Raw genomic sequence first — 123,652 nt, forward strand, 5'->3', positions numbered from 1 at the left:
TGTCCTGGGATCACCACCCATTTAATCACCTCCCACAGCCCGTGTACACACTACACTGTCCTGGGATTACCACCCATTTAATCACCTCCCACAGCCCCTGTACACACTACACTGTCCTGGGATTACCACCCATTTAATCACCTCCCACAGCCCGTGTACACACTACACTGTCCTGGGATTACCACCCATTTAATCACCTCCCACAGCCCCTGTACACAGTACCCTACCCTGGGATTACCACCCATTTAATCACCTCCCACAGCCCCTGTACACACTACACTGTCCTGGGATTACCACCCATTTAATCACCTCCCACAGCCCCTGTACACAGTACCCTACCCTGGGATTACCACCCATTTAATCACCTCCCACAGCCCCTGTACACACTGCACTGTCCTGGGATTACCACCCATTTAATCACCTCCCACAGCCCCTGTACACACTACACTGTCCTGGGATCACCACCCATTTAATCACCTCCCACAGCCCCTGTACACACTACACTGTCCTGGGATCACCACCCATTTAATCACCTCCCACAGCCCGTGTACACAGTACACTGTCCTGGGATTACCATGCATTTAATCACCTCCCACAGCCCCTGTACACACTACACTGTCTTGGGATCACCACCCATTTAATCACCTCCCACAGCCCGTGTACACACTACACTGTCCTGGGATTACCACCCATTTAATCACCTCCCACAGCCCCTGTACACAGTACACTACCCTGGGATTACCACCCATTTAATCACCTCCCACAGCCCGTGTACACACTACACTGTCCTGGGATTACCACCCATTTAATCACCTCCCACAGCCCGGTACACAGTACACTGTCCTGGGATTACCACCCATTTAATCACCTCCCGCAGCCCCTGTACACAGTACACTGTGCTGGGATTACCACCCATTTAATCACCTCCCACAGCCCCTGTACACACTGCACTGTCCTGGGATTACCACCCATTTAATCACCTCCCACAGCCCCTGTACACACTACACTGTCCTGGGATTACCACCCATTTAATCACCTCCCGCAGCCCCTGTACACAGTCCACTGTGCTGGGATTACCACCCATTTAATCATCTCCCACAGCCCCTGTACACACTACACTGTCCTGGGATTACCACCCATTTAATCACCTCCCGCAGCCCCTGTACACAGTACACTGTCCTGGGATTACCACCCATTTAATCACCTCCCACAGCCCGTGTACACACTACACTGTCCTGGGATTACCACCCATTTAATCACCTCCCACAGCCCCTGTACACACTACACTGTCCTGGGATTACCACCCATTTAATCACCTCCCACAGCCCGTGTACACACTACACTGTCCTGGGATTACCACCCATTTAATCACCTCCCACAGCCCGGTACACACTGCACTGTCCTGGGATTACCACCCATTTAATCACCTCACACAGCCCGTGTACACACTACACTGTCCTGGGATTACCACCCATTTAATCACCTCCCACAGCCCCTGTACACACTACACTGTCCTGGGATTACCACCCATTTAATCACCTCCCACAGCCCCTGTACACACTACACTGTCCTGGGATTACCACCCATTTAATCACCTCCCACAGCTCCTGTACACACTACACTGTCCTGGGATTACCACGCATTTAATCACCTCCCACAGCCCCTGTACACAGTATACTGTCCTGGGATTACCACCCATTTAATCAGCTCCCACAGCCCGTGTACACAGTACACTGTCCTGGGATTACCACCCATTTAATCACCTCCCACAGCCCGTGTACACACTACACTGTCCTGGGATTACCACCCATTTAATCACCTCTCACAGCCCCTGTACACACTACACTGTCCTGGGATTACCACCCATTTAATCACCTCCCACAGCCCCTGTACACACTACACTGTCCTGGGATTACCACGCATTTAATCACCTCCCACAGCCCGTGTACACACTGCACTGTCCTGGGATCACCACCCATTTAATCACCTCCCACAGCCCGTGTACACACTACACTGTCCTGGTATTACCACCCATTTAATCACCTCCCACAGCCCCTGTACACACTACACTCTCCTGGGTTTACCAGCCATTTAATCACCTCCAACAGCCCGTGTACACACTACACTGTCCTGGGATTACCACCCATTTAATCACCTCCCACAGCCCCTGTACACACTGCACTGTCCTGGGATTACCACCCATTTAATCACCTCCCACAGCCCCTGTACACAGTACCCTACCCTGGGATCACCACCCATTTAATCACCTCCCACAGCCCGTGTACACACTGCACTGTCCTGGGATTACCACCCATTTAATCACCTCCCACAGCCCCTGTACACACTACACTGTCCTGGGATCACCACCCATTTAATCACCTCCCACAGCCCCTGTACACACTACACTGTCCTGGGATCACCACCCATTTAATCACCTCCCACAGCCCGTGTACACAGTACACTGTCCTGGGATTACCATGCATTTAATCACCTCCCACAGCCCCTGTACACACTACACTGTCCTGGGATCACCACCCATTTAATCACCTCCCACAGCCCGTGTACACACTACACTGTCCTGGGATTACCACCCATTTAATCACCTCCCACAGCCCCTGTACACAGTACACTACCCTGGGATTACCACCCATTTAATCACCTCCCACAGCCCGTGTACACACTACACTGTCCTGGGATTACCACCCATTTAATCACCTCCCAGAGCCCGGTACACAGTACACTGTCCTGGGATTACCACCCATTTAATCACCTCCCGCAGCCCCTGTACACAGTACACTGTGCTGGGATTACCACCCATTTAATCACCTCCCACAGCCCCTGTACACACTGCACTGTCCTGGGATTACCACCCATTTAATCACCTCCCACAGCCCCTGTACACACTACACTGTCCTGGGATTACCACCCATTTAATCACCTCCCGCAGCCCCTGTACACAGTCCACTGTGCTGGGATTACCACCCATTTAATCATCTCCCACAGCCCCTGTACACACTACACTGTCCTGGGATTACCACCCATTTAATCACCTCCCGCAGCCCCTGTACACAGTACACTGTCCTGGGATTACCACCCATTTAATCACCTCCCACAGCCCGTGTACACACTACACTGTCCTGGGATTACCACCCATTTAATCACCTCCCACAGCCCCTGTACACACTACACTGTCCTGGGATTACCACCCATTTAATCACCTCCCACAGCCCGTGTACACACTACACTGTCCTGGGATTACCACCCATTTAATCACCTCCCACAGCCCGGTACACACTGCACTGTCCTGGGATTACCACCCATTTAATCACCTCACACAGCCCGTGTACACACTACACTGTCCTGGGATTACCACCCATTTAATCACCTCCCACAGCCCCTGTACACACTACACTGTCCTGGGATTACCACCCATTTAATCACCTCCCACAGCCCCTGTACACACTACACTGTCCTGGGATTACCACCCATTTAATCACCTCCCACAGCTCCTGTACACACTACACTGTCCTGGGATTACCACGCATTTAATCACCTCCCACAGCCCCTGTACACAGTATACTGTCCTGGGATTACCACGCATTTAATCACCTCCCACAGCCCGTGTACACACTACACTGTCCTGGGATCACCACCCATTTAATCACCTCCCACAGCCCGTGTACACACTACACTGTCCTGGTATTACCACCCATTTAATCACCTCCCACAGCCCCTGTACACACTACACTCTCCTGGGTTTACCAGCCATTTAATCACCTCACACAGCCCGTGTACACACTACACTGTCCTGGGATTACCACCCATTTAATCACCTCCCACAGCCCCTGTACACACTGCACTGTCCTGGGATTACCACGCATTTAATCACCTCCCACAGCCCGTGTACACACTACACTGTCCTGGGATCACCACCCATTTAATCACCTCCCACAGCCCCTGTACACACTACACTGTCCTGGGATTACCACCCATTTAATCACCTCCCACAGCCCCTGTACACACTACACTGTCCTGGGATTACCACCCATTTAATCACCTCCCACAGCCCCTGTACACACTACACTGTCCTGGGATTACCACCCATTTAATCACCTCCCACAGCCCCTGTACACACTACACTGTCCTGGGATTACCACCCATTTAATCACCTCCCACAGCCCCTGTACACACTACACTGTCCTGGGATTACCACCCATTTAATCACCTCCCACAGCCCCTGTACACAGTACACTCTCCTGGGATTACCACCCATTTAATCACCTCCCACAGCCCCTGTACACAGTACACTGTCCTGGGATTACCACCCATTTAATCACCTCCCACAGCCCCTGTACACACTACACTGTCCTGGGATTACCACCCATTTAATCACCTCCCACAGATTGTGTACACTGTCAGGGGTGGTTTTCAGGCGGTCAGCTTTCCCTTCTGACCTTATATGAGTGGTTCCGAATCGCTCCCACACCCTTGTTTCCCGACACTGGAATTATGAAGGGACTGTGACAGACTTGGACAGACAATTGGTTTCAAGGTAGGAAGCAGGTATGGCTTTATTGTGTTTAAAAAGAAGTAAAAGGCACACCTTTAATAACACACACAGACCAATACACACTGAGGGGTACAACACATTAAATAAAATGTCAAATTACAGTTGTGGGGAATTGAATACAGCTTAAACTGTAAATGGGATAAAGAGGAGAATGCAGATACATTTACACAAGTTATCCCAGCCTCCCCCCTCCCAATTCCCCTAACTAACTAAGTTATAGCTCTGAGGGTTCAGGGGCTATGCTCACCAATCCCTTTAGACAGTTGCTGGTGAATTGCGGTTTCGGTGTTCGCTGCACTTGACCTTCGAGGTGAGCTGTACCCCGGTCGGAGGAGAGGACTTCGGACTGCGTAGTCTTCGGTTGGGGTGCATCCGTTGATGCGGTAAGTTGCGTTTTGGATGTAGGGGGTAAGTACCCACTTTCTTTGGTTAGGAATAGTTTTAGTTAGTCCCTTTTGGTAATTTCTGCCCCGTTGGCCGTTCAGAAGTAGATTGTAGAGTGGTTGTCAATTTGGTTGCTGACAGCCTTCCATTTCGTGGGCCTCGTGCTTGGTCAGTTCTTGATGAGTTCTGGTAGTTTCCTTCACTATTCCATTTCTTCACTGTAGAGGAAGCAGGCTGCTTGTGTCTGTGTCTGTGTTCCAGTCTGTGTTCTGTTCGAGTCTGTGTCTGTGTTCCAGTCTGTGTTCTGTTCGAGTCTGTGTGAGTTCCTGTCTGTGTTCTGTTAGTTTTTCCTTGTAAAACTGGGGATAGATATATCCCCAAAAAAAGGCTTCGTTATCTCCCATCAAATCTCTTGGGCTCTGTTTAAACTGTTCTATCCATTAATTTTCAAATGTCTCCTTTGTCAGCAGTAACTCGATTAGGATGTGAGAATGTGCTATCACTGGGTTTGCATTGTTTTAGGATTGTCCAGTTTCCTGACCATGATTTCCATTGTGTTTGATTGGGTAATTCGATTATCTCTTAGGGGGTGAATAGTTCCCCCAGACAGTCTGGGATCCTTAATACACGAAGTTGCTTCAGAGATTAGCCCCACCTCCTGTATTCGGTAACTCTTTTTCGCAGCCAAAATGTTGTGGAATCTTAAAATTGATCTGCTCCTTCCCAGAGATGTTATGGGGATCTCAAGCTTCTGTAATTTAGGTCCATTTTGAATTCCCTTTCCCATGAGTCCAAACACTGGGGGGGGGGGGGGTCTCCATGAATGCGTCCCCTTTTATCCCCCGCAGGCTTCGTCTGCCCCTTTAAACTCATTTGAAAAGCCCAGAAAGGGATTCTTCTCCTCTGTAGGGGAAAGGTACCAGGAATCTTTGTGAGATATTGGTACATTCTGCAACACTCTGTCATTATATGGACCCTATCCATTTCTGTGATCTCCCACTACATAATATGCACTGTCAGCTATTGTGGGCACCACCCACCCTGGTTAGTCACATCACCTGTTTATAACTGGATGATGGATGGCTGTCGATGTTCTAAAGCTGTCGATCAGTTGTAAGCAAGTTGCTTTCCACAAATCCCATCATTTAGAACCCACCTCCCAAACTCACCCTCGCCCAATTTTTAAGGTTGTCTCTATTTGCAACACCAAATTTCTGATTGGTTCCCTGGAAAGAAAGACTTGAATTTATATAGCACCTTCCACAACCACCGGACGTCCCAAAGTGCTTTACAGCCAATGAAGTATTTTTGGCATGTAGTCACTGTTGTATTGTGGGAAAGGCAGCAGCCAATTTGAGCACAGCAAGCTCCCACAAACAGCAATATGATAATGATCAGATAAACTGTTTTTCTTATGTTGATTGAGGGTTAAATATTGGCCAGGACACCGGGGATAACTCCCCTGCTCTTCTTCAAAGTAGTGCCATGGGATCTTTTACGTCCACTTGGGAGAGCAGACGAGGCCTTGAGTTAACGTCTCATCCGAAAGACGGTACCTCCGAAAGTGCACGGCTCCCTCAGCACTGCACTGGAATGTCAGCCTAGATTTATGTGCTTAAGTGTCTAGGGTGGGATTTGAACCCACAACCTTCTGACTCAAGATGAGTGTGCTACCCACTGAGTCACAGTGAAATAGTGGAGAAGAACAGATTTCTGATTGTTCCCTTTAGAGGACAACGTTTGTCTGGAATGTGTAATTTGATCCATTGTTTGTGAGAGCCAGGCTCCTATCAAAGCTCACAGTGTTAAATCGACAGCTTTCAGAGAACAAACAGGGCTCAGACTCTCGGGTTAGGAGTTCACCCAGCGCTCACACTGTCAGGGTCAGATAGGAAGGGGTGAGGCCACAGGATGTAACATGGGGATGGGAATTTTAATATCGGGCTGTGCGGCCCATTCAAAACTTTACAGGTGCACAATATCTCCCATTGAAAAGCCGGTAAGCTCCCGGCTCGGGACTCTCAGACAGTTGCCCAGCTTAGGAGGAATGTTGATGGTGGATCGGGAGACAGTCTAGGTCCAGGAGCACAAAGGCAATGGGGGAAGGACCAGGGGCAATGGGGGAAGGTCCAGGGGCAATGGGGGAATAGAAACATAGAAACATAGAAAATAGGTGCAGGAGTAGGCCATTCAGCCCTTCTAGCCTGCACCGCCATTCAATGAGTTCATGGCTGAACATGCAACTTCATTACCCCATTCCTGTTTTCTCGCCATACCCCTTGATCCCCCGAGTAGTAAAGACTTCATCTAACTCCTTTTTGAATATATTTAGTGAATTGGCCTCAACAACTTTCTGTGGTAGAGAATTCCACAGGTTCACCACTCTCTGGGTGAAGAAGTTTCTCCTCATCTCGGTCCTAAATGGCTTACCCCTTATCCTTAGACTGTGACCCCTGATTCTGGACTTCCCCAACATTGGGAACATTCTTCCTCCATCTAACCCGTCTAAACCCGTCAGAATTTTAAACGTTTCTATGAGGTCCCCTCTCATTCTTCTGAACTCCAGTGAATACAAGCCCAGTTGATCCAATCTTTCTTGATATGTCAGTACCGCCATCCCAGGAATCAGTCTGGTGAACCTTCGCTGCACTCCCTCAATAGCAAGAATGCCCTTCCTCAAGTTAGGAGACCAAAACTGTACACAATACTCCAGGTGTGGCCTCACCAAGGCCCTGTACAACCGTAGTAACACCTCCCTGCTCCTATACTCAAATCCTCTCGCTATGAAGGCCAACATGCCATTTGCTTTCTTAACCACCTGCTGTACCTGCATGCCAACCTTCAATGACTGATGTACCATGACACCCAGGTCTCATTGCACCTCCCCTTTTCCTAATCTGTCACCATTGAAATAATAGTCTGTCTCTCTGTTTTTACCACCAAAGTGGATAACTTCACATTTATCTACATTATACTTCATCTGCCATGCATTTGCCCACTCACCTAACCTATCCAAGTCACTCTGCAGCCTCATAGCATCCTCCTCGCAGCTCACACTGCCACACAACTTAGTGTCATCCGCAAATTTGGAGATACTACATTTAATCCCCTCTTCTAAATCATTAATGTACAATGTAAACAGCTGGGGCCCCAGCACAGAACCTTGCTGTACCCCACTAGTCATTGCCTGCCATTCTGAAAAGTACCCATTTACTCCAACTCTTTGCTTCCTGTCTGACAATCAGTTCTCAATCCACGTCAGCACACTACCCCCAATCCCATGTGCTTTAACTTTGCACATTAATCTCTTGTGTGGGACCTTATCGAAAGCCTTCTGAAAGTCCAAATACACCACATCAACTGGTTCTCCCTTGTCCACTCTACTGGAAACATCCTCAAAAAATTCCAGAAGATTTGTCAAGCATGATTTCCCTTTCACAAATCCATGCTGACTTGGACCTATCATGTCACCTCTTTCCAAATGCGCTGTTATGACATCCTTAATAATTGATTCCATCATTTTACCCACTACCGATGTCAGGCTGACCGGTCTATAATTCCCTGTTTTCTCTCTCCCTCCATTTTTAAAAAGTGGGATTACATTGGCTACCCTCCACTCCATAGGAACTCATCCAGAGTCTATGGAATGTTAGAAAATGACTGTCAATGCAGCCACTATTTCAAAGGCCATCTTCTTAAGTACTCTGGGATGCAGTCCATCAGGCCCTGGGAATTTTTCAGCCTTCAATCCCATCAATTTTCCCAACACAATTTCCCGACTAATAAGGATTTCCCTCAGTTCCTCCTTCTTACTAGACCCTCTAACCCCTTTTATATCCGGAAGGTTGTTTGTGTCCTCCTTAGTGAATACCGAACCAAAGTACTTGTTCAATTGGTCCGCCATTTCTCTGTTCCCCGTTATGACTTCCCCTGATTCTGACTGCAGGGGAACTACCACAGAAAGTAGTTGAGGCCAATTCACTAAATATATTCAAAAGGGAGTTAGATGAAGTCCTTACTACTCGGAGGATCAAGGGGTATGGTGAGAAAGCAGGAAGGGGGTACTGAAGTTTCATGTTCAGCCATGAACTCATTGAATGGCGGTGCAGGCTAGAAGGGCCGAATGGCCTGCTCCTGCACCTATTTTCTATGTTTCTATGTTTCTACGTTTGTCTTTACTAACCTTTTTCTCTTTACATATCTATAGAAGCTTTTGCAGTCCGTCTTAATGTTCCCTGCAAGCGTCCTCTCGTACTCTATTTTCCCTGCCCTAATCAATCCCTTTATCCTCCTCTGCTGAGTTCTAAATTTCTCCCAGTCCCCAGGTTCGCTGCTATTTCTGGCCAATTTGTATGCCACTTCCTTGGCTTTAATACTATCCCTGATTTCCCTTGATAGCCACGGTTGAGCCACCTTCCTTTTTTTATTTTTACGCCAGACAGGAATGTACAATTGTTGTAGTTCATCCATGCGGTCTCTAAATGTCTGCCATTGCCCATCCACTGTCAACCCCTTAAGTATCATTTACTAATCTATCCTAGTCAATTCATGCCTCATACCTTCAAAGTTACCCTTCTTTAAGTTCTGGACCATGGTCTCTGAATTAACTGTTTCATTCTCCATCCTAATGTAGAATTCCACCATATTATGGTCACTCTTCCCCAAGGGGCCTCGCACAACGAGATTGTTAATTAATCTTCTCTCATTACACAACACCCAGTCTAAGATGGCCACCCCCCTACTTGGTTCCTCGACATATTGGTCTAGAAAACCATCCCTTATGCACTCCAGGAAATCCTTCTCCACCGTATTGCTTCCAGTTTGGTTAGCCCAATCTATATGCATATTAAAGTCACTCATGATAACTGCTGCACCTTTATTGCATGCATCCCTAATTTCCTGTTTGATGCTGTCCCCAACATCACTACTACTGTTTGGAGGTCTGTACACAACTCCCACTAATGTTTTTTGCCCTTTGGTGTTCTGCAGCTCTACCCATATAGATTCCACATCATCCAAGCTAATGTCCTTCCGAACTATTGCATTAATCTCCTCTTTAACCAGCAATGCTACCCCATCTCCTTTTCTTTTTATTCTATCCTTCCTGAATGTTGAATACCCCTGGATGTTGAGTTCCCAGCCCTGATCATCCTGGAGCCACGTCTCTGTAATCCCAATCACATCATATCTGTTAACATCTATTTGCACAGTTAATTCATCCACCTTATTACGGATACTCCTTGCATTAAGACACAAAGCCTTCAGGCTTGTTTTTTTAACACCCTTTGTCCTTTTAGAATTATAATGTAGTGTGGCCCTTTTTGTTTCTTGCCTTTGTTTACTCGGCCTTCCAATATTGCTTTTTACCTTTCTACCATCTGTTTCTGACTCCATATTACTTCGCCCTGTCTCGCTGCATAGGTTCCCATCCCCCTGCCATATTAGTTTAAACACTCCCGAACTGCATTAGCAAATGTTACCCCGAGGACATCAGTTCCAGTCCTGCCCAAGTACAGACCATCCCTTTTGTACAGGTCCCACTTCCCAAGAACTGGTTCCAATGTCCCAGGAATTTGAATCCCTCCCTCTTGCACCACTGCTCAAGCCACGTATTTATTCTAACTATCCTGCTCCCTCTACTCTGATTAGCACGTGGGACTGGTAGCAATCCAGAGATTACTACCTTTGAGGTCCTTTTTAATTTAACTCCTAGCTCCCTAAATTCAGCTTGTAGGACCTCTTCCCGCTTCTTACCAATATCATTGGTACCTACGTGTACCACGACAACTGGCTGTTCACCCTCCCTCTCCAGAATGCTCTGCAGCCGCTCCGAGACATCCTTGACCCTTGCACCAGGGAGGCAACATACCATCCTGGAGTCTCGGCTGTGGCCGCAGAAACTCCTATCTATTCCCCTTACAATAGAGTCCCCTATCACTATCGCTCTCCCACTCTTTTTCCTGCCCTTCTGTGCAGCAGAGCCACCCACGGTGCCATGAACCTGGCTGCTGGTGCCTTCCCCGGTAATTCATCTCCCCCAACAGTATCCAAAACGGTATATCTGTTTTGGAGGAAGATGACCGCAGGGGACACCTGCACTACCTTCCTGCTCTTGCCTTGTCTCTTGGTCACCCATTCACTATCTGTCCTAACCCTTACCTGCGGTGTGACCAACTCACTAAATGTGCTATCCACAACATTCTCAGCATCGCGCATGCTCCAGAGTGAGTCCATCCGCAGCTCCAGTGCCGTCATGCTGTCTGTCAGGAGCTGCAGCTGGACACACTTCCCACACACATAGTAGTCAGGGACAGTCCCTGATATCCCATATAGCACAGGAGGAGCATGACATGGGTCCGAGCTCTCCTGCCATGACTTAACCCTTAAATTAATTTACTTACTAAAATTTACTTAAATACCAAACGTCTACTTAGTAGTTCGCTGCCAATTAAACCAATCTAAATGTCAGTCTAAAAGAGAGTTATACTTACCAGTCGAACAGCCAACCACTTACCAGCTTGGCTGTGACGTCACCTCTTGATTTCTCACCCCTCTATCTTTGTCTGCAGTTGGTTGGGTTGGTCTCTGGGCCTCCGTCTCCTACTCTCGCACTCTTTATCAGCTGCTCTAGTGTCAGCACTGGTAGGAAAAATAAGACAAAACAGCACCTGCCACCCCCACTTTCTCTTAAAACTCACCCACTTACCAAACTCACGAATGCCACTCTATGCTGCTGCACTCCGTGCTCTGCATGAACTGCCTCTTTTTAAACTGTATCTAGGTCAGATGACTCACTACTGGTCAGTCGTTTACAGAACTGGTTTTAACTAGCTGCTAATTGCCTCCTACTGGAGAGTTACCTTGTTTTTCTCTGCCTAACCCTGAAAGATCCCCAACTATTTAACTTTTCCCTTTTAAATTAAACTGCTACTTACTTAGAAGCTGCTGGCAATTGGCACTAACAATTTACTCCAGCCTCCAAATGGTTTAAAGAGAATAACCCTTAAAACTCACCCACTTACCAAACTCACGAATGCCATTCTATGCTGCTGCACTCCAGGGGCAATGGAGGAAGGTCCAGGGGCAATGGGAAAAGGTCCAGGGGTAATGGGGGAAGGTCCAGGGGCAAAGGGGGAAGGTCCAGGGGCAATGGGGCAGGTCCAGGGGCAATGGGAGAAGGTCCAGGGGTAATGGGAGAAGTTCCAGGGGCAATGGGGGAAGGTCCAGGGGCAAAGGGGGAAGGTCCAGGGGCAATGGGGCAGGTCCAGGGGCAATGGCGGGAGGTCAAAGGGCAATGGGGAAGGTCCAGGGGCAATGGGGGAAGGTCCAGGGGCAAAGGGGGAAGGTCCAGGGGCAATGGGGCAGGTCCAGGGGCAATGGGAGAAGGTCCAGGGGTAATGGGAGAAGTTCCAGGGGCAATGGGGGAAGGTCCAGGGGCAAAGGGGGAAGGTCCAGGGGCAATGGGGCAGGTCCAGGGGCAATGGCGGGAGGTCAAAGGGCAATGGGGAAGGTCCAGGGGCAATGGGGAAAGGTCCAGGGGCAATGGAGGAAGGTCCAAGGGCAATGGGGGAAGGTCCAGGGGCAATGGGAGAAGATCCAGGGGCAATGGGGGAAGGTCCAGTGGCAATGGGAGAAGATCCAGGGGCAATGGGGGAAGGTCCAGGGGCAATGGCGGGAGGTCCAAGGGCAATGGGGGAAGGTCCAGGGGCAATGGGGGAAGATCAAGGGGCAATGGGGGAAGGTCCAGGGGCAATGGCGGGAGGTCCAAGGGCAATGGGGGAAGATCCAGGGGCAATGGGAGAATGTCCAGGGGCAATGGGGGAAGATCCAGGGGCAATGGGGGAAGGTCCAGGGGCAATGGGAGAAAATCCAGGGGCAATGGGGGAAGGTCAAGGGGCAATGGGGGAAGGTCCAGGGGCAATGGCGGGAGGTCCAAGGGCAATGGGGGAAGATCCAGGGGCAATGGGAGAATGTCCAGGGGCAATGGGGGAAGGTCCAGGGGCAATGGGATAAGACCTGCAGCAGAGTTTTGGATGAGCTCACGTTGATTGAGGCTGGAAGATGGGAGGCTGGCCATGAGAACTTTGGACGAGTCGATTACCTTAATATAATGTTATCATGTTGTGGGACCAACACACAATCCATATTCTCTCTAGTCTCGTTTGGCTCTGCCCGGCCCCTTTAAGGGGCAGCGTGGGCCATTCAACACACCCCAGACCGGGCACTTTCTGTATCGAGAATCCGGCAAGCTGGCTGTGTGGGTTCCCCGAGTTCCTGACCTGGCCCCCCACCCCCTGAGTTCCTGACCTTACCCCCCGACCCCGAGTTCCTGAGCTTACCCCCCGACCCCGAGTTCCTGACCTTACCCCCCGACCCCGAGTTCCTGACCTTACCCCCCGACCCCGAGTTCCTGACCTTACCCCCCGCCCCCTGAGTTCCTGACCTTACCCCCCGACCCCGAGTTTCTGACCTTACCCCCCGACCCCGAGTTCCTGACCTTACCCCCCGACCCCGAGTTCCTGACCTTACCCCCGACCCCGAGTTCCTGACCTTAAACCCCTGACCCCGAGTTCCTGACCTTACCCCCCCGACCCCGAGTTCCTGACCTTCTCCCCCGACCCCGAGTTCCTGACCTTACCCTCCCGACCCTGAGTTCCTGACCTTACCCCCCGACCCCGAGTTCCTGACCTTCTCCCCCGACCCCGAGTTCCTGACCTTACCCCCCGACCCCGAGTTCCTGACCTTGCCCCCCCGACCCCGAGTTCCTGACCCTCTCCCCACTCTCCGAGCTTCTCCACTCCCCCACCTCCCCCGCCATTGATCCCCTCTCCTCTCTCTCCCTTCTCCCCTCTCCATCAATCCCCTCCCCCTGCCCCCATCAATCCCCTCTCCTCTCCCTCCCTCCCCTCCCCCCACATCAATCCCCCCCCCAGCCCCTCCCCCACAACACGGCCGTGCAGAGGGAGTGGAAAACACGGAGCCAATAATGGCTGCGATTGTTGAACACTCCGTTCTCGGGATGTGGCCATCGCTGGCCAAGCCGCCATTTTGTGCCCATGCCCTAGTAGCCAATGAGAAGGGAGTGATGGTGTTTGGCCTTCTCCCTGACCCTGGGTTTGGGACAACCCAGTGTCTGGCCCGGCCCACCTCACAGGGCAGTGAGGAGTTGGTGTGTGTCTGGAGTCACATATAGGCCGGGCCGGGTAAGGGCGACAGGTTTCCTTCCCTGAACAACAGTCGGGACTCTCACCGCTACCTGCTCCACTTTAAAAGCTCCAGATTTGTAAACTGATTTGAGATTGTTAAACTGGTGGGATTGATGAGTGCACTGGACCGGCCCAGGCCTCGGGATTCCTGGTCCAGTAACACAACCTCCACACCACTGTCAGGGACACTGTCCAACATATCAACCCTTGTGACCATGGAACCGGCCCATCCACACTCCTTCAATCACAGCACTCACCCGTGGGCCGGGCTCGGGGGGCCTCCGTATGTTCTGGGCCACACTTCTATTGGCCGAGGCACAGGATACAAGAGCAGGGGGGTTAGGCTTGAACTGTACACAACATTGTTAGGCCACAGCTGGAGTACTGCGTGCAGTTCTGGTCACCACATTACAGGAAAGATGTGATTGCACTGGAGAGGGTACAGAGGAGGTTTACGAGGATGTTGCCAGGACTGGAGAATGTTGGCCATGAGGAAAGATTGGATAGGCCGGGGGTGTTTTATTTGGAATAGTGGAGGCTGAGGGGAGAGTTAATTGAGGTGTATAAAACTATGAGGGGCCTGGATGGAGTGGATTGGAAGGAGCTGTCGAGCCTGCACCACCATTCAATAAGATCATGGCTGATCATTCCCTCAGTACCCCTTTCCTGCTTTCTCTCCATACCCCTCGATCCCTTTAGCCGTAAGGGCCATATCTAACTCCCTCTTGAATATATCCAACGAACTGGCATCAACAACTCTCTACGGTAGAGAATTCCACAGGTTAACAACTCTCTGAGTGAAGAAGTTTCTCCTCATCTCAGTCCGAAATGGCCTACCCCTTATCCTTAGACTGTGTCCCCTGGTTCTGGACTTCCCCAACATCGGGAACATTCTTCCCGCATCTAACCTGTCCAGTCTCTTCAGAATTTTATATGTTTCTATGAGATCCCCTCTCATTCTTCTAAATTCCAGTGAATACAGGCCCAGTCGATCCAGTCTCTCCTTATATGTCAGTCCTTCCATCCCGGGAATCAGTCTGGTGAACCTTCGCTGCACTCCCTCAATATCAAGAACGTCCTTCCTCAGATTAGGAGACCAAAACTGATGTACCATGACACCCAGGTCTCGTTGCACATCCCCTTTTCCTAATCTGCCGCCATTCAGATAATATTCTGCCTTCGTGTTTTTGCCCCCAAAATGGATAACCTCACATTTATCCACATTATACTGCATCTGCCATGTATTTGCCCACTCACCTAACCTGTCCAAGTCACTCTGCAGCCTCATAGCATCGTCCTCACAGCTCACATCACCACCCAGCTTAGTGTCATCTGCAAACTTGGAGATATTACACTCAATTCCTTCATCCAAATCGTTAATGTATATTGTAAAGAGCTGGGGTCCCAGCACTGAGCCCTGCGGCACCCCACTAGTCACTGCCTGCCATTCTGAAAAGGACCCGTTTATCCCGACTCTCTACTTCCTGTCTCTGTTTAACATTCAAATAAATAAACTAAAGTTAAGTGTCCCTGGACCTTGAATGCGGAACTGATACTTGCTGGGGACCTGCTGTATAAATAAATCAGGGAATTGAAATGTGTGCTGGGGGCGGTGAGAGGAAGCTGAGCCTGTGGTTTGAGTGGGTGTGCCTCTGTTGGAACCTCACTCACTCACTCACTCAGCCCAGTTCCCTATTTAAACAGCACTGACTGGGTCCCCACACCAAGGCGCCCTGAAGCTGCCGATTTGTGGCGTGTATCTGTCTGTCTGCACACACAGGGGCTATGGCGAGTGCTGCTTGTCTCGGTGTCCTTCTGGCCTGTGTGATGGGTGAGTTATTGTGCACCCAGTGCTGCCTGGCTTGTCCGGGAGGCTGTGTGAGCCCGTGTTGTTCCCTGTATTAAAGTGCACCCTTCTCACTCTCTCTTCTGTTCACAGGCGTGCGGTCCGCTATCGAGCTGAGACAGTCTGCTGCTGCCGTGAAACGGCCCGGGGAGTCTCACAAACTGTCCTGTACAGTCAGTGGCTTCAGCCTCGACAGCTACTGGCTGAACTGGGTTAGACAGGCCCCCGGGCAAGGGCTGGAGTGGTTACTGGATTACAAGCATGGCGAAAATAGTGATTATGCGCCTGGAATTCGAGGACGATTTGTTCCTTCAAGAGGTTCGACCACGATCGCCTACCTGGAAATCAGCAAACTGACAGCCAGCGACACCGCCATCTATTACTGTGCGAGACACAGTGAGAGGAAGCAGGGCTGGGCTGGTACAAAAACTCAGCCGCACTACAGTCAGGGGAATCAGTGAAAGGGGAAGCACCATGGCTCACCCCCAGCCTCGCCGTGTTGGGTTCTGTCCCCCCTGGGAATGGGAGAGGGCATTAGAAACATAGAAACATACAAAATAGGTGCAGGAGTAGGCCATTCGGCCCTTCGAGCCTGCATCACCATTCAATAAGATCATGGCTGATCAATCCCTCAGTACCCCTTTCCTGCTTTCTCTCCATACCCCTTGATTCCTTTGGCCATAAGGGCCACATCTAACCGTCTTGACTATATTTAGTGAATTGGCCTCAACAACTCTCTGTGGTAGGGAATTCCACAGGTTCACCACTCTCTGAATGAAGAAGTTTCTCCTCATCTCGGTCCTAAATGACTTACCCCTTATCCTTAGACTGTGTCCCCTGGTTCTGGACTTCCTCAACATCGGGAACATTCTTCTCGCATCTAACCTGTCCAGTCCCGTCAGAATTTTATATGTTTCTATGAGATCCCCTCTCATTCTTCTAAACTCCAGTGTATAAAGGCTCAGTTGATCCAATCACTCCTCATATATCAGTCCTGCCATCCCAGGAATCAATCTGGTGAACCTTCGCTGCACTCCCTCAATAGCAAGAATGTCCTTCCTCAGATTAGGGAATCAAAACTGAACACAATATTCCAGGTGAGGCCTCACTAAGTCCCTGTACAACTACAGTAAGACCTCCCTGCTCCTATACTCAAATCCCCTAGCTATGAAGGCCAACGTGCCATTTGCCTTCTTCACCGCCTGCTGTACCTGCATGCCAACTTTCAATGACTGATGAACCATGACACCCAGGTCTCGTTGCACCTCCCCTTTTCCTAATCTGTCATCATTCAGATAATATTCTGCCTTCGTGTTTTTGCCCCCAAAGTGGATAACGTCACATTTATCCACATTATACTGCATCTGCCATGTATTTGCCCACTCACCTAACCTGTCCAAGTCACCCTGCAGCCTCTTGGGGTCCCAGCACTGAACCCTGCAGCATTCTGAAAAGGACCCGTTTATCCCGACTCTCTGCTTCCTGTCTGCCAACCAGTTTTCTATCCACGTCAGTACATTATCCCCAATACCATGTGCTTTGATTTTGCACACTAATCTCTTGTGTGGGACCTTGTCAAAAGCCTTTTGAAAGTCCAAATACACCACATCCACTGGGTTCTCCCTTGTCCACTCTACTAGTTACATCCTCAAAAAATTCTAGAAGATTTGTCAAGCAGGATTTCCCTTTCATAAATCCATGTTGACTTGGACCGATCCTGTCACTGCTTTCCAAATGCGCTGCTATTTCATCTTTAATAATTGATTCCAACATTTTCCCCACTACTGATGTCAGGCTAACCAGTCTATAATTACCCGTTTTCTCTCTCCCTCCTTTTTCAAAAAGTGGTGTTACATTAGCTACCCTCCAGTCCATAGGAACTGATCCAGAGTCGATAGACTGTTGGAAAATGATCACCAATGCATCCACTATTTCTAGGGCCACTTCCTTAAGTACTCTGGGTTGCAGCCTATCAGGCTCTGGGGATTTATCGGCCTTCAATCCCATCAATTTCCCCAACACAATTTCCTGACTAATAAGGATTTCCTTCTTTTCGCTAGACCCTCGAACCCCGAGTATTTCCGGAAGGTTATTTGTGTCTTCCTTAGTGAAGACAGAACCGAAGTATTTGTTCAATTGGTCTGCCATTTCTTTGTTCCTCATTATAAATTCACCTGATTCTGTCTGCAAAGGACCTACGTTGGTCTTCACTAATCTTTTTCTCTTCACATATCTATAGAAGCTTTTGCAGTCAGTTTTTATGTTCCCTACAAGCTTCCTCTCATATTCTATTTTCCCCCTCCTAATTAGACCCGTTGTCCTCCTCTGCTGTATTATAAAATTCTCCCAGTCCTCAGGTTTTCTGCTTTTTCTAGCCAATTTATATGCCTCTTCCTTGGATTTAACACTATCCCTAATTTCCCTTGTTAGCCACGGTTCAGCCACCTTCCCTGTTTTATTTTTACTCCAGACAGGGATGTGCAATTGTTGAAGTTCATCCATGTGATCTTTAAATGTTTGCCATTGCCTATCCACTGTCAACCCTTTAAGTATCATTTGCCAGTCTATTCTAGCCAATTCACATCTCATACCATCGAAGTTACCTTTCCTTAAGTTCAGGACCCTAGTCTCTGAATTAACTGTGTCACTCTCCATCTTAATAAATAATTCTACCATATTATGGTCACTCTTCCCCAGGGGGCCTTGCACAACAAGATTGCTAATTAGTTCTTTCTCATTTCACATCACCCAGTCTTGGATGGCCAGCTCTATAGTTGGTCCCTCGACATATTGGTCTAGAAAGCCATCCCTAATACACTCCAGGAAATCCTCCTCCACCGCATTGCTACCAACTTGGTTAACCCAATCAATATGTAGATTAAAGTCGCCCATGATAACTGCTGTACCTTTATTGCACGCATCCCTAATTTCCTGTTTGATGCCATCCCCAACCTCACTACTACTGTTTGGTGGTCTGTACACAACTCCCACTAGCGTTTTCTACCCTTTGGTATTCCGCAGCTCCACCCATACCGATTCCACATCATCCAGGCTAATGTCCTTCCTTACTATTGCGTTAATTTCCTCTTTAACCAGCAATGCCACCCCACCTCCTTTTCCTTTCTGTCTATCCTTCCTGAATGTTGAATACCCCTGGATGTTGAGTTCCCAGCCTTGATCACCCTGGAGCCATGACTCCGTAATCCCAATTATATCATAATCGTTAATAGCTGCCTGCGCAGTTAATTCATCCACCTTATAACGAATACTCCTCGCATTGAGGCACAAAGCCTTCAGGCTTGTCTTTTTAACACTCTTTGTCCCTTTAGAATTTTGCTGTAACGTGGCCCTTTTTGATTTTTGCCTTGGGTTTCTCTACCCTCCACTTTTACTATTCTCCTTTCTGTCTTTTGCTTCTGCCTCCATTTTATTTCCTTCTGTCTCCCTGCATAGGTTCCCATCCACCTGCCATATTAGTTTAACCCCTCCCCAATAGCACTAGCAAACACTCCCCCTAGGACATTGGTTCCGGTCCTGCCTAGGTGCAGACTGTCTGGTTTGTACAGGTCCCACCTCCCCCAGAACCGGTTCCAATATCCCAGGAATTTGAATCCCTCCCTGCTGCACCACTCCTCAAGCCACATATTCATCTGAGCTATCCTGCCATTCCTACTCTGACTAGTACGTGGCACTGGTAGCAATCCTGAGAGTACTCCCTTTGAGGTCCTGCTTTTTAATTTAACTCCTAGCTCCCTAAGTTCAGCTTGTAGGACCTCATCCCACTTTTTATTGATATCATTGGTACCTATGTGCACCACGACAACTGGCTTTTCACCCTCCCCCTTCAGAATGCTCTGCAGCTACTCCGATACATACTTGACCCCTGGGAAGCCCAGGGGCAGGATCGCACGAGCCAGGTTCCCCCCCCCCACCCCCCACCCACCCACCACCTGCCCACTACCTGCCCCCCCGCCGGGAACGGGAGAGGTTACTAGCTGGGAATCCCAGCGGCAGGATCACACGACCCAGGCCCCACCCACCCACTGTCTGCCCCCCCCCCGGGAACGGGAGAGGTTACTAGCTGGGAATCCCAGCAGCAGGATCACACGACCCAGGCCCCACCCACCCACTGTTTGCCCCCCCCCCCGGGAATGGGAGAGGTTACTAGCTGGGAAGCCCAGCGGCAGGATCACACGACCCAGGCCCCACCCACCCACTGTTTGCCCCCCCCCCCGGGAACGGGAGAGGTTACTAGCTGGGAATCCCAGCGGCAGGATCACATGACCCAGGCCCCACCCACCCACTGTCTGCCCCCCCCCCGGGAACGGGAGAGGTTACTAGCTGGGAATCCCAGCGGCAGGATCACACGACCCAGGCCCCACCCACCCACTGTCTGCCCCCCCCCCGGGAATGGGAGAGGTTACTAGCTGGGAATCCCAGCGGCAGGATCACATGACCCAGGCCCCACCCACCCACTGTCTGCCCCCCCCCGGGAATGGGAGAGGTTACTAGCTGGGAATCCCAGCGGCAGGATCACATGACCCAGGCCCCACCCACCCACTGTTTGCCCCCCCCCCCGGGAATGGGAGAGGTTACTAGCTGGGAATCCCAGCGGCAGGATCACATGACCCAGGCCCCACCCACCCACTGTCTGCCCCCCCCCCGGGAATGGGAGAGGTTACTAGCTGGGAATCCCAGCGGCAGGATCACACGACCCAGGCCCCACCCACCCACTGTCTGCCCCCCCCCGGGAATGGGAGAGGTTACTAGCTGGGAATCCCAGCGGCAGGATCACATGACCCAGGCCCCACCCACCCACTGTTTGCCCCCCCCCCCCGGGAATGGGAGAGGTTACTAGCTGGGAATCCCAGCGGCAGGATCACATGACCCAGGCCCCACCCACCCACTGTTTGCCCCCCCCCCCCGGGAATGGGAGAGGTTACTAGCTGGGAAGCCCAGCGGCAGGATCACACGACCCAGGCCCCACCCACCCACTGTCTGCCCCCCCCCGGGAATGGGAGAGGTTACTAGCTGGGAATCCCAGCGGCAGGATCACACGACCCAGGCCCCACCCACCCACTGTCTGCCCCCCCTCCCCCGGGAACGGGAGAGGTTACTAGCTGGGAATCCCAGCGGCAGGATCACACGACCCAGGCCCCACCCACCCACTGTCTGCCCCCCCTCCCCCGGGAACGGGAGAGGTTACTAGCTGGGAATCCCAGCGGCAGGATCACATGACCCAGGCCCCACCCACCCACTGTTTGCCCCCCCCCCGGGAATGGGAGAGGTTACTAGCTGGGAATCCCAGCGGCAGGATCACACGACCCAGGCCCCACCCACCCACTGTCTGCCCCCCCCCCCCCCCGGGAACGGGAGAGGTTACTAGCTGGGAATCCCAGCGGCAGGATCACATGACCCAGGCCCCACCCACCCACTGTCTGCCTTCCCTGTGACAGACACTGTCGGTCCTGCATTGGCTCTTCAGTCACCTGAAAACTCATTAGTGATCCGTAAGACAAAGGTCCTCCACCAGCCTGTCCCCCCAGTCATCAAGATCCACGGTGCGGCCCTCGACGATGTGAACCATTTCCCATATCTCGGGAGCCTCTTATCAACAAAAACAGACATTGATGCGGAGATTCAACATCGCCTCCAGTGCGCCAGTGCAGCCTTCAGCCGTCTGAGGACCAGGCTCTCAAAACTACCACCAAACTCATGGTCTACAGGGCTGTAGTAATACCCACCCTCCTGTATGACCCAGAGACATGGACCATGTACAGTAGGTACCTCACCCCCAGCTCATGGTCTACAGGGCTGTAGTAATACCCACCCTCCTGTATGACCCAGAGACATGGACCATGTACAGTAGGTACCTCACCCCCAGCTCATGGTCTACAGGGCTGTAGTAATACCCACCCTCCTGTATGGCTCAGAGACATGGACCATGTACAGTAGGTACCTCACCCCCAGCTCATGGTCTACAGGGCTGTAGTAATACCCACCCTCCTGTATGGCTCAGAGACATGGACCATGTACAGTAGACACCTCAAGTCGCTGGAGAAATACCACCAACGCTGTCTTCGCAAGATCCTGCAAATGCCCTGGGAGGACAGACGCACCAACATCAGTGTCCTCGACCAGGCCAACATCCCCAGTATTGAAGCACTGACCACACTCGACCAACTCCGCTGGGCAGGCCACACTGTCCGCATGCCAGACACGAGAATCCCAAAGCAAGTTCTCTATGCAGAGCTCCTTCACGGCAAACGAGCCAAAGGACACCCTCAAAGCCCCCCTGATAAAGTGCGACATCACCACTGTCACCTGGGAGTCCCTGGCCAAAGAACGCCCTAAGTGGAGAAAGTGCATCCAGGAGGGCGCTGCGCAACTTGAGTCTCAATGCCGAGAGCGTGCAGAAACCACGCGCAGGCAGTGGAAGGAGCGTGCGGCAAACCAGTCCCACTCACCCCTTCCCTCAACCACTGTCTGTCCCACCTGTGACAGGGACTGTGGCTCCCGTATTGGACTGTTCAGCCACCAAACAACTCACTTCAGGAGTGGAAGCAAGTCTTCCTCGATTCCGAGCGACTGCCTATGATGAAGATTAGCGGGGAAATCCTGGCTCCGGGTGAATGCCTATGATGAAGATTAACGGGGGATTCCTGGCTCCGGGGGGGACTGCCTGTGATGAAGATTAGCGGGGGATTCCTGGCTCCGGGGGGGACGGCCTATGATGAAGATTAGCGGGGGATTCCTGTCTCCGGGGGGGACGGCCTATGATGAAGATTAGCGGGGGATTCCTGTCTCCGGGGGCTGCCTATGATGAAGATTAGCGGGGGATTCCTGGCTCCGGGGACTGCCTATGATGAAGATTAGCGGGGGATTCCTGGCTCCGGGGACTGCCTATGATGAAGATTAGCGGGGGATTCCTGGCTCCGGGGGGACTGCCTATGATGAAGATTAGCGGGGGATTCCTGGCTCGCAGGGGACTGTCTATGATGAAGATGAGCGGGGAATTCCTGGCTCCGGGTGACTGCCTATGATGAAGATTAGCGGGGGATTCCTGGCTCCGGGGGGACTGCCTATGATGAAGATTAGCGGGGGATTCCTGGCTCCGGGTGAGTGCCTATGATGAAGATTAGCGGGGAATTCCTGGCTCCGTGGGGACTGCCTATGATGAAGATTAGCGGGGGATTCCTGGCTCCGTGGGGACTGCCTATGATGAAGATTAGCGGGGGAGTCCTGGCTCCGGGGAGATGGCCTATGATGAGGATTAGCGGGGGATTCCTGGCTCCGGGGGGACTGCCTATGATGAAGATTAGCGGGGGATTCCTGGCCCCGGGGACTGCTTATGATTAAGATTAGCGGGGTATTCCTGGCTCCGAGGGACAGCCTATGATGAAGATTAGCGGGGGATTCCTGGCTTCGCGGGCTGCCTATGATGAAGATTAGCGCGGGAATCCTGGCACCGGGGGGACTGCTTATGAAGAAGATTAGCGGGGGATTCCTGGCTCGTGGGGATTGCCTATGATGAAGATTAGCGGGGGATTCCTGGCTCCGGGGTGACTGCCTACGATGAAGATTAGCGGGGGATTCCTGGCTCCGGGGGGACTGCCTACGATGAAGATTAGCGGGGGATTCCTGGCTCCAGGGACGGCCTATGATGAAGATTAGCGGTGTATTTCTGGCTCCGGGGCGACTGCCTATGATGAAGATTAGCGGGGGATTCCTGGCTCCGGGGGGAATGTCTATGATGACGATTAGCGGGGGATTCCTGGCTCCGGGGGGAATGTCTATGATGAAGATTAGCGGGGGATTCCTGGCTCCAGGGACGGCCTATGATGAAGATTAGCGGTGTATTTCTGGCTCCGGGGGACTGCCTATGATGAAGATTAGTGGGGGATTCCTGGCTCTGGCGGACTGCCCTTGATGAAGATTAGCGGGGGATTCCTGGCTCCGGGGGACTGCCTATGATGAAGATTAGCGGGTGATTCCTAGCTCCGGGGGATGGCCTATGATGAAGATTAGCGGGTGATTCCTGGCTCTGGGGGAACTGCCTATGATGAGGATTAGCGGGGGATTCCTGGCTCCGGGGGGATGGCCTATGATGAGGATTAGCGGGGGATTCCTGGCTCCGGGCGGACTGCCTATGATGAAGATTAGCGGGGGATTCCTTGCTCCGGGGTGACTGTCTATAATGAAGATTAGCGCGGGAATCCTGGCACCGGGGGGACTGCCTATGAAGAAGATTAGCGGGGGATTCCTGGCTCCGGGGGGATGGCCTATGATGAAGATTAGCGGGGGATTCCTGGCTCCGGGGGGATGGCCTATGATGAAGATTAGCGGGGGATTCCTGGCTCGGGGGAATTGCCTATGATGAAGATTAGCGGGGGATTCCTGGCTCCGGGACGACTTCCTATGATGAAGATTAGCGGGGGATTCCTGGCTCCGGGGGGACTGCCTATGATGAAGATTAGCGGGGGATTCCTGGCTCCCGGGGGGACTGCTTATGATGAAGATTAGCGGGGGATTCCTGGCTCCGTGTGAACTGCCTATGATGAAGATTAGCGGGTGATTCCTGGCTCCGGGAGGATGACCTATGATGAAGATTAGCGGGGGATTCCTGTCTCCGGGGGACTGCCTATGATGAAGATTAGCGGGGGATTCCTGGCTCCGGGGGATGGCCTATGATGAAGATTAGCGGGGGATTCCTGTCTCCGGGGGACTGCCTATGATGAAGATTAGCGGGGGATTCCTGGCTCCGGGGGATGGCCTATGATGAAGATTAGCGGGGGATTCCTGGCTCCGGGGGACTACCTATGATGAAGATTAGCGGGGGATTCCCGGCTCTGGGGGACTGCCTTTGATGAAGATTAGCGGGAGATTCCTGGCTCCTGGGTTTGGCCTGTGATGAAAATTAGCAGGGGATTCCTGGCTCTGGGGGGATGGCCTATGATGAAGATTAGCGGGGGATTCCTGTCTCCGGGGGACTGCCTATGATGAAGATTAGCGGGGGATTCCTGGCTCCGGGGGGATGACCTATGATGAAGATTAGCGGGGGATTCCTGTCTCCGGGGGACTGCCTATGATGAAGATTAGCGGGGGATTCCTGTCTCCGGGGGACTGCCTATGATGAAGATTAGCGGGGGATTCCTGGCTCCGGGGGATGGGCTATGATGAAGATTAGCGGGGGATTCCTGGCTCCGGGGAGACTGCCTATGATGAAGATTAGCGGGGGATTCCTGGCTCCGGGGGGACTGCCTATGATGAAGATTAGCGGGGGATTCCTGGCTCCCGGGGGGACTGCTTATGATGAAGATTAGCGGTGGATTCCTGGCTCCGGGGGGAATGTCTATGATGACGATTCGCGGGGGATTCCTGGCTCCGTGTGAACTGCCTATGATGAAGATTAGCGGGGGATTCCTGGGTCCGGGGGGACTGCCTATGATGAAGATTAGCGGGGGATTCCTGGCTCCGGGGCGACTGCCTATGAAGAAGATTAGCGGGGGATTCCTGGCTCCGGGGGGACTGCCTATGAAGAAGATTAGCGGGGGATTCCTGGCTCCGGGGGGACTGCCTATGATGAAGATTAGCGGGGGATTCCTGGCTCCGGGGTGATGGCCTATGATGAAGATTAGCGGGGGATGCCTGGCTCCGGGGGGACTGTCTATGATGAAGATTAGCGGGGGATTCTTGGCTCCAGGGGGACTGCCTATGCTGAAGATTAGCGGGGGATTCTTGGCTCCAGGGGGACAGCCTATGATGAAGATTAGCGGGGAATCCTGGCTCCGGTGGGACTGCCTATGAAGAAGATTAGCGGGGGATTCTTGGCTCCAGGGGGACGGCTTATGATGAAGATTAGCGGGGGATTCCTCGCTCCGGGGTGATGGCTTATGATGAAGATTAGCGGGGAATTACTGGCTCCGGGGGTACGGCCTATGATGAAGATTAGCGGGGGATTCCTGGCTCCGGGGACAGCCTATGATGAAGATTAGCGCGGGATTCCTGGCTAGGGTGGACTGCCTAAAATGAAGATTAGCGGGGGTTTCCTGGCTCCCAGGGATGGACTATGATGAAGATTACGGGGAATTCCTGGCTCCGGGGAATGGCCGATGATGAGGATTAGCGGGGGATTCCTGGCTCCAGGGGGACTGCTTACGATGAAGATTAGCGGGGAATCCTGGCTCCGGGAACGGCCTATGATGAAGATTAGCGGGGGATTCCTGGACCCGGGTGGACTGCCTGTGATGAAGATTAGCGGGGGATTCCTGGCTCCGGGGGGACTGTCTATGATGAAGATTAGCGGGAGATTCCTGGCTCCGGGGTGACTGTCTATGATGAAGATTAGCGGGGGATTCCTGGCTCCGGGGGGACTGCCTATGATGAAGATTAGCGGGGGAATCCTGGCTCCGGGGAAGGACTATGATGAAGATTAGCGGGGGATTCCTGGCTCCGGGGGGACTGCCTATGATGAAGATTAGCGGAAGATTCCTGGCTCCGTGGGGACTGTCTATGATGAAGATTAGCGGGAGATTCCTGGCTCCGTGGGGACTGTCTATGATGAAGATTACTGGGGGATTCCTGGCTCCGGGGACGGCCTATGATGAAGATTAGCGGGGGATTCCTGGACCCGGGTGGACTGCCTATGATGAAGATTAGCGGGGGATTCCTGGCTCCGGGGCGACTTCCTATGATGAAGATTAGCGGGGGATTCCTGGCTCCGGGGGACTGCCTATGATGAAGATTAGCGGGAGATTCCTGGCTCCGTGGGGACTGTCTATGATGAAGATTAGCGGTGGATTCCTGGCTCTGGGGTGATGGCCTATGATGAAGATTAGCGGGGGATTCCTGGCTCTGGGTGGACTGCCTATGATGAAGATTAGCGGGGGATTCCTGGCTCTGGGGTGATGGCCTATGATGAAGATTAGCGGGGGATTCCTGGCTCCGGGGGGATGACCTATGATGAAGATTAGCGGGGGATTCCTGGCTCCAGGTGACTGCCTATGATGAAGATTAGCGGGGAATTCCTGGCTCCGGGGGTACGGCCTATGCGGAAGGTTAGCGGGGGATTCCTGGCTCTGGGGGGACTGCCTATGATGAAGGTTAGCGGGGGATTCCTGGCTCCATGGACGGCCTATGATGAAGATTAGCGGGGGATTCCTGGCTCCGGGGAGACTGCCTATGATGAAGATTAGCGGGGGATTCCTGGCTCCGGGGTGATGGCCTATGATGAAGATTAGCGGGGGATTCCTGGCTCCGGGGTGATGGCCTATGATGAAGATTAGCGGGGGATTCCTGGCTCTGAGGGGACTGCCTATGATGAAGATTAGCGGGGGATTCCTGGCTCCGGGGTGATGGCCTATGATGAAGATTAGCGGGGGATTCCTGGCTCCGGGGGGACTGCCTATGATGAAGATTAGCGGGGGATTCCTGGCTCCCGGGGGGACTGCTTATGATGAAGATTAGCGGTGGATTCCTGGCTCCGGGGGGAATGTCTATGATGACGATTCGCGGGGGATTCCTGGCTCCGTGTGAACTGCCTATGATGAAGATTAGCGGGGGATTCCTGGGTCCGGGGGGACTGCCTATGATGAAGATTAGCGGGGGATTCCTGGCTCCGGGGCGACTGCCTATGAAGAAGATTAGCGGGGGATTCCTGGCTCCGGGGGGACTGCCTATGAAGAAGATTAGCGGGGGATTCCTGGCTCCGGGGGGACTGCCTATGATGAAGATTAGCGGGGGATTCCTGGCTCCGGGGTGATGGCCTATGATGAAGATTAGCGGGGGATGCCTGGCTCCGGGGGGACTGTCTATGATGAAGATTAGCGGGGGATTCTTGGCTCCAGGGGGACTGCCTATGCTGAAGATTAGCGGGGGATTCTTGGCTCCAGGGGGACAGCCTATGATGAAGATTAGCGGGGAATCCTGGCTCCGGTGGGACTGCCTATGAAGAAGATTAGCGGGGGATTCTTGGCTCCAGGGGGACGGCTTATGATGAAGATTAGCGGGGGATTCCTCGCTCCGGGGTGATGGCTTATGATGAAGATTAGCGGGGAATTACTGGCTCCGGGGGTACGGCCTATGATGAAGATTAGCGGGGGATTCCTGGCTCCGGGGACAGCCTATGATGAAGATTAGCGCGGGATTCCTGGCTAGGGTGGACTGCCTAAAATGAAGATTAGCGGGGGTTTCCTGGCTCCCAGGGATGGACTATGATGAAGATTACGGGGAATTCCTGGCTCCGGGGAATGGCCGATGATGAGGATTAGCGGGGGATTCCTGGCTCCAGGGGGACTGCTTACGATGAAGATTAGCGGGGAATCCTGGCTCCGGGAACGGCCTATGATGAAGATTAGCGGGGGATTCCTGGACCCGGGTGGACTGCCTGTGATGAAGATTAGCGGGGGATTCCTGGCTCCGGGGGGACTGTCTATGATGAAGATTAGCGGGAGATTCCTGGCTCCGGGGTGACTGTCTATGATGAAGATTAGCGGGGGATTCCTGGCTCCGGGGGGACTGCCTATGATGAAGATTAGCGGGGGAATCCTGGCTCCGGGGAAGGACTATGATGAAGATTAGCGGGGGATTCCTGGCTCCGGGGGGACTGCCTATGATGAAGATTAGCGGAAGATTCCTGGCTCCGTGGGGACTGTCTATGATGAAGATTAGCGGGAGATTCCTGGCTCCGTGGGGACTGTCTATGATGAAGATTACTGGGGGATTCCTGGCTCCGGGGACGGCCTATGATGAAGATTAGCGGGGGATTCCTGGACCCGGGTGGACTGCCTATGATGAAGATTAGCGGGGGATTCCTGGCTCCGGGGCGACTTCCTATGATGAAGATTAGCGGGGGATTCCTGGCTCCGGGGGACTGCCTATGATGAAGATTAGCGGGAGATTCCTGGCTCCGTGGGGACTGTCTATGATGAAGATTAGCGGTGGATTCCTGGCTCTGGGGTGATGGCCTATGATGAAGATTAGCGGGGGATTCCTGGCTCCGGGTGGACTGCCTATGATGAAGATTAGCGGGGGATTCCTGGCTCTGGGGTGATGGCCTATGATGAAGATTAGCGGGGGATTCCTGGCTCCGGGGGGATGACCTATGATGAAGATTAGCGGGGGATTCCTGGCTCCAGGTGACTGCCTATGATGAAGATTAGCGGGGAATTCCTGGCTCCGGCGGTACGGCCTATGCGGAAGGTTAGCGGGGGATTCCTGGCTCTGGGGGGACTGCCTATGATGAAGGTTAGCGGGGGATTCCTGGCTCCATGGACGGCCTATGATGAAGATTAGCGGGGGATTCCTGGCTCCGGGGAGACTGCCTATGATGAAGATTAGCGGGGGATTCCTGGCTCCGGGGTGATGGCCTATGATGAAGATTAGCGGGGGATTCCTGGCTCTGGGGTGATGGCCTATGATGAAGATTAGCGGGGGATTCCTGGCTCTGAGGGGACTGCCTATGATGAAGATTAGCGGGGGATTCCTGGCTCCGGGGTGATGGCCTATGATGAAGATTAGCGGGGGATTCCTGGCTCCGGGGGACTGCCTATGATGAAGATTAGCGGGGGATTCCTGGCTCCGGGGTGATGGCCTATGATGAAGATTACTGGGGGATTCCTGGCTCCATGGATGGCCTATGATGAAGATTAGCCGGGGATTCCTGGCTCTGGGGGACTGCCTATGATGAAGATTAGCGGGGGATTCCTGGCTCCATGGACGGCCTATGATGAAGATTAGCAGGGGATTCCTGGCTCTGGGGGGATGGCCTATGATGAAGATTAGCGGGGGATTCCTGGCTCCGGGGGGACTGCCTATGATGAAGATTAGCGGGGGATTCCTGGCTCCGGGGGACTGCCTATGATGAAGATTAGCGGGGGATTCCTGGCTCCATGGACGGCCTATGATGAAGATTAGCAGGGGATTCCTGGCTCCATGGACGGCCTATGATGAAGATTAGCGGGGGATTCCTGGCTCCGGGGGCACTGCCTAAGATGAAGATTAGCGGGGGATTCCTGGCTCCGTGGACGGCCTATGATGAAGATTAGCGGGGGATTCCTGGCTCTGGGGGGACTGCCTATGATGAAGATTAGCGGGGGATTCCTGGCTCCGTGGACGGCCTATGATGAAGATTAGCGGGGGATTCCTGGCTCTGGGGGACTGCCTATGATGAAGATTAGCGGGGGATTCCTGGCTCCGTGGGGACTGTCTATGATGAAGATTAGCGGGGGATTCCTGGCTCTGGGGGGACTGCTTATGATGAAGAGTAGCCGGGGATTACTGGCTCCGGGGACGGCCTATGATGAAGATTAGCGGGGGATTCCTGGCTCTGGGGGGACTGTTAACAAATATGATGTGATTGGGATTACGGAGACGTGGCTCCAGGATGATCAGGGCTGGGAACTCAACATCCAGGGGTATTCAACATTCAGGAAAGATAGAATAAAAGGAAAAGGAGGTGGGGTAGCATTGCTGGTTAAGGAGGAGATTAAGGCAATAGTTAGGAAGGACATTAGCTTGGATGATGTGGAATCTATATGGGTAGAGCTGCAGAACACCAAAGGGCAAAAAACGTTAGTGGGAGTTGTGTACAGACCTCCAAACAGTAGTAGTGATGTTGGGGAGGGCATCAAACAGGAAATTAGGGGTGCATGCAATAAAGGTGCAGCAGGTATAATGGGTGACTTTAATATGCACATAAATTGGGTTAACCAAACTGGAAGCAATACGGTGGAGGCGGAATTCCTGGAGTGCATAAGGGATGGTTTTTTAGACCAATATGTCGAGGAACCAACTAGGGGGGTGGCCATCTTAGACTGGGTGTTGTGTAATGAGAGAGGATTAATTAGCAATCTCGTTGTGCGAGGCCCCTTGGGGAAGAGTGACCATAATATGGTGGAATTCTGCATTAGGATGGAGAATGAAACAGTTAATTCAGAGACCATGGTCCAGAACTTAAAGAAGGGTAACTTTGTAGGTATGAGGCGTGAATTGGCTAGGATAGATTGGCGAATGATACTTAAGGGGTTGACCGTGGATGGGCAATGGCAGACATTTAGAGACCGCATGGATGAACTACAACAATTGTACATTCCTGTCTGTCGTAAAAATAAAAAAGGGAAGGTGGCTCAACCGTGGCTATCAAGGGAAATCAGGGATAGTATTAAAGCCAAGGAAGTGGCATACAAATTGGCCAGAAATAGCAGCGAACCCGGGGACTGGGAGAAATTTAGAACTCAGCAGAGGAGGACAAAGGGTTTGAATAGGGCAGGGAAAATGGAGTACGAGAAGAAGCTTGCAGGGAACATTAAGACGGATTGCAAAAGTTTCTATAGATATGTAAAGGGAAAAAGGTTAGTAAAGACAAACGTAGGTCCCCTGCAGTCAGAATCAGGGGAAGTCATAACGGGGAACAAAGAAATGGCGGACCAATTGAACAAGTACTTTGGTTCGGTATTCACTGAGGAGGATACAAACAACCTTCCGGATATAAAAGGGGTCGGGGGGTCTAGTAAGGAGGAGGAACTGAGGGAAATCCTTATTAGTCGGGAAATTGTGTTGGGGAAATTGATGGAATTGAAGGCCGATAAGTCCCCAGGGCCTGATGGACTGCATCCCAGAATACTTAAGGAGGTGGCCTTGGAAATAGTGGATGCATTGACAGTCATTTTCCAACATTCCATTGACTCTGGATCAGTTCCTATGGAGTGGAGGGTAGCCAATGTAACCCCACTTTTTAAAAAAGGAGGGAGAGAGAAAACAGGGAATTATAGACCGGTCAGCCTGACATCGGTAGTGGGTAAAATGATGGAATCAATCATTAAGGATGTCATAGCAGTGCATTTGGAAAGAGGTGACATGATAGGTCCAAGTCAGCATGGATTTATGAAAGGGAAATCATGCTTGACAAATCTTTTGGAATTTTTTGAGGATGTTTCCAGTAGAGTGGACAAGGGAGAACCAGTTGATGTGGTATATTTGGACTTTCAGAAGGCTTTCGACAAGGTCCCACACAAGAGATTGATGTGCAAAGTTAAAGCACATGGGATTGGGGGTAGTGTGCTGACATGGATTGAGAACTGGTTGTCAGACAGGAAACAAAGAGCAGGAGTAAATGGGTACTTTTCAGAATGGCAGGCAGTGGCTAGTAGGGTACCGCAAGGTTCTGTGCTGGGGCCCCAGCTGTTGACACTGTACATTAATGATTTAGACGAGGGGATTAAATGTAGTATCTCCAAATTTGCGGATGACACTAAGTTGGGTGGCAGTGTGAGCTGTGAGGAGGATGCTATGAGGCTGCAGAACGACTTGGATAGGTTAGGTGAGTGGGCAAAGGCATGGCAGATGAAGTATAATGTGGATAAATGTGAGGTTATCCACTTTGGTGGTAAAAACAGAGAGACAGACTATTATCTGAATGGTGACAGATTAGGAAAAGGGGAGGTGCAAAGAGACCTGGGTGTCATGGTACATCAGTCATTGAAGGTTGACATGCAGGTACAGCAGGCGGTTAAGAAAGCAAATGGCATGTTGGCCTTCATAGCGAGGGGATTTGAGTACAGGGGCAGGGACGTGTTGCTACAGTTGTGCAGGGCCTTGGTGAGGCCACACCTGGAGTATTGTGTACAGTTTTGGTCTCCTAACCTGAGGAAGGACATTCTTGCTATTGAGGGAGTGCAGCGTAGGTTCACCAGACTGATTCCCGGGATGGCGGGACTGACCTATCAAGAAAGACTGGATCAACTGGGCTTGTATTCACTGGAGTTCAGAAGAATGAGAGGGGACCTCATAGAAACGTTTAAGATTCTGAAGGGGTTAGACAGGTTGGATGCAGGAAGAATGTTCCCAATGTTGGGGAAGTCCAGAACCAGGGGACACAGTCTAAGGATAAGGGGTAAGCCATTTAGGACCGAGATGAGGAGGAACTTCTTCACCCAGAGAGTGGTGAACCTGTGGAATTCTCTGCCACAGAAAGTTGTTGAGGACAATTCACTAAATATGTTCAAAAAGGAGTTAGATGTAGTCCTTACTACTCGGGGGATCAAGGGGTATGGCGAGAAAGCAGGAATGTGGTACTGAAGTTGCATGTTGAGCCATGAACTCATTGAATGGCGGTGCAGGCTAGAAGGGCCGAATGGCCTACTCCTGCACCTATTTTCTATGTTTCTAAGATTAGCGGGGGATTCCTGGCTCCGGGGGGACTGCCTGTGATGAAGATTAGCGGGGGATTCAGGGCTCCGGGGGATGACCTATGATGAAGATTAGCGGGGGATTCAGGGCTCCGGGGGATGACCTATGATGAAGATTAGCGGGGGATTCAGGGCTCCGGGGGATGACCTATGATGAAGATTAGCGGGGGATTCAGGACTCCGGGGGACTGCCTATGATGAAGATTAGCCGGGGATTCCTGGCTCCGGGGGGACTGCCTATGATGAAGATTAGCGGGGGATTCCTGGCTCTGGGGGACTGCCCATGATGAAGATTAGCGGGGGATTCCTGGCTCCGGGGGACTGCCTGTGATGAAGATTAGCGGGTGATTCAGGGCTCCGGGGGACTGCCTGTGATGAAGATTAGCGGGTGATTCAGGGCTCCGGGGGACTGCCTATGATGAAGATTAGCGGGGGATTCCTGGCTCCGGGGGGACTGCCTGTGATGAAGATTAGCGGGTGATTCAGGGCTCCGGGGGACTGCCTGTGATGAAGATTAGCGGGTGATTCAGGGCTCCGGGGGACTGCCTATGATGAAGATTAGCGGGGGATTCCTGGCTCCGGGGGGACGGCCTATGATGAAGATTAGCGGTGGATTCCTGGCTCTGGGGGGACTGCCTGTGATGAAGATTAGCGAGGAATTCCTGGCTCCTTAGGACTGCCTATGATGAAGATTAGCGAGGAATTCCTGGCTCCGGGGTTACGGCCTATGATGAAGATTAGCACGGAATTCCGGGCTCCGGGGGTACGGCCTATGATGAATATTAGCAGGGGATGCCTGGCTCCGGGGTGATGGCCTATGATGAAGATTAGCGGGGGATTCGTGGCTCCGGGGGGACTGCCTGTGATGAAGATTAGCGGGGGATTCCTGGCTCCATGGACGGCCTATGATGAAGATTAGCGGGAGATTCTTGGCTCCAGGGGGACTGCCTATGATGAAGATTAGCGGGGGATTCGTGGCTCCGGGGTGATGGCCTATGATGAAGATTAGCGGGGGATTCCTGGCTCTCGGGGGACTACTTATGATGAAGATTAACGGGGGATTCCTGGCTCCGGGGGTACGGCCTATGCGGAAGGTTAGCGGGGGATTCCTGGCTCTGGGGGGATGGCCTATGATGAAGATTAGCGGGAGATTCCTGGCTCCGGGGTGATGGCCTATGATGAAGATTAGCGGGGGATTCCTGGCTCTGGGGGGATGGCCTATGATGAAGATTAGCGGGAGATTCCTGGCTCCGGGGTGATGGCCTATGATGAAGATTAGCGGGAGATTCCTGGCTCCGGGGTGATGGCCTATGATGAAGATTAGCGGGGGATTCCTGGCTCCGGGGGGACTGCCTATGATGAAGATTAGCGGGGGATTCCTGGCTCTGGGGGGGTGGCCTATGATGAAGATTAGCGGGAGATTCCTGGCTCCGGGGTGATGGCCTTTGATGAAGATTAGCGGGTAATTCCTGGCTCCGGGTGTACGGCATATGCGGAAGGTTAGCGGGGGATTCCTGGCTCTGAGGGGACTGCCTATGAAGAAGATTAGCGGGGGATTCCTGGCTCCGGGGTGATGGCCTATGATGAAGATTAGCGCGGAATTCCGGGCTCCGGGGGTACAGCCTATGATGAAGATTAGCGGGGGATTCCTGGCTCCATGGACGGCCTTTGATGAAGATTAGCGGGGGATTGCTGGACCCGGGTGGACTGCCTATGATAGAAACATAGAAACATAGAAACATAGAAAATAGGTGCAGGAGTAGGCCATTCGGCCCTTCTAGCCTGCACCGCCATTCAATGAGTTCATGGCTGAACATTCAACTTCAGTACCCCATTCCTGCTTTCTCGCCATACCCCTTGATCCCCCTAGCAGTAAGGACCTCATCTAACTCCTTTTTGAATATATTTAGTGAATTGACCTCAACAACTTTCTGTGGTAGAGAATTCCACAGGTTCACCACTCTCTGGGTGAAGAAGTTCCTCCGCATCTCGGTCCTAAATGGCTTACCCCTTATCCTTAGACTGTGACACCTGGTTCTGGACTCCCCCAACATTGGGAACATTCTTCCTGCATCTAACCTGTCTAACCCCGTCAGAATTTTATATGTTTCTATGAGGTCCCCTCTCATTCTTCTGAACTCCAGTGAATACAAGCCCAGTTGATCCAGTCTTTCTTGATAGGTCAGTCCCGCCATCCCGGGAATCAGTCTGGTGAACCTTCGCTGCACTCCCTCAATAGCAAGAATGTCCTTCCTCAGGTTAGGAGACCAAAACTGTACACAATACTCCAGGTGTGGCCTCACCAATGCCCTGTACAACTGTAGCAACACCTCCATGCCCCTGTACTCAAATCCCCTTGCTATGAAGGCCAACATGCCATTTGCTTTCTTAACCGCCTGCTGCACCTGCATGCCAACCTTCAATGATGAAGATTAGCGGGAGATTCCTGGCTCCGGGGCGACTTCCTATGATGAAGATTAGCGGGGGATTCCTGGCTCCGGGGCGACTTCCTATGATGAAGATAAGCGGGGGATTCCTGGCTCCGGGGGACTGCCTATGATGAAGATTAGCGGGGGATTCCTGGCTCCGGGGCGACTTCCTATGATGAAGATTAGCGGGAGATTCCTGGCTCCGGGGTGACTTCCTATGATGAAGATTAGCGGGGGATTCCTGGCTCCCGGGGGCTGCCTATGATGAAGATTAGCGGGGGATTCCTGGCTCCGGGGGATGGCCAGTGATGAAGATTAGCGGGGGATTCCTGGCTCCGGGGGGACTGCCTATGATGAAGATTAGCGGGGGATTCCTGGCTCCGGGGGGATGGACTATGATGAAGATTAGCGGGGGATTCCTGGCTCCAGGGGAGTGCTTATGATGAAGATTAGCGGGGGATTCCTGGCTCCGGGTGACTGCCTATGATGAAGATTAGCGGGGGATTCCTGGCTCCGGGGGGACTGCCTATGATGAAGATTAGCGTGGGATTCCTGGCTCCGGGGGGATGGACTATGATGAAGATTAGCGGGGGATTCCTGACTCCGGGGGATGGCCTATGATGAAGATTAGCGGGGGATTCCTGGCTGCAGGGGGATGGTCTATGTTGAAGATTAGCGGGGGATTCCTGGCTCCGGGAGGACTGCCTATGATGAAGATTAGCGGGGGATTCTTGGCTCTGGGGGGACGGCCTATGATGAAGATTAGCGTGGGATTCCTGACTCCGGGGGGGCGGCCTATGATGAAGATTAGCGGGGGATTCCTGGCTCCGGGGGGATGGTCTATGTTGAAGATTAGCGGGGGATTCCTGGCTCCGGGGGACATCCTATGATGAAGATTAGCGGGGGATTCAGGGCTCCGGGTGACAGCCTATGATGAAGATTAGCGGGGAATCCTGGCTCTGGGGGGACGGCCTATGATGAGGATTAGCGGGGGATTCCTGGCTGCAGGGGGATGGTCTATGTTGAAGATTAGCGGGGGATTCCTGGCTCCGGGAGGACTGCCTGTGATGAAGATTAGCGGGGGATTCTTGGCTCTGGGGGGACGGCTTATGATGAGGATTAGCGGATGATTCCTGGGGTGACCTGAAGCTGGGCCTTGGGACATATCTAAGAATTGATATATTTATTAATTCTCGAGGATGCAGAAGAGCCCGGTCTCCAATTATCTTGGGTCCCCTTGTGATGGGACCAAGACCTTGCTCCGTCAAGTCCATGTGGAAGCTGGTGTGCGATGGCCACCCCACGATAAACGAATTCACGCACAGGCATCTTCCACTCTCGAGAATGAAGTTCAGGATCTGGAACATCAGGACCCTCATGGACAACCCCAACTGCGACAGACCAGAACATCGCACTGCTATAGTTGCCCAGGAATTAAGACTTTTCATAGACATTGCCGCCCTAACTGAGACCCGGCGGGCAGGGGAATGTCAGCTCAAGGAACAAGGTGGAGGTGATGTCATGTATTTCACTATCTTGCAATGACTATAAGTCTGTAACTGTAACTCATGCACACTGTACCTGTACCCTTGTAATGCACACCCTGACCACGGAGTGAGCTCCTCACCTGGGCTTCCAGGTATAAAAGGGGAGGTCCCACCCAGGATCAGCACTCTTTGGTCCTGGGAATAAAGTGAATGTCACAGAGTGACCGTGTCTGATATATCCATGCCTCGTGTGAGTTTGTAACAAGGTGCAGAGACACTACATTTGGCGACGAGAATCGGGAATCACCGAACCACGAGGATGGCCACAGGTGGCACAGGGGAACGTTACTGTGTGGGTGAGGACTGGGATGACTTCGTGGAAAGACTCCAGCAGAGCTTTGTCACAAAGGACTGCTGGAAGAGGCAATGGCTGACAAGCGGAGGGTGCATCTACTGACCAGCTGTGGTCCACAGACGTATGCGCTGATGAAAGACCTGCTCGCACCCCAAAAGCCAGCGGACAAGTCCTTCAAAGAGCTCAGCCAACTGATCAGTGAGCACCTCAAGCCGGCAAGTAGCGTACACATGACCCGGCACCGGTTCTACTCTCACCGGCGTCGGGAGGGTCAAAACGCCTCGGACTTCGTGGCGGAACTGCAGTGTTTGGCCAGTCTCTGTAAGTTCTACGATGCCTGCAGCGGGGAGATGTTAAGGGACTCTTTCATCGAGGGCATTAATCATGCCGGCATTTTCAGGAAGCTCATGAAGACTAAGGATTTGACTTTAGAAGGGGCGGAGTTGATAGCTCAGACCTTCATGGCAGGGGAAGAGGAGACCAAGCTAATTTACGCACACAGCCCTGGTTTTAAAGGTGCGTTGAACCAGCGAATCAATGTAATAAAAATGACAGAACCCCACAGGCAGGCAAGGGCAATTCGACACCACCCAGGCAGGCAGGAAAGGGCAATTCGACACCGTCCAGGCAGGCAGGCAAGGGCAATTCGACACCACCCAGGCAAACTGCAAAAATCTGCAGGTTCCAACTTTACACCTGTAGGATTTGTAATGTCACTGGACACTTGGCCAGGATGTGCAAAAAGGCAGTAGCAAGGCTAGTCTGCGAGACAGACGAAACAGACGAGGGGTCTGCAATGCAGGATGAGGCCTGGGGAACAACCATGGATGCTGAAGTTCAGCGGGTTCATGTGGCTGACGTCCACAGCTCATACACCAAAACGCCACCCATGATGATGAAAATCTTACTGAATGGCATCCCGGTGTACATGGAGCTGGATACGGGAGCTAGCCAGTCACTTATGAGTGGCCAACAATTTGAGAGACTATGGCCACACAGAGCTAGCAGGCCCAAACTGGAACGCATTGAGATGCAGCAACGTACATACACCAAAGAGATCATCCCAGTGCTGGGCAGTGCAAACTTGGTGGTAACGCATAATGGACCACAGAACCGGCTGCCACTCTGGATCATCCCAAGAAATGGTCCCGCACTCTGGGGGAGGAGTTGGCTAGCTGAGATGAATTGGAAATGGGGGGATGTGCACGCCATTTCATCTGTGGAGCGAAGTTCATGCTCACAGGTCCTGCAAAAATTCGAGTCACTCTTTCAACCCAGTGTCAGAACGTTCAAGGGCACCAAAGTAGTGATACACATCACTCCGGACGCCAGATCAGTGCACCACAAAGCCAGAGCGGTGCCGTATGTGATGCGTGAGAAAATTGAAAGTGAATTGGACAGGCTGCTCAAAGAGGGCATCATTTCGGCCATTGAATTCAGCGACTGGACAAGTCCCATCGTTCCTGTCCTTAAAGCAGATGGCTCGGTTAGGATTTGTGGTGACTACAAAGCCACCATCAACCGAGTGTCGCTGCAAGACCAATACCCGCTCCCGAGAGCGGAGGACCTTTTTGCCACGCTGGCAGGTGGTAAGCTGTTCACGAAGCTGGACCTCACTTCGGCCGACATGACTCAGGAACAGACTGAAGAATCCAAGCTTCTGACCACCATCACCACACACAAGGGATTATTTGTTTACAATAGGTGCCCATTTGTCATTCGTTCGGCAGCAGCTATCTTTCAGCGAGACATGGAAAGTTTGCTCAAGTCCATCCCTGGAACGATTGTGTTCCAAGACGACATTCTTATAACGGGTCGAGACACCGAGGAACACCTCCACAACCTGGAGGAGGTGCTACGCCGATTGGAACAGGTAGGCCTGTGGCTGAAAAAGGCCAAGTGTGTGTTTTTGACCACAGAGATCGAGTTTTTGGGCAGGAGGGTTGCTGTACACGGGATCCGGCCCACTGAATCAAAAACTGAGGTGATTCGCCGGGCGCCCAGGCCCGGCAACACGTTGGAGTTGCGATCATTCCTAGGACTTTTGAACTATTTCGGGAACTTTCTGCCGAACTGAAGCACATTGTTGGAGCCGTTACACATGTTCCTGCGTAAAGGTTGTGAATGGTTTTGTGGGGACTGTCAAGAACGGGCTTTCAATAAGGCGAGGAACTGCTGTGTTCCAACAAACTGTTGACTTTGTATGACCCCTGTAAAAAACTGGTTTTAACGTGCGATGCGTCATCCTACGGGGTTGGGTGTGTGTTGCAGGGTGACGATGACGGCCAACTCCAACCAGTGGCTTACACCTCCAGGTCACTCTCCCAGGCAGAGCGTGGATACGGCGCGGTCGAGAAGGAAGCACTCGCGTGTGTGTATGGTGTGAAAAAGATGCACCAGTACCTCTTCGGTAGATAGTTCGAGCTAGAGACGGACCACAAGCCGTTAACATCCTTGTTGTCCAACAGCAAGGCTGTCAATGCTAATGCATCAGCTCACATACAGCGATGGGCTCTCACGCTGGCTGCGTATGACTACACCATACGGCACCGGCCAGGCACCGAAAATTGCACTGATGCACTCAGCAGGCTCCCACTGGCCACCACTGAGGGGGCGTCGGAGCAGAGCGCTGAGATGGTCATGGCCGTTGAGGCTTTTGACACTGCGGGCTCCCCCATCACAGCCCACCAGATCAAACTCTGGACCAACAGGACCCCCTCCTATCCATGATAAAGAAATGTGTCCTGACTGGGGATTGGGCGCCCGCACACAGGGCATGCCCCGAGGATGTCAGACCGTTTCAGAGACGGATGGATGAACTCTCCGTCCAAGCCGACTGCCTGTTATGGGGCAGCCAGGTAGTCATGCCCCAGAAAGGAAGGGACAGCGTTCATGAGGGAACTCCACAGCGAGCACCCTGGCATCCATGTTAATGAAGGCCATTGCCCGGTCATACGTGTGGTGGCTGGGGATTGACTCAGACCTGGAACACTGGGTTCACAGGTGCACGCGTGTGCCCAGCTGGGCAATGCCCCCAGGGAGGCCCCACTCAGCCCATGGCCCTGGCCCACCAGGCCATGGTCACGTATTCACATAGACTATGTGGGTCCGTTCATGGGGAAAATGTTCCTGATCGTTGTCGATGCGTACTCGAAGTGGATCGAGTGCATCATATTGAACTCGTGCACGACATCCATCACTGTGGAGAGTCTGCATATGGTTTTCGCGACCCACGGCTTGCTGGACATCCTGGTCAGTGATAATGGCCCGTGTTTCACCAGCCATGAATTCCAGGAGTTTATGTCGGGCAATGGGATCAAACATGTCCGGAGGGCGCCGTTCAAACAGGCTTCCAATGGCCAGGCGGAACGTAAGGTCCAAGTCATAAAGCAGGGCATGCTACGAATCCAAGGTCCCACCCTTCAGTACCGACTATCGCGCCTCCTGCTGGCCTACAGGTCCCGGCCGCACTTGCTCACGGGAGTCCCGCCAGCGGAACTCCTCATGAAACGCACGCTCAAGTCGCAGCTGTCCCTCATTCACCCAGCCCTGGCAGACATTGTTGAGGGCAAGCGCCAGTCCCAAACCGAGCTCCATGATCGAGGTTCAAGGGGGAGGTGTATAGAAATAGATGACCCGGTATTGGTTCTTAACCATGCTTTGGGACCCAAGTGGCTTGAGGGCATCGTAATTGGCAAAGAAGGAAACAGGGTCATGGTGGTCAGACTAAACAATGGGCAGATATGCCGCAAACACTTGGACCAAGTAAAGACAAGGTTCAGTGCAGACACGGAGGAACCGGAAGAAGAGCATGATGAGATAGCACCCACACCACTGCCAGCGTATGAGCAACAAAGACAGCCCTCAGCATGCACAGTCCCTGCGGCCAGCTGGACAGGCCGGAATCACCTCAAGTGACAGACGCGTGCTGAGGCTCAGCCACCAGAGTCACAACTGCGGCGCTCCACGAGAGAGCGCCGACCACCCGATAGACTTAACCTCTGAGACAAAAAGACCTGAGGGGGAGGTGTTGTCATGTATTTCACAATCTTGCAATGACTATAAGTATGTAACTGTAACTCATGCACACTGTACCTGTACCCTTGTAATGCACACCCTGACCACAGGGAGTGAGCTCCTCACCTGGGCTTCCAGGTATAAAAGGGGAGGTCCCACCCAGGATCAGCACTCTTTAGTCCTGGGAATAAAGTGAAGGTCACAGAGTGACCGGGTCTGATATATCCATGCCTCGTGTGAGTTTGTAACAAGGTGCAGAAACACTACAGTTACACCTGCTTCTGGAAACGGAAACCAGAAGCTGAACACTGCCTCCATGGGGTAGTCTGCACCATAAAAAATGAGCAAGTTGGGCATCTCAGAGACTCCCCCTGCAGGATAAACGAACCTTCGGTTCACCCGAGCCCGGAATCAGTGTGCTATGGTCTTCAGCGCATAGGGCCCAACACTGGAAGCTACAGATAAGACCAAAGAGCAATTCTACTCCAGCCTTGAACAATCCCTGTCCTGAGTCCCAACAGGCGACAAGCTGATCCTCCTCAGTGACTTTAATACCAGAGTCGGTAAAGACACAGACCTCTGGGGAGATGTGATCGGCAGAGAGGGGGTCAGGAAACCCACTCCAGCGGTACCCTGCTCCTGACAAAATGCTTAGAACACGCCTTCGTCATAACCAACACTTTGTTCCGTCAGAGAAACAAATACAAGTCTTCATGGCAACACCCTTGTTCCAAGCTCTGGCATCTGCTCAACTACGTCTTCGTCTGAGCGAGGGATCGCAAGGACGTGCACATCACCCACCCCATGCCAGCAGTCGACGACTGCTGGATGGACTACCGTCTAATCCGCTCAGTCATTTCCATCAATGTAGCCCCAAAACAGCCGCAGCAACAGAAACAATGCCGCAGGAAAATCAACGCTGGAGCACTCAAAGATCCTGCTAAGAAAGCTCTATTCAGCCAGTGCCTCACAACCAGCCTGACTACTCCCAGTGACCCAGAGACTCAGAGTGCCCACAGGGCCTGGTCTGCCTCAAGGCCTCCATAATTAGCACCTGTAAAGAGACGCTCGGTCACTCGACCAGGAAACACCAAGACTGGTTCGACGAGAATGGCCAGGAGATCCAGGAGCTACTAAGCTGCAAGCGCAAGGCATTCTTGAACTGGAAACAGCAACACAACTCGAGGGCGAGAAAGCAGCTCTATAGACGTCTTAAGACCGAGGTCCAACAGAAAACCCGTGACCTAAAGAACAGATGGTGGATGGAGAAAGTGCAGGAGATCCAGCAACGAGCCGACAACCACGACGTGCGAGGATTCTTTAGCGTAGTCAAGATCACCTACGGCCCAAGCACCCAAGGTCCTACCCCACTGAGGGCTAAGAACAGAGAGGCAGTCAGTGCCCGCTGGAAGGAGCACTTCGAAGATCTCCTTAACCGAGACTCTGTCTTCGACGTGAGTGTCCTCAATTCCATCCCACAGCATGCTACCCGCCACCATCTCAGCACAAGCCCTGCTCAGTATCTGACTACTGAAGAACAACAAGGCCTCAGGAGCAGAAGGAATCCCCTCCGAAACACTAAAACACTATTATTGCGAAGCCATGATCTCATTTCTCTTATCCCAGGTGATCTCAGAGACACTGTAATCGTGACCATCTTCAAGAAAGGAGACCAGTATGATTGCGGTAATTACAGAGGAGTTTCCCTGCTGTCGGCCACAGGGAAGGTCATCGCAAGAATCCTCCTCAATCGCCTTCTCCCTATCGCTGAAGAGCTCCCCCCAGAGACACAATGCGGATTCTGCCCACTAAGGGACACAACGGACATGATCTTCACCGTGCGGCAGATACAAGAGAAATGCAGGGAGCAGCACCAACCCCTGTACATGGCCTTCTATGACCAAACAAAGGCCTTCGACTCTGTCAATCGTGAGGGATTATGGAGTGTCCTCCTCAACGTCAGCGTTCTCGATCAGGCCAACATCCCCAGCATCGAAGCACTGACCACACTCGACCAGCTCCGCTGAGCAGGCCACATTGTCCGCATGCCCGACACGATACTCCAAAAACAAGTGCTCTACTTGAAACTCCTACACAGCAAGTGAGCCCTAGGTGGACATAGGAAATGCTTTAAGAACACCCTCAAAGCCTCCTTGAAAAAGTACAACATCCCCACCGACACCTGGGAGTCCCTGGCCAAAGACCACCCAAAGTGGAGGAGATGCATCTGGGAGGATGCTGAGTACCTCGAGTCTCGTCGCCGAGAGCATGCGGAAGCCAAGCGCAGGCAGCGGAAGGAGCGTGCGGCAAACCTGCCCCACCCACCCCTTCCTTCAACCACTGTCTATCACAGAAACATAGAAAATAGGTGCAAGAGTAGGCCTTTCGGCCCTTCGAGCCTGCATCACCATTCAATATGATCATGGCTGGTCACGCAACTTCAGTACCCCATTCCTGCTTTCTCTCCATACCCCTTGATCCCTTTAGCTGTAAGGGCCATATCTAAGTCCCTTTTGAATATATCTAATGAACTGACCTCAACAAATTTCTGTGGTAGAGAATTCCACAGGTTCACAATTCTCTGAGTGAAGAAGTTTCTCCTCATCTCGGTCCTAAATGGCTTACCCCTTATCCTTAGATTGTGACCCCTGGTTCTGGACTTCCCCAACATCAGGAACATTCTTCCTGCATCTAACCTGTCCAATCCCGTCAGAATTTTATATGTTTCTATGAGATCCCCTCTCATGCTTCTAAATTCCAGTGAATATAAGCCAAGTCGATCCAATCTTTCTTCATCTGTCAGTCCTGCCATCCTGGGAATCAATCTGGTGAACATTTGCTGAACTCCCTCAATAGCAAGAATGTCCTTCCTCAGATTAGGAGACCAAAACTGTATACAATATTCCAGGTGTGGCCTCACCAAGGCCCTGTACAACTGCGGTAAGACCTCCCTGCCCCTGTACTCAAATCCTCTCGCTATGAAGGCCAACATGCTATTTGCCTTCTTCATCGCCTGCTGTACCTGCATGCCAAACTTCAATGACTGATGTACCATGACACCCAGGTCTCGTTGCATCTCCCATTTTCTGAATCCATCACCATTCAGATAATAATCTGCCTTCCTGTTTTTGCCACCAAAGTGGATAACCTGAATTTATCTACAGCTGTGCCCCACCTGTGACAGAGACTGTCATTCCTGTATTGGACTGTTCAGTCACCTGAGAACTCACTGAGAGTGGACGCAAGCCTTTTGAGGGACTGCCTATGATGATGATGGTGGTGGTAACTGAGTGTCTCACTGGGACCACTTCAGAGAGCAGGTAAGGGGCAAGCAATTGGGGGTGGGACTGGAGTCACCTATAGGCTCGGCTGTGTTCCAGAAGGACCTCAGTGACCAGCTGGGTGTTTACGACCATCCGCCAGCTTCATGGTCACTTTTACTGAGCCCAGAATTTTTTAGCCTCAGATTTTTAAAATGAAATTGCCAAACTCCCATAGAGGGATTTGAACGCGGGAGTTCCTGGGATTATTGAATCCAGGTCTTCAGATCACTGGGCCAGTGACAGAACCACCATCGCCAGCGTGAATCAGAGAGCAGGGTCACTCACTTGTAGCCGAGCCAGTGCAGTTTCAATGTGCAGTGACTGGGGCCAGTGTCAGTGACAGAGGCAGAGGTTATTGTACGGCTGTGTATCACTGTGCCTATACTGGGTGGCACAGTGTGAGAGGTGGGGGCTCCCTCCATTCAAAAACCTGCCACACCAAAGCTGCTTAAATTGGACTCTTCGGGCCATCTCACCAGCCTTTGCTTCATCACCCCTGGATAGAAAGCAGATCCCGATTAAACAGTCTGGCTGTGCAATCAATTTTCTTTAAAGATATAACTTGAAAGGAAGGAGAAAGCAGCGAGTAACAGATGTGGGACCAAGAACACGGGAAGCTCCCTGTGGATTATAGCTCCATTTTACAAAGTCCTGGAAGCCCAGGTTTGACAGCTGCTGTGTGTGGAACACGGAGACAGACTGAGGGACCATAAAGCCAGCGGCAGGTTGGTGGGACATTGTGTTTGGGGCTGGATCTTGTGGCGGCGGTGTTTGAGCTGGGGTGAAGCACTGTGCTGGGTATACGGCCCACAGCAGTACAGAGCTTGACAAAAACTCCCCGCCACAAATAAGCGGCTGATTCACAGCCCGTGCCCACAGGTTCCGCATTGCTGCCTCTCACACTCACATGGACCATCGCCCACTCGGACTGTGGGAGGGAAATGTGGATTTGTGGGGAATAAAAGGTGATAAGGAGCGAGTGTGTTTGTCGGCGATGTGCAGGAGCCGCTAGCCGCTGACAGGGAAAGTGCAAAACCAGCTGAGTGATGAATACCCGGAGCAGGTTTAGGATGGACTGTCAGATCCAAATACAGGCGGCTGCTGCTCCCAGGATAAAAGCAGCTTTTTATTTTCACCACACCCTGAGATTGTGAGATATTTGTGCGGGTGAAGTTCCTACATTGCTGGGACCAGGAGACGGAGCACTGTGACTATCTTGACTACTGGGGCACAGGAACCTCGCTGACAGTGACTTCGGGTAAGACAAACTTCTCATTCCTTCCTGATCTGATTGATTTTCTTAATTTGCGTTATTTAGCGAATTCGGTAATACACGAATGTGTGAAATCGGTGAGATATTCAGAATAATTACGCGACTCTATCCGAGACTGACTCCATTCTTTCGAGTTAAGAATACACCCAGTAATTGTGGCTGACATCTGCTAACTGGATGGAGTGTTCAGGGTTAAGATTTAAGCCCACAGAATTGATTCTCGGAATCTAATAAATGAGGAGGCTATTGGGTTTACAGGATGTGTTCAGTCTGAGCTGCGGGATCCACATTCTAGTTTTGGGACACTTGCTCTGTGGGTGGAGATTTGATCATTTGGACGGTAGGACATTGCAGGCGCTTTAGGGGTTTGTTATAATCCGAGTTAAAACACATTATCCAATTGTGTCGGGATTTAACAGTTGGAGTCACAGACTGTTGTTTAAGGTTACAGTTAAAATCGTTGAAGGAACAGCTTTTAGATGTAAAACAGAATAAGTTCCAGGTTCCACTGGATATTTCAGTGCTGATGGAGGGCAAATAGTTTGCACAGAATGAGAAACAGGGACTTGTGTTTATCAAACATGTCTCACACCAACAAGCGTTCAGCATTAACCAGCGAGCTGCCGGACCGATAGCAAACGGCTGCATGTGTAATAAGGTTGTGTCCTGTTGATACTGTATTGTGGAGCAGTTCAGGGAAGGTTCACTCGGTTAATTCCTGAGATGAAGGGGTTGTCTAATGAAGAAAGGTTGAGCAGATTGGACCTATATATTGGAGTTCAGAAGAATGAGAGGTGATCTTATTGAAACATATAAGGTTCTGAGGAGGCTCGACAAGGTGGATGCAGAGAGGATGTTTCCCCGTGTGGGGGAATTTAGAACTGGGGGCATAGTTTCAGAATAAGGGGCCGCCCATTTAAAACAGATGAGGAGGAATTTCTTCTCTGAGGGTCATGAATCTGGAATTCTCTGCCCCAGAAAGCTGTGGAGGTTGGGTAACTGAATATATTTAAGGTGGAGGAAGATAGATTTTTAAGCAATAAGAGAATAAAGGGTTATGGGAAGCGGGCAGGGAAATGGAGCTGAGTCCATTGATCTTATTGAACGGCGGAGCAGGCTCGAGGGGCCGTATGGCTGACTCCTGCTCCTATTTCTTATGTTCTTATGTTCTTATTGTGCCTGGACAGTAGCCGTTTAACTATCTGCGCGGTGCATGCTCCCAATTTAGTGTTTAATTCACCTCTCGTCTCTGAAACCTCAGCTTGAACTGAACCAATTCAAGGGTTTTGAGAACTAGAAGGATTTCTGTGCAGTCAAAATCGTTTCTTGGCAATAACAGCAATGGATCTGTTAATTGGCAGTCTGTTGGTCTCAGATTTTTCTGTTCAGTTTGAATGATGTTCACAATTATTGGGTTAAAACATTGGAGGAGGGAATTTCACACACATGTATTAACTCATTGATGACTAAATATGGCAGAGTGCCAGTGTAATGGATGGAGTAAGATCTCCTCTTGCAGTGTGAGTGGAACAAGGTTTATCACTCGGGCGGTTCTGACCCGCTCCTTTTAATGGAGGCAGTATCTCAAATTAAGGCAAGGCGTGTGGGAAATGAGATGGTCTTATATAATTTATATTAACGGTTTAGACTTTGGAATCAAAAGCACAATTTCTAAATTGGCGGCTGACACCAAACTTGGCGATCGTCAATACTGAGGAGGCCTGCAACAACTTACAGGAGGACATTAATAAACTTACAGAATGGGCAAACTGGCAAATTAAGTTCACCGAGCACGTATTACATTTTGTTAGGGAGAAAGAAAGACTTGCATTTATATAGCGCCTTTCACGGCCACCAGACTTCTCAAAGCATTTTACAGCCAATGAAGTACTTTTGAAGTGTAGTCACTGTTGTAATGTGGGAAACATGGCAGCCAATTTGTGCACAGCAAGCTCCCACACACAGCAACATGATAATGTCCAGATAATCTGTTTTTGTTATGTTGATTAAGGGATAGGGAGGTCACTTATTACTCGGAGGGTATGAGTCTAGGTAGGGTAGAGGAACAAAGGGATCTTGGAACAAAACATTAAAAGTTGTGATGTAGGTTAGCCAGGCAAGCACTCGGGTGTATTTCTAGAGGTATCGAATTGAAGAATAGGGAAGTTATGCTAAACCTGTATCGAGCTTTGGTTAGACCACACTTGGAGTCCTGCGTAACGTTCTGGTCACCATATTAGAGAAAGGAGACAGATTTACAGGGATGATACCAGAAATGCGAGGTATACATATCGGGAAAGGATGAACAGGCTGGGTCTCTTTTCTCTTGGAAAAAGAAGGCTGAGGGGTGACCTAATAGAGGTCTTTACAATTATGGAATGTTTTGATAGGGTGGATACAGAGAAGGTGTTTCCACTTGTGGGGAAGAGCATAACTAGAGGTCATCAATATAAGGTAGTCACCAAGAAATCCAATGGGGAATTCAGGAGAAACTCCTTTACCCAGAGAGTGATGAGAATGTGGAACTCGCTGCCACAGGGAGTGATTGAAGTGAATAGTATCGATGTATTTAAGGGGAGGCTGGACAAGCCAATGGGGGAGAAGGGTATGGAGGGTTATGCTGATAGAGTTAGATGAGGAAAGACGGGAGGAGGCTCGAGTGGGGCATAAACAGCAGCATGGCCTGGTTGGGCCGAATGGCCTGTTTCTGTGCCGTATATCCGTTGTTAATCCGATGATCTGTTTGAGATGCAGCTTTATGGCCCGTTCGCGGTAAAGGGAGCTTCAATGGCCCTCCCTAACCCTGTCGGGGCAGAGCACAAAGTAGACTTTCATTACACCTGGTGTATCTATCTGGACTGGATTCTAACACACACTGTGTGGAACTGTTATTACACCTGGTGTATCTATCTGGACTGGATTCTAACATGCACTGTACAGTGTGGTACTGTCATTAAACCTGGTGTATCTATCTGGACTGGATTCTAACACACACTGTGTGGAACTGTTCTTACACCTGGTGTATCTATCTGGACTGGATTCTAACACGCACTGTGTGGTGTGGAACAACACACCTCACTGAGCACAAACACTTGGTCCAGTTAAACTAACTGCTTTGAAAACCCCTCGGCCTGTGCACTTCCAACACACATCCTTCTTTGCCAGAAAGGCTTTGAAAACTGGACAGCCAAACGTATCTTGTGCCCGGATGCTTTCGATGTTTTTTTGTGGTGTTTATTGTCTGAATTTTCTGACTGGGGATTGGCTACCCCTTCCTTTCCTCACTCTCTCCTTCGCCTCGTTTATTGCCTCCTTTCATCCTCACCTTTCCTCCTTTGATTCTTTTCTTTGTTTTTGTTCTTTCTTTCTCCCCTCTTTATTTCTTGCCCTCTCTTGCTGTTCCCCTATCCTCCTTTGTCTCTGTCTCTCTCCCCTCTGTTTCCTATAAGTTAATAGAACAGTCCTCCAACCTATCAATCGGGGTGAAGATTGAATGAACAGTTCTGCAAAGATGTTGAACTCATCAGTTGAGCCCGAGCTTGTGTTCTGGACTCGGTTAACAGAAAGGTAGAGTAGGAGGTCGCTAATGTACTGTAATCATATCATAGAATCATAGAAATTTACAGCATGCAAGGAGGCCATTCAGCCCATCGTGTCCGTGCCGGCTGACCAAGAGGCTACCCAGCTTAATCCCACTTTCCAGCTCTTGATCCGTAGCCCTGTAGGTTACGGCACATCCAAGTACTTTTTAAATGTGGTGAGGGTTTCTGCCTCTACCACCCTTTCAGGCAGTGAGTTCCAGACCCCCACCACCCCTCTAGACCTCCTACCTGGATGAACGGCCTCCTCCTGTTTATCATTCCACAAAGATGCAATTGCCTTTGGGTGGTATAGTAAATCGGGTGTGCTCCCTGGTTGTTGACCCCTCTGCTAAGGGAACAGATCCTTACTATCCACCCTATCCAGGCCCCTCATAATTTTATACACCTCAATCAGGTCTCCCCTCAGCCACCTCTGTTCCAAAGAAAACAACCCCAGCCTATCCAATCTTTCCTCATAGACAAAATTCTCCAACCCAGGCAAGATCCTCATATATTGAATGGTGGTGCAGGCTCGAAGAGCCGAATGGCCGACAACTGCACCTATTTTCTATGTATCTATTATCTATGTAAATCTCCTCTGTACCCTCTCCAGTGCATTCACATCTTTCCTGTAATGTGGTGACCAGAACTGCAGGCAGTACTCCAGCTGTGGCCTAACTAGTGTTTTATACAGTTCAAGCATAACCCCCTGCTCTTATATTATATGCCTCGGCCAATAAAGGCAAGCACTCCGTATGCCTTCTTAACCACCTAATCTACCTGGCCTGCTACCTTCAGGGATCTGTGGACCTGCACTCCCAGGTCCCTTTGTTCCTCTACACTTCTCAGTGTCCTATCATTTATTGTGTATTCCTTTCCTTGTTAGACCTCCCCAAATGCATTACCTCACATTTCATAAGAACATAAGAACATATCAGGAACAGGAGTAGGCCATCTAGCCCCTCGAGCCTGCTCCGCCATTCAGCAAGATCATGGCTGATCTGGCCGTGGACTCAGCTCCACTTACCCACCCGCTCCCCGTAACCCTTACTCCCTTATTGGTTAAAAATCTATCTATCTGTGACTTGAATACATTTAATGAGCTCGCCTCAACTGCTTCCTTGAGCAGAGAATTCCACAGAGTCTGGGAGAAGAAATTCCTTCTCAACTCTGTTTTAAATTGGCCCCCCCGTATTTTGAGGCTGTGCCCCCTAGTTCTAGTCTCCCCGACCAGTGGAAACAACCTCTCTGCCTCTATCTTGACTATCCCTTTCATGATTTTAAATGTTTCTATAAGATCACCCCTCATCCTTCTGAACTCCAACGAGTAAAGACCCAGTCTACTCAATCTATCATCATAAGGTAACCCCCTCATCTCCGGAATCAGCCGAGTGAATCGTCTCTGTACCCCCTCCAAAGCTAGTATATCCTTCCTTAAGTAAGGTGACCAAAACTGCACGCAGTACTCCAGGTGCGGCCTCACCAATACCCTATACAGTTGCAGCAGGACCTCCCTGCTTTTGTACTCCATCCCTCTCGCAATGAAGGCCAACATTCCATTCGCCTTCCTGATTACCTGCTGCACCTGCAAACTAACTTTTTGGGATTCATGAATCGACAGCACACTCTGAGCACTGCATCTCGTGACTGGGTGTGGTCCGTGCCTGGATGGGCCAGCCAATCAGTGCTGAAAATGTATCAGTGCGGGGATGACGCGATCCATAAAAACTGGTGGCGCTCGCGAGTACGATAGATTGTAGCCCGGGAGCGGCAGGGAGCGAAGAAGAAAGGATGAAGATCTACTGTGTACTTTCTTTGTGCCTGGTTGGAGTCTTTGCAGCCCCAAGATTAGATCCTGAATTGGATGAACCCTGGCTGCAGTGGAAGGGTTGGCATCACAAGAGCTATGAGCAGAAAGAGGAAGGTTGGAGGCGAATGGTATGGGAAAAGAATCTTAGAGAAAATTCATGCACAAGGACCCCCAGGTCCCTCTGCACCGCAGCATGTTGTAATTTCTCCCCATTCAAATAATATTCCCTTTTACTGTTTTTTTTTCCAAGGTGGATGACTTCACATTTTCCGACATTGTATTCCATCTGCCAAACCTTAGCCCATTTGCTTAACCTATCCAAATCTCTTTGCAGCCTCTCTGTGTCCTCTACACAACCCGCTTTCCCACTAATCTTAGTGTCATTCTCAAATTTTGTTGCACTACACTGTCCCCTCTTCCAGGTCATCTATGTATATTGTAAACAGTTGTGGTCCCAGCACCGATCCCTGTGGCACACCACTAACCACTGATTTCCAACCTGAAAAGGACCCATTTATCCCGACTGTCTACTTTCTGTTAGCCAGCCAATTCTCGATCCATGCTATTACATTTCCTGACTCCGCGTACCTTTATCTTCTGCAGTAACCTTTTGTGTGGCACCTTATCGAATGCCTTTTGGAAATCTAAATACACCACATCCATCGGTACACCTCTATCTATCATGCTCATTATATCCTCAAAGAATTCCAGTAAATTAGTTAAACATGATTTCCCCTTCATGAATCCATGCTGCATCTGCTTGATTGCACTATTCCTATCTAGATGTCCCGCTATTTCTTCTTTAATGATAGTTTCAAGCATTTTCCCCACTACAGATGTTAAACTAACCGACCTATAGTTAGTTACCTGCCTTTTGTCTGCCCCCTTTTTTAAACAGAGGCGTTACATTAGCTGCTTTCCAATCCGCTGGTACCTCCCCAGAGTCCAGAGAATTTTGGTAGATTATAACGAATGCATCTGCTATAACTTCCGCCATCTCTTTTAATACCCTGGGATGCATTTCATCAGGACCAGGGGACTTGTCTACCTTGAGATCCAGCACTACCCCCCTAGTGATAGTGATTATCTCAAGGTCCTCCCGTCCCACATTCCCGTGACCAGCAATTTCCGGCATGGTTTTTGTGTCTTCCACTGTGAAGACCGAAGCAAAATAATTGTTTAAGGTCTCAGCCATTTCCATATTTCCCATTATTAAATCCCCCTTCTCATCTTCTAAAGGACCAACATTTACTTTAGTCACTCTTTTCCGTTTTATATATCGGTAAAAGCTTTGATTTGTATTTCATTTGCCACAGTTCTGCCCACCTGACCAGTACATTGATATCTTCCTGCAGTCCACAGCTTTCTTCTTCATTATCAACCACACGGCCAATTTTAGTATCAAACTTCTTAATCATACCCCCAACATTTAAGTCTCGATCATTGATACATACCAGAAAAAGCAAGGGACCCAGTACTGAGCCCTGCGGAACCCCACTGGAAACATCCTTCCAGTCACAAAAACACCCATCAACCTCATACGGTAATGTAGTGTATGAGGCCCATCCGGTATAATGAACAGCCTCAGTCAGCATTGCACGGATATTAAAAATATCTCGGGATTGTTGGAATTAAGGACACTTCAGTTTGTTTTCCTTGGGGAAGAAGCAGTTTTTAAAATTCAAAAGGGAGTTAGATGTGGCCCTTACGGCTAAAGGGACCAAGGGGTATGGAGAGAAAGCAGGAAAGGGGTACTGAGGGAATGATCAGCCATGATCTTATTGAATGGTGGTGCAGGCTCGAAGGGCTGAATGGCCTACTCCTGCACCTATTTTCTATGTTTCTATGAATTGAGAAAGCAGGTGAAGGGTATAAGGGAGCAACAGGCCAGTCAGCCTGACTTCAGTGGGGAAACTTTTGGAGACAATATTGGGGTAAATAAGGAAAGGTTTTACACAGCGAGTTGTTATGATCTGGAACGCAATGTGTGAAAGGGCGGTGGGAGCAGGTTCCACAGTATCTTTTAAATGAGAATTGGATAAATACTTCATGTGAAAACCTTTTACAAGGTTATGGTGAACAAGCAGGGGACTGGGATTAATTCGTGAGCTCGACCAGGCGTGGCTGGCTGACCGGTCTCCTCCTGTGTCTCATTCCACAAAGCTGTAATTGCCTTTGGGTGGTATAGTAAATCGGTTCATGGCAAATCAGCAGCTGGTATCACACTCCGTCTGAGTTAGCATTCCATTGACATCAGTGTAAAGTAAGGCTCCCTCTACATGGCCCACCAAACACACCCAGGGCAGGTACAGGGGGTTAGATACAGAGTAAAGCTCCCTCTACATGGCCCATCAAACACACCCAGGGCAGGTACAGCACGAGGTTAGATACAGAGTAAAGCTCCCTCTACATGGCCCACCAAACATTCCCAGGGCAGGTACAGGGCCTGATGGACTGCATCCCAGAGTACTTAAGGAGGTGGCCTTGGAAATAGCGGATGCATTGACAGTCATTTTCCAACATTCCATTGACTCTGGATCAGTTCCTATCGAGTGGAGGGTAGCCAATGTAACCCCACTTTTTAAAAAAGGAGGGAGAGAGAAAACAGCGAATTATAGACCGGTCAGCCTGACCTCCGTAGTGGGTAAAATGATGGAATCAATTATTAAGGATGTCATAGCAGCGCATTTGGAAAATGGTGACATGATAGGTCCAAGTCAGCATGGATTTGTGAAAGGGAAATCATGCTTGACAAATATTCTGGAATTTTTGAGGATGTTTCCAGTAGAGTGGACAAGGGAGAACCAGTTGATGTGGTATATTTGGACTTTCAGAAGGCTTTCGACAAGGTCCCACACAAGAGATTAATGTGCAAAGTTAAAGCACATGGGATTGGGGGTAGTGTGCTGACGTGGATTGAGAACTAGTTGTCAGACAGGAAGCAAAGAGTAGGAGTAAATGGGTATTTTTCAGAATGGCAGGCAGTGACTAGTGGGGTGCCGCAAGGTTCTGTGCTGGGGCCCCAGCTGTTTACATTGTACATTAATGATTTAGATGAGGGGATTAAATGCAGTATCTCCAAATTTGCGGATGACACTAAGTTGGGTGGCAGTGTGAGCTGCGAGGAGGATGCTATTAGGCTGCAGAGTGACTTGGATAGGTTAGGTGAGTGGGCAAATGCATGGCAGATGAAGTATAATGTGGATAAATGTGAGGTTATCCACTTTGGTGGTAAAAACAGAGAGATAGACTATGATCTGAATGGTGACAGATTAGGAAAAGGGAAGATGCAACGAGACCTGGGTGTCATGGTACATCAGTCATTGAAGGTTGGCATGCAGGTACAGCAGGCGGTTAAGAAAGCAAATGGCATGTTGGCCTTCATAGCGAGGGGATTTGAGTACAGGGGCAGGGAGGTGTTGCTACAGTTGTACAGGGCCTTGGTGAAGCCACACCTGGAGTATTGTGTACAGTTTTGGTCTTCTAACTTGAGGAAGGACATTCTTGCTATTGAGGGAGTGCAGCGAAGATTCACCAGACTGATTCCCGGGATGGTGGGACTGACCTATCAAGAAAGACTGGATCAACTGGGCTTGTATTCACTGGATTTCAGAAGAATGAGAGGGGACCTCATGGAAACGTTTAAAATTCTGACGGGTTTAGACAGGTTAGATGCAGGAAGAATGTTCCCAATGTTGGGGAAGTCCAGAACCAGGGGTCACAGTCTAAGGATAAGGGGGAAGCCATTTAGGACCGAGATGAGGAGAAACTTCTTCACCCAGAGAGTGGTGAACCTGTGGAATTCTCTGCCACTGAAAGTTGCTGAGGCCATTCACTAAATATATTCAAAAAGGAGTTAGATGAAGTCCTTACTACTCGTGGGATCAAGGGGTATGGCGAGAAAGCAGGAAGGGGGTACTGAAATTTCATGTTCAGCCATGAACTCATTGAATGGCGGTGCAGGCTAGAAGGGCTGAATGGCCTGCTCCTGCACCTATTTTCTATGTTTCTATACAGAGTAAAGCTACCTCTACATGGCCCATCAAACACTCCCAGGGCAGGTACAGCATGGGGTTAGATACAGAGTAAAGCTTCCTCTACACTGTCATATCAAACACACCCAGGGCAGGTACAGGGGGTTCGATACAGAGTAAAACTCCCTCTATACTGTCCCATCAAACACTCCCAGGGCAGGTACAGCACGGGGTTAGATACAAAGTAAAGCTCCCTCTACACTATCCCATCAAACACTCCCAGGGCAGGTACAGCACGGGGTTAGATACAGAGTAAAACTCCCTTTACATGACCAATCAAACACTCCCAGGGCAGGTACAGGGGGTTAGATACAGAGTAAAGCTCCCTCTACACTGTCCCACTAAACACTCCCAGGACAGGTACTTCGGAATACCTGTTCTTTAGGTATGAAAGCAAACTGCAGCAGTTTAGTTTCATATAAAAAGTGCAAAACAAATCAACAAGAAGGTGGGAACGCTCTGGGACCCTCATTGTGGGAGACGGCAGAGCAGTTATTGTCCCATGACAGAAACTCATGATTTGCCGTTCTTCAATATTCTGTGAGGCTCAGGGAATGAATACGTTTTTGCTTCAGTGTGAAGTCAGTGACCAGTCCGGTTAGATTCTGAACAAATCACTTTATATTTCCCATGTGTTCTCGAGCTTGACTGTTCCAGTGAAGGACTCGATCTTAGTGCTGTGTCAATTCCATGTCATCATTTATCCCCTAACTGGGTTAGATTTCACAGGTTCCAGTGTCAGCCGTGGCTCAGTGGGCAGCTCACTCGCCTCGGAGTCAGGAGGTTGTGGGTTCAAATCCCACTCCAGGGACTTGAATATTTAAATCCAGGCAGACACTCCAGTGCAGTACTGAGGGAGTGCTGCACTGTCAGAGGGGCAGTACTGAGGGAGTGCTGCACTGTTGGAGGGGCAGCACTGAGGGAGTGCTGCACTGTCAGAGGAGCAGTTCTGAGGGAGTGCTGCACTGTCGGAGCGCCGCACTGTCGGAGGGGCAGTACTGAGGGAGTGCTGCACTGTCGGAGCGCCGCACTGTCGGAGGGGCAGTACTGAGGGAGTGCTGCACTGTCGGAGGGGCAGTATTGAGGGAGTGCCGCACTGTGGGAGGGGCAGTACTGAGGGAGTGCTGCACTGTCGGAGGGGCAGTACTGAGGGAGTGCTGCACTGTCGGAGGGGCAGTACTGAGGGTGTGCTGCACTGTGGGAGGGGCAGTACTGAGGGAGTGCTGCACTGTCTGAGGGGCAGTACTGAGGGAGTGCTGCACTGTCAGAGGGGCAGTACTGAGGGAGTGCTGCACTGTCGGAGGGGCAGTACTGAGGGAACGCCGCACTGTCGGAGGGTCAGTACTGAGGGAGCGCCGCACTGTCGGAGGGGCAGTACTGAGGGAGTGCTGCACTGTCGGAGGGGCAGTGCTGAGGGAGCGCCGCACTGTCGGAGGGGCAGTACTGAGGGACTGCTGCACTGTCGGAGGGGCAGTACTGAGGGAGCGCTGAGCGATGAGATGTTAAACCGAGGCCCCGCCTGCTTTCTCATTTGGATGTAAAAGATCCAATGGCTCTATTTCGAAGAAGAGCAGGTGGGGCTATCCCCGGTGTCCTAGGCCAATATTGATTCCTTCATTACAAGAGTGACTACACTTCATAAAGTACTTCATTGGCTGTAAAGCACTTTGAGACGTCCGGTGGTTGTGAAAGGTGTTGTATAAATGCAAGTATTTCTTTTTTTTAACCAAGCTTGATCGTCTTGCATTAGAAACAGTTGTGAAAGGAAGAACTTGCATTTATATAGCGCCTTTGATGATCTCAGGATGTCCCTGAGCGCTTTACAGCCGCTGAAGTACTTTTGAAGTGTAACATAATGATAGCGAGTTTGTGCACAGCAAGCTCCCACACAAAACAAGCTGGTAATGACCAGATCATCTGTTTTTGTGATCTTCAGGGATAAGTATTGGCCCAGGACCTCTGGGAATCAGTTTAACCATTCACCTGAAAGAATGCACCTCCAACAGTGCGGCGCTCCCTCAGTACTGCCCCTCCGACAGTGCAGCACTCCCTCAGTACTGCCCCTCCGACAGTGCGGCGCTCCCTCAGTACTGCCCCTCCAACAGTGCGGCACTCCCCCAGTACTGTCCCTCCGACAGCGCGGCACTCCCTCAGTACTGCCCCTCCGACAGTGCAGCACTCCCTCAGTACTGTCCCTCCGACAGTGCAGCACTCCCTCAAGTACTGCCCCTCCGACAGTGTGGCACTCCCTCAGTACTGCCCCTCCGACAGTGCAGCACTCCCCCAGTACTGTCCCTCCGACAGTGCGGCGCTCCCTCAGTACTGCCCCTCCGACAGTGCAGCACTCCCTCAGTACCGCCCCTCCGACAGTGCAGCACTCCCTCAGTACTGCCCCTCCGACAGTGCGGCACTCCCTCAGTACCGCCCCTCCGACAGTGCAGCACTCCCTCAGTACTGCCCCTCCGACAGTGCGGCGCTCACTCAGTACTGCCCCTCCAACAGTGCGGCACTCCCTCAGTACTGCCCCTCCGACAGTGCGGCACTCCCTCAGTACTGCCCCTCCGACAGTGCGGCACTCCCTCAGTACCGCCCCTCCGACAGTGCAGCACTCCCTCAGTACTGCCCCTCCGACAGTGCGGCACTCCCTCAGTACCGCCCCTCCGACAGTGCAGCACTCCCTCAGTACTGCCCCTCCGACAGTGCGGCGCTCACTCAGTACTGCCCCTCCAACAGTGCGGCACTCCCTCAGTACTGCCCCTCCGACAGTGCGGCACTCCCTCAGTACTGCCCCTCCGACAGTGCGGCACTCCCTCAGTACCGCCCCTCCGACAGTGCGGCGCTCCCTCAGTACTGCCCCTCCGACAGTGCAGCACTCCCTCAGCACTGCACTGGGAGTGTCGGCCTAGATTTATGTGCTCAAGTCTCCGGAGCGGGACTTGAACCCACGCCCACGTGAGTCCGAGGCGAGAGTGCTGCCCACTGAGCCACTGCCAATGGGCGGCTATTGTCCATCTGTCCCCAAAGACAACATTATACTGGCATTGGAGGCAGTTCAGAGAAGTTCACCAGGTTGATTCCTGAGATGAAGGGGTTGACTTATGAGGAAAGGCTGAGTAAGTTGGAGTTTAGAAGACAGAGAGGTGACCTTATTGAAACATATAAGATTCTGAGGGGGCTCGACAAGGTAGACACAGAGAGGATATTTCCCCTCGTGGGGGAATCTACAACTAGGGGAATAGTTTCAGAGTAAGGGGTCGCCCATTTAAAACTGAGATGAGAAGGACCCCCACCGACCCCGCTCTGACCCCCACCGACCTGCTCTGACCCCCACCGACCCCGCTCTGACCCCCACCGACCCCGCTCTGACCCCCACCGACCCGCTCTGACCCCCACCGACCCTGTTCTGACCCCCACCGACCCCGCTCTGACCCCCACCGACCCCACTCTGACCCCCACCGACCTCGCTCTGACCCCCACCGACCCCGCTCTGACCCCCACCGACCCCGCTCTGACCCCCTCCGACCCCGCTCTGACCCCCACCGACCCGCTCTGACCCCCACCGACCCTGCTCTCACCTCCACCGACCCCGCTCTGACCCCCACCGACTTTGCTCTGACCTCCACCGACCCCGCTCTGACCTCCACCGACCCCGCTCTGACCTCCACCGACCCCGCTCTGACCCACACTGACCCCCACCCACCCCGCTCTGACCCCCAACCACCCCGCTCTGACCTCCACCGACCCCGCTCTGACCTCCACCGACCCCGCTCTGACCCCCACCCACCCCGCTCTGACCCGCTCTGACCCCCACCCACCCCGCTCTGACCCCCACTGACCCCCCAGTCCCAGGGTGGAAGATGACCGACTGATATCACCGTGCCGCCCGCTCTGGAAACGTTCAGCAGCTCTGGCCGCGGCTGGGGTCAGAGAAACGTTTCCGGTCCGTGACCTTTCATCACAACTTTGTTTTCAAATTCAGATTTCCAGGTTTTTATTTTGTTTTCCTGTTTTTAAAAAAGACTCGCCTTTGTATAGCGCCCTTCACAGTCGCAGGGTGTTCCCGGGGGGGTGTCCCCGGGGGGCTTCACAGTCGCAGGGTGTCCCAGGGGGGTGTCCCCGGGGGGTGTCCCCGGGGGGCTTCACAGTCGCAGGGTGTCCCAGGGGGGTGTCCCGGGGGGGTGTCCCCGGGAGTGTGTCCCCAGGGGGGCTTCACAGTCGCAGGGTGTCCCCGGTCGCAGGGTGTCCCAGAGGGGGTGTCCCCGGGGGGCTTCACAGTCGCAGGGTGTCCCAGGGGGGTGTCCCGGGGGGGTGACCCTGGGAGTGTGTCCCCAGGGGGGTGTCCCCGGTCGCAGGGTGTCCCCGGTCGCAGGGTGTCCCCGGGGGGTGTCTCCGGGGGACTTCAGGTTCGCAGGGTGTTCCCAGGGGGTGTCCCTTGGGGGGGCTTCACGGTCCCAGAGGGGGTGTCCCAGAGGGGGTGTCCTCAGGGGGTGTCCCCGGTCGCAGGGTGTTGTCGAAATCTCGACCTCAGAAAAGAATGACTCCGACACTTACAGCTCCGATGGAAGTTTCCCTTTTAATTTACTTGCTCGCAAGGGGTAGGTTTCACTCAGTCAAGGGCTAAATGAAACCTCCCCAATGGTACAGCTTCACAAGATATTTATACAGTAAAACCCAAGTTCTGGCCTCTCCCTGTGTATTGCTCTGTCTCACAGTCAGTGAATACAGATAAAGAGTTAATTACTATATCCTGGTCCTGAAATGGTGTCAAGATATTTCCTTTTGTCAGGGTTATCAGAAAGCCAAACGGCCATTACTCCATGAGTCATAGGTAATGGGCTATCACCTGTCTTGTATTGTGTCAGGATTATCCAATTTCCTGGTCAGTTTACCTGTTTGCTTCAAATGGATGAGGTAAAGGAAAGAGATAATGGCTAGAAGATAAGGGTGGGGTGACATGGAACTCCTGTAGTGTCGACAATAGGAGAGCACCATGGGGGGTTACTTGTCTCAGCATGACTTGTCTCCTAGCTGTCTGATAACCATCAGCCATCTAACAGCAGGTTTAGCTGTTCATAATAAGCTGGCTGCTAAAATGCAGAAAGTTCTGGAAGGGCCAGGACTCCATTTTAATCAAAAGGCACACAAATACCGTATGGTATCAGCTTAGATAAAAATACATTTCCACAGTGTCCCTGGGGGGTGTCCCCGGGGGGTGTCCCTGGTCGCAGGATGTCCCTGGGGGGGGGGGAGGGTGTCCCTGGGGGGGGGGAGGGTGTCCCTGGGGGGTGTCCCCGGGGGGGCTTCACAGTCGCAGGGTGTCCCAGAGAGCTACGCAGCCAATGAAGTACTTTTGGAGTGTGGTCACAGATTGTCGGGTCATTATCACATTGCTGTGTGTGGGAGCTTGCTGTGCACAAATTGGCTGTCGCATTTCCCACATTACAACAGTGACCACACTCCAAAAGTACTTCATTGGCTGTAAAGTGCTTTGGGATGTCCGGTGGTTGTGAAAGGCGCTATATAAATGCGTCTTTCTTTCATTCTTGCTCTCTCTCCTTTCTCGCTCTCTGTTACTCTCACCCTCTCTATCCTACACAACCTCCACACACACACACACTTGTTCCTTAGTTTTTAGCAATTTCTTTCCCCCCGTCAAATTCTGAGGAATGGAGTCACCTGTGATAACGTGTCCGTTTACATCAATCTCTGCCCAGTCTGATCCTTGCCCTATTCCTGAGAGTTCATTAATCACCGCCATTAATTGCCTTTTACTGCAATCGCTTTATCACCAAGGGCTTAGATTTCCTTTCTAATTTTTCAGGTCAGTGTGGCTGGCATTTATTGCCCATCCCTAGTTGCCCTGGGGGTGTGTGTGACTGGAGTCACATGTAGGCCCAGACCGGGGAGGGGGCGGCAGGTTCACTTCCCTGAAGAACGTTAATGAATCGGGGTCACAGTCTCAGAATAAGGGGTCGGCCATTTAAACCTGAGATAAGGAGAAACTTCTTCACTCAGAGGGGGGTGAATCTCTGCAATTCTCTGCCGCCGAGGGCTGGAGGCTCAGCCTTTCAGTATATTTAAGACGGAGATCGATAGATTTTTGGATATTAAGGGAATCGAGGGATATGGGGATAGTGCAGGAAAGTGGAGTTGAGGTCGAAGATCAGCCATGATCTTATTAAATGGCGGGGCAGGCTCGAGGGGCCGAATGGCAGACTCCTGCTCCTAATTCTTGTGTTCTTGTGAACCCGGTGGGTTTTTACCACAATCCGGCAGCTTCTCCCGAAGGAAAAGGGGTAAGCCATTTAGGACTGAGATGAGGAAAACTTCATCACTCAGAGAATTGTGAACCTGTGGAATTCACTACCACAGAAAGTTGTTGAGGCCAGTTCGTTCGATATATTCAAAAGGGAGTTAGATGTGGCCCTTACGGCTAAAGGGCTCAAGGGGTATTGAGCAAAAGCAGGAATGGGGAACTGAAGTTGCATGATCAGCCATGTCACAGGAACCAATGTCCTAGGGGGAGTGTTTGCTAGTGCTGTTGGGGAGGAGTTAAACTAATATGGCAGGGGGATGGGAACCAATGCAGGGAGACAGAGGGAAACAAAATGGAGACAGAAGCAAAAGACAGAAAGGAAATGAGTAAAAGTGGAGGGCAGAGAAACCCAAGGCAAAAAATAAAAAGGGCCACTTTGCAGCAACATTCTAAAGGGTATAAGTGTGTTAAAAAGGCAAGCCTGAAGGCTCTGTGCCTCAATGCGAGGAGTATTCAGAATAAGGTGGATGAATTAACTGTGCAGATAGCAGTTAACGGATACGATGTGGTTGGCATCACAGAGACATGGCTCCAGGGTGACCAAGGCTGGGAACTCAACATCCAGGGGTTTCAACATTTAGGAAAGATAGACAGAAAGGAAAAGGAGCTGGGGTGGTGTTGCTGGTTACAGAGGAAATTAATGCAATTGTAACGAAAGATATTAGCGTGGATGATGTGGAATCGGTATGGGTGGAGCTACGGAATACCAAGGGGCAGAAAACGCAAGTGGGAGTTGTGTACAGACTTCCAAACAGTAGTAGTGATGTTGGGGAGGGGATCAAACTGGAAATTAGGGGTGCATGCAATAAAGGTTCAGCAGTTATCATGGGTGACTTTAATATGCATATAGATTGGGCTAACCAAACTGGAAGCAATATGGTGGAGGAGGATTTCCTGGAGGGCTTCCTGGGATGGTTTTCTAGACCAATATGTCAAGGAACCAACTAGGGAGGAGGCCATCTTAGACTGGGTGTTGTGTAATGAGAGAGGATTAATTAGCAATCTCGTTGTGCGAGGCCCCTTGGGGAAGAGTGACCATAATATGGTGGAATTCTACATCAGGATGGAGAATAAAATGGTTAATTCAGAGACCATGGTCCAGAACTTAAAGAAGGGTAACTTTGAAGGTATGAGGCGTGAATTGGCTAGGATAGATTGGCGAATGATACTGAAGGGGTTGACTGTGGATGGGCAATGGCAGACATTTAGAGACCGCATGGATGAACTACAACAATTGTACATTCCTGTCTGGCGTTAAAATAAAAAAGGGAAGGTGGCTCAACCGTGGCTATCTAGGGAAATCAGGGATAGTATTAAAGCCAAGGAAGTGGCATACAAATTGGCCAGAAATAGCAGTGAACCCGGGGACTGGGAGAAATTTAGAACTCAGCAAAGGAGGAAAAAGGGTTTGATTAGGGCAGGGAAAATGGAGTACGAGAAGAAGCTTGCAGGGAACATTAAGACGGACTGCAAAAGTTTCTATAGATATGTAAAGAGAAAAAGATGAGTAAAGACAAACGTAGGTCCCCTGCAGTCAGAATCAGGGGAAGTCATAACGGGGAACAAAGAAATGGCAGACCAATTGAACAAGTACTTTGGTTCGGTATTCACTGAGGAGGACACAAACAACCTTCTGGATATAAAAGGGGTCAGAGGGTCTAGTAAGGAGGAGGAACTGAGGGAAATCCTTATTAGTCGGGAAATTGTGTTGGGGAAATTGATGGGATTGAAGGCCGATAAATCCCCAGGGCCTGATGGACTGCATCCCAGAGTACTTAAGGAGGTGGCCTTGGAAATAGCGGATGCATTGACAGTCATTTTCCAACATTCCATAGACTCTGGATCAGTTCCTATCGAGTGGAGGGTAGCCAATGTAACACCACTTTTTAAAAAATGAGCGAGAGAGAAAACAGGGAATTATAGACCGGTCAGCCTGACTTCCGTAGTGGGTAAAATGATGGAATCAATTATTAAGGATATCATAGCAGCGCATTTGGAAAGAGGTGACATGCTAGGACTAAGTCAGCATGGATTTGTGAAAGGGAAATCATGCTTGACAAATCTTCTGGAATTTTTTGAGGATGTTTCCAGTAGAATGGACAAGGGAGAACCAGTTGATGTGGTGTATTTGGACTTTCAGAAGGCTTTCGACAAGGTCCCACACAAGAGATTAATGTGCAAAGTTAAAGCACATGGGATTGGGGGTAGTGTGCTGACATGGATTGAGAACTGGTTGGCAGACAGAAAGCAAAGAGTAGGAGTAAATGGGTACGTTTCAGAATGGGAGGCAGTGACTAGTGGGGTACCGCAAGGTTCTGTACTGGGGCCCCAGCTGTTTACATTGTACATTAATGATTAAGATGAGGGGATTAAATGTAGTTTCTCCAAATTTGCGGATGACACTACGTTGGGTGGCAGTGTGAGCTGCGAGGAGGATGCTATGAGGCTGCAGAGTGACTTGGATAGGTTAGGTGAGTGGGCAAATGCATGGCAGATGAAGTATAATCTGGATCATTGTGAGGTTATCCACTTTGGTGGTAAAAACGGAGAGACAGACTATTATCTGAATGATGACAGATTAGGAAAAGGAGAGGTGCAACGAGACCTGGGTGTCATGGTACATCAGTCATTGAAGGTTGGCATGCAGGTACAGCAGGCGGTTAAGAAAGCAAATGGCATGTTGGCCTTCAAAGCGAGGGGATTTGAGTACAGGGGCAGGGAGGTGTTACTACAGTTGTACAGGGCCTTGGTGAGGCCACACCTGGAATATTGTGTACAGTTTTGGTCTCCTAACTTGAGGAAGGACATTCTTGCTATTGAGGGAGTGCAGCGAAGGTTCACCAGACTGATTCCCGGGATGGTGGGACTGACATATCAAGAAAGATTGGATCAACTTGGCTTGTATTCACTGGAGTTCAGAAGAATGAGAGGGGACCTCATAGAAACGTTTAAAATTCTGACGGGGTTAGACAGGTTAGATGCAGGAAGAATGTTCCCAATGTTGGGGAAGTCCAGAACCAAGGGTCACAGTCTAAGGATAAGGGGTAAGCCATTTAGGACCGAGATGAGGAGAAATTTCTTCACCCAGAGAGTGGTGAACCTGTGGAATTCTCTAACACAGAAAGTTGTTGAGGCCAATTCACTAAATATATTCAAAAAGGAGTTAGATGTAGTCCTTACTACTCGGGGGATCAAGGGGAATGGCGAGAAAGCAGGAATGGGGTGCTGAAGTTGAATGTTCAGCCATGAACTCATTGAATGGCGCTGCAGGCTCGAAAGGCCGAATGGCCTACTCCTGCACCTATTTCCTGTGTTTCTATGTTCTATTAATCTCCCAATCACTGTTCAGTGCATTAATCTCCCAATCAACTTCAATGCATTAATCTCCCAATCAATATCAGCGCATTAATCTCCCAATCAATGTCAGCGCATTAATCTCCCAATCAATGTCAGTGCACTAATCTCCCAATCAATGTCAGTGTATTAATCCCCCAATCAATGTCAGTGCATTAATCTCTCAATGAACGTCAGTGCATTAATCTCCCAATCAATGTCATCGCATTAATCTCTCAATGAACGTCAGTGCATTAATCTCCCAATCAATGTCATCGCATTAATCACCCAATCAATGTCAGCGCATTAATACCCAATCAATGTCAGCGCATTAATCTCCCAATCAATGTCAGTGCATTAATCTCCCAATCAATGTCATCGCATTAATCTCTCAATGAACGTCAGTGCATTATATCCCAATCAATGTCAGTGCATTAATCTCCCAATCAATGGTCACCGTATTAATCTCCCAATCACTGTTCAATGCATTAATCTCCCAATCAATGTCAGCGCATTAATCTCCCAATCAATGTCAGTGCATTAATCTCCCAATCAATGTCAGCGCATTAATCTCCCAATCAACATCAGTGCATTAATTTCCCAATCAATGTCAGTGCAAACTCGGGGATTGGGAGCAATTTAGAAATCAGCAGAGGATGACAAAGGTTTTGATTTGGGCAGGGAAAATGGAGTTCGAGAAGAAGCTTGCAGGGAACATTAAGACGGATTGCAAAGGTTTCTATAGATATGTAAAGAGAAAAAGGTTAGTAAAGACAAATGTAGGTCCCCTGCAGTCAGAATCAGGGGAAGTCATAATGGGGAACAAAGAAATGGCAGACCAATTGAACAAGTACTTTGGTTCAGTATTCACTAAGGAGGACACAAACAACCTTCCGGATATAAAAGGGGTCAGAGGGTCTAGTAAGGAGGAGGAACTGAGGGAAATCCTTATTAGTTGGGAAATTGTGTTGGGGAAATTGATGGGATTGAAGGCCGATAAATCCCCAGAGCCTGGTGGACTGCATCCCACAGTACTTAAGGAGGTGGCCTTGGAAATAGCGGATGCATTGATAGTCATTTTCCAACATTCCATTGACTCTGGATCAGTTCCTATCGAGTGGAGTGTAGCCAATGTAACCCCACTTTTTAAAAAAGGACGGAGAGAGAAAACAGGGAATTATAGACTGGTCAGCCTGACATCGGTAGTGGGTAAAATGATGGAATCAATTATTAAGGATGTCATAGCAGCGCATTTGGAAAGAGGTGACATGATAGGTCCAAGTCAGCATGGATTTGTGAAAGGGAAATCATGCTTGACAAATCTTCTGGAATTGTTTGAGGATGTTTCCAGTAGAGTGGACAAGGGAGAACCAGTTGATGTGGTATATTTGGACTTTCAGAAGGCTTTCGACAAGGTCCAACACAAGAGATTAATGTGCAAAGTTAAAGCACATGGGATTGGGGGTAGTGTGCTGACATGGATTGAGAACTGGTTGTCAGACAGGAAGCAAAGAGTAGGAGTAAATGGGGACTTTTCAGAATGGCAGGCAGTGACTAATGGGGTACCGCAAGGTTCTGTGCTGGGGCCCCAGCTGTTTACACTTTACATTAATGATTTAGACGAGGGGATTAAATGTAGTATCTCCAAATTTGCGGATGACACTAAGTTAGGTGGCAGTGTGAGCTGCGAGGAGGATGCTATGAGGCTGCAGAGTAACTTGGATAGGTTTGGTGAGTGGGCAAATGCATGGCAGATGAAGTATAATGTGGATAAATGTGAGGTTATCCACTTCGGTGGTTAAAAACAGAGAGACAGAGTATTATCTGAATGGTGACAGATTAGGAAAAGGGGAGGTGCAACGAGACCTGGGTGTCATGGTACGTCAGTCATTGAAGGTTGGTATGCAGGTACAGCAGGCGGTTAAGAAAGCAAATGGCATGTTGGCCTTCATAGCGAGGGGATTTGAGTACAGGGGCAGGGAGGTGTTGGTACAGTTGTACAGGGCCTTGGTGAGGCCACACCTGGAGTATTGTGTACAGTTTTGGTCTCCTAACTTGAGGAAGGACATTCTTGCTATCGAGGGAGTGCAGCGAAGGTTCACCAGACTGATTCCTGGGATGGCGGGACTGACCTATCAAGAAAGACTGGATCAACTGGGCTTGTATTCACTGGAGTTCAGAAGAATGAGAGGGGACCTCATAGAAACGTTTAAAATTCTGATGGGTTCAGACAGGTTAGATGCAGGAAGAATGTTCCCAATGTTGGGGAAGTCCAGAACCAGGGGTCACAGTCTAAGGATAAGGGGTAAGCCATTTAGGACCGAGATGAGGAGAAACTTCTTCACCCAGAGAGTGGTGAACCTGTAGAATTCTCTAACACAGAAAGTTGTTGAGGCCAATTCACTAAATATATTCAAAAAGGAGTTAGATGTAGTCCTTACTACTCGGGGGATCAAGGGTTATGGCGAGAAAGCAGGAATGTTGTACTGAAGTTGCATGTTCAGCCATGAACTCATTGAATGGCGGTGCAGGCTAGAAGGGCTGAATGGCCTACTCCTGCACCTATTTTCTATGTTTCTATGTTTCTATTAATCTCCCAATCAATGTCAGTGCATTAATCTCCCAATCAATGTCAGTGCATTAATCTCCCAATCAATGTCAGTGCATTAATCTCCCAATCAATATCAGTGCACTAATCTCCCAATCAGTGTCACCGCATTAATCTCCCAATCAATGTCAGTGCATTAATCTCCCAATCAATGTCAGTGCATTAATCTCCCAATCATAAGAACATAAGAACATAAGAATTAGGAACAGGAGTAGGCCATCTAGCCCCTCGAGCCTGCTCCACCATTCAACAAGATCATGGCTGATCTGGCCGTGGACTCAGTTCCACTTACCCGTCTGCTCCCCGTAACCCTTAATTCCCTTATTGGTTAAAAATCTATCTATCTGTGATTTGAATACATTCAATGAGCTAGCCTCAACTGCTTCCTTGGGCAGAGAATTCCACAGGTTCACAACCCTCTGGGAGAAGAAATTCCTTCTCAACTCAGTTTTAAATTGGCTCCCCTGTATTTTGAGGCTGTGCCCCCTAGTTCTAGTCTCCCCGACCAGTGGAAACAACCTCTCTGCCTCTTATCTTGTCTATCCCTTTCATTTTTTTAAATGTTTCTATAAGATCACCCCTCATCCTTCTGAACTCCAACGATTAAAGACCCAGTCTACTCAATCTATCATCATAAGGTAACTCCCTCATCTCCGGAATCAGCCGAGTGAATCGTCTCTGTACCCCCTCCAAAGCTAGTATATCCTTCCTTAAGTAAGGTGAGCAAAACTGCACGCAGTACTCCAGGTGCGGCCTCACCAATACCCTGTACAGTTGCAGCAGGACCTCCCTGCTTTTGTACTCCATCCCTCTCGCAATGAAGGCCAACATTCCATTCGCCTTCCTGATTACCTGCTGCACCTGCAAACTAACTTTTTGGGATTCATGCACAAGGACCCCCAGGTCCATCTGCACCGCAGCATGTTGCAATTTCTCCCCATTCAAATAATATTCCCTTTTACTGTTTTGTTTTCCAAGGTGGATGACCTCACATTTTATGACATTGTATTCCATCTGGCAAACATTAGCCCATTCGCTTAACCTATCTCAATCTCTTTGCAGCCTCTGTGTCCTCTACACAACCCGCTTTCCCACTAATCTTTGTGTCATCTGCAAATTTTGTTGCGCTACACTCTGTCCCCTCTTCCAGGTCATCTATGTATATTGTAAACAGTTGTGGTCCCAGCACCGATCCCTGTGGCACACCACTAACCACCAATTTCCAACCTGAAAAGGACCCATTTATCCTGACTCTCTGCTTTCTGTTAGCCAGTCAATTCTCGATCCATGCTAATATATTTCCTCTGACTCCGCGTACCTTTATCTTCTGCAGTAACCTTTTGTGTGGCACCTTATCGAATGCCTTTTGGAAATCTAAATACACCACATCCATCGGTACACCTCTATCCACCATGCTCGTTATATCCTCAAAGAAGTAAATTAGTTAAACATGATTTCCCCTTCATGAATCCATGTTGCGTCTGCTTGATTGCACTATTCCTATCTAGATGTCCTGCTATTTCTTCCTTAATGATGGTTTCAAGCATTTTCCTTACTACAGATGTTAAATTAACTGGCCTATAGTTACCTGCCTTTTGTCTGCCCCCTTTTTTAAACAGAGGCGTTACATTAGCTGCTTTCCAATCCGCTGGTACCTCCCCAGAGTCCAGAGAATTTTGGTCGATTATAACGAATGCATCTGCTATAATTGTCAGTGCGTTAATCTCCCAACCAATGTCACTGCATTAATCTCCCAATCAATGTAAGTGCGTTAATCTCCCAGTCAATGTCAGTGCATTAATCTCCCAATCAATGTCAGTGCGTTAATCTCCCAATCAATGTCAGTGCATTAATCCCCCAATCAATGTCACTGCGTTAATCTCCCAGTCAATGTCACTGCATTAATCACTCCCTCAGCACTGCACTGGAGTATCAGCCTGGATGATGGGCTCAAGGATCTGGAGCGGGCTTGAACCCACTACCTTCTGATACAGAGCTGAGAATGATACCATGATTCCCAACTGAGCCATACGAGGCGAGACTGGATCAACTGGGCTTGTATCCACTGGAGTTTAAAAAAATGAGAGGGGATCTCATAGAAACATATAAATTTCTGACGGGATTAGACAGGTTCGAGGCAGGAAGAATGTTCCCATTGCTGGGTAGTTCCAGAACCAGGGGTCACTCTCTAAGAATAAGGGGAAACCATTTAGGACCGAGATGAGGAGAAACTGCTTCACTCAGAGTGGTTAACCTGTGGAATTCGCGACCGTAGAAAGTTGTTGATGCCAGTTTGTTAGATATGGCCCTTACGGCTCAAGGGATCAAGGGGTATGGAGAGAAAGCAGGAAAGAGGTACTGAGGTTGCATGATCAGTCATGATCTTATTGAATGGCGGTGCAGGCTCGAAGGGCCGAATGACCTGCTCCTGCACCTAATTTCTATGTTTCTATGTTTCTATGAGCCACAATACAACTGTAAGCTGGTTGTGTCACAGTGTAACTGTTTGGGGAAATGGCTGGTGTTATACACAACACAATCTCTCCTGCTGTGTGTGCCTGTCATGCACTTTGTTTACTGGACTTATCTGTGTGCACCTATTTACCTTCCAGTTGTTCAGTCCAAACCATCTGTCTACATCGCCAACCCTTCCTGTGGCAGCAACTCCAACCAAGATGGGATCACCTTCCTGTGCCTGGTCAAAGATTTTCAGCCCAAGAGCATCATTCAGACATGGTCCACTAATGGTGCGGACATCACGACTGGAGTGAAGAAGTATCCGGCTGTCTTGGGGCAAAATATGGCGTACACGATGAGCAGTGTGCTCAAAGTCTCTGCAGCAGATTGGGAAACCAATCGGGTCTACTACTGCAAGGCGGGGTACAAGGCCAGTGAAATGGTGCCGGCTCAGACCCCAGAACCTGGACCTAAAAGTGAGTACAGACATGATTGGCCATTTAAAACTGCACTGGTGTCGGGGGTGAAACTGGACGAGGAAATGTGACCAGCAATGTGGGAGGCTGTTAGGCAATAGAAGCGGTACAGAGTCCTGTGCCCCACATTCTATCCCCGGGACACCAGCGGTGCTGATGGTGGCACAATACAGGGCAATGAGAAATCACCTGAAATTGGACAATGGGCGGAGACGTAATGTCATCGGAATCGCCTCTACCGCCCGTGATATGACACGCCCGATATTCGGGTCTAAAGTCAATGAAAGTATGTAACGGGTGACTGATGTCATACCGCCCATTGGGTCCTCGCTCGTGTCCCCTCCCCCTCCCCCTCCCCACGCACTACCCCCCTCCCCACACACTCTCCCCCCCTCCCCACACACTCTCCCCCCCTCCCCACACACTCCCCCCTCCCCCCCCCATCCCCACACACACTCCCCCCCCTCCCCACACACTCCCACCCCCTCCCCACACACTCCCCCCCTCCCCACACACTCCCCCTCCTCCCCACACACTCCCCCCCCTCCCCACACACTCCCCCCCTCCCCACACACTCCCCCCCCCTCCCCACACACTGCCCCCCCCCTCCCCACACACTCCCCCCCTCCCCTCCCCACACACTCCCCCCCTCCTCCCCACACACACTCCCCCCCCTCCACACACACTCCCACCCCCTCCCCACACACTCCCCCCCCTCCCCACACACTCCCCCCCCTCCCCACACACTCCCCCCCCCTCCCCACACACTCTACCCCCCCTCCCCACACACTCCCCCCTCTCCCCACACACTCCCCCCTCTCCCCCATCCCCACACACTCCCCTCCCCCTCCCCACGCACTCCCCCCCCCTCCCCACGCACTCCCCCCCCTCCCCACACACTCCCCCCTCGCCCCACACACTCCCCCCATTCCCACACACTACCCCCCTCCCCACACACTCCCCCCCCTCCCCACACACTCCCCCCTCTCCCCCCCTCCCCACACACTCCCCCCCCTCCCCACACATTCCCCCCCCTCCCCACACATTCCCCTCCCCCTCCCCACACATTCCCCTCCCCCTCCCCACACATTCCCCCCCTCCCCACACACTCCCCCCCTCCCCTCCCCACACACTAACCCCCTCACCACACATTCCCCGTCCCCTCCCCCCATCCACACACACTCCCCCCTCCCCCACCCGGCACACACACTCCCCCCCCCCCACACACACACCCCACACACGTCCCCCCCTCCCCACACACTCCCCCCCTCTCCCCTCCCATCCCCACACACTCCCCCCCCTACCCACACACTACCCCCCTCACCACACACTCCCCGTCCCCTCCCCCCATCCACACACACTCCCAACACCCCTCCCCCCATCCCCACACACTCCCCCTCCCCCCCGGCACACACACTCCCCCCCAACACACACACCCCACACACGTCCCCCCCTCCCCACACACTGCCCCCCCTCTCCCCTCCCAGCCCCACACACTCCCCCCCCCTCCCCACGCACTACCCCCCTCACCACACACTCCCCGTCCCCTCCCCCCATCCACACACACTCCCAACACCCCTCCCCCCATCCCCACACACTCCCCCTCCCCCCCGGCACACACACTGCCCCCCAACACACACACCCCACACACTTCCCCTCCCTTCCCACACACTCATCCCTCTCCCCCCCATCCCCACACACTCCCCCTCCCCCCCCGGCACACACACTCCCCCCCCCCACCCACACACACACTCCCAACACCCCTCCCCCCCATCCCCACACACTCCCCCACCCCACACACTCCCCCTCCCCCCCCACACACACACTCCCCTTCCCCTCCCCCTCCCCCCCACCCTCACGCGCACTCCCAACCCCCGCTCCCCCTCCCCCCCACACACACACACTCCCCCCCCTTCCCACACACTCATCCCTCTCCCCCCCATCCCCACACACTCCCCCCCCCCGACACACACACTCCCCCTCCCTCCCCCCACACACACACACTCTCAATAACCACCACCCCCCCCCCACCCGCGACACACACACTCCCCCCCCACCCCACACATACTCCCCCCCCGACACACACACTCCCCTTTCCCCCCCCCCACCCCACACACACTCCCCACCCCCCCACACACACACTCCCAACCCGGCACTGGTTGATAGAACCCTACAGGACAGGACTCCATTGGGCCCATCGCGCCTGTACCAGCAATATCCGAGGTATCACATTATTCCCACTCCCCCCCCGCTCTTTCCCCAAAGCCCTGCAGATTTTCCCGATTCAAGTATTTATCCAATTCCCTTTGGAAAAACATGATTAAGTCTGCTCCCACCCCCTCTCCCAGACACTACATTCCAGATCTTAGCTTGTCGCTGAGGGTATAACAACATTTTTTTTGCTAAATTCCTCATCTTCCCCCTGGATTTTTTGCCAATTGAATTCTATCTGTGACCTCTGGCCACCCACCCTCCCGGCAGTGGTAACAGTTTCCCCCATCCACTGAACCCCTCACAATCTGGCACACATCCATTACATTCCCCCACGGTATGTGTGGGATAGAGTGTACACAGAGGGAGGGTACAGCCCATGGTGTAAATGGGGATAGAGTGTGCACAGAGGGAGGGTCAGCCCACAGTGTGTGGGGATAGAGTGTACACAGAGGGAGGGGGTACAGCCCACAGTGTGTGTGGGGATAGAATGTGCACAGAGGGAGCGGGTACAGCCCACGGTGTGTGTGGGGATAGAGTGCACACAGAGGGAGGGTACAGTCCACGGTGTGTGTGGGGATAGAGTGTACACAGAGGGAGGGGGTACAGTGCACGGTGTATATGGGGATAGAGTGCATGCAGAGGGAGGGTACAGCCCACGGTGTTTGTGGGGATAGAGTGTACACAGAGGGAGGGTACAGCCCACGGTGTGTGGGGATAGAGTGTACACAGAGGGAGGGTACAGCCCACGGTGTGTGGGGATAGAGTGCACACAGAGGGAGGGTACAGCTCACGGTGTGTGGGGATAGAGTGTACACAGAGGGAGGGTACAGCACACGGTGTGTGGGGAGAGAGTGTACACAGAGGGAGGGTACAGCCCACGGTGTGTGGGGATAGAGTGTACACAGAGGGAGGGTACAGCTCACGGTGTGTGGGACACATCCATTACATTCCCCCCTGAACCTTCTCTGCTGTACAGAAGGAGAACAATCCCAGCTTCTGTGGTCGCCCCATGTCACTGAAGCCCCTAATCCATTTCAGTAACTCTCCCCTGCGGCCTCTCCATGGCCTTGAATTCCTTGGTCCAGTGCGGCTCCGGCAATCCGCCACAATCCACCAGCTGGGGCCTGGCCGGTGATTTACGGCGGTTGTGGGGAATAACTCCCTTGCCTTTGTGCTCTACGCCTCGGTTTATAAAGCCCAGGATCCCGAGTGCTTTTTACTGAAAAATCTCGGCCACTTGTCCTGCTGCCCTTCAAAGGTTTGTGTTCACAAACCCACCGGTCTCCTTGGTCCCTGCAACCCTGTAATAGTGCACCATTCACCCCCTGTAATAGGGCACCATTCACCCCCTGTAATAAGGCATAATTCCCTCCCTGTAATAGGGCACATTCATCCCCTGTAATAGGGCACATTCATCCCCTGTAATAGGGCACCATTCACCCCCTGTAATAGAGCACCATTCACCCCCTGTAATAGGGCACCATTCACCTCCTGTAATAGGGCAAAATTCACCCCCTGTAATAGGGCACCATTCACCCCCTGTAATAGGACACATTCATCCCCTGTAATAGGGCACATTCACCCCCTGTAATAGGGCACCATTCACCCCCTGTAATAGGGCACCATTCACCCCCTGTAATAGGGCACCATTCACCCCCTGTAATAGGGCTCCATTCACCCCCTGTAATAGGGCTCCATTCACCCCCTGTAATAGGGCACCATTCACCCCCTGTAATAGGGCACCATTCACCTCCTGTAATAGGGCACCATTCACCCCCTGTAATAGGGCACCATTCACCCCCTGTAATAGGGCACCATTCACCCCCTGTAATAGGGCACCATTCACCCCCTGTAATAGGGCACAATCATCCCCTGTAATAGGGCACATTCATCCCCTGTAATAGGGCACCATTCACCCCCTGTAATAGGGCACCATTCCCCCCCTGTAATAGGGCACTATTCCCCCCCTGTAATAGGGCACATTCACACCCTGTAATAGGGCTTCATTCTCCCCCTGTAATAGGGCGCCATTCACCGCCTGTAATAGGGCTCCATTCCCCCTGTAATAGGGCACCATTCACCCCCTGTAATAGGGCACCATTCACCTCTTGTAATAGGGCACCATTCACACCCTGTAATAGGGCACCATTCACCCCCTATAATAGGGCACCATTCACCTCCTGTAATAGGGCACCATTCACCCCCTGTAATAGGGCACCATTCACCCCCTGTAATAGGGCACATTCACCTCCTGTAATAGGGCACCATTCACCCCCTGTAATAGGGCACCATTCACCCCCTGTAATAGGGCACCATTCACCCCCTGTAATAGGGCACCATTCACCCCCTGTAATAGGGCACCATTCACCCCCTGCAATAGGGCTCCATTCACCCCCTGTAATAGGGCTCCATTCACCCCCTGTAATAGGGCACCATTCACCCCCTGTAATAGGGCACCATTCACCTCCTGTAATAGGGCACCATTCACACCCTGTAATAGGGCACCATTCACCCCCTGTAATAGGGCACCTTTCACCCCCTGTAATAGGGCACCATTCACCCCTGTAATAGGACTCCATTCACCCCCTGTAATAGGGCACCATTCACCCCCTGTAATAGGGCACCATTCACCCCCTGTAATAGGGCACATTCACCTCCTGTAATAGGGCACCATTCACCCCCTGTAATAGGGCACCATTCACCCCCTGTAATAGGGCACCATTCACCCCCTGTAATAGGGCACCATTCACCCCCTGTAATAGGGCACAATTCACCCCCTGTAATAGGGCACCATTCACCTCCTGTAATACGGCACCATTCACCCCCTGTAATAGGGCACCATTCACCCCCTGTAATACGGCACCATTCACCCCCTGTAATCGGGCACCATTCACCCCCTGTAATCGGGCACCATTCACCCCCTGTAATAGGGCACCATTCACCCCCTGTAATAGGGCACCATTCACCCCCTGTAATAGGGCACCATTCACCCCCTGTAATAGGGCTCCATTCACCCCCTGTAATAGGGCTCCATTCACCCCCTGTAAGAGGGCACCATTCACCCCCTGTAATAGGGCACCATTCACCTCCTGTAATAGGGCACCATTCACCCCCTGTAATAGGGCACCATTCACCCCCTGTAATAGGGCACCATTCACCCCCTGTAATAGGGCACCATTCACCCCCTGTAATAGGGCACAATCATCCCCTGTAATAGGGCACATTCATCCCCTGTAATAGGGCACCATTCACCCCCTGTAATAGGGCACCATTCCCCCCCTGTAATAGGGCACTATTCCCCCCCTGTAATAGGGCACATTCACACCCTGTAATAGGGCTTCATTCTCCCCCTGTAATAGGGCGCCATTCACCGCCTGTAATAGGGCTCCATTCCCCCTGTAATAGGGCACCATTCACCCCCTGTAATAGGGCACCATTCACCTCTTGTAATAGGGCACCATTCACCCCCTGTAATAGGGCACCATTCACCCCCTATAATAGTGCACCATTCACCTCCTGTAATAGGGCACCATTCACCCCCTGTAATAGGGCACCATTCACCCCCTGTAATAGGGCACATTCACCTCCTGTAATAGGGCACCATTCACCCCCTGTAATAGGGCACCATTCACCCCCTGTAATAGGGCACCATTCACCCCCTGTAATAGGGCACCATTCACCCCCTGTAATAGGGCACCATTCACCCCCTGTAATAGGGCACCATTCACCTCTTGTAATAGGGCACCATTCACCCCCTGTAATAGGGCACCATTCACCCCCTGTAATAGGGCACCATTCACCCCCTGTAATAGGGCACCATTCACCCCCTGTAATAGGGCACCATTCACCCCCTGTAATAGGGCACCATTCAGCCCCTATAATAGGGCACCATTCACCTCCTGTAATAGGGCACCATTCACCCCCTGTAATAGGGCACCATTCACCCCCTGTAATAGGGCACATTCACCTCCTGTAATAGGGCACCATTCACCCCCTGTAATAGGGCACAATTCACCCCCTGTAATAGGGCACCATTCACCTCCTGTAATACGGCACCATTCACCCCCTGTAATAGGGCACCATTCACCCCCTGTAATAGGGCACAATTCACCCCCTGTAATAGGGCACCATTCACCTCCTGTAATACGGCACCATTCACCCCCTGTAATAGGGCACCATTCACCCCCTGTAATACGGCACCATTCACCCCCTGTAATCGGGCACCATTCACCCCCTGTAATCGGGCACCATTCACCCCCTGTAATAGGGCACCATTCACCCCCTGTAATAGGGCACCATTCACCCCCTGTAATAGGGCACCATTCACCCCCTGTAATAGGGCTCCATTCACCCCCTGTAATAGGGCTCCATTCACCCCCTGTAATAGGGCACCATTCACCCCCTGTAATAGGGCACCATTCACCTCCTGTAATAGGGCACCATTCACCCCCTGTAATAGGGCACCATTCACCCCCTGTAATAGGGCACCATTCACCCCCTGTAATAGGGCACCATTCACCCCCTGTAATAGGGCACAATCATCCCCTGTAATAGGGCACATTCATCCCCTGTAATAGGGCACCATTCACCCCCTGTAATAGGGCACCATTCCCCCCCTGTAATAGGGCACTATTCCCCCCCTGTAATAGGGCACATTCACACCCTGTAATAGGGCTTCATTCTCCCCCTGTAATAGGGCGCCATTCACCGCCTGTAATAGGGCTCCATTCCCCCTGTAATAGGGCACCATTCACCCCCTGTAATAGGGCACCATTCACCTCTTGTAATAGGGCACCATTCACCCCCTGTAATAGGGCACCATTCACCCCCTATAATAGTGCACCATTCACCTCCTGTAATAGGGCACCATTCACCCCCTGTAATAGGGCACCATTCACCCCCTGTAATAGGGCACATTCACCTCCTGTAATAGGGCACCATTCACCCCCTGTAATAGGGCACCATTCACCCCCTGTAATAGGGCACCATTCACCCCCTGTAATAGGGCACCATTCACCCCCTGTAATAGGGCACCATTCACCCCCTGTAATAGGGCACCATTCACCTCTTGTAATAGGGCACCATTCACCCCCTGTAATAGGGCACCATTCACCCCCTGTAATAGGGCACCATTCACCCCCTGTAATAGGGCACCATTCACCCCCTGTAATAGGGCACCATTCACCCCCTGTAATAGGGCACCATTCAGCCCCTATAATAGGGCACCATTCACCTCCTGTAATAGGGCACCATTCACCCCCTGTAATAGGGCACCATTCACCCCCTGTAATAGGGCACATTCACCTCCTGTAATAGGGCACCATTCACCCCCTGTAATAGGGCACCATTCACCCCCTGTAATAGGGCACCATTCACCCCCTGTAATAGGGCACCATTCACCCCCTGTAATAGGGCACCATTCACCCCCTGTAATAGGGCACCATTCACCTCTTGTAATAGGGCACCATTCACCCCCTGTAATAGGGCACCATTCACCCCCTGTAATAGGGCACCATTCACCCCCTGTAATAGGGCACCATTCACCCCCTGTAATAGGGCACCATTCACCCCCTGTAATAGGGCACCATTCACCCCCTGTAATAGGGCACCATTCACCCCCTGTAATAGGGCACCATTCACCCCCTGTAATAGGGCACCATTCACCCCCTGTAATAGGGCACCATTCACCTCTTGTAATAGGGCACCATTCACCCCCTGTAATAGGGCACCATTCACCCCCTGTAATAGGGCACCATTCACCCCCTGTAATAGGGCACCATTCACCCCCTGTAATAGGGCACCATTCACGCCCTGTAATAGTGCACCATTCACCCCTTGTAATAGGGCACCATTCACCCCCTGTAATAGGGCACCATTCACCTCCTGTAATATGGCACCATTCACCTCCTGTAATAGAGCACCATTCACCCCCTGTAATAGGGCTCCATTCACCCCCTGTAATAGGGCTCCATTCACCCCCTGTAATAGGGCACCATTCACTCCCTGTAATAGGGCACCATTCACCCCGTGTAATAGGGCTCCATTCACCCCCTGTAATAGGGCACCATTCAGCCCCTGTAATAGGACACCATTCACCCCCTGTAATCGGGCACCATTCACCCCCTGTAATAGGGCTCCATTCACCCCCTGTAATAGGGCACCATTCACCCCCTGTAATAGGGCACCATTCACCCCCTATAATAGGGCACCATTCACCTCCTGTAATAGGGCACCATTCACCCCCTGTAATAGGGCACCATTCACCCCCTGTAATAGGGCACATTCACCTCCTGTAATAGGGCACCATTCACCCCCTGTAATAGGGCACCATTCACCCCCTGTAATAGGGCACCATTCACCTCTTGTAATAGGGCACCATTCACACCCTGTAATAGGGCACCATTCACCCCCTGTAATAGGGCACCTTTCACCCCCTGTAATAGGGCACCATTCACCCCTGTAATAGGACTCCATTCACCCCCTGTAATAGGGCACCATTCACCCCCTGTAATAGGGCACCATTCACCCCCTGTAATAGGGCACATTCACCTCCTGTAATAGGGCACCATTCACCTCCTGTAATAGGGCACCATTCACCCCGTGTAATAGGGCTCCATTCACCCCCTGTAATAGGGCACCATTCAGCCCCTGTAATAGGACACCATTCACCCCCTGTAATCGGGCACCATTCACCCCCTGTAATAGGGCTCCATTCACCCCCTGTAATAGGGCACCATTCACCCCCTGTAATAGGGCACCATTCACCCCCTATAATAGGGCACCATTCACCTCCTGTAATAGGGCACCATTCACCCCCTGTAATAGGGCACCATTCACCCCCTGTAATAGGGCACATTCACCCCCTGTAATAGGGCACCTTTCACCCCCTGTAATAGGGCACCATTCACCCCTGTAATAGGACTCCATTCACCCCCTGTAATAGGGCACCATTCACCCCCTGTAATAGGGCACCATTCACCCCCTGTAATAGGGCACATTCACCTCCTGTAATAGGGCACCATTCACCTCCTGTAATAGGGCACCATTCACCCCGTGTAATAGGGCTCCATTCACCCCCTGTAATAGGGCACCATTCAGCCCCTGTAATAGGACACCATTCACCCCCTGTAATCGGGCACCATTCACCCCCTGTAATAGGGCTCCATTCACCCCCTGTAATAGGGCACCATTCACCCCCTGTAATAGGCACCATTCACCCCCTGTAATAGGGCACCATTCACCCCCTGTAATAGGGCACCATTCACCCCCTGTAATAGGGCACCATTCACCCCCTGTAATAGGGCACCATTCACCCCCTGTAATAGGGCACCATTCACCTCTTGTAATAGGGCACCATTCACCCCCTGTAATAGGGCACCATTCACCCCCTGTAATAGGGCACCATTCACCCCCTGTAATAGGGCACCATTCACCCCCTGTAATAGGGCACCATTCACGCCCTGTAATAGTGCACCATTCACCCCTTGTAATAGGGCACCATTCACCCCCTGTAATAGGGCACCATTCACCTCCTGTAATATGGCACCATTCACCTCCTGTAATAGAGCACCATTCACCCCCTGTAATAGGGCTCCATTCACCCCCTGTAATAGGGCTCCATTCACCCCCTGTAATAGGGCACCATTCACTCCCTGTAATAGGGCACCATTCACCCCGTGTAATAGGGCTCCATTCACCCCCTGTAATAGGGCACCATTCAGCCCCTGTAATAGGACACCATTCACCCCCTGTAATCGGGCACCATTCACCCCCTGTAATAGGGCTCCATTCACCCCCTGTAATAGGGCACCATTCACCCCCTGTAATAGGGCACCATTCACCCCCTATAATAGGGCACCATTCACCTCCTGTAATAGGGCACCATTCACCCCCTGTAATAGGGCACCATTCACCCCCTGTAATAGGGCACATTCACCTCCTGTAATAGGGCACCATTCACCCCCTGTAATAGGGCACCATTCACCCCCGGTAATAGGGCACCATTCACCTCTTGTAATAGGGCACCATTCACACCCTGTAATAGGGCACCATTCACCCCCTGTAATAGGGCACCTTTCACCCCCTGTAATAGGGCACCATTCACCCCTGTAATAGGACTCCATTCACCCCCTGTAATAGGGCACCATTCACCCCCTGTAATAGGGCACCATTCACCCCCTGTAATAGGGCACATTCACCTCCTGTAATAGGGCACCATTCACCTCCTGTAATAGGGCACCATTCACCCCGTGTAATAGGGCTCCATTCACCCCCTGTAATAGGGCACCATTCAGCCCCTGTAATAGGACACCATTCACCCCCTGTAATCGGGCACCATTCACCCCCTGTAATAGGGCTCCATTCACCCCCTGTAATAGGGCACCATTCACCCCCTGTAATAGGGCACCATTCACCCCCTATAATAGGGCACCATTCACCTCCTGTAATAGGGCACCATTCACCCCCTGTAATAGGGCACCATTCACCCCCTGTAATAGGGCACATTCACCTCCTGTAATAGGGCACCATTCACCCCCTGTAATAGGGCACCATTCACCCCCTGTAATAGGGCACCATTCACCTCTTGTAATAGGGCACCATTCACACCCTGTAATAGGGCACCATTCACCCCCTGTAATAGGGCACCTTTCACCCCCTGTAATAGGGCACCATTCACCCCTGTAATAGGACTCCATTCACCCCCTGTAATAGGGCACCATTCACCCCCTGTAATAGGGCACCATTCACCCCCTGTAATAGGGCACATTCACCTCCTGTAATAGGGCACCATTCACCCCCTGTAATAGGGCACCATTCACCCCCTGTAATAGGGCACCATTCACCCCCTGTAATAGGGCACCATTCACCCCCTGTAATAGGGCACCATTCACCCCCTGTAATAGGGCACCATTCACCCCCTGTAATAGTGCACCATTCACCCCCTGTAAAAGGGCACCATTCACCCCCTGTAATAGGGCACCATTCCCCCCCTGTAATAGGGCACCATTCACCCCCTGTAATAGGACTCCATTCACCCCCTGTAATAGGGCACCATTCACCCCCTGTAATAGGGCACCATTCACCCCCTGTAATAGGGCACCATTCACCCCCTGTAATAGGGCACAATTCACCCCCTGTAATAGGGCACCATTCACCTCCTGTAATACGGCACCATTCACCCCCTGTAATAGGGCACCATTCACCCCCTGTAATACGGCACCATTCACCCCCTGTAATCGGGCACCATTCACCCCCTGTAATCGGGCACCATTCACCCCCTGTAATAGGGCACCATTCACCCCCTGTAATAGGGCACCATTCACCCCCTGTAATAGGGCACCATTCACCCCCTGTAATAGGGCTCCATTCACCCCCTGTAATAGGGCACCATTCACCCCCTGTAATAGGGCACCATTCACCCACTGTAATAGTGCACCATTCACCCCTTGTAAAAGGGCACCATTCACTCCCTGTAATAGGGCACCATTCACCCCCTGTAATAGGGCACCATTCACCCCCTGTAATAGGACTCCATTCACCCCCTGTAATAGGGCACCATTCACCCCCTGTAATAGGGCACCATTCACCCCCTGTAATAGGGCACCATTCACCCCCTGTAATAGGGCACCATTCACCCCCTGTAATAGGGCACCATTCACCTCCTGTAATACGGCACCATTCACCCCCTGTAATAGGGCACCATTCAACCCCTGTAATAGGGCACCATTCACCCCCTGTAATATGGCTCCATTCACCCCCTGTAATAGGGCTCCATTCACCCCCTGTAATAGGGCACCATTCACCCCCTGTAATAGGGCTCCGTTCACCCCCTGTAATCGGGCACCATTCACCCCGTGTAATCGGGCACCATTCTCCCCCTGTAATAGGGCTCCATTCACCCCCTGTAATAGGGCACCATTCACCCCCTGTAATACGGCACCATTCACCCCCTGTAATCGGGCACCATTCACCCCCTGTAATAGGGCACCATTCACCCCCTGTAATAGGGCACCTTTCACCCCCTGTAATAGGGCACCATTCACCCCCTGTAATAGGGCACCATTCACCCCCTATAATAGGGCACCATTCACCTCCTGTAATAGGGCACCATTCACCCCCTGTAATAGGGCACCATTCACCCCCTGTAATAGGGCACCATTCACCCCCTGTAATAGGGCACCATTCACCTCCTGTAATAGGGCACCATTCAACCCCTGTAATAGGGCACCATTCACCCCCTGTAATAGGGCTCCATTCACCCCCTGTAATAGGGCTCCATTCACCCCCTGTAATAGGGCACCATTCACCCCCTGTAATAGGGCACCATTCACCCCCTGTAATAGGGCACCATTCACCCCCTATAATAGGGCACCATTCACCTCCTGTAAAAGGGCACCATTCACCCCCTGTAATAGGGCACCATTCACCCCCTGTAATAGGGCACCATTCACCTCCTGTAATAGGGCACCATTCAACCCCTGTAATAGGGCACCATTCACCCCCTGTAATAGGGCTCCATTCACCCCCTGTAATAGGGCTCCATTCACTCCCTGTAATAGGGCTCCATTCACCCCCTGTAATAGGGCTCCATTCACCCCCTGTAATAGGGCACCATTCACTCCCTGTAATAGGGCACCATTCACCCCGTGTAATAGGGCTCCATTCACCCCCTGTAATAGGGCACCATTCAGCCCCTGTAATAGGACACCATTCACCCCCTGTAATAGGGCACCATTCACCCCCTGTAATAGGGCTCCATTCACCCCCTGTAATAGGGCACCATTCACCCCCTGTAATAGGGCACCATTCACCCCCTATAATAGGGCACCATTCACCTCCTGTAATAGGGCACCATTCACCCCCTGTAATAGGGCACCATTCTCCCCCTGTAATAGGGCACATTCACCTCCTGTAATAGGGCACCATTCACCCCCTGTAATAGGGCACCTTTCACCCCCTGTAATAGGGCACCATTCACCCCCTGTAATAGGGCACCATTCACCCCCTGTAATAGGGCACCATTCACCCCCTGTAATAGGGCACCATTCACCTCTTGTAATAGGGCACCATTCACCCCCTGTAATAGGGCACCATTCACCCCCTGTAATAGGGCACCTTTCACCCCCTGTAATAGGGCACCATTCACCCCTGTAATAGGACTCCATTCACCCCCTGTAATAGGGCACCATTCACCCCCTGTAATAGGGCACCATTCACCCCCTGTAATAGGACTCCATTCACCCCCTGTAATAGGGCACCATTCACCCCCTGTAATAGGGCACCATTCACCCCCTGTAATAGGGCACCATTCACCCCCTGTAATAGGGCACCATTCACCCCCTGTAATAGGGCACCATTCACCTCCTGTAATACGGCACCATTCACCCCCTGTAATAGGGCACCATTCAACCCCTGTAATAGGGCACCATTCACCCCCTGTAATATGGCTCCATTCACCCCCTGTAATAGGGCTCCATTCACCCCCTGTAATAGGGCACCATTCACCCCCTGTAATAGGGCTCCGTTCACCCCCTGTAATCGGGCACCATTCACCCCGTGTAATCGGGCACCATTCTCCCCCTGTAATAGGGCTCCATTCACCCCCTGTAATAGGGCACCATTCACCCCCTGTAATACGGCACCATTCACCCCCTGTAATCGGGCACCATTCACCCCCTGTAATAGGGCACCATTCACCCCCTGTAATGGGGCACCTTTCACCCCCTGTAATCGGGCACCATTCACCCCCTGTAATAGGGCACCGTTCACCCCCTGTAATAGGGCACCGTTCACCCCCTGTAATAGGGCACCATTCACCCCCTGTAATAGGGCACCATTCACCCCCTGTAATAGGGCTCCATTCACCCCCTGTAATAGGGCACCATTCACCCCCTGTAATACGGCACCATTCACCCCCTGTAATAGGGCACCATTCACCCCCTGTAATAGGGCACCATTCACCCCCTGTAATAGGGCACCATTCACCCCCTATAATAGGGCACCATTCACCCCCTGTAATAGGGCACATTCACCCCCTGTAATAGGGCACCATTCACCCCCTGTAATACGGCACCATTCACCCCCTGTAATCGGGCACCATTCACCCCCTGTAATAGGGCACCGTTCACCCCCTGTAATAGGGCACCTTTCACCCCCTGTAATCGGGCACCATTCACCCCCTGTAATAGGGCACCGTTCACCCCCTGTAATAGGGCACCATTCACCCCCTGTAATAGGGCACCATTCACCCCCTGTAATAGGGCACCATTCACCCCCTGTAATAGGGCTCCATTCACCCCCTGTAATAGGGCACCATTCACCCCCTGTAATACGGCACCATTCACCCCCTGTAATAGGGCACCATTCACCCCCTGTAATAGGGCACCATTCACCCCCTGTAATAGGGCTCCATTCACCCCCTGTAATAGGGTACCATTCACCCCCTGTAATACGGCACCATTCACCCCCTGTAATAGGGCACCATTCACCCCCTGTAATAGGGCACCATTCACCCCCTGTAATAGGGCACCATTCAACCCCTGTAATAGGGCACCATTCACCCCCTGTAATAGGGCTCCATTCACCCCCTGTAATAGGGCTCCATTCACCCCCTGTAATAGGGCACCATTCACCCCCTGTAATAGGGCACCATTCACCCCCTGTAATAGGGCACCATTCACCCCCTATAATAGGGCACCATTCACCTCCTGTAAAAGGGCACCATTCACCCCCTGTAATAGGGCACCATTCACCCCCTGTAATTGGGCACCATTCACCCCCTGTAATAGGGCACCATTCACCTCCTGTAATAGGGCACCATTCAACCCCTGTAATAGGGCACCATTCACCCCCTGTAATAGGGCTCCATTCACCCCCTGTAATAGGGCTCCATTCACTCCCTGTAATAGGGCTCCATTCACCCCCTGTAATAGGGCTCCATTCACCCCCTGTAATAGGGCACCATTCACTCCCTGTAATAGGGCACCATTCACCCCGTGTAATAGGGCTCCATTCACCCCCTGTAATAGGGCACCATTCAGCCCCTGTAATAGGACACCATTCACCCCCTGTAATAGGGCACCTTTCACCCCCTGTAATAGGGCACCATTCACCCCTGTAATAGGACTCCATTCACCCCCTGTAATAGGGCACCATTCACCCCCTGTAATAGGGCACCATTCACCCCCTGTAATAGGGCACCATTCACCCCCTGTAATAGGGCACCATTCACCCCCTGTAATAGGGCACCATTCACCCCCTGTAATAGGGCACCATTCACCCCCTGTAATAGGGCACCATTCACCCCCTGTAATAGTGCACCATTCACCCCCTGTAAAAGGGCACCATTCACCCCCTGTAATAGGGCACCATTCACCCCCTGTAATAGGGCACCATTCACCCCCTGTAATAGGACTCCATTCACCCCCTGTAATAGGGCACCATTCACCCCCTGTAATAGGGCACCATTCACCCCCTGTAATAGGGCACCATTCACCCCCTGTAATAGGGCACAATTCACCCCCTGTAATAGGGCACCATTCACCTCCTGTAATACGGCACCATTCACCCCCTGTAATAGGGCACCATTCACCCCCTGTAATACGGCACCATGCACCCCCTGTAATCGGGCACCATTCACCCCCTGTAATCGGGCACCATTCACCCCCTGTAATAGGGCACCATTCACCCCCTGTAATAGGGCACCATTCACCCCCTGTAATAGGGCACCATTCACCCCCTGTAATAGGGCACCATTCACCCCCTGTAATAGGGCTCCATTCACCCCCTGTAATAGGGCACCATTTACCCCCTGTAATAGGGCACCATTCACCCACTGTAATAGTGCACCATTCACCCCTTGTAAAAGGGCACCATTCACCCCCTGTAATAGGGCACCATTCACCCCCTGTAATAGGGCACCATTCACCCCCTGTAATAGGACTCCATTCACCCCCTGTAATAGGGCACCATTCACCCCCTGTAATAGGGCACCATTCACCCCCTGTAATAGGGCACCATTCACCCCCTGTAATAGGGCACCATTCACCCCCTGTAATAGGGCACCATTCACCTCCTGTAATACGGCACCATTCACCCCCTGTAATAGGGCACCATTCAACCCCTGTAATAGGGCACCATTCACCCCCTGTAATATGGCTCCATTCACCCCCTGTAATAGGGCTCCATTCACCCCCTGTAATAGGGCACCATTCACCCCCTGTAATAGGGCTCCGTTCACCCCCTGTAATCGGGCACCATTCACCCCGTGTAATCGGGCACCATTCTCCCCCTGTAATAGGGCTCCATTCACCCCCTGTAATAGGGCACCATTCACCCCCTGTAATACGGCACCATTCACCCCCTGTAATCGGGCACCATTCACCCCCTGTAATAGGGCACCATTCACCCCCTGTAATAGGGCACCTTTCACCCCCTGTAATCGGGCACCATTCACCCCCTGTAATAGGGCACCGTTCACCCCCTGTAATAGGGCACCATTCACCCCCTGTAATAGGGCACCATTCACCCCCTGTAATAGGGCACCATTCACCCCCTGTAATAGGGCTCCATTCACCCCCTGTAATAGGGCACCATTCACCCCCTGTAATAGGGCACCATTCACCCCCTGTAATAGGGCACCATTCACCCCCTGTAATAGGGCACCATTCACCCCCTATAATAGGGCACCATTCACCTCCTGTAATAGGGCACCATTCACCCCCTGTAATAGGGCACCATTCACCCCCTGTAATAGGGCACCATTCACCCCCTGTAATAGGGCACCATTCACCTCCTGTAATAGGGCACCATTCACCCCCTGTAATAGGGCACCATTCACCCCCTGTAATAGGGCACCATTCACCCCCTATAATAGGGCACCATTCACCTCCTGTAAAAGGGCACCATTCACCCCCTGTAATAGGGCACCATTCACCCCCTGTAATAGGGCACCATTCACCCCCTGTAATAGGGCACCATTCACCTCCTGTAATAGGGCACCATTCAACCCCTGTAATAGGGCACCATTCACCCCCTGTAATAGGGCTCCATTCACCCCCTGTAATAGGGCTCCATTCACTCCCTGTAATAGGGCTCCATTCACCCCCTGTAATAGGGCTCCATTCACCCCCTGTAATAGGGCACCATTCACTCCCTGTAATAGGGCACCATTCACCCCGTGTAATAGGGCTCCATTCACCCCCTGTAATAGGGCACCATTCAGCCCCTGTAATAGGACACCATTCACCCCCTGTAATAGGGCACCATTCACCCCCTGTAATAGGGCTCCATTCACCCCCTGTAATAGGGCACCATTCACCCCCTGTAATAGGGCACCATTCACCCCCTATAATAGGGCACCATTCACCTCCTGTAATAGGGCACCATTCACCCCCTGTAATAGGGCACCATTCACCCCCTGTAATAGGGCACATTCACCTCCTGTAATAGGGCACCATTCACCCCCTGTAATAGGGCACCATTCACCCCCTGTAATAGGGCACCATTCACCCCCTGTAATAGGGCACCATTCACCCCCTGTAATAGGGCACCATTCACCCCCTGTAATAGGGCACCATTCACCTCTTGTAATAGGGCACCATTCACCCCCTGTAATAGGGCACCATTCACCCCCTGTAATAGGGCACCTTTCACCCCCTGTAATAGGGCACCATTCACCCCTGTAATAGGACTCCATTCACCCCCTGTAATAGGGCACCATTCACCCCCTGTAATAGGGCACCATTCACCCCCTGTAATAGGACTCCATTCACCCCCTGTAATAGGGCACCATTCACCCCCTGTAATAGGGCACCATTCACCCCCTGTAATAGGGCACCATTCACCCCCTGTAATAGGGCACCATTCACCTCCTGTAATACGGCACCATTCACCCCCTGTAATAGGGCACCATTCAACCCCTGTAATAGGGCACCATTCACCCCCTGTAATATGGCTCCATTCACCCCCTGTAATAGGGCTCCATTCACCCCCTGTAATAGGGCACCATTCACCCCCTGTAATAGGGCTCCGTTCACCCCCTGTAATCGGGCACCATTCACCCCGTGTAATCGGGCACCATTCTCCCCCTGTAATAGGGCTCCATTCACCCCCTGTAATAGGGCACCATTCACCCCCTGTAATACGGCACCATTCACCCCCTGTAATCGGGCACCATTCACCCCCTGTAATAGGGCACCATTCACCCCCTGTAATAGGGCACCTTTCACCCCCTGTAATCGGGCACCATTCACCCCCTGTAATAGGGCACCGTTCACCCCCTGTAATAGGGCACCATTCACCCCCTGTAATAGGGCACCATTCACCCCCTGTAATAGGGCACCATTCACCCCCTGTAATAGGGCTCCATTCACCCCCTGTAATAGGGCACCATTCACCCCCTGTAATACGGCACCATTCACCCCCTGTAATAGGGCACCATTCACCCCCTGTAATAGGGCACCATTCACCCCCTGTAATAGGGCACCATTCACCCCCTATAATAGGGCACCATTCACCTCCTGTAATAGGGCACCATTCACCCCCTGTAATAGGGCACCATTCACCCCCTGTAATAGGGCACCATTCACCCCCTGTAATAGGGCACCATTCACCTCCTGTAATAGGGCACCATTCAACCCCTGTAATAGGGCACCATTCACCCCCTGTAATAGGGCTCCATTCACCCCCTGTAATAGGGCTCCATTCACCCCCTGTAATAGGGCACCATTCACCCCCTGTAATAGGGCACCATTCACCCCCTGTAATAGGGCACCATTCACCCCCTATAATAGGGCACCATTCACCTCCTGTAAAAGGGCACCATTCACCCCCTGTAATAGGGCACCATTCACCCCCTGTAATAGGGCACCATTCACCCCCTGTAATAGGGCACCATTCACCTCCTGTAATAGGGCACCATTCAACCCCTGTAATAGGGCACCATTCACCCCCTGTAATAGGGCTCCATTCACCCCCTGTAATAGGGCTCCATTCACTCCCTGTAATAGGGCTCCATTCACCCCCTGTAATTGGGCTCCAGTCACCCCCTGTAATAGGGCACCATTCACTCCCTGTAATAGGGCACCATTCACCCCGTGTAATAGGGCTCCATTCACCCCCTGTAATAGGGCACCATTCAGCCCCTGTAATAGGACACCATTCACCCCCTGTAATAGGGCACCATTCACCCCCTGTAATAGGGCTCCATTCACCCCCTGTAATAGGGCACCATTCACCCCCTGTAATAGGACTCCATTCACCCCCTGTAATAGGGCACCATTCACCCCCTGTAATAGGGCACCATTCACCCCCTGTAATAGGGCACCATTCACCCCCTGTAATAGGGCACCATTCACCCCCTGTAATAGGGCACCATTCACCTCCTGTAATACGGCACCATTCACCCCCTGTAATAGGGCACCATTCAACCCCTGTAATAGGGCACCATTCACCCCCTGTAATATGGCTCCATTCACCCCCTGTAATAGGGCTCCATTCACCCCCTGTAATAGGGCACCATTCACCCCCTGTAATAGGGCTCCGTTCACCCCCTGTAATCGGGCACCATTCACCCCGTGTAATCGGGCACCATTCTCCCCCTGTAATAGGGCTCCATTCACCCCCTGTAATAGGGCACCATTCACCCCCTGTAATACGGCACCATTCACCCCCTGTAATCGGGCACCATTCACCCCCTGTAATAGGGCACCATTCACCCCCTGTAATAGGGCACCTTTCACCCCCTGTAATCGGGCACCATTCACCCCCTGTAATAGGGCACCGTTCACCCCCTGTAATAGGGCACCATTCACCCCCTGTAATAGGGCACCATTCACCTCCTGTAATAGGGCACCATTCACCCCCTGTAATAGGGCTCCATTCACCCCCTGTAATAGGGCACCATTCACCCCCTGTAATACGGCACCATTCACCCCCTGTAATAGGGCACCATTCACCCCCTGTAATAGGGCACCATTCACCCCCTGTAATAGGGCACCATTCACCCCCTATAATAGGGCACCATTCACCTCCTGTAATAGGGCACCATTCACCCCCTGTAATAGGGCACCATTCACCCCCTGTAATAGGGCACCATTCACCCCCTGTAATAGGGCACCATTCACCTCCTGTAATAGGGCACCATTCAACCCCTGTAATAGGGCACCATTCACCCCCTGTAATAGGGCTCCATTCACCCCCTGTAATAGGGCTCCATTCACCCCCTGTAATAGGGCACCATTCACCCCCTGTAATAGGGCACCATTCACCCCCTGTAATAGGGCACCATTCACCCCCTATAATAGGGCACCATTCACCTCCTGTAAAAGGGCACCATTCACCCCCTGTAATAGGGCACCATTCACCCCCTGTAATAGGGCACCATTCACCCCCTGTAATAGGGCACCATTCACCTCCTGTAATAGGGCACCATTCAACCCCTGTAATAGGGCACCATTCACCCCCTGTAATAGGGCTCCATTCACCCCCTGTAATAGGGCTCCATTCACTCCCTGTAATAGGGCTCCATTCACCCCCTGTAATAGGGCTCCATTCACCCCCTGTAATAGGGCACCATTCACTCCCTGTAATAGGGCACCATTCACCCCGTGTAATAGGGCTCCATTCACCCCCTGTAATAGGGCACCATTCAGCCCCTGTAATAGGACACCATTCACCCCCTGTAATAGGGCACCATTCACCCCCTGTAATAGGGCTCCATTCACCCCCTGTAATAGGGCACCATTCACCCCCTGTAATAGGGCACCATTCACCCCCTATAATAGGGCACCATTCACCTCCTGTAATAGGGCACCATTCACCCCCTGTAATAGGGCACCATTCACCCCCTGTAATAGGGCACATTCACCTCCTGTAATAGGGCACCATTCACCCCCTGTAATAGGGCACCATTCACCCCCTGTAATAGGGCACCATTCACCCCCTGTAATAGGGCACCATTCATCCCCTGTAATAGGGCACCATTCACCCCCTGTAATAGGGCACCATTCACCTCTTGTAATAGGGCACCATTCACCCCCTGTAATAGGGCACCTTTCACCCCCTGTAATAGGGCACCATTCACCCCTGTAATAGGACTCCATTCACCCCCTGTAATAGGGCACCATTCACCCCCTGTAATAGGGCACCATTCACCCCCTGTAATAGGACTCCATTCACCCCCTGTAATAGGGCACCATTCACCCCCTGTAATAGGGCACCATTCACCCCCTGTAATAGGGCACCATTCACCCCCTGTAATAGGGCACCATTCACCCCCTGTAATAGGGCACCATTCACCTCCTGTAATACGGCACCATTCACCCCCTGTAATAGGGCACCATTCAACCCCTGTAATAGGGCACCATTCACCCCCTGTAATATGGCTCCATTCACCCCCTGTAATAGGGCTCCATTCACCCCCTGTAATAGGGCACCATTCACCCCCTGTAATAGGGCTCCGTTCACCCCCTGTAATCGGGCACCATTCACCCCGTGTAATCGGGCACCATTCTCCCCCTGTAATAGGGCTCCATTCACCCCCTGTAATAGGGCACCATTCACCCCCTGTAATACGGCACCATTCACCCCCTGTAATCGGGCACCATTCACCCCCTGTAATAGGGCACCATTCACCCCCTGTAATAGGGCACCTTTCACCCCCTGTAATCGGGCACCATTCACCCCCTGTAATAGGGCACCGTTCACCCCCTGTAATAGGGCACCATTCACCCCCTGTAATAGGGCACCATTCACCCCCTGTAATAGGGCACCATTCACCCCCTGTAATAGGGCTCCATTCACCCCCTGTAATAGGGCTCCATTCACCCCCTGTAATAGGGCACCATTCACCCCCTGTAATACGGCACCATTCACCCCCTGTAATAGGGCACCATTCACCCCCTGTAATAGGGCACCATTCACCCCCTGTAATAGGGCACCATTCACCCCCTATAATAGGGCACCATTCACCTCCTGTAATAGGGCACCATTCACCCCCTGTAATAGGGCACCATTCACCCCCTGTAATAGGGCACCATTCACCCCCTGTAATAGGGCACCATTCACCTCCTGTAATAGGGCACCATTCAACCCCTGTAATAGGGCACCATTCACCCCCTGTAATAGGGCTCCATTCACCCCCTGTAATAGGGCTCCATTCACCCCCTGTAATAGGGCACCATTCACCCCCTGTAATAGGGCACCATTCACCCCCTGTAATAGGGCACCATTCACCCCCTATAATAGGGCACCATTCACCTCCTGTAAAAGGGCACCATTCACCCCCTGTAATAGGGCACCATTCACCCCCTGTAATAGGGCACCATTCACCCCCTGTAATAGGGCACCATTCACCTCCTGTAATAGGGCACCATTCAACCCCTGTAATAGGGCACCATTCACCCCCTGTAATAGGGCTCCATTCACCCCCTGTAATAGGGCTCCATTCACTCCCTGTAATAGGGCTCCATTCACCCCCTGTAATTGGGCTCCATTCACCCCCTGTAATAGGGCACCATTCACTCCCTGTAATAGGTTACCATTCACCCCGTGTAATAGGGCTCCATTCACCCCCTGTAATAGGGCACCATTCAGCCCCTGTAATAGGACACCATTCACCCCCTGTAATAGGGCACCATTCACCCCCTGTAATAGGGCTCCATTCACCCCCTGTAATAGGGCACCATTCACCCCCTGTAATAGGGCACCATTCACCCCCTGTAATAGGGCACATTCACCTCCTGTAATAGGGCACCATTCACCCCCTGTAATAGGGCACCATTCACCCCCTGTAATAGGGCACATTCACCTCCTGTAATAGGGCACCATTCACCCCCTGTAATAGGGCACCATTCACCCCCTGTAATAGGGCACCATTCACCCCCTGTAATAGGGCACCATTCACCCCCTGTAATAGGGCACCATTCACCCCCTGTAATAGGGCACCATTCACCTCTTGTAATAGGGCACCATTCACCCCCTGTAATAGGGCACCATTCACCCCCTGTAATAGGGCACCTTTCACCCCCTGTAATAGGGCACCATTCACCCCTGTAATAGGACTCCATTCACCCCCTGTAATAGGGCACCATTCACCCCCTGTAATAGGGCACCATTCACCCCCTGTAATAGGACACCATTCACCCCCTGTAATAGGGCACCATTCACCCCCTGTAATAGGGCACCATTCACCCCCTGTAATAGGGCACCATTCACCCCCTGTAATAGTGCACCATTCACCCCCTGTAAAAGGGCACCATTCACCCCCTGTAATAGGGCACCATTCACCCCCTGTAATAGGGCACCATTCACCCCCTGTAATAGGACTCCATTCACCCCCTGTAATAGGGCACCATTCACCCCCTGTAATAGGGCACCATTCACCCCCTGTAATAGGGCACCATTCACCCCCTGTAATAGGGCACAATTCACCCCCTGTAATAGGGCACCATTCACCTCCTGTAATACGGCACCATTCACCCCCTGTAATAGGGCACCATTCACCCCCTGTAATACGGCACCATTCACCCCCTGTAATCGGGCACCATTCACCCCCTGTAATCGGGCACCATTCACCCCCTGTAATAGGGCACCATTCACCCCCTGTAATAGGGCACCATTCACCCCCTGTAATAGGGCACCATTCACCCCCTGTAATAGGGCACCATTCACCCCCTGTAATAGGGCTCCATTCACCCCCTGTAATAGGGCACCATTCACCCCCTGTAATAGGGCACCATTCACCCACTGTAATAGTGCACCATTCACCCCTTGTAAAAGGGCACCATTCACCCCCTGTAATAGGGCACCATTCACCCCCTGTAATAGGGCACCATTCACCCCCTGTAATAGGACTCCATTCACCCCCTGTAATAGGGCACCATTCACCCCCTGTAATAGGGCACCATTCACCCCCTGTAATAGGGCACCATTCACCCCCTGTAATAGGGCACCATTCACCTCCTGTAATACGGCACCATTCACCCCCTGTAATAGGGCACCATTCAACTCTTGTAATAGGGCACCATTCACCCCCTGTAATATGGCTCCATTCACCCCCTGTAATAGGGCTCCATTCACCCCCTGTAATAGGGCACCATTCACCCCCTGTAATAGGGCTCCGTTCACCCCCTGTAATCGGGCACCATTCACCCCGTGTAATCGGGCACCATTCTCCCCCTGTAATAGGGCTCCATTCACCCCCTGTAATAGGGCACCATTCACCCCCTGTAATACGGCACCATTCACCCCCTGTAATCGGGCACCATTCGCCCCCTGTAATAGGGCACCATTCACCCCCTGTAATAGGGCACCTTTCACCCCTTGTAATCGGGCACCGTTCACCCCCTGTAATAGGGCACCGTTCACCCCCTGTAATAGGGCACCATTCACCCCCTGTAATAGGGCACCATTCACCCCCTGTAATAGGGCACCATTCACCCCCTGTAATAGGGCTCCATTCACCCCCTGTAATAGGGCACCATTCACCCCCTGTAATACGGCACCATTCACCCCCTGTAATAGGGCACCATTCACCCCCTGTAATAGGGCACCATTCACCCCCTGTAATAGGGCACCATTCACCCCCTATAATAGGGCACCATTCACCTCCTGTAATAGGGCACCATTCACCCCCTGTAATAGGGCACCATTCACCCCCTGTAATAGGGCACCATTCACCCCCTGTAATAGGGCACCATTCACCTCCTGTAATAGGGCACCATTCAACCCCTGTAATAGGGCACCATTCACCCCCTGTAATAGGGCTCCATTCACCCCCTGTAATAGGGCTCCATTCACCCCCTGTAATAGGGCACCATTCACCCCCTGTAATAGGGCACCATTCACCCCCTGTAATAGGGCACCATTCACCCCCTATAATAGGGCACCATTCACCTCCTGTAAAAGGGCACCATTCACCCCCTGTAATAGGGCACCATTCACCCCCTGTAATAGGGCACCATTCACCCCCTGTAATAGGGCACCATTCACCTCCTGTAATAGGGCACCATTCAACCCCTGTAATAGGGCACCATTCACCCCCTGTAATAGGGCTCCATTCACCCCCTGTAATAGGGCTCCATTCACCCCCTGTAATAGGGCACCATTCACCCCCTGTAATAGGGCACCATTCACCCCCTGTAATAGGGCACCATTCACCCCCTGTAATCGGGCTCCATTCACCCCTGTAATAGGGCTCCGTTCACCCCCTGTAATAGGGCACCATTCACCCCCTGTAATAGGGCACCATTCACCCCCTGTAATAGGGCTCCATTCACCCCCTGTAATAGGGCACCATTCACCCCCTGTAATAGGGCACCATTCACCCCCTGTAATAGGGCACCATTCAACCCCTGTAATCGGGCACCATTCACCCCCTGTAATAGGGCACCATTCACCCCCTGTAATAGGGCACCATTCACCCCCTGTAATAGGGCACCATTCACCCCCTGTAATAAGGCATCATTCCCTCCCTGTAATAGGGCTCCATTCACCCCCTGTAATAGGGCACCATTCACTCCCTGTAATAGGGCACCATTCACCTCCTGTAATAGGGCTCCATTCACCCCCTGTAATAAGGCTCCATTCACCCCCTGTAATAGGGCACCATTCACTCCCTGTAATAGTGCGCCATTTAACTTGCGTTGCCTCTTTTGTCCGTCCTTCCTACACCGAGGTCAATGGTGAGGAGAATGGGGCGGAGCTACAAGTGGGCTGCCGATTGGCTGTCGGCGCCTCGAGTTCCCGCCCCACACCGATTGACACCATTTACTATTGCACCATGGAGGGGGAATGGTGTCGGTACGTCTCACACTGCCTGCACCATGGAGGGGGAATGGTGTCGGTACGTCTCACACTGCACCATGGAGGGGGAATGGTGTCGGTACGTCTCACACTGCACCATGGAGGGGGAATGGTGTCGGTACGTCTCACACTGCACCATGGAGGGGGAATGGTGTCGGTACGTCTCACACTGCACCATGGAGGGGGAATGGTGTCGGTACGTCTCACACTGCACCATGGAGGGGGAATGGTGTCGGTACGTCTCACACTGCACCATGGAGGGGGAATGGTGTCAGTACGTCTCACACTGCACCATGGAGGGGGAATGGTGTCGGTACGGGCTCACACTGCACCATGGAGGGGGAATGGTGACGGTACGTCTCACACTGCACCATGGAGGGGGAATGGTGTCGGTACGTCTCACACTGCCTGCACCATGGAGGGGGAATGGTGTCGGTACGTCTCACACTGCACCATGGAGGGGGAATGGTGTCAGTACGTCTCACACTGCACCATGGAGGGGGAATGGTGTCGGTACGTCTCACACTGCACCATGGAGGGGGAATGGTGTCGGTACGTCTCACACTGCCTGCACCATGGAGGGGGAATGGTGTCGGTACGTCTCACACTGCACCATGGAGGGGGAATGGTGTCGGTACGTCTCACACTGCACCATGGAGGGGCAATGGTGTCGGTACGTCTCACACTGCCGGCACCATGGAGAGGGAATGGTGTCGGTACGTCTCACACTGCACCATGGAGGGGGAATGGTGTCGGTACGTCTCACACTGCCTGCACCATGGAGGGGGAATGGTGTCGGTACGTCTCACACTGCACCATGGAGGGGGAATGGTGTCGGTACGTCTCACACTGCACCATGGAGGGGGAATGGTGTCGGTACGTCTCACACTGCCTGCACCATGGAGGGGGAATGGTGTCGGTACGTCTCACACTGCACCATGGAGGGGGAATGGTGTCGGTACGTCTCACACTGCACCATGGAGGGGGAATGGTGTCGGTACGTCTCACACTGCACCATGGAGGGGGAATGGTGTCGGTACGTCTCACACTGCACCATGGAGGGGGAATGGTGTCGGTACGTCTCACACTGCCTGCACCATGGAGGGGGAATGGTGTCGGTACGTCTCACACTGCACCATGGAGGGGGAATGGTGTCGGTACGTCTCACACTGCACCATGGAGGGGGAATGGTGTCGGTACGTCTCACACTGCACCATGGAGGGGGAATGGTGTCGGTACGTCTCACACTGCACCATGGAGGGGGAATGGTGTCGGTACGTCTCACACTGCACCATGGAGGGGGAATGGTGTCGGTACGTCTCACACTGCCTGCACCATGGAGGGGGAATGGTGTCGGTACGTCTCACACTGCACCATGGAGGGGGAATGGTGTCGGTACGTCTCACACTGCACCATGGAGGGGGAATGGTGTCGGTACGTCTCACACTGCACCATGGAGGGGGAATGGTGTCGGTACGTCTCACACTGCACCATGGAGGGGGAATGGTGTCGGTACGTCTCACACTGCCTGCACCATGGAGGGGGAATGGTGTCGGTACGTCTCACACTGCCTGCACCATGGAGGGGGAATGGTGTCGGTACGTCTCACACTGCACCATGGAGGGGGAATGGTGTCGGTACGTCTCACACTGCACCATGGAGGGGGAATGGTGACGGTACGTCTCACACTGCACCATGGAGGGGGAATGGTGTCGGTACGTCTCACACTGCCTGCACCATGGAGGGGGAATGGTGTCGGTACGTCTCACACTGCCTGCACCATGGAGGGGGAATGGTGTCGGTACGTCTCACACTGCACCATGGAGGGGGAATGGTGTCGGTACGTCTCACACTGCCTGCACCATGGAGAGGGAATGGTGTCGGTACGTCTCACACTGCACCATGGAGAGGGAATGGTGTCGGTACGTCTCACACTGCCTGCACCATGGAGGGGGAATGGTGTCGGTACGTCTCACACTGCACCATGGAGGGGGAATGGTGTCGGTACGTCTCACACTGCACCATGGAGGGGGAATGGTGTCGGTACGTCTCACATTGCACCATGGAGAGGGAATGGTGACGGTACGTCTCACACTGCACCATGGAGGGGGAATGGTGTCGGTACGTCTCACACTGCACCATGGAGGGGGAATGGTGTCGGTACGTCTCACACTGCACCATGGAGGGGGAATGGTGTCGGTACGTCTCACACTGCACCATGGAGGGGGAATGGTGTCGGTACGTCTCACACTGCACCATGGAGGGGGAATGGTGTCGGTACGTCTCACACTGCCTGCACCATGGAGGGGGAATGGTGTCGGTACGTCTCACACTGCACCATGGAGGGGGAATGGTGTCGGTACATCTCACACTGCACCATGGAGGGGGAATGGTGTCGGTACGTCTCACACTGCACCATGGAGGGGGAATGGTGAAGGTACGTCTCACACTGCACCATGGAGGGGGAATGGTGTCGGTACGTCTCACACTGCACCATGGAGGGGGAATGGTGTCGGTACGTCTCACACTGCACCATGGAGGGGGAATGGTGTCGGTACGTCTCACACTGCACCATGGAGAGGGAATGGTGTCGGTACGTCTCACACTGCACCATGGAGAGGGAATGGTGTCGGTACGTCTCACACTGCACCATGGAGGGGGAATGGTGTCGGTACGGGCTCACACTGCACCATGGAGGGGGAATGGTGTCAGTACGTCTCACACTGCACCATGGAGGGGGAATGGTGAAGGTACGGGCTCACACTGCACCATGGAGGGGGAATGGTGAAGGTACGGGCTCACACTGCACCATGGAGGGGGAATGGTGTCAGTACGTCTCACACTGCACCATGGAGGGGGAATGGTGAAGGTACGGGCTCACACTGCACCATGGAGGGGGAATGGTGTCGGTACGTCTCACACTGCACCATGGAGGGGGAATGGTGAAGGTACGGGCTCACACTGCCTGCATCTTGTGGATAATTGTAGTTTCCCCACAGGCTCAGCGAGAAGGTTACAAAGTGCAGCCCTGTCGACTCCGATCCCAGACCCGGTTATGGGCACTGTGGGATCTTCAGGTCCCTGCAGAAACATTGGCTGTGAGGACAGATTGGATCGGCTGGGGTTGTTTACTTTGGAACAGAGGAGGCTGAGGGGAGACCTGATTGAGGTGTATAAAATTATGAGGGGCCTGGATAGAGTGGATAGGAAGGACTCGTTTCCCTTAGCCGAGGGGTCAATAACCAGGGGACGTAGATTTAAAGTAATTGGTCGGGGGAATTTGAGGGGAAAGTTTTTAACCCAGAGGGTGGTGGGGGTCTGGAATTCACGGCCTGAAAGGGTGGTCGAGGCAGAAACCCTCACCTTATTTAAACAGGACCTGGATGTATACCTGAAGTGCTGTAACCCACAGGGCTACCGACCGAGAGCTGGAAAGTGGGATTAGGCTGGGTAGCTCTTGGTCGGCCGGTGTGGACACGATGGGTCGAATGGCCTCCTTCCGTGCTGTAAATTTCTATGATGCTGTGAACATACACAGCAAATCGGTCAGCATCTGAAATGTGAAAAGGGAGGCTGGTTTTCCGAGCCCAGATCTGAAAAGTAACCACACATTTCAGGAGAGGCCGAGAGAGAATCCAGTCACAATTGGGGGTGGATTGACAGGCTGAGTGAGATGAAAGGTCACCTGAGAGATCCACAGGATTCCCTTGTTCTGTTGATACCCCTCGATATCTGTCCAGGGGAACACAGGAACAGGGGTAGGCTAGTCAACCTCTCCGGCCCGTTCTGCTACTGCATTAGATCGCGGCCAATCCCAACCCCATTTAATCTGAAATCTTGTAACGTGTTACAGCTCAAGCTCCAAGCCTCATCTCGCTTGTTCCATCGCCGGAGGTTGTCTACAATCAAACCACCGCTGTCCTGGGCTGTGCCATATCTGGATTCTATCCCGACAAACTAAAGGTTTCCTGGAAGAAAGGCGGGGTGGACCAGAAGGGTATCGTTCTCCCTTCCAGACCGGGAGCCGCCGATACCTTTGAAACGGTGGCTTACCTGACGGTGCCTGTGGAGGAATGGACCAAGGGGGAGGTCTACACCTGTGAAGTGGCCCATGGATCTTCGAACCTCCCTAACACAATCAGCATGAGGTATCAAGCGGGTAAGTGGTGTCTGAGGGGGAGGAATATGGTCAGTAATTCAGCCTTGTATTAACTTAATGCGCTAATGTTCGCCTTTAACTCGTGAATCACTGTCCCGAATATCGCCCCTGGTGAGAGAGGCGAGATGTTTAGTATTTTACGTGTTGATACTGAACCGACACTTAGAGAGAGTAACTTTAACCCAAGGCGCTGGGCGGGGAAACTGCCGGGGTCGGGCTGGTCACCCGTTTACACTCTCGCCTGATTTTACTCTCCGCTAACTTCAATGGAAAGGATAATGGTGCAGAGCGTGAAACGGGCGGCCCATCGATACCTTCACCTCCTACCTGTTCCCTTCCTACTGTCTCCCAAATGTTATTTTATAGTCTAGAACCAGAGAATGGTCACAGCACGAAAGGCCAGTCAGCCCACCGAGCCCGTGCTGACCCCAGCCAGTCCCACTCCCCGCCCTTTCCCCGTAGCCCGCCAATATTCTTCCCTTCAGATATTTATCCAACTCCCTTTTGAAAGCAGGATTGAGTCTGCCTCCCCCACCCTCTCAGGCCGTGAATTCCAGATCCCAACCACTCGCTGCGTAAACAAGTATTTTCTTACATCGCCTCTGGTTCTTCTGCCAATCGCCTTAAATCTGTGTCCCTCTGGTTCCTGACCCTTCCCCCAATGGGAACAGTTTCTTTCGACCTCTGTCCAGATCCCTCATGATTGTGAACACCTGGATCAAATCTCCTCTCAACCTTCTCTGCTCCAAGGAGAACAACCCCAGCTTCTCCAGTCTATCCCCATCACTGAAGTCCCTCATCCCTGGAACCATTCTCGGAAATCCCCTCTGCACCCTCTCTAAGGCCTTCACATCCTTCCTAAAGTGCGGGGCCCAGAATTGGACACAATACTCCAGCTGGGGCCGAACCCGTGTTTTATACAGGTCCATCATCATTCCCACGGGCAGTACTCTGTGCCTCGGTTTATGAAGCCCAGGATCCTGGAAGCCTTTATAACTGCTTTCCCAACCTGAGAACACCTCTGTCAAATCTCCTCTCAACCTTCTGCGATTTCTGCACATACACCCACAGGTAGGAAAGAAATCTGCCCAGTTTTGCATTTGAATGAATTGCCACGAGCTGCTGCACCCTCTCCTGAGGGAACGTGTTCCATCGATTGACCACTCACTGAAATATTGATCCACCACATCAGATTTGAAGTGACCCGTCCCCGGCTCCCCTTTAAGCGCAGCTCGTGTCTCTGGTTCGCCTGTTCAGGACCAGGTGAGACAGCGTGTTATGGTCCACACGATCTGCTCCCTTTTAGCATCATATAAACTCCGGATGGAGCAGAGCTCCGGGGCCGTGTGGAGCTCCCACTTTCCCAGCACGGGACGGGAGGTGAAAATGTATAACACTTAAATCTGCAACTCTTCCGGTTCCAGGTGGAAACGCTGCGTGCTCTTGTTCTGGGTGTGTGCCGAAGTTTCTCTACCAGACTAACCTTAAAGTGACCCTTCCCGATGGTGACGAGCGTCAATATAAATGTCACCAAAACAAATGCGAAATAAAGTGATTGGTTGTGAATGGAATTGGCCGCTGGATTTTATTACAAAGTGTCTGATGGCTTATAGACATGGCCCACAGTGTGTGTGGGGATAGAGTGTACACAGAGGGAGGGTCAGCCCACGGTGTGTGTGGGGATAGAGTGTGCACAGAGGGAGGGTACAGCCCACAGTGTGTGTGGGGATAGAGTGTACACAGAGGGAGGGTCAGCCCACAGTGTGTGTGGAGATAGAGTGTACACAGAGGGAGGGGGTACAGCCCACAGTGTGTGTGGGGATAGAGTGTACACAGAGGGAGGGGGTACAGCCCACAGTGTGTGTGGAGATAGAGTGTACACAGAGGGAGGGTGTACAGCCCACAGTGTGTGTGGGGATAGAGTGTACACAGAGGGAGGGTACAGCCCACAGTGTGTGTGGGGATAGAGTGCACACAGAGGGAGGGTCAGCCCACGGTGTGTGTGGGGATAGAGTGTACACAGAGGGAGGGTCAGGCCACGGTGTGTGTGGATAGAGTGTACACAGAGGGAGGGTCAGGTCACGGTGTGTGTGGGGATAGAGTGTACACAGAGGGAGGGTCAGGCCACGGTGTGTGTGGATAGAGTGTACACAGAGGGAGGGTCAGGTCACGGTGTGTGTGGGATAGAGTGTACACAGAGGGAGGGTCAGGCCACGGTGTGTGTGGATAGAGCGTACACAGAGGGAGGGTCAGCGTATGGTGTGTGTGGGGATAGAGTGTACACAGGGGGAGGGTCAGCCCACAGTGTGTGGGGATAGAGTGTACACAGAGGGAGGGGTACAGCCCATGGTGTGTGTGGGGATAGAGTGTACACAGAGGGAGGGTACAGCCCACGGTATATGTTGGGAATAGAGTGTACACAGAGGGAGGGTACAGCCCACGGTGTGTGGGGATAGAGTGTACACAGAGGGAGGGTACAGCCCACGGTGTGTGGGATAGAGTGTTGCACAGAGGAAGGGTCAGGCCACGGTGTGTGGGGATAGACTGTACACAGAGGAAGGGTCAGGCCACGGTGTGTGGGGATAGAGTGCACACAGAGGGAGGGTCAGCCCACGGTGTATATTGGGATACAGTGTACACAGAGGGAGGGTACAGCCCATGGTGTGTGTGGGGATAGAATGTACACAGAGGGAGGGGGGTACAGCCCACGGTGTATATGGGGATAGAGTGTACACAGAGGGAGGGGGTACAGCCCACGGTGTGTGTGGGGATAGAGTGTACACAGAGGGAGGGGGTACAGCCCACAGTGTATACGGGGATAGAGGGTACACAGAGGGAGGGTCAACCCATGGTGTGTGTGGATACAGTGTACACAGAGGGAGGGGGTACAACCCACGGTGTGTGTGGGGATAGAGTGTACACAGAGGGATGGTACAGCCCACGGTGTGTGTGGGATAGAGTGTACACAGAGGGAGGGTCAGCCCACGGTGTATATGGGGATACAGTGTACACAGAGGGAGGGTACAGCCCACGGTGTGTGTGGGATAGAGTGTACACAGAGGGAGGGTCAGCCCACGGTGTATATTGGGATACAGTGTACACAGAGGGAGGGTACAGCCCATGGTGTGTGTGTGGATAGAGTGTACACAGAGGGAGGGTACAGCCCATGGTGTATATGGGGATAGAGTGTACACAGAGGGAGGGGGTACAGCCCATGGTGTGTGTGGGGATAGAGTGTACACAGAGGGAGGGGGTACAGCCCACGGTGTATATGGGGATAGAGTGTACACAGAGGGAGGGGGTACAGCCCAAGCTCGGTTCCCCAGCCCAGCCCACTCCTGGTCTACATGGTCATTCTTTGCTGGGTCACTTCGGGTCGGTCCCGGCCCCACAGCTTGACCGTTGCCTCTTTGGTCTGGGCCGAGTGGGCAACAATTGGAGGACCATCTCTGGCCAGGGATACAGTGAGGTGAGGGCGGGATGGGGGGGGGGGGAAAGAGTAATGTCCCATTGATCCAGTGACGGGGGGGGGGAAATGTTCCACTGATCCAGTGACGGGGGGGGGGGGGGGGGGGATGTTCCATTGATCCAGTGACGGGGGGGGGGGGAATGTCCCATTGATCCAGTGACGGGGGGGGGAGGGGATGTTCCATTGATCCAGTGACGGGGGGGGGGGGGAAATGTTCCATTGATCCAGTGACGGGGGGGGGGGATGTTCCATTGATCCAGTGACGGGGGAGGGGGGAATGTCCCATTGATCCAGTGACGGGGGGGGGGATGTTCCATTGATCCAGTGACGGGGTGGGGCGGGGGGGAAATGTTCCATTGATCCAGTGACGGGGACGGGGACGGGGGGATGTTCCATTGATCCAGTGACGTGGGGGGGTGGGGGGGGCGGAGGGGAATGTCCAATTGATCCATTGAAAGGGGGGTGGGAATGTCCCATTGATCCAGTGACGGGGGGGGGGGGAATGTTCCATTGATCCAGTGATGGGGGGGGGGGATGTTCCATTGATCCAGTGACGTGGGGGGGGGAGGGGAATGTCCAATTGATCCAGTGATGGGGGGGGGGGAATGTCCCATTGATCCAGTGATGGGGTGGAGGGGGAATGTTCCATTGATCCAGTGACGTGGGGGGGGGAGGGGAATGTCCAATTGATCCAGTGATGGGGGGGGGGGGGATGTCCCATTGATCCAGTGACGGGGGGGGGGGGGGAATGTTCCATTGATCCAGTGACGGGGGGGGGGGGGATGTTCCATTGATCCAGTGAAAGGGGTGGGGGGAATGTCCCAATGATCCAGTGAAAGGGAGGGACGTAATGTTCCATTGATCCAGTGAAAGGCGGGGGGGGCGTCTTTAATGATGTTGTTCCTGAGGCACATTGCTGAGAAAGGACACAGCAGCCCGACTGGTGCCCTGCACAACCCGATAGGTTTTGGATGAAAACTCTGGGTAGCAGAAATAGAAAGGGTTCCACACCTGGAATATTGTGTTCAGTTTTGGTCTCCTAATCTGAGGAAGGACGTTCTTGCTATTGAGGGAGTGCAGCGAAAGTTCACCAGACTGATTCCAGGGATGGCTGGACTGTCATATGAGGAGAGACTGGATCAACTGGGCCTGTATTCACTGGAGTTTAGAAGAATGAGAGGGGATCTCATAGAGACATATAAGATTCTGACGGGACTGGACAAGTTAGATGCAGGAAGAATGTTCCCGATGTTGGGGAAGTCCAGAACCAGGGGTCACAGTCTGAGGATAAGGGGTAGGCCATTTAGGACCGAGATGAGGAGAAACTGCTTCACTCAGAGAGTTGTTAACCTGTGGAATTCCCTGCCACAGAGAGTTGTTGATGCCAGTTCATTGGACATATTCAAGAGGGAGTTAGATGTGGCCCTTACGGCTAAAGGGATCAAGGGGTATGGAGCGAAAGCAGGAAAGGGGTACTGAGGGAATGATCAGCCATGATCTTATTGAATGGTGGTGCAGGCTCGAAGGGCCAAATGGCATACTCCTGCACCTATTTTCTATGTTTCTCGGTATCATTCACCCAGCTCCCGGATACTGACATCAGTCAACGACAGGAGCTCAATGATCACAAGGAATTCAAGTTTGGGAAGTGGTTTTATAAATTCCCCTCCCCTCCTCCCCCTGAGTAAACGGAATGAAGCGTCTCTCGCCCAATAATATCATCATTTTGGAATAACAAGGGGAATATTGCGGCCCTGTGTGGGCTGATGATGGGTGAGCCTCTGTCACTGGGAACTGTTCAATGTCCAGACTTGATCACTGATGCAAGACAGGGGCTGAGCACCTTCCAAAAACCGCAACATTTAACATCAGCACCGTGCAGACTCAACCTGGGTTTGATAATCACTGACTATATACGGTGTATATTAAACCTGGGTTTGATAATCACTGACTATACACGGTGTATATTAAACCTGGGTTTGATAATCACTGACTATACACGGTGTATATTAAACCTGGGTTTGATAATCACTGACTATATACGGTGTATATTAAACCTGGGTTTGAGAATCACTGACTATATACAACTTATATTAAACCTGGGTTTGATAATCACTGACGATATACAGTGTATATTAAACCTGGGTTTGATAATCACTGACTATATACAGTGTATATTAAACCTGGGTTTGATAATCACTGACTATATACTGTGTATATTAAACCTGGGTTTGATAATCACTGACTATACATGGTGTATATTAAACCTGGGTTTGATAATCACTGACTATACACGGTGTATATTAAACCTGGGTTTGAGTATCACTGACTATATACGTTGTATATTAAACCTGGGTTTGATAATCACTGACTATACATGGTGTATATTAAACCTGGGTTTGATAATCGCTGACTATATACGGTGTATATTAAACCTGGGTTTGAGAATCACTGACTATACACGGTGTATATTACACCTGGGTTTGAGAATCACTGACTATACACGGTGTATATTACACCTGGGTTTGAGAATCACTGACTATACATGGTGTATATTAAACCTGGGTTTGATAATCACTGACTATATACGGTGTATATTACACCTGGGTTTGATAATCACTGACTATACATGGTGTATATTAAACCTGGGTTTGATAATCACTGACTATATACGGTGTATATTACACCTGGATTTGATAATCACTGACTATATACGGTGTATATTAAACCTGGGTTTGATAATCACTGACTATATACAGTGTATATTAAACCTGGGTTTGAGAATCACTGACTATATACGGTGTATATTACACCTGGGTTTGAGAATCACTGATTGCACGGTGTATATTAAACCTGGGTTTTATAATCACTGACTATACACGGTGTATATTAAACCTGGGTTTGACAATCACTGACTATACATGGTGTATATTAAACCTGGGTTTGATAATCACTGACTATATACGGTGTATATTACACCTGGGTTTGATAATCACTGACTATACACGGTGTATATTAAACCTGGGTTTGATAATCACTGACTATATACAGTGTATATTAAACCTGGGTTTGATAATCACTGACTATACACGGTGTATATTAAACCTGGGTTTGAGAATCACTGACTATATACGGTGTATATTACACCTGGGTTTGAGAATCACTGACTATACACGGTGTATATTAAACCTGGGTTTGAGAATCACTGATTGCACGGTGTATATTAAACCTGGGTTTTATAATCACTGACTATACACGGTGTATATTAAACCTGGGTTTGACAATCACTGACTATATATGGTGTATATTAAACCTGGGTTTGAGAATCACTGATTACACGGTGTATATTAAACCTGGGTTTGATAATCACTGACTATACACGGTGTATATTAAGCCTGGGTTTGAGAATCACTGACTATACATGGTGTACACTACACCTGGGTTTGAGAATCACTGACTATACACGGTGTACACTACACCTGGGTTTGAGAATCACTGATTGCACACGGTGTACACTACACCTGGGTTTGAGAATCACTGATTGCACGGTGTACACTACACCTGGGTTTGAGAATCACTGACTATACACAGTGTACACTACACCTGGGTTTGAGAATCACTGATTGCACACGGTGTATACTACACCTGGGTTTGAGAATCACTGATTGCACACGGTGTATACTACACCTGGGTTTGAGAATCACTGATTGCACACTGTGACAAGTCTCAATGTGACCAATCCCAATCCGACAGCATTTCTGTTCAAAATGCCGGGGAGAGGAACAGAGACGATCTTTAAATGAATCAAAGACACGGTCCTGTCAGACAGAGACTGTGCTCACACAGCAGCTCAATCTGCAGCCGGAGGAGGTGATTCCCGGTACTCATTAAAGGTTTCAATCCTGACCCAGAGATGGCCATCCTGCCTCCTCCCTCTCCCAGTGTTGAGATTACATATACACAGGGTAAACATTGCCTGAGTTGTGACACACAGTGAATGTGTGTGTGTGAATAGCGCTCAGAACACGCAGTGAGCTGCGGGGTGACTGAAGTGACCATGGTCCTGTGAGAGACCAGTGTAAAGGGGGAATGTGTGAAGGATGTCACTGGCCCCGAGGGTGTGTGAGCTGCAGGTTTAGGCATTCACAGCGTGTGCCCAAACCCACAGCAATCCTCGCCACAGGTCGCACACATCCGGATAAAGGGCCTCCGCGGGCAGATAGTTGGGCTGCCTGCCCTGCCCCTGACCCTGCCCCCTGACCCTGACCCTGCCCCCTGACCCTGACCCTGACCCTGCCCCTGCCCCTGCCCCCTGACCCTGCCCCTGACCCTGCCCCTGCCCCTCTGCCCCTGACCCTGACCCCTGACCCTGACCCTGCCCCCTGACCCTGACCCTGCCCCCTGACCCTGACCCTGACCCTGACCCTGCCCCTGCCCCCTGACCCTGCCCCTGACCCTGCCCCTGCCCCTGCCCCTCTGCCCCTGACCCTGACCCTGACCCTGACCCTGCCCCTGACCCTGACCCTGCCCCAGGCCCTGACCTGGCCCCCAGCCCCTGACCCTGACCCTGCCCCAGGCCCTGGCCCTGTGCCCCGGCTCCTGACCCTGCCCCGGCCCCTGGCCCCCTGCCCCTAGCCCCCTGCCCCAGGCCCAACAATTTTTCCAAGTGATAGAAGCAGGTGTAAGGCCTGCTTTAATCAGCATAAGACTTTTAAAGGACAGAAAAATGCATTTTCAATAATTTAAACATTTAAAATCCTATTAAATAAGGTAAGTTTATTTGTGGACCCTTTAAAATATGTAAATTTATTTTTCAAAAAATTAAATTTTTGTTTTTAATAATTACATTTCCTTTTGATGAATTTTAAATATGTGATGGTTTGGAACATGTATATTATAACTGTGTTGTGGAGGTATTCCCGTTCAAATTGACGCAGACAAAAATTGTCACCGAGCCAAAGGAAGGAAAGACTTGCATTTATATAGCGCCTGTCACCAGCACCGGACGCCTCAAAGCGCTTTCCAGCCAATGAAGCACTGTCTGTAGTCAGTGTTGTAATGTGGGAATATTGTGAAGCAGGAGAAAGAAGGAGAGTGACCAAAAGCTGGGTCACGGGGCAGGCTGTGTCCCAGGGAGAGAGAGGGTGACAAGCCATGAGGTTTAGGAGGGAGTTCCTGAGGTTCGGGCCCAGACACGGGGCTGAAGCCACGGGTGGCTGACAGTTTTGGGGCGATGGGAGTGCAGGATGTACAAGAGGCCAGAGTTGAGGAATGCAGGGTTCCCGGAGGGGCTGTAGGGCTGGAGAAGGATAGAGAGATGAGGGAGAGGGGAGACCATGGAGTGATTGGACACTGGGCTCGCTGTGAATGGTGAGGAGGGGTCCTCATTGCCTCAGTGTGTGCTCGATGTCACAGATCGATGCACAGCCCTACATGGGGGCTCTGAGCAAACCAGCATTTCTCCCATTTCACTCAGCAGTCTGCATCTCTCGCTGCATTTCACAAAGCAGGGATTGCATTTTTATTAACATGTCGCTCAGCCCCATTGCAGTCCCTGCTGGGGATCTGTTGTTCAGGGTTACAGCGAGTGGATCCAAAACGGCTCGGGTGGATCCCTGACATTCTGATTATGTTTTCTCCGTCAATTTACAAGCCAAGAAATGCAAGATGGGGGCGTCGCTCCCCTGTGCCCCTGATTGGGGGAGGGGTAACCTCCTATGGGGGAGGGGTAACCTCCTGGTGGGGGGGGGGGTGTAATCTGGTAACCTCCTGGCGGGGGGGGGGGTGTAATCTGGTAACCTCTTGGCGGGGGAGGGTGTAATCTGGTAACCTCCTGGCGGGGGGGGGTGTAATCTGGTAACCTCTTGGCGGGGGGGGTGTAATCTGGTAACCTCCTGGCGGGGGGGGGTGTAATCTGGTAACCTCCTGGCGGGGGGGGGTGTAATCTGGTAATAAGAACATAAGAACATAAGAATTAGGAACAGGAGTAGGCCATCTAGCCCCTCGAGCCTGCTCCACCATTCAACAAGATCATGGCTGATCTGGCCGTGGACTCAGCTCCACTTACCCGCCCGCTCCCAGTAACCCTTAATTCCCTTATTGGTTAAAAATCTATCTATCTGTGCCTTAAATACATTCAATGAGCTAGCCTCAACTGCTTCCTTGGGCAGAGAATTCCACAGATTCACAACCCTCTGGGAGAAGAAATTCCTTCTCAACTCAGTTTTAAATTGGCTCCCCCGTATTTTGAGGCTGTGCCCCCTAGTTCTAGTCTCCCCGACCAGTGGAAACAACCTCTCTGCCTCTATCTTGTCTATCCCTTTCATTATTTTAAATGTTTCTGTAAGATCACCCCTCATCCTTCTGAACTCCAACGAGTAAAGACCCAGCCTACTCAATCTATCATCATAAGGTAACCCCCTCATCTCCGGAATCAGCCGAGTGAATCGTCTCTGTACCCCCTCCAAAGCTAGTATATCCTTCCTTAAGTAAGGTGAGCAAAACTGCACGCAGTACTCCAGGTGCGGCCTCACCAATACCCTGTACAGTTGCAGCAGGACCTCCCTGCTTTTGTACTCCATCCCTCTCGCAATGAAGGCCAACATTCCATTTGCCTTCCTGATTACCTGCTGCACCTGCAAACTAACTTTTTGGGATTCATGCACAAGGACCCCCAGGTCCCTCTGCACCGCAGCATGTTGTAATTTCTCCCCAGTCAAATAATATTCCCTTTTACTGTTTTTTCCCCAAGGTGGATGACCTCACACTTTCCGACATTGTATTCCATCTGCCAAACCTTAGCCCATTCGCTTAACCTATCTAAATCTCTTTGCAGCCTCTCTGTGTCCTCTACACAACCCGCTTTCCCAATAATCCCCTGGGGGCGGGGGGTAACCTCCTGGGTCGGGGGGGGGGTAACCTCCTGGGCCGGGGGGGGAACCTCCTGGGTCGGGGGGGGGGTAACCTCCTGGGCCGGGGGGGGAACCTCCTGGGTCGGGGGGGGGGGAACCTCCTGGGCCGGGGGGGGACCTCCTGGGTCGGGGGGGGGGACCTCCTGGGGGGGAGGGGGGAGGAACCTCCTGGGTCGGGGGGGGAACCTCCTGGGTCGGGGGGGGAACCTCCTGGGTCGGGGGGGGGGAACCTCCTGGGTCGGGGGGGGAACCTCCTGGGTCGGGGGGGGAACCTCCTGGGTCGGGGGGGGAACCTCCTGGGTCGGGGGCGGGAACCTCCTGGGTCGGGGGGGGAACCTCCTGGGGGGGAGGGGGAGAGTAACCTCCTGGGAGGGGGGGGGAACCTCCTGGGTCGGGGGGGGAACCTCCTGGGTCGGGGGCGGGAACCTCCTGGGGGGGGAGGGGGAGGAACCTCCTGGGACGGGGGGGGAACCTCCTGGGTCGGGGGGGGAACCTCCTGGGTCGGGGGCGGGAACCTCCTGGGGGGGGAGGGGGGAGGAACCTCCTGGGGGGGGAGGGGGGAGGAACCTCCTGGGTCGGGGGGGGGAACCTCCTCGGTCGGGGGGGGAACCTCCTGGGGGGGAGGGGGAGAGTAACCTCCTGGGAGGGGGGGGGTAGCCTCCTGGGCCGGGCGGGGTAACCTCCTGGGTCGGGGGAGGAACCTCCTGGGGGGGGAGGGGGGAGGAACTCCTGGGTCGGGGGGGGAACCTCCTGGGTCGGGGGGGGAACCTCCTGGGTCGGGGGGGGAACCTCCTGGGGGGGAGGGGGGAGGAACCTCCTGGGTCGGGGGGGGGAACCTCCTGGGGGGGAGGGGGGAGGAACCTCCTGGGTCGGGGGGGGGAACCTCCTGGGTCGGGGGGGGGAACCTCCTGGGGGGGGAGGGGGGAGGAACTCCTGGGTCGGGGGGGGAACCTCCTGGGTCGGGGGGGGAACCTCCTGGGTCGGGGGGGGAACCTCCTGGGGGGGAGGGGGGAGGAACCTCCTGGGTCGGGGGGGGGAACCTCCTGGGGGGGAGGGGGGAACCTCCTGGGTCGGGGGGGGAACCTCCTGGGTCGGGGGGGGAACCTCCTGGGTCGGGGGGGGAACCTCCTGGGTCGGGGGGGGAACCTCCTGGGTCGGGGGGGGAACCTCCTGGGTCGGGGGAGGAACCTCCTGGGTCGGGGGGGGGAACCTCCTGGGTCGGGGGGGGAACCTCCTGGGTCGGGGGGGGAACCTCCTGGGTCGGGGGGGGGAACCTCCTGGGTCGGGGGGGAACCTCCTGGGTCGGGGGGGGAACCTCCTGGGTCGGGGGGGCGAACCTCCTGGGTCGGGGGGGAACCTCCTGGGTCGGGGGGGGAACCTCCTGGGGGGTGGTGAGGGTAACCTCCTGGGTCGGGGGGGGAACCTCCTGGGTCGGGGGGGAACCTCCTGGGTCGGGGGGGTAGCCTCCTGGGCCGGGCGGGGTAACCTCCTGGGAGGGAGGGGGGAGGAACCTCCTGGGTCGGGGGGAGGAACCTCCTGGGTCGGGGGAGGAACCTCCTGGGTCGGGGGGGGAACCTCCTGGGTCGGGGGGGGGAACCTCCTGGGGGGACGGGGGAGGAACCTCCTGGGGGGGAGGGGGGAGGAACCTCCTGGGTCGGGGGGGGAACCTCCTGGGTCGGGGGAGGAACCTCCTGGGTCGGGGGGGGAACCTCCTGGGTCGGGGGGGGGAACCTCCTGGGGGGACGGGGGAGGAACCTCCTGGGGGGGAGGGGGGAGGAACCTCCTGGGTCGGGGGGGGAACCTCCTGGGGGGTGGTGAGGGTAACCTCCTGGGTCGGGGGGGGAACCTCCTGGGTCGGGGGGGGAACCTCCTGGGTCGGGGGGGGAACCTCCTGGGGATGGCGGGACTTTTAGGGCCCAGCACGGAATTGCCCTCACTGCTTCTCGAAGGAAGCGTAGCGCTCCCCTCCCCCTTCCCCGGTTGAAAAGCCCCCGACCTCTCCCCCCCCCCGGAGGCGCTATCAGGACCAATCTCACCCTCTGATACCTTTCCAACACCCCAGGGATGTCCCAATGTGAGATTTGCTCCAGGTTTAGCTGCAGTGCCGCTTGATCGAGTATCAACCCCAGATATTACACATTGAAAAGGACTCTGGTTTAAACTGTTTAAACTCACTTCCGCCCTGACCTTCCGTCACGGAGCATCAATCTTTTTCTTCCCTCGGGAGCAGCAAAGCAAATCAAACATCAATATCTCAGTCAGATCTCCAGGCCCAAGCTCCCGGTGTAACACTGTGGAGATCCCGCAGGCTGCCTGTGTATTCCCTCTGGGGGCAGGGCTCGATGATGTGCTCCAGGGTCTGATTAGGAGCTCCACAGTCACACGATGGGGAGGCTTTAATCTCCCACCCCTGGAGAAGGTGGCAGCATCGACCGTGACCGGTTCTGAGGCGGTCGATGGTTGCCCACTGTTTGTGAGGAAGGTTTGATCCTTCAGGTTGTACTGTGGGCCCCTCGATAATCCATTCCGTATGTCACACTTCTTCCAAGCATTTCGCCGTCGGTCATCGAGACTGAGGGGAGATCGCTGAAAGGCTTCAGCGATGGCCCAAAATGGCGGTCTAGATTGGAGACAGGTTGGGGATCCTTTCTCCATAACATGGACTTCCCCACGTTTCATGTCAGAGCCATTGGACTAGGCACAGAATGTGTTCTCCTTGGCACTGGTCTCTCAAAGGACCATCAATAGAAAAGTCTCTCGAGATTCTGAAGCCGGCTGGCACCAGGCATTGTCCATTCTTCTGAAAGTTTTCCCTTTCTCATTCCCAGAAATGTCTGTTTTTATCCGAAATCCTTCTATGGAAGAGGTTTTGATCAGTGGGACTGCTACCCTGGTGTGTGAAGTGTTCTGTGCCGATCCGAACCCGGTCGAAATCTCCTGGAAGGTGAGCGGGCTGGACAGAAGTGAAGGTGTTAATACTCAGCAACTGAGAGAGGAAGGGACCCTGTACAGAGTCGTCAGTCAACTGCGAACCAGCGTGGAGGAGTGGAGCAGTGGGGTAGAGTACATGTGCTCTGCCCACCGGACTTCCTCGTCCTCGCCAGTGTCAGTACGGACAAGCCGTGCAAAAGGTGGGCAAAGGATCAGAAATGTAACGCCTGGCTTTGGTAACCGCGAGGGAAAGAGTTTAACACTGTCTCTGTTTCCAGTTCACACAAAGGGTCCCAACGTCCGACTGCTGCCTCCACCGGCCCAAGGCACCCAGAGCAGAAACACGGCCACCCTCGAGTGCATGATCACCGGATTCTACCCGAACATCATACACGTCTCCTGGGAGAAGGACCACTCTCCCATCTCCTCCAACACCAGCGCTGCTCGCACCATGCTGGAGCAGGCAGGGACTTTCAGTGCCAGCTACTTCCTGACTGTGAGCACAGAGGAGTGGAAGAAAGGTTCAGTCTTCACCTGCACAGTCTCTCATCCATCGTCCAACACCAACACCAGCCGGGACATCAAGGATGACCAAGGTAGGGTCCCGGAGCCTGACTCCAATATTCACTTCCTTTGGCCCCACTGCTATCAACTCGACTAGAGCCAGACACATTCAACACTGACCACATAGCTCATGTAGTGGACCAGTTAGAGTTTACTGACGTTGTAACTGGCACAGTAGATAAGGGGGAACCAGTGGATGTGGTCTATTTAGATTTTCAGAAGGCATTCGATAAGGTGCCACACAAGAGGCTATTAAACAAAATTAGGGCTCATGGGATTGGGGGTAATATACTAGCATGGATTGAGGATTGGTTAATGGACAGAACACAGAGAGTAGGAATAAACGGGTCATTTTCGGGTTGGCAGGCTGTAACTAGTTGGGTGCCGCTGGGGTTAGTGCTGGGGCCCCAGATATTTACAATCTATATCAGTGATTTGGATGAGGGGACCAAATATAATATATCCAAGTTTGCTGATGATACAAAGCTAGGTCGGAATGTAAGTTGTGAGGAGGATGCAAAGAGGCTTCAAGGGGATACAGACAGGCTCAGTGAGTGGGCAAGAACATGGCAAATGGAATATAATGTGGCGAAATGTGAAGTTATCCACTTTGGTAGGAAAAATAGGAAAGTGTTTCCCCCGGGCTGGGGAGTCTAGAACCAGGATAAGGGGTCGGCCATTTAGGACTGAGATGAGGAGAAACCTCTTCACTCAGAGGGTGGTGAATCTGGAATTCTCTGCCCCAGAGGGCTGTGGAGTATATTCAACAACAACAACAAAGACTTGTATTTATATAGCAATGTAGCACCTTTAAGGTAATAAAAGTCCCAAGGTGCTTCACAGGAGTATTATGGGATAGAAATGCACCGAGCCGCATAAGTAGAAATTAGTGCAGGTGACCGGAGGTAGGTTTTAAGGAGCGTCTTGAAGGGGGAAAGAGAGGCAGGGAGTTCCAGAGCTTAGGGCCCAGGCAACAGAAGGCACGGCCACCAATGGTTGAGTGATTATAATCAGGGATGCTCAGGAAGGCAGATTTAGAGGAGCGCAGACATCTCGGGAGTTGTGGGGCTGGAGGAGATTACAGAGATAGGGAGGGACGAGGCCATGGAAGAATTTGAAAATAAGGATGAGCATTTTGAAATCGAGGTGTCGCCTAACCGGAAGCCAATGTAGGTCAGCGAGCACAGGGGGTGATGGGTGAGTGGGACTGGGTGTGAGTTAGGACATGGGGCAGTGAGCACAGGGGGTGATGGGTGAGCGGGACTTGGTGCGAGTTAGGACATGGGGCAGTGAGCACAGGGGGTGATGGGTGAGCGGGACTTGGTGCGAGTTAGGACAGGGGGCAGTGAGCACAGGGGGTGATGGGTGAGCGGGACTTGGTGCGAGTTAGGACACAGGCAGCCCACTTTTGGATCACCTCCAGTTTACATTGAGTAGAATGTGGGAGGCCAGCCAAGAATGCGTTGGAATAGTCAAGTCTGGAGGTAACAAAGGCATGGATGAGGGTTTCAGCAGTGGAAGAGCTGAGGCAGGGGCGGAGACGGGCGATGTTACGGAGGTGGATATAGGCGGTTTTAGTCATGCTGTGGCTATGTGGTCGGAGTCAGATATGACCCCAAGACAGAGATGGATCGATTTTTGGATATTGAGGGAATCGAGGGATTATGAGGACAGTGCAGCAAAGTGGAGTTGAGGTCGAAGATCTGCCGTGATCCCATTGAATGGCGGAGCAGGCTCGAGGGGCCGAATGGCCGACTCCTGCTCCTAATCCTTCTGGTCTTATTTAATCCAGAGGCCTGGACTAAAAACAGAAAGGAACAATTGCAAATATGTTGTGTCTTTCACAACCTCAGGATGTTCCAAAACGCTTCACAGCAAACAAAGTCATGTTTTTATTCCAGTGTAGTCACTGCTGTGATGGAGGGGACGAGTCAACCAATTTACACACAGCAAGCTCCCATAAACAGCCATGTGGTGATGGGCAGATAATCTGTTTTGGTGCTGTTGGTGGAGGTGTGATCTCTCTGGTCCACCCGCGAGTACAGACGGAGCCCTCGATTTAACGTCTGATCTGAAAGAGGGTACATCCAACGGTGCACCACTCCCTCAGTGCTGGCAACGGGGAGTGTTGGTGTGGATTATGTGCTCGAGTGTCCGAGGTGGGGCTTGAACACAAACTTTCTGACAAAGGGAGAGGATGCCGCCAATGAGCCGAGAATGACGGCGGCAGTTAATAATCCAGGGAACTGAGGCCAACTCCCACCGCAGCACTTTGAGAATTTGAATTCAGTTTTAAAAAGTAAAAACAGGAAATAAAAAGCTGGTTGAGGGTAAAAGTGACGGAAGCTGTCGGAATGTTGGCGAAAACCCCAAATGCTTCGCTAATGTTCCACTGAAAGAAAGAAAGGCTTGCATTTATATAGCGCCTTTCACGACCACCTCAAAGCGCTTTACAGCCAATGAAGTAATTTTGGAGTGTAGTCACTGGTGTAATGTAAGAAACGCGGCAGCCAATTTGCACACAGCAAACTCCCACAAACAGCAATGTGATAATGACCAGATAATCTGTTTAGTGATGTTGATTGAGGGATAAATATTGGCCCCAGGACACCAGGGAGAATTCCCCTGCTCTTCTTCTAAACAGTGCCTTGGGAACTTTTATATCCACCGGAGAAGGCAGACAGGGCCCTCGGTTTAACGTTTCATCTGAAAAACGGCACCTCTGACAGTGCGGCACTCCCTCAGTACTGCCCCTCTGACAGTGTGGCACTCCCTCAGTACTGCCCCTCTGACAGTGTGGCACTCCCTTAGTACTGCCCCTCCGACAGTGCGGCCCTCAGTACTGCCCCTCTGACAGTGCTGTGCTCCCTCAGTACTGCCCCTCCGACAGTGCGGCACTCCCTCAGTACTGCCTCTCCGACAGTGCGGCGCTCCCTCAGTACTGCCCCTCTGACAGTGTGGCACTCCCTTAGTACTGCCCCTCTGACAGTCCAGTGCTCCCTCAGTACTGTCCCTCCGACACTCCCTCAGTACTGCCCCTCCGGCAGTGCGGCGCTCCCTCAGTACTGCCCCTCTGACAGTGCGGCACTCCCTCAGTACTGCCCCTCCGACAGTGCGGCCCTCAGTACTGCCCCTCTGACAGTGCAGTGCTCCCTCAGTACTGCCCCTCTGACAGTGCGGCACTCCCTCAGTACTGCCCCTCCGACAGTGCGGCCCTCAGTACTGCCCCTCTGACAGTGCTGTGCTCCCTCAGTACTGCCCCTCCGACAGTGTGGCACTCCCTCAGTACTGCCCCTCTGACAGTGCGGCGCTCCCTCAGTGCTGCCCCTCTGACAGTGCGGAGCTCCCTCAGTACTGCCCCTCCGACAGTGCGGCACTCCCTCAGTACTGCCTCTCCGACAGTGCGGCGCTCCCTCAGTACTGCCCCTCCGACAGTGCGGCACTCCCTCAGTACTGCCCCTCCGACAGTGCGGCGCTCCCTCAGTACTGCCCCTCCGACAGTGCGGCACTCCCTCAGTACTGCACTGGGAGTGTCGGCCTAGATTTCTGTGCTCAAGTTCCTGGAGTGGGACTTGAAGCCACCACCTTGTGACTCAGAGACTCTGAACCTTGTGACTCTGAGGTGAGTGAGCTGCCCACTGAGCCACGGCTGACACTGGGGAAGGAGACCTGCTGACCTCGCCCTGTCCACGCCACACGTGACTCCCGTCCCACACCAATGTGGTTGACCCATCACCGTCCTGCGGAGAGGACTGAGAAATGCCGGCCTTTGCCAGCGATGCCCACATCCCGCCGGGGGAATGGTGAAATAATAATTGTGACATTTCCCCCAGGTGAATGTTTGGACGCCGGTATCTCGGTCACTTTGAGCAAGCCGCCCTTCGAGGAGATCTGGAGGAACCGGACAGCCACCATTCTGTGCGAGGTGCTTCACGGTGATTTAGAGGGGGTCAGAGTAACCTGGCAGGTGAACGGGAGTGAGAGAGAAGACGGGGTGGAGACCCGGGGGCCCGAGAGGCACGGAGATAAAGACATGATCTCCAGCAGACTGACCGTCCCTGCCGCAGAGTGGGAGAGCGGGGTCGAGTATTGGTGTTTGGTGGAGGACAAGAGCCTGCCAACGCCGGAGAAGAGGCTGATCAAGAAGGCGCAAGGTACGTGTGGAGAGAGCTCGGTGTGTGTGTCTGGGTCTGAGCCCATGAGGCCATTTATTACCGTCTAGTGGTGAGCTGTCCAGTCCGCGGTGTCTGAGTGTGTTAAAGACAGAGAGAAGCTGGAACCCTGCCGAGAAACGGATCAGGAAAACAATCCCAAATCACAACAACGGCCCGGCACCAAACCACACTGGCTCCCGCGGGATGGGTTAGTGGCAGTGGGATAGACCCCGAGGGATTGGGATAGACCCCGAGGGATTGGGATAGATCCCGAGGGAGTGGGATAGACCCCGAGGGATTGGGATAGATCCCGAGGGAGTGGGATAGACCCCGAGGGATTAGGATAAACCACGAGGGAGTGGGTGGGATAGACCCCGAGGGATTGGGATAGACCCCGAGGGATTAGGATAAACCACGAGGGAGTGGGATAGACCCCCAGGGATTGGGATAGACCCCGAGAGAGTGGGTGGGATAGACCCTGAGGGATTGTGATAGACCCCGAGGGATTGGGATAGACCCCGAGGGGGTGGATGGGATAGATCCCGAGGGAGTGAGTGGGATAGATCCCGAGGGAGTCGGATAGACCCCGAAGGAGTGGGATAGACCCCGAGGTATTGAGTGGGATAGACCCCGAGGTATTGAGTGGGATAGACCCCGAGGGATTGGGTGGGATAGACCCCGAGGGATTGGGATAGACCCCGAGGGAGTGGGATAGACCCCGAGGGATTGGGATAGACCCCGAGGTATTGAGTGGGATAGACCCCGAGGGATTGGGATAGACCCCGAGGGATTGGGATAGACCCCCATGGATTGGGATAAACCCCGAGGGATTGGGATAGACCCCGAGGGATTGGGATAAACCCCGAGGGATTGGGATAGACCCCGAGGGAGTGGGATAGACCCCGAGGGATTGGGATAGACCCCCAGGGATTGGGATAAACCCCGAGGGATTGGGATAGACCCCGAGGGATTGGGATAGACCCCGAGGGATTGGCAGATGTCACGGTATTAGGAGGAGCCCGAGGCAGAAGAGCCATTGGAAGGGTGAGGGAGATTGTCTGTCTGAGGCCGAGGTTGAACATGTCGCCAATTCCCTTGTGAAAGTTACTGTTGATTCTGCCTCCACCACCCTCGTTCAGGCAATGCGTTCCAGACCATCATAACTCGCTGAGTAAAACGCAAGTCTCCTCACCTCCCCTCTGGTTCCCTTGCCAGTTAAATGTGTGTCATGGAATCATAGAGCACTTCGCACACAGGAGGCCATTCGGCCCATCGTGTCCGTGCCAGCTGACCAAGAGCTACCCAGCCTAATCCCACTGTCCAGCTCTCGGTCCGTAGCCCTGTGGGTTACGGCACTTCAGGTGTACATCCAGGTACTGTTTAAATGTGGTGAGGGTTTCTGCCTCTACCACCCTTTCAGGCAGTGAGTTCCAGAACCCCACCACCCTCTGGGTGTAGAAATCTCCCAGTTTTCAAGCGAGGTCTAACCAAGGGTCGATACAGGTTGAGTGTAACTTCCCTACTTTACAATACTGTGCGCGAGGACGGGACAGGACTCGGTCTAACCCAAGGTTGTCTCTGTTTGCAGTCGGTGCCAAGACCCGCCCTCGAGTCTACCTCCTCCCCCCTTCACCGCAAGAGATGGAGATGGATCGGACGGCGACCCTGGTGTGCCTGGTCACCAGGTTCTTCCCCGCGGAGATCTACGTGGCCTGGATGGCCAACGACACCCTTGTGAGGTCAGGGTTGGTGACCCAGGCACTGAGCGAGGACGGCACCAACGGCTGGAACTCGGTGTCCAGTCAGCTGACGGTCCCCACAGAGCAGTGGGACAGGGGTACCACCTTCTCCTGTGTGGTGGGGCACGAGTCTCTAACCACCAGCCTGATCAGGAGCATCAATAAATCACAGGGTAAACCCACCCTGGTCAATGTCTCACTCGTTCTAACCGATAGCTTTCAATCCTGCTGATACCATCCAGTGATTTCATCAATCCTCGCCCCCCATATATATATCTGGTTATATAATCCCTGTAAATGGCTGGTTCACCCTACCACAGGGTGGCTGTGCTCACTGTGAAATCTCCCATCTGCTAGTAGAATGCTTAAAACCCTGATCACAATCCGATCTCCTTCAGTCATTGAGAAAATAATGTGTGGTCAAGGATCAAATCGGGCAACAAACATCATCTCCAAATCTTTGAAAGTCTGGAGTTCCTTTTGAAATGTTGTTGTGCCGGGTTTGATCCAGTTTGAAATCTGTGAGACACCACCAAGTGTTAAATGGATGTCACAAAATGTCAATGTAACCATCCAATTCAATAAAACAGATGTGACAAGGTTTCTGCTTCGGGTGTTCATTGTTGGTGTGTTTGGGTAAATGGGACAGGGGGTGGGGCATTATCGTGTGTTTGGGTAAATGGGACAGGGGGTGGGGCAGTATCGTGTGTTTGGGTAAATGGGACAGGGGGTGGGGCAATATCGTGTGTTTGGGTAAATGGGACAGGGGGTGGGGCAGTATCGTGTGTTTGGGTAAATGGGACAGGGGGGTGAACATAAGAACATAAGAATTAGGAACAGGAGTAAGCCATCTAGCCCCTCGAGCCTGCTCCGCCATTCAACAAGATCATGCTGATCTGGCCATGGACTCAGCTCCACTTACCCGCCCACTCCCCGTAACCCTTAATTCCCTGATTGGTTAAAACTCTATCTATCTGTGACTTGAATACAGTCAATGAGCTAGCCTCAACTGCTTCCTTGGGCAGAGAATTCCACAGATTCACAACCCTCTGGGAGAAGAAATTCCTTCTCAACTCAGTTTTAAATTGTCTCCCCCGTATTTTGAGGCTGTGCCCCCTAGTTCTAGTCTCCCCGACCAGTGGAAACAACCTCTCTGCCTCTATCTTGTCTATCCCTTTCATTATTTTAAATGTTTCTATAAGATCACCCCTCATCCTTCTGAACTCCAACAAGTAAAGACCCAGTCCACTCAATCTATCATCATAAGGTAACCCCCTCATCTCCGGAATCAGCCTCGTGAATCGTCTCTGTACCCCCTCCAAAGCTAGTATATCCTTCCTTAAGTAAGGTGACCAAAACTGCACGCAGTACTCCAGGTGCGGCCTCACCAATACCCTGTACAGTTGCAGCAGGACCTCCCTGCTTTTGTACTCCATCCCTCTCGCAATGAAGGCCAACATTCCATTCGCCTTCCTGATTACCTGCTGCACCTGCAAACTAACTTTTTGGGATTCATGCACAAGGACCCCCAGGTCCCTCTGCACCGCAGCATGTTGTAATTTCTCCCCAGTCAAATAATATTCCCTTTTACTGTTTTATTTCCAAGGTGGATGACCTCACATTTTCCGACATTGTATTCCATCTGCCAAACATTAGCACATTCGCTTAACCTATCTAAATCTCGTTGCAGCCTCTCTGTGTCCTCTACACAACCCGCTTTCCCACTAATCTTTGTGTCATCTGCAAATTTTGTTACACTACACTCTGTCCCCTCTTCCAGGTCATCTATGTATATTGTAAACAGTTGTGGTCCCAGCACCGATCCCTGTGGCACACCACTAACCACCGATTTCCAACCCGAAAAGGACCCATTTATCCCGACTCTCTGCTTTCTGTTAGCCAGCCAATTCTCTATCCATGCTGATACATTTCCTCTGACTCCGCGTAACTTTATCTTCTGCAGTAACCTTTTGTGTGGCACCTTATCGAATGCCTTTTGGAAATCTAATTACACCACATCCATTGGTACACTTCTATCCACCATGCTCGTTATATCCTCAAAGAATTCCAGTAAATTAGTTAAACATGATTTCCCCTTCATGAATCCATGTTGCATCTGCTTGATTGCACTATTCCTATCTAGATTACACGCTATTTCTTCCTTAATGATAGCTTCAAGCATTTTCTCCTCTACAGATGTTAAACTAACCGGCCTATAGTTACCTGCCTTTTGTCTGCCCCCTTTTTTAAATAGAGGCGTTACATTAGCTGCTTTCCAATCCGCTGGTACCTCCCCAGAGTCCAGAGAATTTTCGTAGATCATAACGAATGCATCTGCTATAACTTCCGCCATCTCTTTTAATACCCTGGGATGCATTTCATCAGGGCCAGGGGACTTGTCTAACTTGAGTCCCATTAGCCTGTCCAGCACTACCCCCCTCATGATAGTGATTGTCTCAAGGTCCTCCTTTCCCACATTCCCGTGACCAGCAATTTTTGGCATGGCTTTTGTGTCTTCCACTGTGAAGACCGAAGCAAAATAATTGTTTAAGGTCTCAGCCATTTCCACATTTCCCATTATTAAATCTCATCTTCTGAGGCTGGGGCAGTATCATTTGTTTGGGTAAATGGGACAGGGGGTGGGGCAGTATCATGTGTTTGGGTAAATGGGACAGGGGGTGGGGCAGTATCGTGTGTTTGGGTAAATGGGACAGGGGGTGGGGCAGTATCGTGTGTTTGGGTAAATGGGACAGGGGGTGGGGCAGTATCGTGAGTTTGGGTAAATGGGACAGGGGGTGGGGCAGTGTAGTGTGTTTGGGTAAATGGGACAGGGGGTGGGGCAGTGTAGTGTGTTTGGGTAAATGGGACAGGGGGTGGGGCAGTGTAGTGTGTAAGGTCGGTTCGGGGGTAGTGTTCCGGGGTCGGTTTCGGGGCCGAGTGTCCCAGGGTCGGTTCGGGGGGTAGTGTCCCGGGGTCAGTTCGGGGGGTAGTGTCCCTGGGTCGGTTCGGGGGGTA

The 123,652-nt window shown here is 52.2% G+C and overlaps 1 pseudogene; it reads left to right on the plus strand.

Moving 5' to 3' along the window:
* Positions 1–15,945: 15,945 nt before the first annotated feature.
* LOC139254794 (immunoglobulin gamma-1 heavy chain-like) lies at positions 15,946–121,231 on the plus strand (annotated as a pseudogene).
* Positions 121,232–123,652: the final 2,421 nt, after the last annotated feature.

This window comes from Pristiophorus japonicus, unplaced genomic scaffold (genome assembly GCF_044704955.1).
Source record: "Pristiophorus japonicus isolate sPriJap1 unplaced genomic scaffold, sPriJap1.hap1 HAP1_SCAFFOLD_577, whole genome shotgun sequence".
In the NCBI taxonomy this organism is placed as follows: Eukaryota; Metazoa; Chordata; class Chondrichthyes; family Pristiophoridae; genus Pristiophorus; species Pristiophorus japonicus.